Raw genomic sequence first — 114,615 nt, forward strand, 5'->3', positions numbered from 1 at the left:
TGTTCCTCTGTGTGCTATGTTCCCAAATTAAATACAATAGGGAGACTGTGTGGAGTATATGCCTTCAAGACAGACATCAGAGAAGCTAGACACTACTGATTCACACCTATAATTCTAACCACTCAGGAGGCTTACCTAGAGGATTGAGGGTCAGTGCCAGCCAGGGCAGACAGATCCTCAAGCCTCTTATTTCCAATTAACCATCAAAATTCTGGAAGTAGAAGCATGACCAAGTGGTAGAGCACCAGCCAGGAGTGAGACCTAGAGTTCAAGCCCTAGTACTAGCACACTACACCAAAACAACACAACAAAACACCATAAACAAAACATACCAAGAAGAAATCATTAATAAGAAAACAAAGGAACCATTAATAAACAATTATAATTTATTTACTGAATTTCTCAATATGCACAGAAATATAAAGTAGCATGAATTTAGACATCAGTGTCTCAGTGTGCCGAAATAGAATAGCTCATGAAGATACCTCGTTAAAGTATAGCTCTACAGCAAAATCATCAGGATAAAAGTCCCATGTTTTTTGTTTATGTAGGTTATCCAGTTCATTACGTGGCAGGTAGAGCCTAAGGATAGGAAGAAAAGCCATTACCTTTTATTTTAGGGCTCACAGGAAAGTCATACCATAGAGCACTCTTGTTTAGAAAGAGATTTGCTGGCTGTATCCAGAACCCAAAGCCCCAACTTGCTTTCTTTCCTTGGATGTGACATAAGATGCCTTAATCTTCAGTAAAGAACACACTGGTCACAGCATGCCCCTTAGGGAATTAGTGACATCTGTGTCCAGAGAGCTCCACTGCTGCACTTTTTTTACCCTTTTCCCCTTCTGTACCCTTCCTCCACCATCCCAAAGATGTACACATGGATACACCATACATAAACAAGCTGTAATCATTTTTAAAAAATTTAAAGACAGAAAAAAGAGCAAAAACCCTTGCTTCCATATTCTGGAATTTGTGTGTGTATATGAATATATACATATATATGTGAATATATATACATACACTACATTATTATGTATTATACATATGTGAATATATATACATATACATTATTATGTATTATATAGTTACATATATAATTTTATATAAATACGAAGAAGCACGTAGGCATTGTGCCTTTGTGTTTCTCTCCTTAAGAGTATCTTCTTTTGGTTTCACTGTATGTAAGTATCTAGAATCTTGACAATTTATTAAGTCCCAATATATTTTAAATCTGTCTATATCTATATCTCACATAAGTGATGAGGCTGGTGTTTTTGTCTAAATAGCAACCTCAGGGGACAGGATTGTGGCCTAGTGGTAGAGTGATTGCATAGCATACACAAAGCCCTGGGTTCAGTTCCTCAGTACCACATAAACAGTAAAAGCTGAAAGTGGTGCTGATGCTCAAGTGGTACAGCATTAGCCTTGAGAAGGCCCAAGGATAGTGCTCCAGTCCTGAGTTCAAGCCCCAGGACTGGGGAAAAATGCAAAACAACAAAAAGCCTCATAACTATAAAAGCAGCTCTACAAAAGCAAGGCATAAAATGATACCAATCCTTCCAGAAATGTCTATGAAATGAGGATAAAACATCCCCACAGTCTCTAATGTGACCCTGACGACATAAAGGACAAAGCTGTCCTGTACAAGAACCACTTGGAGAAGAAGCAACACGTAAAGGCCCCTCACCCCCAAGCTCTGCCTTTGATAACTTTGCTCATCAAAGTTTGTTTATATACATCTAGAAAAACTGGTAAAAATTTCCCATTAGAGGCAGTTTACTCTTTCCAAAATCCAGTTGTATGTGAATCACAAGTCTACAGAGCTGATGCTTTCTTGGTGCTGTCTTACTAGACTTGAGGTATTATTAGGCCCAGTTCAGACTTGAGAAGACTGGCACTTGATATAACAAATACCATCAGTGCATGCATGCATGCACATTGACACAGTGATTCACCGCCTTGGGAAAAATACTCCTGTGGGGAGCCTGTGGGTTCAGGATTGAGTTTCTAGATGTGGTAGTAGTTCTTAGAAACAATGAACTTCTTTTTAGAAGAATGTTTTCCCAATTCAGTTCTTAGAAAAACTTTTTGAAAGGGAGACTATCAAATGACTTCCTAATCCTTATTAAAGATGTAAATGTGCCAACATTAGCATGAAGCCAGCTAAAGCCTCCTTCAACCCCTCACATGAGCCTATAGCATCCTCACAGTCCGCCCATCCCCCTCAGGACCCACCGCATTCCAGCAAGTGAGCAGAGGCACTTCTCTCACCAAGATCTGAGTAACTGCATTTTAACTGACACACTGTCCTGTGGTCAAGGAAATCTTTGTGCTCATATAAAATGTACTTAGGACAGTGGGCAAAAGATTTGCCACTATAGTTTAGACATGGAAGATGAAGCTGTTTCTATTGGATTATATTAGATCCTTACCGATTTTTCTTCACTAACGAGGTATGGAACCAGAAAAAGAAGGCACAGCTCTCGTAGTATTTTGGAAGAAACTAAAAACACAGGAATAAAGAAAAAAGTTACTTACATAATACAATGGATACCAAGAACTAATGATTCCAAAGAGATTACAATTCCTCCTTTATTTCTTTGTGTATTGATCACTTGCAGCGTTCTGTACCAAAGTTCTCAAGGACTTTAAGAGAAAACTTTTTCAAGTAAAATGTAAAGGGTCAAAGTGCAGTGAAACAGGATCAAAACCATAGAGACCAGACTGCCGACTGCCTCCGGTCCTGCTGGCACCAATGTCAAATGGTGAAGCCATGGTGGAAAAGAATTTGGTGATTACTCGGTAAATTAAACACAGAATTACCAGATGACACCAATTCTACTCAAGAAATTCTTTTTCCATAATAAATCTATACTGATCTTCCAACCTTATTTGCACCACGTTATATAATCAACTAAAGACAGATGCCTATTCTTGTTCTGTGCTGTTGAGTCTGCATTCATCTTGAATGTACATTAGACCGGCATGCCAGCAAAAGGCACAGTCACCCCCGTCAGTTTCCAGTCTCTGTCTCCTCCCAGTACCTTAGTGGGCCTGATCCGCCTGTCTGTCTCATGCACCCATCTTCCTGTGTGACAGCGAATACAATCCCCATCCCCCACTCACCACATGTTCCAGGGGAACTGCGCAGACATGTCAGTGGTGACTACCTGGGTTACAGCATGCTTCCAGGGACCACAATGGAGCCTCCCATGGGAAACCTGCTCAGGTAGACTACCTGCTCCTCAGGTCTCCCTTTGTCTATGGCTGTCCACCATTGGTTGGGCATCCGTTTCTCCTGGATGGCTCCACTCTTTCCACTAGCCCAGGAGGAGTGCTGTCCTCGCCTCTCTCTGTCATAAACTTTTTTACCCAGTCTCTGTGTTTCCTTGTGCTGCCTTAGAGCCTTATCTGAGTAGCAGGAGCCTGTGTCTACCTTGGCAGGAAGAAACTTAAACAAGTCAGACAAGATCCTCAGGGCATCTGCCAGTAAAAGCATGTTTCCTGTGAGGACACCTGGTCATCAGCCTGGCACTCAGGCATTAGGCTACCCCTCCCCTAGTGTAAACAATCATCCTGTGAAAGCCACACACCCGGCAGCCACAGCCATTTAAGTTCCTTGTTAGTAGTGGTGATAGATGATTTAACAGAAAAATAAAAAACCACTGATCCATTCAATTCATTATACACAAAAACATTCAGACATAACATTGTACAACTGATAGAAATTATACACTCATGACTGTGACAGTAATGATACTGTTAATAGATTATAGCATGTATCAAACTCAGAGGAAAGTGAAATCACCCTCAGGTATTGATCATGTATAAATATGCTGATGGCAATGTGTTTGGAAGATACAAAACTGTCAATACTGCTCTGCAGTATAAAAGAAACCTTTTTAGTGCCCTTGTTTTTATTATTTTTCTTACTTGAAAACTAACAGATGTAAACTGCATAGAATTTAGGGGTAAAAGTGAGCAAAAACAATGTGTAAACAAATGTGATAGTTGTGATTTGTGTTTTCCTCCCCTTCCCTGGACATAGATTGCAATCTATCCTTTCTCTTGTTGAGAACTGCCTCCAAGGAAATCCCAAACCCAAATCCTTCAAAAGACAAGAGCAATGACACAGGGTTCTTGATTACTCACTGGTGAAAAGAATTTCACTTTCACATCAGCATATAATTCTGGACAATCTGATAGAAGAAATATTGCTGTATTCCTTTTGGTATCATGCAATAACTGTAAATAAATACAGGGAATTAGGAACAAAGTAAGTATTCATTTTCACTCATCTAAACATCCAAAATACATTATATACTCTCAGTTTCATAGCCCCAGTCATTTCATATGTAAATTAATAGCAAACTCTTTCTGAAGTTATAATACTATTCTTTTTTTTTTGGTTGTGAGGCTGAACTCCGAGCCTGGGTACTGTCCCTGAGCTCTTCAGCTCCAGGCTACCGCCCTACTTCTGGAGCCATAGTACCACTTCTGATTTTACAGTGGTTAATTGGGGATAATAGTCTCACAGACTTTAGTGCCCAGGCTGGCTTTGAACTGCAATCCTCAGATTTCAGCCTCCTGAGTGGTTAGGATTGCAGCCACGGTATCCAGCTTGAAGCTGTAATACTATTCTTTACATTAACTCTACATGTTTGAGGGTTATAATGGGCACTGTTGAGAAAAAAGTATTCACTTTTCTACTGGAGTTTAACCTAATGAATATTACAGTTCAATGTGAATCATCTGATTTTCATATTCTCTTTAAAATGCACTATGAAGCTCAATTTTAAAGCGTTCATTGACATTCAAAAAGCAATGCATAACTGATTATGTTTATACCAAAAAATCTTATGTTGCTGGTGGGATCAATGCCCTATTTCCAGTGAATGGAGTGATCAAAACTAGGTCAAGTTTTGAGGAATAACAACTTTGATTTCTCTGGTATTGACTTATCCTCATACAATAATGAGAAAGACTATGCTGGGCCCCGTGAAAAGTACAGAAAACAACGACAAAAACAAAACTCCTTAAAAAAACTATACTTAATCTCTTCAGGAATTTTTATACATAAAGAACAATAGTACAATAATATATTATGTTTAAGCTGTACACCGAAGACTGAGTGTGCAATTATATAGTGCATTGTGGAGGAGTGAGTTTATCATAGAGGGGATGAATAAGGAAGTTTTGAGTTGGTCATTGGATAAATGACAGTAGTACAGGTCTTAGAGATCTCCAGAAATAGAAATTAGAGTTGTGTTCTAACAGCCAGAGGGTTGAACCATCCTCCTTTAATCAGAGTCTGTAGGTCAGATTATTGATGGGAATAGCTCAGTTGTTATGTGTCTTGAGAGCCTAAGAGCCAGGAAAACAAGCATGGAAAGCTGCTAGGAATAACTAGGGGCTTGTCCTGTGTGACAAAGTAGCTGGATAATTATTGTCCGTAACTTATAGTTTATAATTTCAAATATATTACCTAAAACTCACAACACTTGAGAAGTGGTCTATCTTACAGATAAGAATTTTTTTTTAATTTAGAAACTTAAAGTGTTTAAATTTGATTTAAGAAAAAGGCTCACTGTCAAGATTCAGGAAAGCCTATCTGAAAGAATTTGAAGATTGCCTAAAATCTTACAATAACAGCATCCATCACAAAATTCCATGTCACTGATTCAATATTTATTTGTCCAGGTGGAAAAATTCCCTCTCTTACACAGCATGCTCTCTTACATTCTGAAATGTCTCAAGACATGCTATATTTAATGATAAAATGTTATGTAATTATGAAATATTAAGTACAATTGGCCATTGTACAGTGTATATAATTCAATGCTGTTGAGTTTATTTAGAATGATACAAGTATTTAGTTTTGATTACTATGTAATTTCAGAACACTTTATCATGGAATAAAAACGAACCCCTTCCTCATACCTATTACCAATCTTTATAGATAAGAATTTAAGCCAACAATTGTTACTGGCTTTGGCCATGGCACACTGTTTTCTGCTCACAATGAGAACAATATTTCAGGATGCATTCTGCACAACCCACAGGCTGAATGTTATAAGGAGAAAGAGAAAGGAAGTGGACTCGTGTATAAATCTAGAAATGAGCGAATGAGGCCCTGGATTAGGCAACAGTAAGCGGAACATGAAAAAGTGTAAAGAAGCTTCAAAGCATATGTCATAGGAGCTGGTGATTAATGTGATTTAGGGACTAAGGCAAAGAATGAACTAAATACAATTCCTAATTTTAAAGCCTGGGTTGGAGAATATTGGGTGCATTTAAGAAGCATAGGAAAGGCTTATTTGATAAATCAGAATTGGTGAAATGTGTTTAGACAGTGGGCGCGGAACTGCCTGTGTGGTAGCTCTGGTATCATCCACACAGCAGGGCTCCTCCTTAACATCTGTCCAGTGACCGAAAGAACCCATGCTGCTTTACGGAAGTGCAATGGTGAATAGGACCGAAAATAGAGGCTTCTCATAGATAAGAACAAAAAGCAAGGTCTTAGCAAGGTGAATCTAACCACAAATGAGTATAACATTTTAAAAAGTGTTTATAAAGCTGGGCACCAGTGACCCATGCCTGTAACACTAGCTAACACTAGCTACTCAGGAGGCTTAGATTGTGTATGTGTGTGTGTGTGTGTGTGTGTGTGTGTAGAAGTTACAACAAGTCCTTTTCCAGAAAAGGACTACAGTCTTGAGCATTTTCAACATTACAGCTTGATATTACTGCATGTGGAGAGGTTTCTCCTCAGTCCACACGCTCTCTCCATATGTCTCAAAGTGATAGCCCACGGAACATCTGAGTTAGAGTCATGCAGGATGTTGCTGAGTGGACAGCTTTTGCACCCATTCCAGATTCCCTGAATTCTACTTTGGAGGTAGAACCTTCCATTTCACGAGTGCCAAGGGGGCCTTCCAGAACACTAAATTCCAGATCAGTGCTATACAGTAAATGACCAAAAAAAAAAAAAAAACCAAAAGGAAGATAAGATAATATGGCCAATACTGACTAGATATAGGAATTCGAAACCTTGATTAGCAGTTGTGAGCAAGTGAAGACACAGCAACGGTGAACTGTAGCATTTTTGGATATTTTCCATTTGCATCTGAACTAAGCAACATCAAGCTGTCCACTAGAGGGCAGCATGCGTCTGTGTGGTGAGTGATGGCTTGGGGAGGGCGACATGCCTGCCTGACTGAGCTATGAAACAAACACCAGGATTCTGGGTTCAGATGCCTTTGCTCACCGTGCAGGTTTGGGCTGTGCACGTGAACATGGTCATGCGCCGCATTATGATTTCCGCTTTTAGGTCTGTTCCATCTCCATGTCCAATACCTCAATAAAAGTAAAAAGACTTGTTAGGGCACAAAGCAAAGTGTTTTCTCTTTTTAGTCCATCGGATAACTGGCAATGCCTATTAACAATGTGGTGATATTTAATCATTTCGTTCTGCATGGATTTTGTCCTTAAAAAAACAACTTCTGTCTTCCAAAACAGAGTTTATAAGATCCGAGAGAAAGAGAAAAAAAAACAGAGGAGTGGGATCCTATCTCAAAAATAACTAGAGCAGCTAGGCACCAGCTAGAGTCCCAGTGACTTGGGAGGTTTAGAGTGAGAGGATCACAGTTTGAGCCGGGGAGCGAGGGGGAATTCTGTGGATGTGGTGATGTGTGGCAAGAAAGAAGAGCCTAATTGGAACAGGCAGCACCTTGGTAGTAGGTAAGGGAATCTGGTGGAATACCACTTTCTTCCACCCTTCCATCTTCATGGAGATTTCAGTGTCTGTGGGTGTCCAAGCTGCCCTCTAGGAAGGATCTCTAATCCTGTGCTCCAAAAGTGTATCCAGTGTTTTTCTTTCCTGGTACCAGAGTTTGAACTAAAAAGCCTTGAACTTGCTCAGCTTACTGGCTGGCACTCATCACGTGAGTCATGCATCCAACCCTACATTCTCTGGTTGTGTTGTAGGTGGAAACTCAGATTTTTCCCCTGGGCTGGCTTCAAACTGATTCTCCAGAGCTCTGTATCCTGAGTTACTAAGATCTTAGGTGTAAGCCTTACCTGGCTTGTATTTGGCTTTTAAATTCTATGCAATTATTTCTCTTTTCTGTTGATCACCTGTGCTGAGTGCTAGCATAAAGCCTGGCCTAGACAGGCCACTCAGTTGCTGAGCTGGTATTAAGGCATCTTGATGGAGGCGCTAGGGATGAGATGCTCAGAGGAGGAGGGAAGAGGGAAAAGAAAGAGTGGTATGATGAGAAAAAAGGGATAGATGAGAAAATAATACAGGGCCACTGCTGCTGAATGGAGTCTGGGAAAGAAGCAGTCTCAAGGGCTCATGGTCTCCTCTCCTCTAAAGGCTCCAAGGCTGAAAGGCCTTCCCTGAGCTGAGACTGGGAGCCATGAGAACAAAAGGCAAGGGGATGGAGCCCTCTGTGTGAAATGGGCAAAGGGAGAAGAGAGACATTTGAGAGCTTCTGACATGGCTACTCATGCCTGCCCAGTGGGCAGCTCCAGGGAGAGCTTAGACTGCTATGAGTTATGGTCCTTTCTATACATATAAAACCATGAGCGAAACCCTCTCAAATGTGGGACCACTCATCCTCTGGTCCCATCCTTCAGGTCTAAACTATTTACCTTGAATCGAATAAACTACAATTCTCTCTATTTTGAGCATTCTTTTAGGTGGTAGGTTCCCATTGAAGATGTTTTTCACAGTTTCAAAGTATCCAACATAACGATGCTGTAAAGCAACAGAGCCTTGATTTTAGTGGGAATGAAAGGTTTAAAGTCTTAATCAGCTTGTTAAGAGCAGTAAGAAATTAAGTCAACATTTATAGTGTTCCTTTACATAATCAACATTCTTATGTATTTGCCTCCTCATTACTGGTTATCTACCATGGAAAAAGCACTGAGCTCAGACTTATAGGGGGTAACATGGAAGGCTTGAGTCCTTGCTTATGACTACAACGACAGCTAAGGAGCTAAAACAGCTATGGCAGAAGCTGCTTTAGTAAGTTAGGACTGGAGTTTGGTGAATGGTTTTCATCAAGGGAGAGACCTCTACATAACAGCAGTAGATTATATGCTATTTTGGAGGGTCCCTAACAGCTAAAGTTTCATCATCTGCACTTTTCCCAAATTTATTTTTGTAAGGAAACCCTAGAATTCTCTTGGCATCATATTCTTCCTCCATAGAAAGTTGTTCACAAGGGCTTTCCTTGGAGGTGCTGAGCCAACTGGGAAGAGTTGATAACGTTAACTATTACCTCTCCAATTAGCAAAAACAGTGTGCTGGGTGCTGGTGGCTCATGACTGCAATCCCAGATACTCAGGAAGCTGAGGCTGAGAGGACTGAAGACTGAAGCCAGCTAGGACTGAAAAGTCTGGGACAATTCCTCTCCAAATAATTAGCAAAAAGTTGGGCTAGAGGGATGGCTCAACTGGTACAGTGCCATCTATGAGGAGGTAAAGACTACTGGGCAGCAGATCCCTGAGTTCTACTCCCAGTATTGGTAAACAAGGAAAGGGCAGTGGTGAGAAAGACTCCTGACAATTCTTAACTGTCAGGTGGAGGTAGATGAGAGGAAGGGGAGAGATGTCTGCAGACCTACACAGAAGACACAGGGGCCATCCCCTTGGCTCCTGCCACTAAATTCTCCACTCCTGCACACCAGGGCCCTCAAGCTGCTCCTGCTCTGAAGCTGCTCCTTCCCCTGAAGCAGCTTAAAGCAACTGGGGCTTCCATACAAATTAATATAATTGTACAGAGCTAGCACTCATCCAAACAAGGAAGACACTACGCCACAGACAAAGCGTTTTGAGATGCAATTTAAGGGTAGCTAAATTGGCAGGGCATGGGCCTTGCCTTTAATGGAAATACATACATTGCAATTGAAATAACTACATAATGAATGTCATAGTTTCTAACAAACCCTCAAAGGGTGGTAAGACCTGAAGTGGGAGACTACTTCAGGCTGGGGAGGGAAAGAGGGGCCCATGAGAACAAAGGCTTGGGAGCAGGAAGTGTTGGCACACTGGGAAACAGCAGACTTTCTCAATGTGGTAGTGTAGTATGTACATATGCATAGAGTGGGAGAAAGGACTGGAGGAATCACATTGCAGAAGACCTTGGATTCTGCTTAGAACATTAGTTTGTTGCAGCAGGAAGCCACTGTGGATGTGAGCATGAAAACGGCACAAGTACCAGTGGACTTTGCTAAGTTCGTGTGTTATGTGTAGCCCACTATGCCTACCTTTTACTTTTGGTGAAGTGACGTAGACAAAGGGAAAACCTATCCATAGGACTGAGATAGCTGGAGGCCAGTAGTCACAGTGCTCTGGTACAAGGTCGAACTGCTATTTGACTCCATCACTTCTCAAAAAGAAAACTTCTCATTTGCAGCCACATTCATAGTTAGGAATCCTCCATAAGAGCCGGCCCAGCATGAAGGGAAATACAGACCAGGCAATGCGGGTGAGCTGCACACAGCCTGGGAAATGATGGGCTGGGACGCTGACAGATTTGGATTCAAGTGTTTGGTTCAAAACGTTAAACTCTCTAAACCTCAACTTCCTGATTTGCATAAACATACCCGATCACTCATAGTCATTGACAATATGAAATGAGATAATGGACAGGAAGTCCTTAGATGGTTTCACCATGTTTGTAATGTAAACTCTGAGATAAACACCTTAGTATCTTCAGTAATAAATTATGAGAAAAGAAGTGAGAAACTAATGAACATTAACTGAACAGCTATGGTAATGAAAAATATGTACTGTTGTTTAGCATTTGATTAAAATGAACTAAAGTAAAAGGAGACTTCAGCCAATGATAGAAAGTTACACACCACTTAGAAATTGATATTACATAGGTATTATTGAAGTATTCTGGGGTATAATCAATGATATCAGGTGGAGATTTGTGGCGGGGCGGGGGAGATGCTGGTCCTGGAAATGGTCTTTGAGCTCGTGTACTTAAATGCTACCATTTAAGCTACAGCTCCACATCTGGCTTTTTGGTGGTTAACTGGAGATAAAAGTGTCATAATTTCCTGTTTGGGCTGGCTTTGAAATGTGATCCTTAAGTCTCACCCTCCTAAGTAGCCAGGATTATAGCTACTATCTTGATTTTGTTTTTTTCTCAGGGCTAGTGCTCTTCCACTTGACAGTTCCAATCCCAGATATTTTGGTGCTTAATTGCAGATAAGAGTTTCACAGACTTTCTAAGCCCTGGCTGGCTTTGAACCCCAATCCTCAGGTCTCAGCCTCCTGACTAGCTAAGATCACAAATGTGAGCCACCAGGGCCTGGCTCAGTATTTTCGTTGTTTTTGTTTTGGTCATCCCAAACTGCTTGTGAGATGAAAAAAAAAGATATCTGATGACTGGAATTCCTTCAAAGCAATCCTGGTTTACGAAAGAAAGAGTAGGAGGGGTATCCAGGATTTGAGGAAAGTGGGGAGGGAAAGAATGAAGCTTGACTGGTTGTAGATTGAGACGAAGAGAGAGGAATACACCCTATGATTCCATATTTGTGTGTTTGAGTTGATATGAAATATTCTCTTAAAAAGCTCATGTGTGAAAGGCTTGATCCCCAGTGTACCAGTGGCCAGCTGTGAAAAGTAATTGTCTCACAAGGCTTCTGACTTCAGCAATAGACTTATCCATTGAGGGCTTCATAAGTATGTAACATTCATAGGAGGGGGGCCTTGCTGAAGAAAGGAAGTCACTGGGAAGGATGTGGCTTGTTTTAGCCCCTTCATGCTTCTCAGCTTCCTGGCTACCTTGAGGTAAACAGCCCTGCTCCACCATACCCTCCTTGACAAGAGTTTTCAGTCTTACTCAGGCCATAATCAAGTGGCCATGAAGTAAAATCTGAAACTAAATCTTTCCCTCTTTAGGCTCTTGTCAGTTGGTTGCCACAGTGACCAACTGTCCAATCCAATACTTGGAAATCTTTGTTTCCATAATAAAACATTTTCAAGGGAAAAACAGAGTAATATTATAGTTCACATGAATGTTACAAATATGGAATGGGAAATACTAAAAAAAAGTATGATAGTGTTGGCTATAATGGAATTTAAAATATTTATTTTCCCTTTTCATTCTTTCATATTTCCCCCCCCCTCACCTTTATTTCTCATTCTTGGTCTCTCATTCATTTCCCCTCTTGGTCTTCCTTTCCTCCACACAGGGGAATCATCAAGAAACAATCCTTGTGGTGTTCTACAGAGGCTGAACTGCACATTGTGCAGGGGTCTGTGAACGATCAATCCCTCTCTCCAGGGAAATGAAAGCCAGTGGGTTTGAGAGCATCTTCAGGAGCCAGGAAAGCCTAGGCACTGGACTTTCCCACTGGGGAAGGGAGATACACGTGGAAGGTGGGATGCCCTGGGGAGAAGCCAGCCTACACAGCCTGGAAGGTGAGGCTTTGGGACTTGGAAGGGGTCAGGGAGCTGTTAAAGGCACAGTACTGCTCCCTGGTTGACTGTTAGAGAAGGGTTTCAAAAGCAACTGAACTGAAGGTGTCACTAACTGCTCCCCACAAAAATAAAACAAAACAAAAGAACTTCCTTTCAAAAGAGAACACTTACCTGTGATGGAGTTGCTATTCTTTGAAATTTGTTGCTGTAATTCATATCAATTCTTTGTTCACCAAAATAATGAAAACTTTCCTACAGACAAGGGGACAACAAAACCACAATCACCTTCACATCAGCAGTCTTTGGGCAGAGCTACTCAAAACAACGAAATGAATAAAGCCATGAAAAGGACTTTTTAGTGTAAGATTCATAAACATATACAACTTTAGAGCTAGAAGGACATTAGAAATCATCTGGTCCAACTCTTCTTCCTGTCTTCCATTGTACACATGAGAAGAATGAAGTCAAGCCAAAAAAAACCAATACTTACCTTTTCACATTTTCTATCCTTCTCTGTTCCTTTCTATTAAAATTGCTGGTCACAATCTAGTAAGTTGATTTTATTGATCTTTTTTTAACTCACTGGTCATAATTTGGAAAACACATGAGACCAGGAGCATGGCCTAGTGGTAGAGTGCTTGCTTAGCATGCATGAAGTCCTTGGGTTTGATTCCTTTGTACCACATACATACACAGAAAAAAGCCGAAGTGGTGCTGTGACTTGAGCAAAAAAGAAGCTCAGGGGTAGTGTCCAGGCCCTGAGTCCAGGCACCAGGACTGGTAAATAATAATGATAATTATTGCTAATTATTATATTAATTATTATAAATTATAGTGATGATTATTATTGATATGAATAATATTATTTTAAAAACTCATTTTCGATCTGAGTATTAACCTAACCAGGCCAGCCTGAGGGCAGATACAATGTTACGATGGGGAACCACAGGGAACAAACAAACAAACATATATACAATATACCAGGTACCAAAGTCAGGTACAGTAACCATGTGAGATTAACCATAAGAGGAAAGAAAAGAGAAAAGAAATAACTTCACATAGTACATTAAGAACAACCACCACAAAGATAAACCTCTTGTTTCCATATCCTGGAGTTCATTTCACTTGGCCTCATCCTATATGGCCATGGACACATAGCTTTTGAGCTATTACGGTTCTCTGCTAGGAGAATCTTTGATGTATATAAAAAATTTTAAAGTACTGTACTACATAGTCATAAAATTCAACATACATCCAAAAATTAAGTAAATTGAGAGAAGGAGTGGGTTTGGGAGGGATGAGGAGAATGATGACAGGGTGACATTGATCAAGATGCACTGTCACCACAAACGACTTTGTTGAATGGCAATGCCTTTGGACAACTAATTAAAGATAATACACATATACTTTAAAAATGCTTCATATGGGGCTGGGAGTTTGGCCTAGTGGTAGAGTGCTTTCCTAGCATGCACGAAGACCTGGATTCAATTCCTCAGTACCACATACATAGAAAAAAAAACAAGTGGTGCTGTGTCTCAAGTGGTAGAGCTCTAGCCTTGAGAAAGTCCAAGGACAGTGCTCAGGCCCTGAGCTCAAGCCCAGGACTGGCAAAAAAAAAATGCTGCATATCTTAAGATACTATAAATTTCTGCATTCTCTTCAGTGTGTGCCCCGTTGCTCTCACCACAGCCAGCATGAATCCAGGATTTCCCTTAAGCATCATGATCTAAGAATTTTCTTAACGTTTTACCAGGGAGCATCCGCAATCAGCACATTCAACAACTACAAGGCAGAGTACAGCGGCATCATTCCTACCTGGGCTGTTAAAAACATTCTAGTCGCGATAAGGCACGAACAAATCATCGTCCCTGTTCTCCCTGGAAGAGAAGTCAGCGCTCTGTTAAATGGCAACACAATCCAACACAACCTGAGAACTGAGAAGAGGGAGGGCGAAGAGGGTGGGCGGAGCAGGTAAGAGTGCTGAAGGGGGACACTGACCAAGAGACACTGTGTTCACAAACTACTTTGTTGCATGGCCACTCCTCTGTACAAGCACTTAAAGATAATAAAAATACTCCAAAACAAAAGCATGCTAAATAAAGAAATGTTTCTCATTTAAAAAAGGATTAAAAGTTAGTTCAAGAGACCTTTTTGACAGCTAATATATATTCATATATTTTAATTTTATTTTATACATAAGATCAAAGCCAAGGGCATTAACCACAATTTAATTTTTTTGCCAGCCCTGGGGCTTGAACTTAGGGCCTGAGCACTGTCCTTGGGCTTTCTCTAGCCTTGAGCCACAGCACCACTTCTAGCTTTTCCTATGTATGTGGTACCCAGGAATGGAACCCGGGTCTTGGTGCATGCTAGGCAAGCACTCTGCCACTAGGCCATGATCTGAGCTCCCACAATTTAAAAATCACAAACTATTTTTGACAGTTTTCTCATATTGAACGTCTTCACCCCTATGACCATTTCAGCTACCAACAAATTCATTTAGATAATAAGAAAGTTCCATTTTGTCTATTTTCCCAAGTAAAAGAATTACGGTAATATGCTTAAGACACTGATGAATTATGATCTGTATAGAGTGTGTACGAAGAGACTTTCCAATGAACTCTCAAATCTTACCACAATCTTTCTGTTTGTCCAAAGAAAACCATCTTTAAAATAATCTGAGAGAACAATGTGCAATACACAAAACACTAATACTGCAATCACTAATCTATCTATTAAGATAGACACACTTTAATATAAGAGAATATTTCATTACATTAGTTTCCCATTACCCCATCAAAGACATCTGACGATACTTAGACTGGCCATTTCCACTGGTTGGCAAGAGGCTCTTCCATTGTTTCCACTCCAATATTTTTCTTGCTAGACTAAGTTACTTTTCAGCTAAAGCATTAATTCTTGGGGTCGGGAGTGTGGCCTAGTGGTAGTGTGCTTGCCTATTATGCACATACACATACACAGAAAAAATAAGCTGGAAGTGGTGCTGTGGTTCAAGTGATAGAGCACTAGCCTAGTGAAAGCCAAGGACAGTGTCCAGGCCTTGAGTCTGGCAGTCCCACAGCACTAGTCAAAAAAAATCAATTCTTCTATAGTTAACTACCCTAAAGTTTGTTTTCCCCCCTAAGTCTGGTTTCTGCTTTAACCAAATTGAATTTCCTGTCAAGAATCTTTGCAGGGCCGGGGGCATGGCCTAGTGGTAGAGTGCTTGCCTAGCATGCACCAAGTCCTGGGTTCAATTGCTGGGTACTACATACACAGAAAAAGCCAGAAGTGGTGCTGTGGCTCAAGTGGCAGTGTTAGCCTTGAGCAAAAATTGTTCAAAAGGACAGTGCCCAGGTCCTAAATTCACATCCCAAGATTGGCAAAAAAAAAAAACAAAAAAAGAATGTTTGCATACAGTATTGTTAGCCTGTTGTGTAGTGTTGAAAATAGCTAATCTCTCCAGGCCATGGTCTTTTCAGCAAAGCTGCCGTGATGGATGGTGTCTCAAGAAAGCTTTATTCCAGTATAGAAATACACTTAGAAATCCTCAAAGTGCATGTTGGTATCAGTTCTCTTTCACCCTGAATGTGCCTATGTCAAAATTTTCAACTAAGAAATAGAAATATCTTATTTTAATTACTATAACAAAGAGACAAACCAGGGCCAAGCATGGTGGCTCATATCTATAATCCCAGCAACCCAGGTGGCAGAGACCAGGAGGATTATGGATCTAGGCCAGCTCAGGCAAAGTTAGTAAGACCTCATTCTCAACCAACAAGATAGGCTGAGGGTTCATGTCTGTAACCCCTGTTACATGAGAGACACGGAGGAGGGTTATACTCTGAGGCCAGCTCCCGAAAAAGTAGGAGAACTTATCTGAAAAAAATCATTGAAGCAATAAAGGGCTGAGCATGTGGTTTAAGCAAGTAGAGTGTTGGTCAAGCAGGTGTGCCATGTGAGTTCAAACCCAAGTAGGGACCTGAAAAACTACCTAACATTTGTAATCCCTACTTAATTATATCCATTATTTGAATTCTATTGGAAAAAATTCAAAATTAAAGAATGTAGAAAGAACAGTATAATAAATACTTACACATCTATTCCCCATTCTACAATCCCTGTATTTTCCTATACTTGCTTAATTTCTACCTTGGCTTACCTGCTTTGTTTCTCTTTCTCTTTCCTTCTGTCTCCCTCTATAAGCCTCTCTCTCTACCTTCCCCCTCCCCCCACCCTGTTTAGTATTTTAAAGCAAATCCTTGACTTCCTGATTCAAATCACTTCATCTTCAAAGTCTTTTATGTCCCAACTTATATTTTAGCTTTGGCAAATAAAATTTTGGTTTGAAAAATGTTGCCTTTTCTATTTCTATAATCATCTGTAGTCTTTGAATTATCTTCTTTTTACAATTCCAAATGTATTCTTTTTTTTTTTTTCTGCCAGTCCTGGGCTTGAGCTCAGGGCCTGAGCACTGTCCTTGGACTTTCTCAAGGCTAGAGCTCTACCACTTGAGCCTCAGCACCACTTCCGGCTTTTTTCTATGTATGTGGTACCGAGGAATCGAACCTGAGTCTTTGTGCATGCTAGGCTAGCACTCTACCACTAGGCCAAACTCCCCGCCTCCTTTAAACATTTTTGAATGACTAACTGGACTTTGCCATTCATGTTTAAACAGTACTATTCTAACCAAGTACGTCCAAAAGGAAGCTAATGCTACTGCTAGCTGTGAGATTAGAAGCGGCCTGATAGAGGAGGTACCTGGCTATTGTGTCTATCAGAGTCAACGACTGCAAACGTGTCAATTCTGGAGGACACTTCTGGGTCTCTGAAAGTCTGATCTCTCCCATTGGAAGGAAACTTGTGAACGGCTTTGAGCAATTATAGATGAGCCAACATGGGGCACTCTCACATGCTTGTGCTGTGGATAAGCACAGCTTCACTAAGTGTCCTCTCAGCCGTGAGAGGACAGGAAACCATGAAGTACACATCCTGTAATCATTGGTCCAGCATTCATCACTAAACCTCTCACATTAGATACTGGTGAGTTCTCCCGGCTGGATCTTCAACAACCTATCATTTCCAATTGGTCAGAGAAATCATGATACTGAATCCTAAACTTTTCTTACTAGAAAAGCTTTCCTTCTTCTGTTTTAAAGTGGCCTTGCTTGAATTGAATTTAGCAGCACAACAATCTTCCTAAAACATTCAACTTAGTCTTTAGGAAATTAAAAATTCTGTTCAGTTTGACATCTTCAGGTTTATATCGTATTTGCTTAACTGATCTAACAAAGATAAATAGCAGACATGATATAACAACTAACATTTATCTATTGATTCATAATGAATCTTTGTACATCTGTGTGAGAAAGTTACCTCAACATTGGGAGGAAAAAAAGTTTCTACAAGTTTAAGAGACTCCCTGGGTGCTGGTGGCTCACATCTGTAATCCTAGCTACTCAGGAGGCTGAGATCTGAGGATTATGGTTCAAAGCCAAGCTCCAGCAGCAAAGTCCATGAGAGTCTTATCTCCAATTAACCACCAGAAAAGAAGTGGCACTTGTCTCAAGGGGTAGGGTGGTAGCCTTGAGCTGAAGAGCTCAGGGGCAGCACCCAGGCACAGAGTTCAAGTCCCACAACCCATTAACAACAACAACAAAAAAGACAAAGCTTCCAAGAACACATAATGAGAAAGGGCGATAGATTCAATAAATGATACTAGAACAAATGAATATACATAAACAAAAAGATTAAATTGGATCCTATGTTACTCACCCACTCCATCTGATTAGAGACTTAAATGTTAGACCTGCAATTCCAAAGCTACTTGAAGAAAATAATGTGAAATCATGCTTTGTAATACTGGTCTGAGGAAAATTGTTTTTATATATAGATAAATGCAGAGGCAATAAAAGCAAAAAATAAACATGAAATAAAGGCAAAATGTTTCTGCATAAGAAAGTTTATGATCAAGTGAGTAAAAACATGACAATGGAATATCTAAAAGGATTTAAGAAACAATACAAAAGCAAGAGTATAAATTAACCTTTTCTAAAAAAGAAAAAGGGCAAAGAAATATGTAGGGTGGCCCTGCCTGAAATTACAGCACTCAGGAAGCTGAGGCAGGAGGAGACACAAGTTTGGGACTTGCCTGGGCTACATAGGAAGACTCTGTCTCAAAACAAACAAACAAACAAAAAACACAAAACATAACAAAACAGAAAGCCAGCCATGGTGGCTCAGGCTACCTATTCAGGAACTGGCAATGGGAAAGAATGTGGCTAGAGGCCAGGCAAAAAAGTTCACAAGCCTTCATCTCAAGTAAAAAGTTGAGCATCATAGGTATGTTCATTATCCCATGTATGCGGAAAATATAAAGTAGGAAGATCACAGTGTAGGCCTATCTAGGAGCAGCCAGAAAAGTAAGCCCCTCTGTGAATAATAACTAAAGAAAAAAGGGATAAAGGATGTGTATGGCTCATGTGGTAAAGGGCTCTAGGAAGTATGAGGCCCTGGGCTCAAACTATAGTAATGCCAACAAAACAAATCCAAATTGCCTCAAAAACTCAAGGATCAAAAGGGGGTAAGGATGGGACAAAGGACTTGGAAAGACATTTCTCAAAAGAAAGCCTACAAGTGGCCAAGAAACAACTGCTATGAAACAATGCTTGATGTCATTAGTTATCAGGAAAGAACACAATGAGAAAAGCACATGCTTGCAAGTAATGGATTTTTTAACTAACTTGATGTAGCTATCTCACCAATATATACAAATAGAAAAATATCATTGTATTTCATATATATATATGTACAATTTTGTCAGTTTAAAAGAAAAAAGTTGGCTGAGAACGTAGCCTAGTGGTGAGGTGCTTGCCTAGTATGCACAGAGCCCTGGGTTCGATTCCTCATTACCATATACACAGAAAAAGTCAGAAGTGGCGCTATGGCTCAAGTGGCAGAGCACTAGCCTTGAGCAAAAATTGTCCAAGGACAGCGCCCAGGTTCTGAATCAAGCCCTAAGACTAGAAAAAAAAAAAGTCTGAAATAAAAGAAGAGTACTCTAACATTCTGAAGTTAAATACCCTTTATATGTTGGCATACAAACTGGAAAATACACTCAAGCTTCTTTTTTTAAAAAAAGCTTCATTGTTTCTTGTATATTTTTCCTTTTCTTCTTCTCTGTTTTCTTTTTTATCGTCCCTTCCTTTCTTCAGTCTTAAGATCAATATAAAAAATGTTAGCAGCTATTAATACTGGTGAATAGTAGAAATGCACCCTCTGCTAGTTCTTCAGAATTCTCGATTATCTTTAGAAAAACAGAAGAGAAAGAAAAGCATGATTACCTTTGCCTTCTTTACAGTGAATCACAGCGATATTTTGAGCATCCTTGGTCAGCCAGTCAACGACATCTTTGGAGAACAGAATCATCTCCCTGATTTCACATAGAAGATTGGTAATTCATTAAAAACAGTTCTAAAAAATCAAACCCAATGAATTTATACTCTTCTGACAGTCAGCATGGCACAAAACTTACTCAAGGGTAGGGACATTGTGATCATCAATCATAACCCTTCGCGTTCGATCATGGAAGTACTTTGAGTCATAAGACTCCTCGCCTATGAGAAATAACACACCTGTCACATCTCTATGCCTCATACACAGAAGTTAGGAATGAAGTGCAAATTTCCTATTGGTAATTCCTATATTTCTACAAATGGAGCTTTTTAGGACACTCCTGTAGCTCTAAAGATCAACAGCACAAAATAGGGAAGGGAGGGGAAAGACAAGATGATAGGGAGGATTGGGGGAAGGGAATGTGGGAGAAAAACACAGGAATGTAACTATAACCCCTCTATACATCACCTGGACAATAAAATACAATAGCAAATCTAATATTTAAAAAGATGAACAGTACAAAGATCCCTAAGAGGGCAGGCAGGCCAGAAGACCAAAGTGGTAAAGGGCAAGATGAAGGATTTTATAGAAGGATTCTATGATAAGTGGTTTGTTCATGGCAGTTACTCTAAACCAACTTTTTAATATGCCTCACTTTTAACCTTCTAGCAGACTATTCATTCTATTATCCCACATGTGTACCATGGAACAGAGGTCAATGGAGCTGTCTAAAATGCTCAGACCCTGAAAATTTGTCATTTAAAGTATAGACAGGAGAGAACAAAATGGAGACAGACACGATGGGAAACTGGGATACAGTCTGTGTTCTACAAGGTTTTGTTTTTGTTTCATCATTTCCTGTCAAGTGCCTTGCTCTCATCACCACCCACTTCTGGTGGGTCAGAGAACACCCTTGGCTGAATTGTCTTCAGTACAATCTGTCAGAAAAGACAGACTTCTCTAAGTCTAATTACACAAGCAGACCTTTCCCAAGCCCTTCCTCGCTAACTCTTCCTCTCTGGTCTCATTGGCCTATCTCCCTCATAGGGAATTTTGTGTTACTGAGCTAACCTTTCCTACTAAACAGGACCAGCACAAATTAAGGATTTCTAATCTAATTTACTACCACCAAATATTTACAATTAAATGAAACATAAGAAAGGGATCACATTCCTACAAGTTTTCTACCCATGAAAGCATAATTGTTAAGTCATATACATACTGCAGAGATTATATACAAAATAATGATCAGGATGCTTGGTGTCCAGGAAGCGGGCGACCTCCTAAAAGAGACAGACACACATCTTACACATCCAGTGTGGCACAGGGACAATCGTGGAGTGACTAGGAGTACCCTAACACCTTATTTATTTCTATTGACTTGTCTTTTTCTGATACCTCCCAGGGTACATACATGGAATGGCCTCTGAGTTTTCAAATAGCCTCCCAAATAGACACATTAGTTCTAATATAAATAGACATTTACTATGTTTGTAAACACTATAAATGCACTACATTTAAATCCACATGGTTTAACATACATCAATAAATACACATTGTTCAGTGCTATAAATACATTGTTTAATGCTATCTGAGAAAGAAATTAACTGATTAACTACCTTAAGTAAATCTCTTTGAAATAATTAAGTTACAGTATGGAATATATGGTGGGTATATCAGACTAATTTGGAAGAGGTGTTTTTAAAACAATTATTTCACTATTAGTTCACCTAAGCTCTATGTAGATAAACAAATGTAAAAAATATATAATTGTGGTATGCAACATAGATAAAGGTAACATATTTTACATAGTTAATAGTAATATGGAGACTTTTTAGCTGACCTGTTTCTTTGTTTAGAACTAAATATATGTCATATATATGGGTATATGTATGCTTTTACGTACATATGCATAACTTTAAAATAGGAAACAGTAACTATTATTTAAACTGTACTAAGCCAAGAGAATTTCCTTACCCAGTGAAATACACACATGCACACACACACACACACACACACACACACACACCTTTGTATAATAGGAAAATGACTGTCATAAAACTAAGATATTGGTATAGCATGAGAGTATGTTTGAAATTGAGAAAAGGAAAATTAGAGCATCAAGTGCTCAATGATGCTCAAAGCATCAAGTTAACACTCCACACAGAATGGGAGGTAAAGTACGCTTCAAAGATCCATGGGATAACTTACACCAAATTAAACTCAGATGATTTAGAAATCTAATATCAAAATCTATAACCAGAACATCATACACCAGGATATCATAAAGACATGTGCACATTCATGTTCATTGCTATACTATGTATAATAGCCAAGTTACGGAAACAGCCCAGATAACTTAAAATAGGTAAGTGGATCAAAAAATGTGGTACCTATACACAATGGAATTTTACACAGCTATTAGAAAGACTATGTCATCTGCAGGGAAATGGATGGACCAAGAACAATCATGAAGAGATAAACCACATGTGTTTTTTCCTCATATGCAAAAGCTAGATCTAGGATACACTGGGAGATGATTATCATACAGTACTTAGGCAGTTATACACAGTAAGACCAATGAAGGATACTCCTAAGGGAGTATACTTTTAGGATGAAATGCATATGTGCCTCTGATCATAATAATATTTATTGAACTGAACTCTAGGAAATGGAAACATAAGGTTTTTTCTTTGTTGCTGCATTTATTTTCTTTTTGTCTTGTTTGTTTATCTTTGGGAGGGTAAGGGGACACAGATATGGACAAAGGACAAAGGGTAAAGAAATGTAGTAGAACACTAGACACTCTGCTGAAAATGAGCTATACAACTTGTGGGTGGGGACAGGAAGGAAAAACTGGGAGTGAGCAAGTGAAGGAAGGGGAAACACTGTCCAAAAAGAAATGTATTCATTAACTTGTGTAACTGTAACCCCTCTATATATGACCCTTATAATAAGTAATAAAAAATTAAAGATATTTAGGTGAACATTAATCAGTCTCCTCCATACATTACCTTTATAATAACAATAATAAATTATAAAACATTTACAATATCTAAAAGTCTTCTTTGGGATTCAAACATTAAAAATGAGATCTATAGCCAGGCACTAGTGGCTCATGCCTATAATCCTAGCTACTCAGGAGGCTGTGATCTGAAGATCACAGTTCAAAGCCAGCTTGGGCACGAAAGTGAAGTCCTTCCATGAGACTCTCATTATCCACCAGAAAACCAGAAGTGGCCCTGCGGCGCAAGGGGTGGGGTGGCAGCCTTGAGCTGAAGAGCTTGGGGACAACACCCAGGCCCAAAGTTCAAGTCCTACGACCAACACTCCCTCCTCAAAAAAAAAAAAATGAGATCTATGGTAGATGAGTGGAGAGAAGGGGGAATGCAATCAATAATTCAATGTATATCCTATGAAATTAAAGAAAGTGATGGAAGGAGTGGGTGGAGAGGGATGGATGAGAAGTTAATACTGGAGTGGCATTGATCAAGACACAATCATAAATATATTCATAAACTGCTTTGTTGCATGGTAAATTCTTTGTGTAACTACTTAAAGATACTAGGAAAAGCCAGCATGGGGGCTCACGCCTGTAATCCTAGCTACTCAGGAGGCTGAGATCTGAGGATCAAGGTTCAAAGCCTGGGCACAAAAGGACCTGAGAGTCTTTATCTCCAACTAACCTCTAGAAAACGGGAAGTGGGGCTTGGCTCAAGGATAGGGTGGTAGCCATGAGCTGAAGAGCTCAGGAACAGCATCCAGGCCGAGTTCAAGTTCCATGACCCACAAAAAAAGGAAAAAAGGATACTAGGAAAACATGTTGTCTACTCTTAGAAAGCCTGACTGAAGTCCAAGATTCCTATCTGAACACACTTAACTCCTGAGGATGCTACCCAAGCCAACTAGTCAAGTTCTTTCAGATCAGCTAGTGCTCAGATGACCCAGCAGCTGCACAGAGATGCCCAGATTAGTCCAATGAGGTAGCCAATCCTGTACCTAATCATTTGACTCACTCCATTAACCCCAATCCAAGTCTACAAACCATAGCTATCTTGAGCTAAATAAATGGTTGCTGGTACAAATCAGTAATTTTTGGAGTGGTGTGTTGTAAACAAAAGCAAGTTGGTACCATGCTACTTGATTTTTCACCTGAAAATATAAACTTGTAGAATACTATCCTCCCTGGGTCAATACTAAGACTGAGTCTACAGTGCTCAGTGAGAAATAGCCACTAGTTATATGGATATGCTTACCTCTATTGGGTTCCTAAAGAATGTCTGTGGTCCAGAGGATGGAAATGACATGGCAATAATACGCTCTGAAAGTCAAAATGATTGCTGTTATGAATGCTATGAGAGATGAGAAATATATACATGTATTATACATATAACCAAATTCTTTTTTCAGAAGGAGAAAAGAACTTTAAAGATAGAAACTGACAGGAAGATCCATACATTGCTAGGATAACCAAGATGACACATTAAATTATTCAACAGAATAAGTTAAATTGGCATGGTATTCCTTGGGGTTCAATTGGTGCTTAGTGCTTTCCAGAAAACCTGAGACCTACAAACTAGTGGCCTCATTCTCTAGAATTTTAGGCAGATAAAAGGTCTCCTTTGGATCCTTGAGATATCTACCCAAACTGAATAAATTCCAAATGATATTCCAGTAGATCTGCCTGAAAATTCCATCCCAGTCACCAAGTCTTGATTTGAAATGACATGAGGTTTTGTAATATATCAATATGTTACCCTAACATACAGCATATATCATCACAGATAAAGAGTACTTTGGAAGATTATGATGAGAGAACAAGCAAGCAAGATGAAGGAAGGAAGGAAAGAAAGGAGTGAGGGAGGGAAGAAAAAAGGATGGAAGTAAGAAAGGAAGAAGAAGGAAGGGAGAAAGAAGAAAGCAGGGGGAAGATCAAAGCTGGACATGGTAGCTCAAGCTTGAAAATCTAGATTTCATCTCAATTAATGGCTTAATGCAGTGGCATACCTCCCTCATCTGGCATAGGTAAACACAAGTAGAAGAACTGTAGTCCAGGATAGCTGGAACACTGAGACCTTATCTTGAAAAGAAACAGTACAGGGGCCAGGAGCATGCCCTTGTGGTAGAGTGTTCACCTAGCATGTACAAAAGCCCTGTGTTCAATTCCTCGGTACGACACACACAGAAAAAGCCAGAAGAGGTGCTGTGATTCAAGTGGTAGAGAGCTAGCCTTGAGACAGCTTAAGGACAGTGTCCAGAGCCTGAGTTCAAGCCCCAGGACTGGCAAAAAAAAAAGAAAGAAAATAACCAATACAAAAAGGGGCTACAGGTATGGCTCAAATGGTAGAGCACTTCCCTAACATGCATGAGGGTCAGAGTTCATTTCTGGTACAAAAAAGGGGGTGGGCGCAACAAAACAAAAAGCACAAATCAACACGGCTTAGATACAAATATTTTGGTTTGAGAAAACCAAAAATAACATTGTTACCAAGAAGAAAAATGTGACATTAAGGTAAGTCAATCAAGATTAAGCAACAGTTAAAAGTTTCACAAACCAGTAATGTAGGTTAAGTCAAGATCAAATCCTTCCTTGTTGTATCTTTTCCTGTCTCTGGACACCTGAGAGTTAAAAAAAATCAATTTATAAAATATAAGGCAACCACAAAGAATTTTATATTGCTATCTACAACTCTTGCAGGTAATTCATGGTAAGAAAAGAAACATGCTTTATCCACTCACCAGCCTTCTAGTAGATTGCTCAAGGTGCCTCCTCTGATTTATAAGATGAAACAGTCTTAACAGAGTAATAAGCCTGAGATCTCGAAAGATGGACGCTCTAAATAAATTTATAGATAAATTTTAAAAAGATTCCTTAATAGTTCAGAATAGAAGAGTTCATCAGTGTGGATGTTACACTGTGTGTGTGGGTGTGGTGGGTGTACTCATTCTTTAATCCCAGGGCCTTTTGCATGTGGCGCTAGTGCTCTATCAGTCAACTACACCACTGGCCCCAGAGGATATGGGCTAACATGTGGATATACTTTCAGTTGTCACAATCAGATCTAGTGATGGAGGCTAGAAATGCTTCTAGATACTCTATAATGAATGGAAATTTAGGGAGAATTTTAGAATGTTTTGCTCTCTTTCCACCCTGCCCCAATAAATAATTGTCCAATCTATAATATCAATGCTAAGGTTAAAAAATTATGGTCTAAAGAAATAGTAATAAATCTATTAGAATCTATAGATTAGAAATCTTTTAGTCTAAGATCAGTACTTTTCATCTTTCCCCCCAGATGAGCTGAGTTTTGTCCACTGGTGTTCCTCTCTTGGATAACAGAGGCTTGCTATGTGGTTACTATGTGTACCTCAGGCAGGCAATGGCCTGGCTACTTCCCAAACTAATGGCTGGTGATTCTCTTCCCATCAGAAACACCATAACAGAAGGCTCAGAGACAGTGCCCAAGCCCTAAGTTCAAGTCCTACAACCCCCCAAAACAAAACAAAACAACAAAACCCCACAGAAACACCATAACAGAGAACTGGTGTGGATGTGTACAGACAAGTTATCTAGAATTTGTTAAACACAAGTTGCAAATCTAATGGAGAACTTCCCTGAGGCGTTCTACTCCCATGATAGCAGGTTCTCAAGTGGTACTAAGATTGCCTGTTGGAGGACCCTACAAATTCCAAAAGCTTATCACATTATATATTTAATGGGGACCAAAGTGGAACTCTGGGAAATGAAAGTAGGAAAGAATCTACTTATTTGACTTCTAATAAATACATCTAAAGGCCCCCTAGCATCTACATTCCAATACACATGTGCTCTCTTCTACCTAACTTAGAGACAGTGAGACATACACATACAGACACCAAGCCTTCAGACACAGTATACTCCCTCACCCCTCACTGCTTTAACTTTGACTTAATATTCTCCATTTCTAGACAGTGCAAAATTCTTCCTCTGTATTGTCATATATGTCACTTTTTTGGTTTCCACTTGCTGTTTTTTTAAGGGATTATGAAAGCTGGAGTCACTCAAACCGTACACAGACTCGAGTCAATACTGGACTTTAAATGTAATGGATTTGTGGTTGAAACACAAATAGAGATTTAGGGGAGAGGTTAAAAATGAAAGTTTCTTCATTAGATGTTCTATTTCCTGTATCTAAGAAAAGGTACATAAATGTATACATATATTTTTTCCAGTCCTGGGCTTGAGCTCAGGGTCTGAGCACTGTCCTTGGACTTTCCTCAAGGCTAGCGTTCTACCCTGAGCCACCGCACCACTTCTGGCTTTTTCTATGTATGTGGTACCAAGGAATCGAACCTGGGTCTTTGTGCATGCGAGGCAGGCACTCTACCACTAGGCCAAACTCCTGGCCCATGTATATACTTTTTACTGACCTTAAATGCATCATTTTTAATAGTTTTCAAGGTATTTTTTTAAATTCTTTTTTAGTGGTACTGAGAATTGAGCTCAGGTCCATGTACTTGCTAAGTAGGCACTTTACTAATTAACCCATGTCATCATTCCTAAACATTTTATCTTTAAAAAAAGCTTATTTGGTACAGAAACTAAACAGAAATCAGTTAGTATTCAAGATTAGAGCCATAGAAAATAACTAAACAAAAGAACAGATGAAAGTAAAGTTTACCAGATAAATCATGTTTCATACCGTGAGTTGTCTTTAAAAATTCTAGAATCAACAAATATATAAATGACATCAATACATAAGGTGATGCCAACGATGACTGTGTCTAAGATGTTAAGTGCATCAGAAAAATACTGCTTTTTGCTGTAAAAGACAATGAAAAAATGGTTACTTTATCCAAGAGGAGCACAAGTTATCTGATTTGTCTTCATTCAAAATTGTACTTTAATGGATTATTTAAAATGCATTGACTAGGCTAGACTAAGGGAAAATATAATATTAGGAAAAGCTCTCAAGTAGTAAATTTACATTTACTATGTATTTTTAGTTAAAATTAAATTTAAACATAAATTTTATTAAAATTTACAATTTAATATGCATGTCTATTATATTTACAAATGTTAATATATTTACAGATATGATGGCAATACAAGTTTAAAAAATAAGAGCTATAACCAAACCACTGGACAAGAGGCATACACTGCCTTCTCCAATGTAGGTGGAGAAGAAAAGTGAGAGTGTTCAACTCTGTTGAATATCAAGCCCAGTACATCACATCATTAAAGCAATGGGCTAAGAAAGAATGTATGAGCAGCATATTATGTATGAGAGGGGTAAGAACTGCTCTTCTGAACTCATGATCTGGCCTTGCACACACCCTGGAATCCCAAGGGGCTTCTGATTCCTTCTCAGGACAAAGACTTCCATCTACTATATGTTCTTTTCCAACACGGGTTCCTTCAGAGGTGAGCGCCAGGCCTTCAGGAAAAGCATCTTTTAACTCTGAGGCAGCCTTTTTCAGGCTCACACTAGCCTGGCAGTAAGCTCTCCTTAGCTCAAAAGCAGGATTAAAAAGCCACCAGTAGGGGCCAGGAGCATAGCTTAGTGGTAGAGTGCTCACCCAGTATCCACGAAGTGCTGGGTTCAATTCCTTGGTTCCACATATACAGAAAAAGCCAGAAGTGGCGCTGTGGCTCAAATAACGAAGTACTAGCTTTGAGCAAAAATTATCTAAGGACAGTGCCCCAGGCCCTGAGTTCAAACCCCAGGATTGGGGAAAAAAAAAAAAAGAGCCGGCATGGTGGCTCACACCTGTAATCCTAGCTACTCAGAAGGCTGAGATCTGAGGATCACGGTTCAAAGCCAGCCCGGGCACAAAAGGACCAAAAGGACCCGAGACTCTTATCTTCAATTAACCTAGAAAATGGGAAGTGGGGCTTGGCTCAAAGGTAGGGTGGTAGCCTTGAGCTGAAGAGCTCAGGGACAGCACCCAGGCAAGTTCAAGTCCCATGACCTTCCCCCCCCCCCCCCCCCCCCCCGCCCCCAAAAAAAGTCATCAGCAAAGAACACAAACTGTATTGTGAAGTGCTCTGGAGAAAGGGAGGCCCAGAAATCCAGTCCCTGACTCCCACAGCAGTACAGCTGCAAGGCTTGTCCTACCCACCCACTAGGTCAGAAAACCAGGAAACAGAAAAGAGACAGTCTATTACTTTCTTACTACCACTTTTCACTAATGAGATAAGCATTCCTCACAGGTTTTTGTTTGAATGAAATGGCCATTTTAATGAATGACTATAATCTAGTGTCTAGTATTTCAGATACCACCAAATCTTAGTTGAGCATCAAGTCATAATCAAAGTACTACTGCTTAGACTTCACATACATCCTCTTCTTACCATACATGTTGGCACATTAATTGCCTGGCCCTTTTCTGCATCACTTTAAGCTGTTGAAGGTACTTTCTAGAATACATTGTGAGAGTGTCAGTTGCAATATAAAACTAATGAAAGCCAATTAATGAAAAACTGGGTTGCTCCTAGCAGAGATTTACAATAGAACAAAATCTAGAGACATAAGGCCAAATAGTATGACAATAAATGTAAGGACCTCCAGGATAAGAAAACAAAAGCCATATAATGAGTGACTGTTGTCCTTAATGTACTATGTTAACTCTCATCTCTTTTGCCATCCCTTGGTTATCTCATATTGTTACAATATTTCACCTTGTCACCTGATATATTTTATATGTACTTAATTGGTTATTTGAAATTAGATAGGGAAGGGGGGAAATCAAGATGAGCGGGGGGAGGGGGAGAGGGAAATGGGACCATGTCATGAGGAAGGGTATCCATGTTTGTGAAGTAATGCACCTTCTCTTCTGTCTGGTGAATATAATGTAATCCTTCTATTAATTACAATTTTAAAAAAGATGCATTGTATTTATAAAAAAAACTGGGTTGGGATTGACTTTTATCTGCGGCCCATGACATCAAGAAGAATTATTTTAATGAGGTGGAACATAATTTGGTCGGGTTGACCTGCTAAGTATCTTAGGATTTTTTTTAAATTTATTTTTGTAGTGGTAAAGGAGTTTAATGTACATAATTAAACAGTGGGTCTGAGCTAGTAGGCTCAAGAGCCTAGGATACTTCTTATAACAGCACAATGTAGATATAGCCTTAAAAAAAAAGAATAAAACTTACCCTTCTACGTATATATGAAAGAGAACATCGATAAGAAAAAATAGGCCAATTGCCAATGAAATCAGTCTATATTCCAATGGAATATAATTTGTGTCATGAGGGACTAACATATCCATAGCAGTTAGCACTATATCTATTAAAAGCAGTAAGATTCCAAATATCCTGAAACAAATAAAGACAATGTGTTTTTTCTCCTTAGTAAAATAATTATTAAAGCCATTTATCAGGTATCAAAATGTCAGTGGTAGGAAAAGTTATAGTGTAGTAGAACTTCAAAAACTATTCCATTTTTACCCAACAGAGGCAGTCATTAATGAATGACATTCCCACTAACCCCATACCCTAGATGTTACATCAGAACAACACTGCAAGATAGAGCAAAACTGAAATAAAATGACAAGTCCCTCTTACAGTAAATATAATTTCATCAACCGGAGTAATTCTTTTTTTTTTTTTGCCAGTCCCAGGGCTTGAACTCAGGTCCTAGGCACTGTCCTTGGACACTTTTTGTTCAAGTCTAGTGCTCTACCCCTTGAGCCACAGCACCACTTCCCATTTTCTGGTGATTAATTGGAGATAAGAGTCTCACAGACTTTTTAGTGCCCAGGCTGGCTCTGAACCATGATCCTCAGATCTCAGCCTCCTGAGTAGCTAGGATTACAGGCGTGTGCCACCGCACCAGGCTTAAAATCATTCTTTTATCTAGAGAAGCAGCCTAAATAACATGCTTCCAGAATTGAGTAATAACATATATAAAGTATTTGATAGAATGCAATCTATACTTACAAAACTTTACAATGCTTTATTACTTGCATAAGTAGAAAAAAACATATCAATATTCCATTAGACAATGTCATTTCTTTGCAAGTTTAAATGTCTAGCCTAAGCCAATTTTCCAATATAAGTTAAATTATATTGATAAGGGGCATATGGTGTATTTTGTAACACCTTGACAGTGACAATTTTTTGTTCTGTTTCAACTTTTTTGTTGTTGTTGTAGGTTGTGGGGCTTGAACTCTGGGCCTGGGCATTGTCCCTAAGCTCTTTAGCTGAAGGTTACTACCACCCCACCGCTTGAGCCACAGCGCCACTTCCAGTTTTGTTTTTGGCCAGTCCTGGGGCTTGAACTCATAGCATGAGTACTGTCTGTGGGCTTTCTCAAGGCTAGGGCTCCACCACTTGAGCCACAGTACCACTTCTGGCTTTTTCTATGTATGTGGGACTGATGAATCAAACCCAGGGCTTTGTTCATGTTAAGCAAGTACTCTACCACTGGGCCAAACTCCCGACCCATTTCAACTTTTTCAGATATTTTGCCATTAAAATTTTAGTACTAAATTTTATTGCTTGTTATTTCTAGAGTCTTACGTACCTAAAAACTAAGGATGTCATGATGAGATCCACAGTTTTCTTGGGATCAGTGCTGTAAAAGTTAATAAATGAAACCAATCACATATTATGAAATCCAGCACATATTATGAGTTTATCCAAAAAGCAAAGGTCTGTCTATAAGTATCATTGAAATTCCTCAGCAGCTTTATAAAAAAGTGTTTTACTGATAACTGAAGTGTTTACATTTCTGTTTCACTTTCACATCCTGAATATATATGGAAAACAACCACCTAGTTTTAGATATTCAATGATATTTCCCTTGGGTATACAGTTCTAAGCCTTACACTATGGTAGAATTAGACTTGAAGCCATCAACCAGAGCACAAAGGTAAAAGGGAGCTGTTTTCTGATGTCAGTTCTCCCAAGAACACATTGTGGAATCCTAGGCAAGTCATTATACCATTATACCAGATCTGTTCCCGCAGCAGTTAAATGAGAGATGTCAGGGATGAACAAGGGCACTAAATGGGTCTCTTGTCTTTAGACCAAAATTCTACTCTGAGTGGAACAAACCCCATGACAATGCTCATAGCCTGTGCCCAAGACTATAAAATGAATACTGAGGATGGAGGCTGGTCATGAATGAAGGCTGTTAACTTGAGATACAGGAAATGCCCAATTCTAATCTTCCACACATCTCCTCTCCTACTACATACTGCTTACTACCTTTACCCTGGCTTAGTATGCTAAGGTAGTGTAGAGTAGGATCTAAGCTGGCCCAGGAGGTGAATTCTCTCCCCCATGACTTCTATTCCCTTGGTACAAAAGCCCCCTCTGATCTCACACATCAATTGAGTCTCTGGGAAATGAAAAAGTGTTATAGTAAATCTGAACTTGCCTAACAGGGTAACAATACAGAACTATGTCTACCAGGCTGACGGAGGCACAGAGAAGAGATCTCTAGACCCTCCAATCTCTCTCTCGGTTATTGTTAAAGAGCTTCAACCAGTCTGTGCAGTTTACAGGACAAAGACTGTGACTTGACAAGCCTATACGCAGAAAAATGTTCTGCTCCTATTTGTAAGGAATCAAAGTGAAGTGGCAGGCATAAGGAAGATGTCTTGTACAGGAAAGGTATTAAATTAGAGGAATTCAGAACTACAAAATAAATCAGAATACCTAATGTATCATGAACTGTACCAGGTAAAATGCAAATAAATCATTCTAAAAGCAAATGTAAAGAACATAAAACTCAATAATAAAAGGAAGAAAACAAAGCAGGAGCTGTGGAAGATGTGCCTCAGCACCTGTTTAGCCAAAATAAGGCTCTGAATTCAAACACCAATACAATACCACCAGAACCTCATTATATTATTATAGAGTTTGGGGACTTTGCAATTCAGTGTTTAATGAAGGGAACAATGGAAGTGAATGCAGTCAAGAATGTAATACGATACTACAAAATTAAGAAAAGTAAGGAAGGGGCTTGGTTGGGAAGGGTGAGTGACAATACTGAAGGCGTGACATTAGTAAAATGCAGTGCATTCGCAAACTGCTTTATTAAATAGCAACTTATAAAACTACTTAAAGATAATTTTAAAATATAGAAGTAAAATCAGGTCATATATCTTTCAGAAGTACAAGTTCAGTTTGGTTCTGGTTACTGATGAAGAAGCAAAGGTATAATTTAAAAAAATTCTTTTGCCGGTTCTGGGGCTTGAACTCAGGGCCTGGGCGCTGTCCTTGGGCTTTTTTTCTTTAAGTCTCTACCATTTGAGCCATAGCACCACTTCCAGCTTTTTCTGTGCATGTGGCACCAAGGAATCAAACCCAGGGCTTCATGCATGTTAGACTACGCTTTCCAGCCCATAAAGGTATACTTTTTAAGACACTGAGATGCAGGCATTGATGATTAGAAATAGACTGGATGTTTCAGTAAAGTGAACAGAATAAAGCAATCTAATAGAAAAATAGGAGAGAAAATACTTTTATTTTTACTTTGAATTTATGCTAAAAAAACAAGGACACATCATAATTAAATGGCACTATAGACCAAATAAGGAATAAAGCAATTTGATAGAAAAATAGGAGAGAAAATACTTTTATTTTTACTTTGAATTTATGCTAAATAACAAGGACACATCACAATTAAATAGCACTATAGACCAAAGGGCTAAGAGACATCTATGGAATATACCTCTTCTTCAACACAGTCCTCTAAGTAGCTCATAGAATATTCTCCAGAGTAGAAATTATTTTAGTACCTAAAGAACACCTTAAATAGGGGCCAGGAGTTTGGCCTAGTGGTAGAGTGCTTGCCAAGCATGCACAAAGACCCAGGTTCTATTCCTTGGTACTACATACCTAGAAAAAGCTGGAAGTGGTGCTATGGCTCAAGTGGTATGGTTCTAGCCTTGAGAAAGCCCAAGGACAATGCTCAGACCCTGAGCTCAAGCCCAGGACTGGCAAAAAGAAAAAGAAAAGAAAACCTTAAATAATACAAGAAATTAGAATAACTTTTTAATTTTCAGAATCACAATGAAACACCAGAAATTAACAGCAGAAGAAACTACAGAAAGATTCAAACATGTAGACTAAACAGTTTATTTCCAAATGATCAGTAGGATGACTGAAGAAATAGTGCTGGAATGCAAGCATTTTTTGAATCAAATAAACATCAAAGAAAATTTTACTACAACCTTTAGGGCACAGCAAAGGCAATGCTAAAAAGGAATGTCACAGCTTTGAGTACTACATTAAAAAAAATAACAAACTCAGGAAGTAGAGCTGTGGCTCAACATGGTAGAGCACTAGCCTTGTGCTGAATTGCTCAGGGCCAGTGTTCAGGCCCAGAGTTCAAGTGCACAACCAACAAAAAAAGAAGGTCAGGGGTGGGGGTGGGGGTTGGGTACTGGATAGTTTGGCCTAGTGGTAGAGTACTTGCCTAGCATGCACAAAGTTCCAGGTTCAATTCCTTGGTACCACATACACAGAAAAGGCCAGAAGTGGTGCTATGGCTCAAGTGGTAAGGTTCTAGCCTTGAGAAAACCCAAGGAGAGCGCTCAGGCCTTGAGTTCAGTCCCAGGACTGGTGCAAAAAAAAAAAAAAATGAAGAGTGGGCCCATTAAAAGTTAAAACAGGATCGGAAAAACCTTAGTCAAACTTAACAACAACCGGGACCGGGAGTTTGGCCTAGTGGTTAAAGTGCTTGCCTAGCATGCACGAAGACCTGGGTTCGATTCCTTGGTACCACATATATAGAAAAAGCCTTAAGTGGTGCTGAGGCTCAAGTGGTAGAGCTCTAGCCTTGAGAAAATCCAAGGACAATGCTCAGGCCCTAAGCTCAAGCCCAGGACTGGCAAAAAAAAAAAAAACCCAACTTAACAACAACCACAAAAAAGCCTCCAAGAAACCATAAGAATCTATATTACCTATATTTGAATAAACTGAAAAATCTAGAAAAAAGAACCGAGATAAATTTGTAAATGCATATAGCCTATTAACATCTAATCAATAGGATACAAACCACCTAAATAGATCTGTCACAAGCAATGAAATTAAAACCATAATAAAATCTGACAAGAAAGACAGCCCAAGACCAGATGGACCCACTGATGAGTCTTCTGAGAGCATTAAAGAACTAATTTTAATGTAGGAAAAGAATGCTACCTAGCTCATTCTATGAAACCAGTATCAACAAAACTAAGTAAAGGCACAAGAAAAAATTATAGGCCAATGTCCTTGATGAATGCAGTTACATATATTCTCAATAAAATACAAACTGAATTCGACAACATAAAAATGCCATAGACTGATCAATTGGCTTTCATTTGAGGGATGCAAAAATGGCTCAATATATGCAAATCAATTAATATAAACAGATCAAAGAACCAAAATTACAGGACCATCTCAACAAGTGCAGAAAAGGTTTTTCACAAAAATTAACATCACTTCATGACAGAAGCCCTGAAAGAACTAGGAACAGAAAATGTATCTCAATACAGTAAAGACTATCTGTAGCCAATATTGCAGGCAAAAGGAAACAAAATAATCCATTTCCTCTATAGTTATGAATGAGGCGAAGGTGCCCACTATTTCTACCCTCATTTAATGCTTATCCAGAGCAGTAAGGGAAGAAAAAGAAATGAAATGAATACAAGCCAAACAAGAAGAAATTGAATTATTCCTATGCCTAAAAGACCTAAAACGTCCCACCAAGAAAACCCACTTAAAATCTTATAAAGGCTTTCAGTAAAATAGCAGGATTCAACAGTGACACAAGTTGGGAAGTCTCTTGAATCTATCTACAGTTAAGTGATTTTCAGAATACAATTACAGTGTGCACATGTAAAATGCTATCAGATCAGTGCATTAGGAAGATTCCCCAGTAAGATTACTCAGAAGCAAGTAAAAATTGATCATGATAACTGAATAAATCCAGACATCTTTATTCAGTAAAATGTACTCTCTCCCTTTGCTACTGTTTCCATTTGCTCATAGTCAAAAATTCACAAAATTGAATTGAAAGATGTCTAGGAAGAATGAGGAAGGGCTACTATTGAAAAAAAGTAACATTCTAATTTTTCTGTTAATTTTGTAATAAAAGTACTATTTATGACATTTAAAAATTTTAAATTACAAAAACTATTTGTGAATAGATTCAGTGTACTGGTTTGTAAAATTAGTCATTGGTGTATATAACCTCCATACATTTGGTACCTTTCATAGTTTTCCTTGTTTGACTCAGTATAGCCCTGTTTTTCTAAGGTAAGGACCAATCAATAGCTCCTCTCCTCCAATACCAGATTGATTTACTTCTTTTTTTTTTTTTATGGCAGCAACATATTCACCACCATCTATTTTGGACTTCTTAGCCACCAACAAGGGAAAAATGTGTCATTAGAGATTTGTTACATGGAAGGGCGATGTGAAAAATTATCTGAACAATAAAAACTCATTAATTCTAAAGCACAAAAAATTTTAAGAAAGAATTTTAGACTCATTATCCAAAAAACTATATTTTCCCCCCATGGTTAATTCCAAGATTTGATACAATCTTTGCAAGATGTACTATGTTATTTCTCTTCTTTTTTTTTGCCCTTTGGTTAATCTCATATTGTTATTGTATCTGACTTTGTTACCTGGTATATTGCATATACATTTGTTTATTTTGAAATAGGAAAGGAATGGGGAGGAAACAAGATGTTTGGGAGGAGGTGGGGGAGGGAAATAGGAACAAAAACATGAGAAGAGATATCAACAAGTGAGAGGTAATGCACCTACTACCTGGTGAATGTATTTGTAACTCCTCTATACATTACCCTGACAATTAAAAAAAAAAAAAAACAAAAACAGGAGAAAGAGTATCAAGGTTCGAGAAGTAATGTACCCATTACCTGACAAATGTAACTGTAATCCCTCTATATGTTATCCTGACAATAAAATACAAAAAAAAAAAAAAAAAAAGATGAGATACCTCCAAGATCTCTCGGAGGAGAGACAACTGAGGTCATTTTCTTCAGGCCAGTGTTTAGGATTAAAGATATCAAGATTTAGAGATTTCAAATGAGTTCTGAGAATTAATTCTTTTTGGTTAAAATATGTACAATTACTTTACATTTTATTTTGGTTGTGGGTCTGGGTATTGTCTCTGAGCTCTTCAGCTCCAGGCTACCATCTTACCTCTGGAGCCACAGTGCCACTTCCTGTTTTCCAGTGGTTAATTGGAAATAAGAGTCTTGACTTTAGTGCTGGGCTGTCTTTTGAACTGCAATCCTCAGATCTCAGCCTCCTGAGTAGCTAGGATTATAGGTGTGAGCCACCCCGCCCAGCTACTCTACATTTTCTAAAGTGGTTGAACTTTTAAAATGTATATATTGAATAACTATTTACAAACTAGTATACCACTTTTACCTACAATTATTAAGTCTCCTATGATGCATAGATACTCTTGAGCTCCCTCTGAAGTGTTGGTGTAACTGCTTCAAGAATCCAAGTTGAAGTTGAACTTTTTTTTAATTACTGCAAGTGACTAATACATGTACCAGCATTTTGGATTAAATTTATGCTGCAATTCAACTTGAGTTTGTAGGTATGCATCAACCTTTCCCTCTAATTTCCTCATTCTCAAGTCCCTCCACCAAGCTGTACTCTTCATATCTCATAGATACCTTTTCCCTGCTTTAGATGGGGGGATGGAAGGGAGGACTGGGATTCACCATGATACTGGGTTTGGATTTAGGGCACCAGCTTTACATGGTGGCAGAGCTCTGGAGGGTGAGAGACAGGTGCCCGGTCTATTAACTCTATTATTTCTACTGAGGGTGCCACTTTTCTGCCCATTGATGTCATACAGAATTCTCTCTTCTCTTGCCTCATACAGACATTATCATGCTCTTAGAGTTTTTGACTACTACTACAGTTTTGGAGGAAGAAGCATTCTTTTTTTTTTTTTTTTTGCTAGTCCTGGGGCTTGAACTCAGGGCCCAAGCACTGTCCTTGAGCTTTCTCAAGGCCAGCACTCTACCACTTTAGCCGCAGTAGCACTTTCACCTTTTTCTGTATATGTGGTACACAGAAATGGAGCTCAGGGCTTCATGCATACTAGGCAAGCACTCTACTAAGCCACTCCTAGCGCTAGAAGCATTCTTATGATATTTCTTCTTTCAAACAACTAAGATAGAAAGGTACCTATGGATATTATAATGAAAGGTTCTTAGAAAAAATAGTCTATCCTTGATGGTACATTCCTGTAATCAACTCTTGTATACCTGAGGCAACTATTTATTTGTTACTCTTGACATGTTTTACTTTTCTTTGTTTTTAGTATGTGGTACTATATAACATGCTATTTAATGGATATAATATATTTATACAAATTACTTTCATCCTTTTCTGACACAAATAGCTTTACAGTGAACATTTGGAAATTAATTAATTAACAACATAAAAAAAGAAAAAATAGTCTATCAAAGAGACCATATTGTCACCAATACTGCCAATGAAGTCTCAATCTGTTTTTCTCTGCAAATATGCTTTCATGCATGTGTGAATATGTATACATATATGCAAGGGAAAATGTATGTACATTTAGAACTCACCATTTATTTGTGTTTTCTTCCTCAGTTTCTATTGTGGAGTCAGATGAAAGAATGCTAAAAGATAGAAACAAAGCATATAGTCAGACACTGTATGATTTTCTAGACTTGATTTTTAGTTCAAATTAGCTACATTTTAACTTAGAAGTTTGTTGACCTTTAAAAATTCAATTTAAAATAAGAAAATGGACATGTCAGAAAACAATGACTAGAGTTCAGTTCTTTCTTACTGAACCTGAATCCAAAGTGTAACCATATTTTGTAGATGAATTGATTTCAAGAGTCAACTTATCTCTTAAATCTTCAATAACTCATAAATCATTCAAAAATGTTTTGTTCAATCTCCATAAATTTCAATATTTTTGTAGTTTATCTTGATGTCTCTTCTTAGTTCCACTGTGGTATACTAAAATATAATCTTCGCTTATATTTGCCAAGCCTTCCTTTGCATAATTACTATACAGTAATAGAGAGAAGTAAAAGAAAGAAAAAAGAAAATAATACTGCCTTTGTGCCCTCAAATATTATTTATTTTGGAGAAAGTTTCCTGGATTGCAGGGATGATGTTTAATCTGTAACTGCAAATGTCTACTTCCATTTGCTCTATGTTGTCAGTTAATTCTGAAGTTTCCTTGTTAATTTTCTTTTCAGGGTCAAGATGATTAGGGGACTATCTCTGCTCTATGTACAGCAGTGCTTGTTGTATGAAATTGGGTGCATTGGTCTTCCGGTGCCTTTTTAAACCATTATTATATCCTCTTGATGGTCTGTATCCTTTATCAATATGAAATTACTTTATCTCAGACTTTTTGAAGTTTTCTTTGTCAGATATGAGGACATTTACATTTGGTTAATTTCCATTTCTTAGAATAGCTTTTCTAACCTTTCACTTTTAGTGTTTGTTTTTGCTGGTAAAGTGTCCTTTCCTTCCTTCCTTCCGTCCTTCCTTCTTTCCTTCCTTTTCTCTCTTTTTTCTCTCTCTTTCTGTGGTTTTATGCTGGTGCTGGGATTGGAATATAGGGTCTGGGTGCTCTCTAGCTTTTTCACTCAAAGCTTGTGCTCTATCACTTGAACCACACTTCTGGTTTGGGAGGTTAACTGACCTCCCAAGGTCACAGACTGACCTTCTGGGGCAGGGTTTGAACTGCGATTTTCAGATCTCAGTCTCTCATGTAGTTAAGATTACTGCTGTGCAAAACCTCTTTACCTTTTGAGCTTTTTTTTTTTTAAAGTAACAGCTTATTGAGGTGCCTACTAGTATATATGAGCCCTGAGAGTCAATAAATCAGTACCCCAAACTATAGAGGTACAAAAAGAAACAAACAAAACAGGGTCATTGGGTGAATCTTCTGACTTCTGGAGTTTGTCACTTCATTGAATATGAGATTCCCCAGAGTTAGCCAAAGGAGAAAATCCCATTTGGAGCCAACATGGAAGAGCAGAAGGCAGAAAAAAGAGAAGCCAAGAATCCTGGAAGTGTTCCTCACACTCACACAGCACTGCCACCATGTGAGGTTTGGTATCCTAAGCCTTTATCAGCCCTTCACTAGACTTGATGGAGCTCCTGTCTCAGACCCATAATGTCTTGACACTATCTTAGAGGGATGAATATGGTTTGACAATGGAAAGACTTGAGAATCAGGAATCTAGATGATTACAAGTGTATTTACTGAGGATGGATTTGAAGCACCTACCATTTTCTCTCTGAATGAGAAGGATAGATTCTATAAAATGATGAGAAAACACTTCCCCAATATTGAAAAGTCAGGGTCTTCCATATGACTGTCTTGGAGAATCCTAAATAGGCAATCCACTAGTCACACTGTAGTTAAAAAAAAAACAAAACACCAAATATACAGGGTAAAGAAAGAATACTGAAAACTACAAGAGAAGTCCAGTAACCTAGAATAGGAATCGATTACAATTTACAATGATAGATTTCTCACCATGAATACTAATTCAAGATATGAAAGACAACCGCCAACCTGGACCTGTACCCAAAGAAGCTATCTTTCATAACTGATAGAAAAATATAAACCTTCCAGAATAAATAAAGGGTAAAAAAGTCCATCATTACAAAACCAGCACTGCAAAAGTTATTTAAGGAAATCCTACCCACAGAAGTAGATAATAGAAAGCAAAATATATAAATAAAGAGAGTAATTAGGAAAGCAGGAAAGGAAGCAGGTTTCACAATAACAGCAAAATGACAGGCAATACAACACCTCTCAATATTAACATTGAATGTTAATGGTTTTAACTATTCAATAACATGTCAAATGGATCAAAACATGAAATGCAAGTATTTGTTGTCTATCAGAAATACAACTCACTGACAAAAGCAAACAGAATTATGATGAAAACAAGGAAAAAGACTTTCCAATATATGAATCTTCAAAGCAGTCAAGAATAGCCATACTTTTATCTGATCATGTAGACTTCAAACTAAAACAACTATCTGGGCATTAGTGTTTCATGCCTGGAATCCTAGCTACTAGGGGAACTGAGACGTAAGAATTATCATTGAAAGCCAGTTGTAAGTTCAAAAGCCTGTGAAACTTTTTATTTTCAATTAACCAACAAAAAGCTAGAAGTTGGAGCTGTGGCTCAAGAGACAGAGCATCAAACTCCAGCTTTTTGCCAGTTAGAGAAAAGAGTTTCATGGACTTTCCTGCCTGAGTTTGGAACCATGATCCTCAGATTTCAGGTTCCTGAATAGCAAGAATTACATATGTGATTGGGCAATGCCCAGTTTTACAGAATGAGTTTAATAAACATTTTTAAGACTGAAACATAATGACTCAAGGCTTAACCACATCTGTTTACTATTGATCCTGAATCAATAGGAAACAAGTATTCTCTGTTAAATTTATTAAAATTTAACTTCAGTTTGTTGGCACGTGTCTTTCTTGTCTTCTTTTTTTTCTTTCTTGTCTTATATAATGTCTACATAGAAAGAATGGTCATGCATACTTTGCCATTTCAGAGTATTACAGACTAGAAATTTCCTCATTTAATCTTTTATCTGTGATATGTGCATAGGCTCATACACTGAAGTATGTGTGTGGGTATTTGTATACATGTGTTACATGTATGTACATGTATACATATGTATTATATGTTGTCAAGAAGTCTGTCTCAGGGTATTGCTACATATTCATATAAGGAAAGCATACAGGCTGAGACTAAATGAAAGGATCTCTAGGATATGGAAGCAAGAGCTTTAGCTTGTGTGATTGTTGTTCTTAATGTACTACATTATTTCTCTTCTCTTTTGTTGCCCTTTGGTTAATCTCATATTGTTACTGTATCTGACTTTGTTACCTGGTATATTATATATATTTATTTGAGATAGGAAAGGGAAGGGAGAAAAACAAGATGATTGGGAGGAGGTGGTGGGAGGGAAATGGGACAAAAACATGAGAAGGGGTATCAATTGTGTGAGAAGTAATGCACCTATTACCTGGCGAATATAACTGTAACCCCTCTATATATTACCCTGATTAAAAAAAATTGAGGGAAGTCAGGCATAGTGGCTCACACTTGTAATCCTAGCTACTAAGGAGGCTGAGATCTGAGGACTGAGGTTCAAAGCCAGTCTGGGCACTAAAGTCCATGAGACTTATCTCCAAATTAACCATTAGAAAACTGGAAGTGGTGCTGTGGCTCAAGGGATAGGGCAGTAGCCTTGAGCTGAAGAGCTCAGGGACAGCAGCCAAGCCCAGAATTCAAGCCCCACAACCAATAAAACAACAACAACAACAACAACAAAAAAACATTAAGGGGCCAGGAGTTTGGCCTAGTGGTAGAATGCTTGCCTAGTCTGTACGAAGACCAGGTTCAATTCCTCAGTACCATATTCATAGAAAAAGCCAGAAGTGGTGCTGTGGTTCAAGTGGTAGAGTGCTAGCCTTGGGAAAGCCTAGGACATTGCTCAGGCCCTGAGTTCAAGGCCCAGGACTGGCAAGAAAAAAAAAACCATTAAAACATATAATCATGTAAAAACATATACTCAGCAACCATAATACTAATCTTAATGTTTTCATTCAAAGTAACTACCATTGCTGCACAGCTCATCTACTTGCTGGCTTTAATGTGTATCAAAATCAGTTGTTTAGAAGCTTGTATGTTTTAATGAAGATTCGCCTTTGTGAAAGTTTTATGGTTTTTACCATTGAGTTTAAAGGCATTGTCAATATTTTCACTTGACATTTCAAATATAGCCTCAGTTTTTAGATACAAATTCCTCTTAACCATGTGATTTTGTAATTCATAATTATTCATAAGTCAATTGACTTTTCAAGTCCACATGTCAGGTTATAAGTAAAGTATATCTTGAGAGATGCTACTCTTTCCATCCACCAAATCAACCAATGTTTAAGTTCATATGTAACTGGCATTTGGTTACTAGCATATCATATATTCTAGAATGTGAATGTAATAAGTCATTTTAATCTTTTCAAAATTTAATGAATAAAGCTGGAGTTTGAAGTTGGACAGAGCAGCATGATTACATGGTGATAATTTGTCTCAAAAAAAAAAAAGGAAGGGCAGGAATACAGCTCAAATCTGTAATTAGACCTACTCAGGAGGCAGAGATCAGAAGGATTATGGTTCAAAGCCAGACATGACAGTCTATAAGATCCCATCTCATCCAATGATGCAGGACCTGTCCGTGCAAAAAGGACCTTAACCCTTAATATGCTGGAGGTGGAGCTCAATGGTAGATCTGTTACCTACCACCCCAAGTTCAAACTTAGCACCACTAAAATGAGAGAGAGAGAAAAAGTGAAAGTGACAGAAAGAGAAATCCTTAGGTAATGAGCTTTTGTGTTTTTAATTATGTTCTCCTTTTCTGTATGAATATGGAGGGGCCAATTCACTATGCTATGTTTTTCTGCATAGGTACATAAATAGTAAATGATTATGTCTATCTGTAATCAAGACTGATAGTTCTTTATTTACGTTTATGTCTTATCTTGTGCTGGCAGCTTCACCAGCAAACACTGATAGGAACTTATGAGAAGTTCTAAAAAAATTTCAAAAGCATAAAGTCAGATACTACAAGATTTATTAATCTTAACTTTAAGGTTAAACTTAGATACAATGTTTGAACATCTAAGAAGCATCAGTAACTGGAATGGCTATATCTCTGTTCTTCATAGATATGAAAATACATTCATTCATTCATTGTCAGTTCTGGGGCTTAAGTTCAGTGCCTGGGCATTCATTGTCCCTGAATTTCTGGATCAAGGTCAGCACTATACCACTCCAGCTATAGCTCTACTTCTGGCACTTTGCTGGTTAATTTAAGACTCTCGTGGTCTTTCTAACCAGGGCTGCATTGAACCAGTCCTCACATCTCAGTTCTCCAAGTAGCTAGGGTAGCAGATGTGATCCCCCAGCCCCTCACTTAAATCTTTTTAGTTTTAATGAGAAAAATTAACTATGAAGACTCATGCTGCACTACTAACAATGGAATCTAAGGACAGTGGCAATAGTTTGATTTGTCTTTTCAATCAGCTGTAGCTTGTAGGTACAGATCCCCTGATGCATCTAGATTCAAATCCTTCATCCATTCCTCACCTTCACCTTAAAACCTGTCCTTTCTGCTCTCAGGGTCAAGAGACCACAGTTGTGAAGCAGGAACTCTATCCAGTCTGCTGAAGGGATTAGACTTGGGGTACCCACTTCACGTGATTCCAGCACTCTGGCAGGGTAAGGAATACTTCTAGAATTCTTAGCTTCATTATTTTCTGCTAAATGTTCTTTTGTTTCCTGTTTCCTGATATATCTTACTGGCTCCAAATTTAAAAAAATGGATTGAGATTTCTTTGTATAACCAAAGAGAATTTTAAATTAAAAAAAAAAAAACTCCCTTGCAGTAACTAAGAGTGACATGCTCTGGATATAAGATGATTCCCTCGGTAATAATACTTGCCCTCTCTCATCTTTCTTCCTCTTCTCCCTCCTCCTCTTCCATCTTCGCTCCCTCTTTCCCATCATCCCTTTTCTTTTCCTTTTCACCTTCTTCTTCGTAGTTTAGATTGGACCTACGAGCTTGCCTTTGCTAGATACTTCAATGAGTTTTTATATATGTTATATCTCAAATTAAAAGATATCAAAATAGACAGAAGTATACAATGAGAGGGTATTTAAGAACATTATCAAGGGAAATCTGTTTACATGGACACTACTGCAGTAATTTGTATGTCTGTTTCCATGCATATACACACACATGTGCACACACGCACACAGAATTTTTAAATTCTAGCTTACGTTTTAATTGTTGTTTCACTTGGAGGCAATGCTTTTCTGTTAATGCTAAAGGATTAAAAAGAATATAGAAAGAAACCATGTTAGTTTTGGTGGTAATTAGTTATAATTACACTTTAACAAGATGATCTTCAAAACTTTCCATGTAACTCAGTAACTAGGAATCCAACATGTCACATTCTCTAAAATATAATTCAAATATACATTTTAGAATGTTTAAAGCTGAGTATAGTTCTTGATGCCTATAATCCCAGCTCTTTGAATGCTAAGGAAGAAGGAGAGATTGTTTAGGATAGATGGAGCTACATGGAGACCCTGTATTAACAACAAAAAAAGGACTGTCTAAAGATACATCATACTCATTTACTACTGAAACTTTTTTTTATTAGACTTTTTTTATGGGACTTCATGGGCTATACCTCTGAAAATAGTTTAGATTATAAAATTATATCTTATACTAATATAAAACTGCTTTTTGTAATAGCATTTATTTAACTTCAATTTTTATCTAAAGGTCAAATCCTTCTTAGCTAAATGCCAGATTCTCAATTCTCTCCCCCAGTTCATTAGATGCAACCATCATGTTTTTCTTTCCAGCAAAGAACTATGGTGGGGAAGCTATGATGCTGAGGTAGGAGCTCTATCTAAGGTGATGAGGGGAACTGGCAGGGACACTAGCCCCAGATGGTGGCATGTCTTAGAAGTGAGGAGTTTCACTGTTGTCTGCTGAAGGCTCCGCTACTCCGGGTCACTGTTCCCTTCTCCTGGCTCCCAATAGAAGTCTCTTCTTTTTTGTGACTCTACACAACTCATATCTACCAACAAGGTGTGACAAATATCACCAACAAGACTTCCCCTTATGCCTTGTTCTTCCTACCATGATTCAAAAGACAGCAGCTTATTATTTTAAAGCTTGTCATTTTAGAACTCATACAACAAACATGTACAGCAGTGCTAAGCTACTCACTGGGAATGAACCTGGTGAGCTTTTCTATCTGGACTGCCCAATAACTGCATTCCCCTCAATCCCAAGCAGCTTTCATGTAGAATGTGGCTTACCCATATCTCACATTCTACTGGTGGGTCCATCACCAGGCATTGTTGAAAATTCATAGGTAGATGATTTTTAAATGCTTATAGTGTGGTATCAGAAGACTTCCTAGACTGCACATTCGTATTCAAATTACTGTGTAGCTTAGAAACTGCTAGAATTTCATTTTCAGACAGATCAATTATTTTGAAACTTGTCATTCACTTTTTCACAGATGTGGAAAGTAAGGATTTGGTGTAGACCTATTTGGTCTACTCAATTCTTAACAACTCTACCTTTCTATTCAGATGTTTACATCCAAATTAAAGCACAGTCTACACTTATTGTGTTGCTTCCTACAGTTCAACTGTGTTGTGTAAGTACCATCTTAAGTTCTAGATAAACCCATTGCTTATGTCCACATATAAATGTTTTCCTGCTCTAATACAAGTTAAACAGGCTCCAGACCAGGGGCAGGGGCTCTGAATAATGTGTGGCAGATGTGAGTTGAGAGCCAGCAGTTCATGGTAGCAGATCCGTGCATCATGAGGATTTGGGTACAAGCTTCCCATAATGACAGAACTCTGGATAATGAAGGACACATCCATCTCTGATCACTGATGCTCAGGGCTCAGTCTGCTCCATTTCTACTACTTGTTACTTTGAACCAAACAATTTTGTCCTTTGGTCATTTCCATCACAGACTCATAAAAGGAAAACTATCTATTTCATGACCTATTCCTCACTAATTTGATTATATCTAAAGAATAAAGTTATCTCCAGATCTTTTTAGATTTAAGCACAGGGTCAAAGATCCTGTATCGCCAAGGTACCTAAAACTTGAATTTTTAATAAATGCCCTCCATGTAGGTCTACTACTATTTCTGAATGTTGAACCATTACTGTTTTTATGGATACAAGGATATGGGCTATTAATATATGAAGTTTCACTTCTAACCACATCTATGAACATAAATATATATCTATATCATCATTACATCATACTCATTTTTTGGCAGTCCTACGGCTTGAACTCAGGGCCTAAACACTGTCCTTGGACTTTCTCAAGGCTAGAGCTCTACCACTTGAGCCACAGTACCACTTCCAGCTTTTCTGTGTATGTGGTACCAAGGAATCAAATCTGGGTCTTGGTGCATGCTAGACAAGCACTCTACTACTAGGTCAAACTCCTGGCCCCACATCATACTCATTTTATCTCACCTTTCACTGGATTCTTCCTCATATACTGATAAATATTCACATGAAATCACCCTATAGAATTTAAGCATACATGTGGTCAGACATCATGGTACTTCTCATATTTCATATTCTAGTTCAAATTACTCTATAGCTTATAAACTACAGAAATTTTTTATTCTCATGTAAATCAGTTATTTGAAAGTTTATATATCATTTCTTTTATAGATGTCTATTTCATAGATTTTTAGTGGATTTATTTTGTCTGGGAGAAAAGTCAGTCTTCCATTTTAGGTTTTCACAACTAATTGAAAATACTGCTAGCTTCCCAATTCAATTGTGTTGTCTAAATACAAATCCCCTCTGCATTGTTTTTAAGCCACAGCTCCTGAAGATCACCTTCCTAAGAGTCTTCATGATACCCCACAAGGTCAAGACACTGTAAGCCTGACTCAAGAATTCTAAGAATGGACCATGGTTTCAGTTGAGAGTCAGAATCTTATGGCAGCAGAGCTGCTCATAAAGAAGGCGTAAGCCACTAGTCTCACAAGACGACATAGCTCTGAATTAAAAAACAACAACTCCTGTGTGATCTTTGATCTTTTGTGTTTACAGCTCCACTACTCTTTATCCAGTATTATTACTTTGCTCCAAAAAAGAATTCTATCCCTTGGTTAACTCCATCTGTGAGAGGTTGTTACAAAGAGTAACCAACATACTGCCTAGAAAAAGTTATCCACAGGTCTCTCAGTGGATACAGTGTCAAATGCACAAGGAACTCCCAACAGTGAACACACATCTCCATCTCTTTTTATTCTTTCTACTTGTTTTTCCTTTTTTCTTGTGTCAGTATTGGGGCTTAAACAGTGGCTATCGTCCCTTTTCTAGCAACTTTCTTAGGTTGATGGCAAAACCTCACTCCTTCTGTACTTAGATATATTTTGGATAGAGTGTCCAGTTTTGACCAGGTCTGGTATCAGATCATGATATTCCTACCATTATATCTTAGTAGCCAGGATCTCATACCTGTGTCACATTGCTCCACCCGTCTTGTTTAACATTTTACTGTGTGAGTGTGTGGGGGGGGGCGGGTATTTCTTTCTCCCAGTCTGTCTTAGAAATATGTATGTATGGATATGCATATATATTTACAGGTATATATAGATTATTTATTCTTGGATTTTAATTCACATTTCAATATCCCACATAAGATGCTACCGTTACTTCTTTCAGGATAAGGAATTACCCGAATATATACTCAAGCGTAACACATAACTATAGCACAACCTTTAAATCTGAACAGGTTGATTTAAACTACTCATGTGAAATTACCATTTTGTATGATGGTATACATATGAGTAATTAAAATCAGAAGACAGATGAAATTTTTTCAGTTTTATTAGAATTAAACCTTTACATATTAATAACATATATGGTAATGACTGTGTAATTGTTCCAAATTTACCAACATTTCCTTAGTATTCCATAGAACCACATGGGAACATTTATTTCAAGTTGACATTTAGGCTGTAAGTACTGTACTGGAACTACACAGACATTATTGATTATCAAGTCTTTCGATCATTTCCTTACTGCCACTCATTGTGTCTTTACTGCTAGTTATATAGATATACAAAAGAGAAGAAAATCATTCTTGATCTATAGGGGTAGCCACCAAATCACAGAAATGAACAATAAAAGAGGAAAGGAAAAAAGATACATAAAAGAAAGAGGAGATTGTGAGCAATATGTTTTTTTCTGAACAATCAGCACCTTATGGTAAAAATGGATTAGCCTGACCAATGAAAGATGTGGATTGCCTTAATGAATTAATTTGAAAAACCCTTGACCCAATGATATGCTGCTTATTAAACATACATTTCAATAGTAAGGACTGATAAAAAACATAACCTTACTTAGGCAACTATAATCCCTCTGTACATCACCTTTACAACAAAATAAAATTAAATTCTTTAAAAAAAGAGGAAGAAAATAACTAAAACAGATTACTTCTAATGGTCTTTTCCTGTCTTCATTCGATTGAAATATAGAAATCATCAAAAATCTGTCAATGGAATCACCTAAACAGACTTCACTGTAGTCAAGGTTTCTCCAGAGGATAACTTTATAAATTCCAATCCTGTTTCACCCCTTTTCCATTAGCTGGTACTGCAATTGGTTGACAGGACATTCTACCTTTCTAGAAAAGTGCTCTACCAACAAAGCTACGGTCCAAGTCCTTTTGTGCTTTAAACATGTTTTCAGATAAGGTCTTCTTCTTAGGCCTGGAAGTGACCTCAGACAACAATCTGATTCCTAGGGTAAGGTAAAGATAATACACCAGTGATCACATATGTCAGGCTCACTGGTTTAGATGAGAATCTCAATAACTACTTGCAGGATGGCTTGCAAATGAGATTACCCCCAGTTTCCAGTTCCAACACAGATGTCATTAAAGCCATGCGTAACAAAAGCAGACCTTTCTGATAGACATGTCCTTAATTTTACTAGTGGAACTGCTATTTGAACACAGGATCTTTCGTGTTTTGATCCACCCTGTATCACACATGACACAGTCCTTGCTTACACATATATATGTAAATATATACAAATACATATAAGTCTGTATATAATTTGCATAAACTTCTACATATAAACTTGTCTATCCATGTATTTTATGGGTTTATTTGTAGCTCACCTTTCTGAATCAGGTACTGAACATAATTCATATGGAGAAGGGCTATAGGGATTAAAAGTATACATCATTAAATATCACATGACTTCCTAGAATTCACATTCTAGTTTACATTACTCTGCAAACCATACACAAGTGGACTTTAATTATTATTATTTTTTGTTGTTGTTGGTTGTGTGGCTTGAACTCTGGGCCTGGGCACTATGCCTGAACTCTGGCTCCAGGCTACCACTCTAACTCTGGGCCTGTGTGTTGTCCCTGTTCCCATTTTCTAGTGATTAACTGGAGATAACAGTCTCATGTTCTTTTTTTTAAATTATTTTTTTCATTTTTATTTTTTTATTGTCAGGATAATGTATAGAGGGGCTACAATTACATTTGACAGGTAGTAGGTGTATTACTTCTCACACATTGATACCCCTTCTCATATTTTTGTCCCCGTTTCCCTCCTTGTACCCCCTCCCAGTAATCTTGTTTTCCCTTTTCCATTCCCTATTTCAAATAAACAAATAAATGTATATTCAATATACCAGGTAACAAAGTCAGATACAGTAGCAGCATGAGATTAATCATAAGGCAAAAAAAGAGATGAGATATAACATAGTACATTAAGAACAACAATCACACAAGATAAACCTCTTGTTTCCATATCTTAGAGTTCATTTCAGTTAATGCCTGGCTGGCTTTGAACCTTGATCCTCAGATCTCAGCCTCTTGAGTAGCTAGGATTACAGGCGTGAGCCACCATGCTTGGCTAGGACTTCAATTTTTTTTAACTTCTATCTTCCTATCTCTTCTCAGCCTTTATTTGGAATAAAGACAGCACTGCAGTTTTTGATGATTAAAGGAATACTCTTTGTCATAAAACATTGAAAGTATTTCCAGCCTAGGGGGTTAACCACATTATTCAGAGAGCCACCAAAGAGTTTGGGCTTCAACTCATTTCAGGAAAGGAATTCTGCTCAACTATGATCTTTATCACAGCAAACCTCCAAGTTTCCAAAGTCGTTACAGACAGACGAGGGCAAGTAGCCACAGACTTATTCATTGATCTGAAAAATGACTGCAGTGTCCTTCATTCACGTCTTGGGAAAATCTTCAGAGTGACTGTTGGAACAAGGCACCCTACATATGTTCCCACTCACTAGTGTATTTTTGTTCCCAGGTAAATCAGTTATTCTGAAACGTGTGAACCACCTTCCTATAGAAATGAATGTTATAGATTGGGGATTGACATAGTTGATTTGGGAAATACAAAACTACTAAACATTATGTTCTGTGTTTGCTACTAAATAAAAGTAGAGAGTTTTTTTTATGTTTTCCCTGTAAGTGAACAGTGTGTTCCATGTACAAATCCCTTCTATCGTATCTAAGTTTCTTATTGTCTAGTCTTTGTGCCCACTTCTATGTCCAGCATCATAAATACCTATCCTGGGGGCTGGGAGTTAGGCCTAGTGGTAGAGTGCTTGCCTAGAATGCATCAAGTCCTAGGCTTGTTTCTTCAGTATCACATACATAGAAAAAGCTGGAAGTGGTGTTCTGGCTCAAGTGGTGCAGTGGAAGCCTTGAGAAAGTCCAAGGACAGTACTCAGGCCCTGAGGTCAAGCCCCAGGACTGGCAAAAAAAAAAAATACCTATCCTGCTCTAACATACAGTCAGGACTGAGGGATCTCTTTTCAGTGTGCGACATACAGGATCAGAACCAGCCTTATATAGTGTCAGAGCCAGACACAATGACATTTTGGACACTAGCTTCATATTGAGACAGGATTTTGTATTTTATAAGGGACATATGCATGATCTTGATTTTTTTATACACATGGTTCTGTGGCTCACTATCCTCTATTTGTTACTTTTTTATTTCTGCAAACAGGATTCTTTCCTTTGGTCCAATGCACTATAATTCAAAAGTAAAACAAATGGTATTTTCTAAAGAAATGTTATCAAATGACCAATGTAAAAGAATCATACTTTTTTTCCTTATTTTCAACCTTATGATAACAGAAAGTTATCCACAAATCTCTCAGTGAATACCTTTAGACACATTATCAAATATACTAGATATGTATTATAAAGGGGCTCTTAAGGATTATGCCATAAATATCAACCACTTTTCCTCTTGCTCCTAGTTTGAGTTGGTTTTGTCTTTTGTCTTTCTTTTTTTTCATTTTTATCTCATTCTTTCCTTCCTTTCTATTTCCTCCTTTCTTTTTTGGGGGGAAGGGTTATGGGGCTTGAACTCAGCCTGGGTGCTGTCCTTGAGCTCTTCAGCTCAAGACTATCAGCCTACCCTTTCAGCCACCGCCCCACTTCTCATTTTCTAGTGGTTAATTGGAGATAAGAGTCTCACGGACTTTATTGCCCAGGCTGGCTTTGAACCTGTGATCCTCAGATCTCAGCCTCCTGAGTAGCTAGGATTACAGGCATGAGCCACCACACCCAGCTCTCTCCTCCTTTCATCTCTTCCCTATTTCCCTCCTTCACTCTTTAGTTGTCTTTTGGGGGGTGGGGCTTACTGTACTTGGGATATAGGTTCTTTGTCTACTAGACAGGTGCTCTACTATAACACAATGGCCTCATATATTTGGTACTAGTCTAGGGATATTTTCCAGTTTCCTGTTCAGATCAGTTTGGGCATTAGACCACAGTCTTCCTAACTATTCCTAGTAACTGAGATCTCAGTTCCTTCTGTTGGTGTGGTGGTAGTAGTAGAGTAGTAGTGGTGACAGTGGTTGAGGGGCAAGAACTCTGGGCCCAGGTGCTGTCCCTGAGCTCTTTTTCCCAAGGCTAGTGCTATACAACTTTGAGCCATGGCTGAACTTCTTGTTTTCTGGAGGTTAACTGGAGATAAGATTCTTCTGACTTTCCTGCCCAGGCTGACTTTGAACTATGAACCTCAATTCTCAGCCTCCTGAGTAGCTAAGATTACAGGTGTGAGCCACTAGCACTCACCCATAATCCCTTTTGTTTGAGATTTCTATGTCTCTTTTGTGTTATGCATGTTTCATGTCATCTTTGACTGTCTAAAAACATGTATGTATAGAATATACATATATATATATATACATACATACAGGTTTAGTTATCTCATTGTATTTGTACTCACTCATCAGTTACAACTCCGATATGAGGAACAGGTAAGACTTCTGAGAGGTCCACACTAAGAGAAAATAGAGTGAGGCACAACACAAAGTTTTATCACACATTAGTGGCCAAAGAACTAGCAACTTTAAACATGAACACATGGGACTTTGGCTACTCACGTTCATCTATACTTAGGTCATCATTTATTACAGTTGTATCTTTGTAATAACATATATCCTGATAACTTAGAAAATCAGTAAAAAAATCACACTTTGAATGGTTCTCTAGTATCACAGACTGGCATGGACATTTATTTCATATTTCACTGCAATTGTGCATATAAGAACTCCACAGGTATTACTGATTCTAAGACCACTCCATCACTGACTTCAAGTATTATTGCAGCCAGTCTTTCAGGTGAATACACAGACCAGACAGACAACAGAGAAAAGATTCAGACCTAATCAATACACAAATGCATAAAACCATAAAGATACACAAGAAAGGAACACAGATACATAAAAAATAGAAAAAAGTTTACAATGTAAGAAGTATGTCTTTACTGAACATTTAGAGCCTAATCTTATTTCAGCTAGAGATTCAATTTAAAAACCCTTGACTCTATGATTCACCTCCTACTAGACACTCACTTCACCACTAAAGACTTAGAAAGGCTGAAGTTGAAGCAAGGGAAGAGTATTTTCCCTGCAAAAGCAAACCAGAAGCAATTAGAGTCACCTTGCAATATGAGAAAAAAATAGATTCTGTACAAAATCTGGATAACAATACAAAGAAAGACAGCACATTATCTAAAAACTGCCGATGGGAAATAATAATTGTAAATATACAGGCACTCACTGCATGACAATGCTACTACATAAAACCAATACTGTTCAATGTAATAGGGGACACAGACTCATATATGATCAAAGTTGGGAGATTCAATAACCAGGATAAATTACTCAGACAACAGGTCAATCACAAATCATAAGAGTATACTCTAAGCCAAAGTGGTCTAGGAGCCACTTAAAACATTTCATCCAAAGGGGAGACCTCTATCAAGATGTACTGTATTCATAAACTGATTGAATAGTAAATCCTTTGTACAGCACTTAAGAACATGCCTTCCTCTTTTTACTAGAGCATTTACCAGCATAGACAGTATTTTATATGACAAATCAATTTCAAATAAAGTGGTTCTGTGGCTGAAGTGGTAGAGATAAAGCCTTGAGAAAGCCCAAGGACAGTGCTCAGGCCCTAAATTCAAGCCCCAGGAATTGCAAGAAAGAGCGGGGGGGGGGGGGGGAGATCACACAAGGGCATACAAGGTACATGATATTCATTTGACTGACCAAAGGACTGATGACGAATTCATTAAAAAAATTACAAACTATCTCCAACCAGTGAAAGCAAAAACATAATATCAGAAGCACACTCACTTTCACATGGAAGCTACAAATAGATATTAAAGAAATTCAATATGGAATAACAGTCACAGCTTGACCAGGGTATGTGAAGAGAAAGGAGGGGGATGTTAATGGAGAGAGATGTGTTTCTGAACAAGGAACTAACTCCTTCAAAAACAAAGAAGGATAACCACACTAGAAATCATTTCAAAATGGCAAATTAAAATAATATTAAACATTCTGGAGGGGAAACCAAGATGGGTGGTGGGGGTTGGGGGGAGGGTAATGGGTACCAAGACATGTGAAAGGGTATCAATGTATGTGAATTAATGCACCTTCTATCTGGCAAATACCATGTAACCCTTTTACTAATTACAATAAAAATATATAAAAAAAACATTCTGGCCAAAAGCAATGATAAATAACTAAGCTCCTAGAACTGCCAATTATGCAGTCTGATAATCATACTTCATATATTAAATGTGTTGAATTCTTACACATGTTATATACATGGGCACTTACTGCATGTAGATTAAAAGGAAAACATACTTTTAAAAGCTAAACTAGAATCATGTTAAATGTATGCAAATGAAGCAAAATGCTACAATGTTGCAACTACAGACCACAAGGAAAACATAAAGAAACACAATGACATTCTGTACTGCAATTCATTTCATCATCAACTTCCCAAATTCATCTTCACCTTTCTGTGTGTTGCTGTATGAGCCAGATTTCATATATAGGCATTATAAGTATATGCTCATGTACACATATACATATATTCACGATACACTGGTATTGAGGATACCTATCCATCCATCCATTTCACTGCATGTCTATTTTAGGGACTCTGATCTCTCACCTTTTGTTCAGTGCAGAACCCTCCAATGCCCATTCATAGGAAGACCTGTGGGATTTAAAAGTACATAGACTCAGACAACACATGATTGCTGTGCTTCACATTCTGGCTGTATTTACTCTGAAGCTTATATATGGCTCATGTAATTTCATTGTCATGTAAATCAGTTTTCAATACAGGTTTCTGTTCTGTTTTGTTTTGTTTCTTTGTTTTGTTGGTCCTGGTGCTTAAACACTGGACCTGGGCACTGTCTCTGAGCTTTTCAGCTCAGGGCTACTGCTCTACCCCTTGAGCCATAGCACCACTTCTGGCTTTCTGGCAGTTAATTGGAGATAAGTCTCACAGACTTTCATGCCCCGGCTGGCTTTGAACCACGATCCCCAGATCTCAGCCTCCTGAGTAGTTAGGAATACAGGTGTGAGCCAGCACCACCCAGCTTTACAGGTGAGTTTTTTGTTTGTTTGTTTGTTTGTTTTGCCAGTCATGTGGCTTGAACTCAGGGCCTGGGCACTGTCCTTGGACTTCTGCCACTTGAGCCACAGCACCATTTCTGGCTTTTTCCTGTGTTATGTTGTTTCGAGGAATCAAACCCAGGGCTTTGTGCATGCTAGGTGAGCACTCTACCAGTAGGCTATAGTCCCAGCCCTAAAAGGTTAGTTTTTATAAACCAATTAGCTCATATTATTCTTGGGAAATAATTTAATTCAAGCTTATTGTTGTACACTTTACAAATATATTGAAGCGGAGTGTCACATTATTACAGTTTTAGTTTCGCCCAGTTCAACTCAACTGCCTAAAAATCCCTTCTACTCTGTGTAATTCTGTTACATAAGTCCATGCATACATTTCTTTATGTTTACAATCCTAAAAGTCTTGCTTTAACACACACACAAAAATTTTTAAGCATAGGCTCTGAATGAAGTCTGTGGGATTTCACCTGTCAGGGTTTGATATCAGTAACAATTTGACATAATGACACAGCCCTTGGACACGCATCATTTCTGGTACGCCATTCTCAGGCTGAATTGCTCCATAGCTACCACCTCCTCCTCTATGCTTCCAACAGGATTGCCTCCATCGGCACAATGCATTAAAGACTCTCAAATAGAAAACCTGGTATTTCATTTATTTATTTGAAATAAGGAAGGGAAGGGGAGTGGAAACAAGATGACTGGGAGGGGGCAGGGGGAGGAAAAGGGCGACAAAAACATGAGAAGGGATATCATTGTGTGAGAAGTAATGCACCCACTACCTGACAAATGTAACTGTAACCCCTCTATATACCCCGATTATAAAATAAAATAAAGAAAAGCTGGTATTTATACAGGGTTGTCTGTTACTAAGAGTAACAAAGAGCTGTTTATAATAGCTTATTACCAATAATAATTTCCTTTCTTACTCCATTTGATCAAAATACAGAAATCATCCAAAGATCGCAGTGAAAACATTTAAATAGACTTTCAAAGATTCACTGTAATCCAAAAGTTCTTTGGGGGTTAACTTTACAAATTCTAACTTTGTTTCACTCTTTTCCATTAGCTGGTACTGCAGTTAGATGACAAGACATCCTGCTTATTTGCTAGACAAGCACAAGCTCTCCTCCAACCAAATTATATGGCCCAGGTCCTTTTGTTCCTTAGGCATGTTTTCAGATAAGATCTTCTTTCCAGGCCTGAAAGTGACCTCAGACAACAATCTATTCCCTATGCTGCTAGAAGGGAGTGTGGGGGGGGGGGGGCGGAATACACATGAACTCAAATGTCAGGCTCACTGGTACAGATGAAGGTCCCAATAACTGTTTGTAGGGTGGCTTGTAAAGGAGATTACCCCCAGTTTCTAATTTCCACACAGCTGGCATTAAAGACATGTATAACAAAGCAGACACTTTTTGATTTTACCAGTGGTACTGTTGTTTGAACACAACATCTTTCATGTTTTGGCACACTCTATATCACACATGCCACCAGTTTCTTGCTTGCTTTCTGTTTCTTTATGTCCAAGTGTTCAGTTCTGGGCATATGTGAGTGAATACATATGTACCTATGTGTCTATATATAAAAACATACAAAAATATGTACATATGTGTGTGACTCTAATTGGTATAAGCTTCTACCTAATTATTTTTAAATTTTTATTATCAGGGTGATGTATAGAAGGGTTACAGTTACATTCATAAGGTAGTTGAGTTTATTACTTCTTGAACTTTGCTGCCCCTTCCTATGCTTTTCTCCCATTTTCCCTCACCCACCCTCTCCCAAGTTGTAAAGTTCATGTCCAACATATTATCTATCCATACTTTCAAAGGGTTAATTTCCATCTCACCTGTGACCTACTGAAGACATCTCATATGGACATTCACTATAGGAATTAAAAATACATATAGTCAGATATCACATGACTTCCTAAAATTCACATTCCAGTTTAAATCACTCTGTAAATCATACATAAGTGGACTTTAACTTTTTTGCCGATCCCTTCCTTTTTCTTCTTAGCATTTATTTGAAGTAAAGATAGCACTATAGCTTCAGATCATTAAAGAAACACACTTAGTCATAAAATACTGACAATGAGCATGACCTGAATTCTGAGAGTGAGTGGGTTCCCAAGAGGACAGGTACAAAACAATCCCCAAAAGAGGAGAGAGCCACATTACTCAGTGAGCCACCAAAGCTTTGGGCTTCAACACACGTAGGGAAAGGAATGCTGGTCAATCCTTCATGATCTTTATCCAAACAAACCAAAACCTCTCAGTTTTCAACATAATGGTAGATTGAAGACAGCAAGTAACTAAAGGCTTGTTAATTGATCTGCAAGACAATTGCACTGTCCTCCATTCATGTCTTAGGAAGCAGCATAGTTCTCAGGACCCTCTCTTATCCCTCTTGATCTTATGATAACAGAAAGTTACCCACAAATTTCATAAATTTCACAAATTGTCTAGAGACTCTTAAGGATCATTCCACAAATCAACTTTTTTTTTCAGTCCTCATGATAATTTGTGTATTTGTTCCTTGTGTACTCGCTTTCTTTCCTGCTAGCTTCCTTTCTTTGATTCTTTGTTTCTTTCATTCTTTCTTTCCTTCCTTCCTGTCCTCTCCATACTTGCTATCTTCTCAATCTCTTTTTGGAGGATTCAGATTACTGTGGTTGGAATATAGGCTCCTTTACAACCAGCTAGGTGCTTTACCAAAGCATCATGGCTTCATCTTTATCTAAAGAAGTTTCCCATAGGGTTTTCTGTTTGGATCAGGTCTAAAACTAGATCACAATCTTCCTATGTTGCTAAAAGCTGACATCTCAGGCCTATATCACAGTACTGTTAGCTTTGCGATTTCTATGTCTGTTTTGTGTTATGTATATTTCATCTCATATTCTATCTGACTGTCTAGAAACATATATGTATTGAATTTATACACATGTTTAGTTCTCATATTATATTTTTACTCACTCATCAGTTAAAATTCCGATATGAGGGACAGGTAAGACTTCTGAGAGGTCCACACTAAAAGAAAATAGTGAGGCATGACACAAAATTTTAGCATACATTTTTGGCCAAAGAGAGCTACTTACTCTAGACAAGAGCTAGTTGGGCTTCAGCTACTTATGTTTATATTTGCATCTATATCTAGTTCATCATTTATTATAACTGCATCTTTATAAGGGAAGAACAAATACCCTAATTCCTTTGAAAACAGTAAATATTTCACACATAGAATAGTTCTCTGGTATTATCACAGACTAGCATGGGCCTTTATTTCACATTTCACTATAGTTGTTCATATGAGAAATTCACATGTATTACCAATATGAGCTTATTTCATAATTTATTTCCATTCATCAAGTGTTTTTACTCACAGTAACATAAAGTGAGTTCACAGACCAGACAGCTAAAACAAGAAGAGATCCCAGACAGCCAAAAAACCAGAAAAATAAACAATAAAGGAACAAAGGACACATAACAGAAAAAAAAAACAAAACAGCCAAGTATTGGTGGTTCATGCCTGTAATTCCAGCTATTCAGGAGGCTGAGATCTGAGGATCACAGTTTGACTGAAATCAGCCCAGACAGAAAAAGTCCATGAGACTCTTATCTCTAATTAATTACAGAAAAAGCCAGAAGTAATGGTATGGCTCAAGTAGTATAGTGTTAGCCCTAAGCAAAAGTCTAGAGAGCTCCCAGACACAAAGTTCAAAGCCAAGGACTAGCAAATCAACCAAACAAACAAACATACAAACAAAAACAGTAAGGTAATGTGAGGAGTATCAAAGACTTGGAAAGACTTGGTACCTATTACAGATATTTATTGTCTAATTCATTAAATTTAAAAACCCTTACCCAAATAACTCCATAGAAGCCACTTACTTCATAAACTTACAAAGACTGAAACTAAAGCAAGGAAACAGTATTTTCCCTGCAAAAGCAAACCAGAAGCAATCAAGAGTGCCTATGCTTCTTTGGGGAAAAAATTCTGTAACAAAAGCTGGACAATAATAATAAAAAAAGGCACATTATCCAAAAACAGTAGGAAATAGTAATTTTAAATACAAAGGCATTCACTGAAGGATAATGCTACTATATAAAACCAAACCAACATCATTCAAAGTAAAAGGAGACACAGACTCAAATATGATTGAAGTTGGGGGAATCAATACCCACTGTTAAGATCATTCAGATAGTAAGTCAATCACAAACATCAGAGTAGCTAGGTGCCAGTGGCTTGTACCTGTAATCCTAGCTACTCAGGAGGCTGAAATCTGAGGATCATACTTCAAAGCCAGCCCAGGCTTTGAAAGTCTATGAGATTCTTATCTCCAATTAACCACCAGAAGAACAGAAGTGGTGCTGTGGCTCAAATGGTAAAGCACTAGCCTTGAGTTGAAGAGTTCAGGGACAGAGCCCAGAGTTCAAGCTCCATAACCAACCAAAAACACAAACATCAGAGTATTCTATAAACCAAGTTAGTCTAAGAAACACAAGGGTTGGGGGCATGGCCTAGTGGTAGAGTGCTCACCTAGCATGCATGGAGTCCTAGGTTCAATTCCTTGGTACCACATACTCAGAAAAAGCAAGAAGTGGCACTGTGACTCAAGTGGCAGAGCACTAGCCTTGAGCAAAAAGTGCCCAAGGACAGTGCCCAGCCCCTGAGTTCGGCCCCCAGGACTGCCAAAAAAAAAAAAAGAAGAAGAAGAAGAAAGAAAAGAAAACATTTAAAACATTTCATCCAAATAGGAGACCTCAATCAAGAGGTACTATATTTATAAACTGATTGAATGGTGACTCTTCTGTAAGCACTTCAGAATGGTTTCCTCCTTTTACTGGGCCATTCTCCAGGATAAAAGTAGAAAACAATGACATAGGAAATTGTACAAACTCATAAAATTATATGATATTCATGTCAACTTTTGAGGAATTCATAAAGTATAAACTTTCTCAAACTGATGAAAATGAAAACATAGTATTGTAAACACATGTAAGCTACAAGTAAATCTCAAAGCCATAACTAGATGGAATAGCAGACACAGCATGACCACGGCGTATGAGGAGAATAGAGAGGGATGTTAATAAATAGAGATATGTTTGTAAACAGAATAACTCCTTTAACAGCAAAGTATAGAAATCATGAAATTCACAAATATTAAAATAGCAAATGGAAATACTATTGAGGATCAGGAGCATGGCCTAATGGTAGAGTGCTTGCCTAGCATTCACAAAGTACTGAGTTTGATTCGTTGGTACCACATATACAAAAAAAGCCAATTTTGATGCTGTGTAGAGCACTAGCCTTGAGGAAGGTCAAGGATAGCGCCAAGGCCCTGAGTTCAAGCCTCAGGACTGGCAAAGAAAATTTTATGAAAATACTATTGAACATTCTGGCAGAAACCAAAGATAAATAAGATCACATAAATGTGAATTACACAGTCTCATAATCACACTTAGTATATTAAAGTGTTGACCTCTTACAGTCACTATACATAGGTCCCCATACTACATGTTGATTAATAGGAAAATTTATTTTTAAGCTGAACCAGAATCACCTAACATGTTAGATATTTGTACAAATGAAGTAAAGTGGTACAATGCTGTAATCACTGGGTTTAGGAGAGCATAAAGAAACACAATGACATTCTGTACTGCAATTCATCTCACATCAACTTCCCAAATTCATCTTCACCTTTCTCAGTGTGTTGTTACATGAGTCAGATTTCATATACATGTATTATATACGTGTATATATATATGCTCATGTACATATATACCTATACATACTGTACATTGGTATTGAGGATACTTATCCATCCATCCATTTCACTACATGTCTATTTTAGGGACTCATTGATTTCTCACCTTTTATTCAGTGCAGAACCCTCCAATTCACAGGAAGATCTGTGGGATTTAAAAGTACATTGACTCAGACAACACATGATTGCTGTGCTTCACATTCTGGTTCTATTTACTCTGAAGCTTATATATGCTCATGGAATTTCACTGTCATATAAATCAGTTTTTAAAACATTACTACTTTTCAACACAAGTTCATTTTTATAGATTCGTTAGCATATATTATTCTTGGAAAATAGTTTTATTAAAGCTTGTTGTTCTGTATTTTACAAATATGTTAAAACAGAGTGTCACACTGTTACAGTTTAGTTTCTCCCAGTTCAACTCAACTGCTTAGGTAAAAATCCCTTCTACTCTCCTCATACACAATAAACACAAAATAAAAAAATTATTATAGGTCTCTCTGAACAAAACATGCAGGGTTTCAGTTGAAAACCAACTGCCTATGTAGCAGCTGTATATTTGTAAGGGTTTGGAATACCAGGCTCACATGTGACAGAGCCCTAGGTGATAAGGAACACATGCATCATCTTGGACTGCTCCCTACCTACCACTTCTTCCTCTACATTCCAAACAGGATTGTCTCCACTGATCCAATACATTATGAACTGATCCAATCCATTATGTTATTAAGAGTAACAAAAACAGGGGCTGGGAGTGTGGTCTAATGGTAGAGTACTTGCCTAGCATGCATGAAGAGCTGGCTTCAATTCCTTGGTACCAGAAGTGATACTGTGGCTCAAGCGGTATAGCACTAGCCTTGAGAAAGACCAAGGACAGTCCCTAGGCCCTAAGTGGCCAAAAAAAAAAAAAAAAAAAAAAAGAGTAACGAAAGGAGTTACAGGTTCTTATGGTCTTTTCCTTACTCCATTTGATAGAAATAGAAACCAAAATCATCTACAAACTCTCAGTGGAAGCATCTAAACAGAATTTCAAAGGTAGAGTGTAATCTCAAGGCTCTTTACAGGATAACTTCACAAATTCCAGTCCCTTTTACCCCTTTTTACATCCATGGTTACATGGTTACTGCTGGTGGATAACAAGGCATCCTCCCTGCTGGCTAGAAAAGCACTTCACCACCTGAGGTATGGTCCAAGCCCTTGTATACATCAGATATGTTTTCAGATAAGGTCTTCCTTTTAGTTCTGGAAGTGACCCTGGACAATGATCTGATTACCTATGTTCCTGCTGGGGGGCGGGGGTGGGGAATTAAGATGTAGGTTCCAATGATCAGGCTTTGAGAAGAGGCTCAACTATTCAACTATTCAACAAGCTGGCTTGTAAATGGGATGATAACAAGTTCCAACTTCCTACACTGCTAGCATTAAAGGCATCTGTGACAAGCAGACCCTTCCTGATAGGCATTTCTTTAATTTTACCAGTGATATTGCTGTTTGAACACAGGGTCTTTCACCTTCTGACACACTCTGTATGACACTTGCCACCAATTCTTTCTTACTATTTGTTTCTTTGTATCCAAGGGTTCAGTTCCAGACAGAAGTTTGTGAACACATATGTATCCATGTATATGTCTACATGTACGTATAGAAATACATACATATAAGCCAGGTGTGGTAGCTCACATCCCGTAATCCTAGCTACTCAGGAGGCTGAGATCTGAGAACTGCGGTTCAAAGCCAGCCCAGGCACTGAAGTCTATAAGACTCTTATCTCCAATTAGCCACTAGAAAATTGGAAGTATCACTGAGGAGAAAGGGGTAGGGCAATAGCCTCGAGCTGAACTCAGGGACAGCGCCTAGGCCCAGAGTTTAAGCCCCACGACTGACAAAAAAAAATAATAATGCATAGATGCTCAGGCCATAAAACCACTCATGTAACTGGTATATACACTTGTCTATCCATATACTTTATGGGTTTATTTTTATCTCACCTTTTTCGACCCAATGAAGACCATTCATATGGAGATGGCCTACGGGAAAATGTAAATTAAAAATACACATAGTAAGATCTCACATGACTTCCTAGAATTCACATTCTAATTTAGATTACGCTGCAGATCATACACAGCTGGACTTTAATTTTTTTTTTACCTATCCCTTTCATTCTCTTCTCACCCTTTATTTGGAATAAAGGTACCACTACAGTTTCAGATCATTAAAGAAACATACCTAGTCATAAAATACTGACAATGAGCATGACCTGAATTTTGGGAGTGAGTGAGTCTCCAGTTCAGTGGCTTGGACGAGAGAACAGGTATAAGATAATCCACAAAAGAGGAGAGAACCACATTACTCATGATCCACCAAAGATTTGGGGCTTCAACTCACTTAGGGAAAGGAATGCTGGTCAACCCTTCAAGATCTTCATCCAAACAAACCAAAACCTCCAAGTTTTCAACATAATGGTAGAAAGAAGACAGTAAGCAACTAGAGACTTATTTATGGATCTGAAAGACAACTGCAATGTCCTCTATTCTGTGTTTGGAAAATCTTCAGAGTGACTGTTGGAGTAAGGGGCCATACATGTGTTCCTTTCACTAGTGCATTTTTTTCTTTTGCCAGTCCTGGGCTTGAGCTCAGGGGCCTGCCCACTGTCCTTGGACTTTCTCAAGGCCAGAGCTCCACCACTTGAGCCTCAGCACTATTTCCGGCTTTTTTTTTCTATGTATGTGATACCAAGGGATCGAACCTGAGTCTTTGTGTATGCTAGGCAAGCACTCTACCATTAGGCCAAACTTCCAGCCCCATCAGTGCATTTTCAATACCAGGTAAATCAATTATTTGTGAACCACCTTCCAATAAAAGTGTTATTGATTGGGAATGGACATATTTGGTCTGGGAAAATATAAAACAACTAAACATTTATGCCCTGTATTTGCTGCTCAACTAGTGTTTTCCCAGCAAGTGTACTGTGTGTTCTAATTACAAATCCCTTCTAACCTATCTAAGTTCCTGATTCTCTAGTCCTTGTGCCCAGCATCATAAATATCTATTTTGAGTTAACACATGGTCTATTTTAGATGTGTTATAGATTTGAGATGAGAACCAGGCTTGCATAGAGGCAGAGCTAGACATAATGATAACGGACACTAACTTCACATAGAGTTAGGGGTCTGTATTTTAAGGGATACATGCATGATATTGCTCATTTATGCACATGCTGCCGATTACCCCTTTTATTTTTCTTTTTGTTTATATAAACAGAAGTCTCTCCATTGTTCTAATCCACTATACACTCAAAAGGTGAAACCTGGTATTTTCTAAAGGAACATATTACTAAAATAACTAACATAAGAGAAGTACACTTTGGGCAGGGAATGTGGCTTAGTGGTAGAGTGCTTGCCTAGCATGCATGAAGACCTGGGTTAGATTCCTCTTTATCACATAAACAGAAAAAGCCAAAAGGGGCGCTGTGATTCAAGTGGTAGAACACTAGCCTTGAGAAAGCCCAAGGTCAGTGCGCAGGCCCTGAGTTCAAATCTCAGGACTGGCAAAAAAAAAAAACAATTTAAAAGAGAATGGTTTAAGCCTGAGATCTCAGCTACTAGGTAACTTAGGAAGATCGTGGTCTAGTGTCAGCCTTGATCCAAGCGGAAAACATCCCTAGAACAGCACCAACAAATGAGACCATAGTGTTGTAATAGAGCACCTGGCTAGTAAACAAGAGACCTGTCTTCAAACCACAGTACCCCTCTGTCCCCCACAAAGAAAATGAAAGAAGGAAGTAAGGGAAAGTGAGAGAGGAACAAAGGAATGAAGGAAGAAAAGAAAGGAAGGAAAGAAGAAAGAAAGAAAGAAAATGAAAAAAATGAAAGAAAAAGAAAGAGAAATGACATGGAATAAATAAAACCAACACAGGCTAGGAAGGAAGGGAAAAGAAGATCTTTGATCTGGTGTTTTAATGTTTTAAGTGAAAGATTTATGGATAAGAAAGAGATAGGTTAGGGGCCGGGAGTTTGGCCTAGTGGTAGAGTGCTTGCCTAGCATGCACGAAGACCCAGGTTCGATTCCTCGGTACCACATACATAGAAAAAAGCCGGAAGTGGTGCTGAGGCTCAAGTGGTAGAGCTCTAGCCTTGAGAAAGTCCAAGGACAGTGCTCAGGCCCTGAGCTCAACCCCAGGACTGGCAAAAAAAAAAAAAGAAAGAGATAGGTTATAAAAAGTATGCTTCTTTTAATTAATTATTTTTACCAATTATGGGGCTTGCATGCTAGGCAAGTACTCTACCACTAGGCCACACTCCTGGCCTCCAACCACTCTCCTCTTTGCCTGTTTTGTGTTACACATGTTGCATCTCATATTCTGTCTAGAAACATGTATTGAATACATACACATATGTGTGTGTGTGTGTGTGTGTGTGTGTGTGTGTGTGTGTGTGTGTATATATGAGGGGGTTAGTTATCATATTGGTTTTGTACTCACTCGTCAGTTACGATTCCAAGATGAGGAACCGGTAAGACTTCCGAGAGGTCCACACTAAGAGAAAATAGTAAGGCATGACACAGAATTTTAATACAGATTTTTGGCCAAAGAGCTAATGGCTCTTACATGAACTGGTTGGGCTTTAACTACTTATGATCATATTTGCATATGTACTTAGCGTATCATTTATTACAATCGTAAATTCTAAGATCTCAAAGAAATCCAAGAAAGAAAAGTGGTCAGGGCATGACCAGGGTGTATGAGGAGAATAGAGAGGAATGTTTATACAAATGTTTATGTGTTTATGAACACAAGGAGTAACTCCTTCTACAGCAAAGAGGCATATCTAGGCTACAAATCATGAGTACAAAAATTTCTAAGTTTTTTTCTTTTTTTTCCCAGCACTTATCAGCCTTTGCTTATTGTCATGTTTCACTGACTAGGTAATAGAACACAGAATTTTGAAACATTCCCTCAAGTGATGAAGTCTACTTTGTGTTTTTATGATTTTTTTAATTAAAGAATTTATTAACATTAAGGGAAAATAATATTAAACATTCTAGAAGAAACCAATCATATGTAATAAGATCATAGAAATGCCAATTATGCAATCATCATACTGTGTACTGTGTTGAACTCATACTACCTATTGCACTACACATGACTATGACATGTCATTTAAAAGGGAAACATTTTTCAAAGCTAAACAAGAATCACGTGTTACACTTTTATCCAAATAAGGCAAATGGGATAAAGGTATAACCACATGCTATAATCAGAACATGAAGAAACAAAAATAATAAATTTTGTACTGAAATTTTTCTCACCATTAACATCCCAAATTCATCTTCACCTTTCTGTATGCTTTTGTATGTGCCAGATGTCATATATATGTATTATAAGTGCAGGTTTCTCTACCCATATATACATATTTTATGTTGCCTTTAGGATACCTATTCATCCATCCATTTCACTGCATGTCTATTTTATGGAGTCACTGACCTTTTGTTTATAGTAGACATCTCTTGTAACCATTCATTTGAAGACCTGTGGGATCGAGAAGTGTAAATTTTGAAATTTCACTATTTTTCAATAGAGGTTGGTTTTTATAGATTCATTAGCACACATTATTATGGAAGTGATCTCAGACAACAATCTGATTCCCATGCTGTGGGGCAGCGGCAGAGGGGGATGGTGAATACACCATTAACTCAAACGTCAGGCTCACTGGTTCAGATGAGCAACTGAATAATTATTTACAGGATGGTTATAAAGGAGATTACCCTCAGTTTCCAGTACCCACACAGCTGACATTAAAGGCATGTGTGACAAGGAGACACATGTCCTTCTGGACAAACATGTCCTTAATTTCACTAGTGGTATTACTATTTGAACACAGGGTCCTTCATATTTCAACACACTGGCTTGCCATTATTGTTTGTGTCTAAGTATTCAGTTCAGGTGATAAGTGTGTAAATACATATGTGTCTATACATATACATGAATGCTAATATGTTCATATATACATAGGTATATATATAATTGGCATTACCTTCTACATATATACTTTTCTATCCATATATATGATGGGTTTATTTTTATCTCACCTCTCACGTCCAGATAGTGAACTAACTTCATATGGACATGGACTGTAGGAGTAAAAAATACATATAGTCAGATATCACAGGACATCCTAGAATTCACATTGTAGTTTATATTACTCTGCAGATCATGTACTACTGGAGTTTTATTTATTTTTTCATGTATCTGTTTCTCTTCTCACCTTTTATTTGTAACAAGGACAATACTAAAGTTTCAGGTCATTAAAGAAACACATTTGGTCATAAAATACTGACCATACAAATGACCTAAATTCTGGGAGTGAGTTGGTTTCCAGTTCAGTGGGATGGGCTATAGACTTCTCCGAACCATATTACTCAGTGAGCCATCAAATGGTTGAGGCTTCAATTCACTAAGAAAAAGAAATGATGGCCAACCATGTATGATCATCACAGAAAATAAAAACCTTCAAATTTTCAAAGTAGTAATAGATAGGAGAGACCAAGAGACTTGTTAATTAAGCTAAAAGATGACTGCAATGTCCACCCCACTCATGTCTTGGGAAAATCTCCAGAGTGACTGTTGGAGCAAGAGGCCATATATGTACTACCATTCATAAGTGCATTTTATTCTCAAACTGTGAGCTGCCTTTCTATAGAAATGAGCATTGTTGTTTGGGAATGGATATATTTGGTCCAGGAAAATATAAAACTATTAAACATTTATGTTTATGTTTATGTTCTGTGTCGGTTCCTAAACAAAAGTGGAGAGCTAGCTTTTTGTGTTTTTCCTGTAAGTGCACTGTGTGTTCTAATTACAAATCCCTTCTCACCTGTCTAAGTTCCTGATTTAGTCCTTGTGCTCACTTCTTATGTTCAGCATCATAAATATCTATCTTGTGCTAACACATGGTTAGGCCTGAGGTAGGGTCTCTTTTCAGTGTGTTACAGCCTTGAGATGAGAACCAGCACTGCATAGTGTCAGAGCTCGACAGAATGACACTCTGAACATTAGCTTCACATAGTGAGACCTACTTTGAAACCTCTCTTTCTTTTTCTTTCTTGCAAACATGATTCTTCCTTTGGTCCAATCTTCCAGAGACTCAAAAGCAGGAAACCTGATATTTTCTAAAGGAATATGTTACTAAAATGACCAACATAGAAGAAGCATACCTCTCAGGATCTATTCTTTCTAATCATCAATGATGTTATCCACAAGTCTCTCAATGAAAGCACTTAGACACCTTGTCAAAGAAACGGTATTGTCAAGGGACTCTTGAGTATGATTTCACAAATCCCAACTCCTTTTTCCTATCACTTCTAGTCTCAGTTGGATGGGTTTTTGTTGTTGTTGTTGTTCCTTTGTCTTTTCTTTCCTTTCTCTCCTTTTCTTTGTCTCCTTCCTTCTTTCCTTCCTTCTTTTCTGCCTTCCTTCTTCCTTTCTTCACTCCCTACTTACTTTCTTATACCACTCTGTTTGTGGGGGACAGTGGTTACTCTAATTTGAATACAGGTCCCTTGTCTAGTAGCCAGGTGCTCTACCACATCATGGCCTTCTTTTTTTTTTATTAAGCAAACTTTTATTGAAGCTTACATTGTGGTACAGAAATACATTTCAACTGATTAAAGTCCAACACCAATGAAGAGAGAAATTATGGCACCAAAATTTTCCCTCCTCTACCGGCCTAGATTTCTATTCAATCTACAGTTCTAGGCTTTGCTCCACATAAACTTGCACAAGTTTTCAACATTAGAACTCTTAATTATATTAGGAAAAGAAAAACCAGACCTCAAGCCAAAAATGCTATCAAAATCGACTGGGATACTGTTCAAAAACAAAATCCTCCTTGACAGAGCAAGTCTACACATTAGGTACTATGCTCAGTAAGAATCAAACTGATAAAGCTAACTGAAAGCTTCAATTAAATGTTTGATCCACAGGATGCTTGAAATAAAAGTCAAAACAGTGTTCCAACCACTTGATCTCAAACCAAGTAGGAATTGTTTAGAAACACTTACAAAAGGTGTTTCATTTATAAATACAGAAGGAATAAAACATCACTGCATCGATCCAGAAATTATCAAGAAAATATTGTGGACAACAAATACAAAATTTAATTTTGTAATACAAAAGTTAATTTGCTCTTCTTGGTTGCTTGATTACCAGTTTTTGTAAATATAGCTAAAATATGCCAACTCTTGAAAGCCTATACTTCTAGCCATTTCCTGTTGAGTATTTGTGAAATTTGGTGTGTCTTTTATCCATTCAAAAACCCTGCCACGCAATTGTGTGAATAACCTGACAGTTCTCATTCTGGACATTATTCATCCTGTGACTTCCTTGGTAAAAAGACCATATAGGAACAAGAAGAATCAACATCTCACATGCATCACAAAACCACAGAACTTTAAGCCACAAGATGAAAACACCACTGATTCTGCTCTGAACCCAAGTTTATAGTAGAGATTATTAATGAAAACTAGTGGCAATGGCTGCTGAAAGTATAAGGTAAATGATCCAAGCAGAATAGATATCCTTTATGCTAAATGTTCTTGCTTACATACTCAGTGATAAGTTCTTTTATACCACTACTTAACAAGTTTGTATATTTCATCAGAAGCTAATCCAATTTATTCAAGAATAGAATATAGTTGGATTGTTTAGAGTACTCTGGAAATCTGTAATTCTCTATGGGTTCTTGCTGGAAATGATTCAAAAGATTTTGAATACACTCATCAACTGAGGGACATCTGGGTTGGTTCCATATCTTTGCTATGGTAAATAGTGCTGCAATGAACATCGCTGTGCTAGTGGATTTAGTATGCCCTTGTTCCTGGACAGTTGGGTAAATGCCAAGTAGTGGAATTGCTAGGTCACAGGGGAGCTCTATGTTTAGTCTTTTGAGGAACTGCCATACTGCTTTCCATAGTGGCTAAATGAGTTTGCACTCCCACCAACAGTCTAGTAGTGATCCCTCCTGGCCACATCCCCTCCAGCATCTGTTGTCATTCAAATTTGCTACTTTATAAAAAGAGCCCATGCCAATAAAGAGGCAAAATTCTAACACCCTTGAAAGAAAATTAAACTCAGGGATCATCTTCCTGCTTCCCCACCTGGGGCATGAAATTCATATAGAAACCCACAGTGTAACAGTGTATTGCTTTATTTGAGGGGCAGAGGAGAAGACACCACGGTGAGGGAAGACTACAAATGCAAGAAAAATTATTAAAATAGTAATACACAAAAGAGTAATAACTAGAATCATTCATGAGGATCCAACTTGTGGAAGAAAAATTTTAATTGTTGTTGCAAAAAAACATTTGTATGAAGTAGAAACTGGTGTCAGTAACATTAGTAGAGAACATATTCTATAAAGTGGAGGTAACTGGATGTAAAATTCTGGCAGCAATATAATAAACAGTCCCAGATGGTTAGGCTGAGGCCAACACCTAATGAGGACAAAAGCCTTGTCTGTGGGGAATTTTGGATGATACCTGCAGAAATATACTGTGCATAAACCAAATTGAATTGTTTTCACACATGCTGTAAAGTTTCTTACAGTAAAAGTTATATTCTACATGCACTTCAATTTCACAGCAAGAGTGGTATAGAATACCTAAACACAGAAGAGAGCATTCATGCAAGATATCTAACTCCTTGATATAATAATGCATACACTTCAAAATGCACATAATGGCTTTCTTTTTTGGTGCTAATCTAGTGATTGGCACCTGCTTGGGACAGGTCTAGCACTAGACTAAGATCTTCCTAAGTATGTTTCCTAGTAATTGAGATCCCAGGCCTGCACCCTTCTTTTTTGTTTGTTTAAAAATCTCTATGTCAGTGCTTGCTTCAGCAGCACATATACTAAAATTGGAACGATACAGAAAAGATCAGCATGGCCCCTGTGCAAGGATTACACGCAAATTTGTGAAGCATTCCATATTTTTCAATGGTTACCTTCATTTGTCATAATTACTATAAACTTTGGACTCTCCTAGCAGAGGTTTACATTAGGGCAAAACCTAGATACATAAGACCAAATAGGATGAGGCTAAATGAAAGGACCTCCAGGATATGGAAACAAGAGCCATGTAATATGTGATTGTTGTTCTTAATGTACTAGGTTATTTCTCATCTCTTTGTCCCTTGGTTATCTCATATTGTTACAGTATCTTACCTGGTTATCTGATACATGTATATATTTTTATTTGAAATAGGATAGGGAAGGGGAAAACAAGATGATTGGGAGGGGATGGGGGAGGGAAATGGGGACAAAACATCAGAAAGGGTAGCAATGTTGTGAAGTAATGCACCTTCTATCTGGCAAATATAATGTAACCCTTCTATTAATTACAATAAAAATAAATTTAAAAAAGAAAAAAGGAAGAATCTCTATGTTTGTGTTGTATGTATATTTGTATGTTTCATCTCCTACTGTCATATGTTTCATCTGTGTCAAGAAACATGTATGTATTGAATATATATTTAGTTGTCATATTGGTTTTGCACTCACTCATCAGTTGGAATTCCAAGAAGAGGTACAGGTAAAACTTCAGAAAGATCCACACTAAGAGAAAACATATAGTTATGCATGTCACAGATTCATAGCACACATTTTATTTTAAAAAAGTGCCTGTGGACACAAACAAGTTGAGTTTCAGATATTATGTTCATATTTCCATCTATACATAGTTCATCATTAATTACAATTGTATCTACATGATAATACTTAACATTATGCCTGTGAAATTAATAGACATTTCACCCTTTGGATAGTTCTCTAGTAGTACTATAAACTGACATGGGGCATTTATTTCACAATTTACTACAGGTTGTACATATGAGATATTGCCACTTCTAAGGTCATTCCTTCATTTGCTTTCATTTCTCAAGTGTTTTTACTTCCACTCACACTGGGTGAATCCATAAACCAGATAGGAAAAAGAGAAGACAGCCATAAAATTGAACATGAAGGAACAAAGGATGCATTAAAAAAAAAACAGAAATAGGGCCGGGAGTTTGGCCTACTGGTAGAGTGCTTGCCTAGCACGCACGAAGACCCGGGTTTGATTCCTTGGTACCACATACCTAGAAAAAGCCAGAAGTGGTGCTGAGGCTCAAGTGATAAAGTTCTAGTCCTGAGAAAAATCCAAGGACAGTGCTCAGGCCCTGAGCTCAAGCCCAGGACTGGCAAAAAAAAAAAAAAAACAGAAATAATGTACAATGTAAGAAATATTTAAGAAATATTTATTTACTGAACAATAAGAGCCCTAACCCTAAAGACAGAGATTGTTTAATGGATTAAACAAAAACACCCATTGACCCAATGATAAACTCCCAACTAAATATGTATTTTATGAGTGAAGACATAGAAAGACTGAAATTAAAGCACTGGGATGAGCTGGGAGTTTGGCCTAGTGGTAAGAGTGCTTGCCTAGCATACACTAAGACCCAAGTTCGATTCCTTGGTACTACATGCATAGAAAAATCCAGAAGTGGTTATGTGGCTCAAGTGGTAGAGCTCCAGCCTTGAGAAAGACCAAGGACAGTGCTCAGGCCCTGAGTTCAAGCCCTGAGACTGGGAAAAAAAGTAATGGGATTGCTTTATGATTCCTACAAACATAAACCAAGAGCAATCATGAGTTGCTGTATTTATACAAGAAAAAAAATAGATTCTATCACCGAAAAGAACTATATAATAGTACAAAGAAAGACAGCATATTACTCAAAAAGTATCAGTAGAAAATAATAATTGTAAAAATACAGGAACTCATTGAAAGACAATAAAAGAGGTTAACTGGAGATCAGAGTCTCAGATCCTTTTGTGCCTGGGCTGGCTTGGATCCTTGATCCTCAGATCTCAGCCTCAGAGGGGCTAGGATCATAGGTGTGAGCCACTGCGTCCAGAAATTTTTTAAGCACACATAACGCACATGTATTCACTTAAACCACAAAAGGACTGATGAAGAAATCATGAAAAAATACAAACTTTCTCAAACTGATAAAAATGAAAAACATTACTGCAAACATACTTCTTTGTGGGTGCTACAAGCTGATCTCAAAGTAATACAAGTAATGGTATGACCAGTGTATGTGAGGGGAATGGAGAGGAATGTGACTATATAGAGATGTGTTTCTGAGCAGAAAGAACTTCAAGAGCAAAGAAGGGTATCTATGCTAGAATTCATGAATTCAAAAACACTAAGTACCGGGTCAGTCTAGCAGAAATCAATAATAAATAATATCATAGAAATGTCAATTATGTCTCAGGAGGCTGAGATCTGAAGATCATGTTCAAAGCCAGTCTGGGCACAAAAGGACATGAGACTCTTATCTCCAATTAACTTCTAGAAAATGGGAAGTGGTGTTTGGTTCAAAGGTAGAGCCTTGAGCTGAAGAGCTCAGGGACAGCACCCATGCCCAGAGTTCAAGCCTTCTGACCCACAAAAAAAGTAATGTCAATTCTGCAACCTGACCATTGAATTTAGTATATTAAGTGTGTCAAACTCTTACAGTACACACTATACATATGGATACCTACTACATGTTGAATTAAAGGAAAACATATTTTAAAAGTTAAACCAGAATTGTATAACATGTTATATATTTTCAAATAAAACAAAATGGCACAATGCTGTAATCACAGGCTACAGGGAAAATATAAAGAAACACAATTCTGTAGTGCAATTCATCTCACTATCGAGTTCTCAAATTTATCTTCACCTTTCTCTATGTGCTTTTGTATGAGCCAGATTACATATATGTATAGGTACATGTTTATAGACATACATTTACATATTGTGCATTGCTATTTACGATACCTATCCATCCATCCATTTTACTACATGTCTATTTTAGGGTCTCATTGATTTCTCACCTTTTGTTCATTGCTGAATCTTCAAATGCCCATTCAGAGGAAGATCTGTGGGATTTAAAAGTACATAAGCCTCAGACATCACATAATTGCTATGATTCACATTCTGGTTCTATTTACTCTGCTGCTTATATACACTAATGGGATTTCATTTCCATTTAATCAATTTTTTGAAACTTTATTACTTTTCAATACAGGTTAGTTTTTATAGATTCACTAGCACATATTATTCTTGTAAAATAGTTTAATTTAATCTTTTTTGTTCCATATTTCACAAATATATTAAAGAAGAGCCTCATATTTTTAGTTTTAGTTTCTCCCAGTTCAGCTCAACTGCCTAGGTAAAAATCCCTTCTACTCTATATAATTCTCTGCTGCATAAATCCATACACACACTTATGTTTATGATCTGAAAATGTCTCTCTGAACATTGAAAACCAACCACCCATGTGGCAGAGCTCTATATTAATAAGGCACCAGGCTCCCGGAGACAGCTGTGGATAATGAGGGACACATGCGTCATCTCTGCTGCACGATTCTCAGGTTGTACTGCTCCATATCTATCACTTCCTCCTCTGTGCTCCAACCAGGCAGGACTGTCTGTCTCCTTTAGTCTAAACCATTAGACTCTTAAAGAGAAAACCTGGAATTTTCTAAAGCATTGCCTCTTAGTAGGAATAACGAAAGGGCTGACTGAAACAGATTACTTCTAATGACCTTTTCCTTTCTGACTCCATTTGATCGAAATATAGAGATCATGCACAATCTCTCAGTGAAAATATCTTTCAAAGACACATTGTAATCCTAAGATTCTCTAGAAGACAACTTAACAAATTCCAATTTTGTCTGGCCCTTTTTTCTTGGTACTATAGTTGGATGATAGTGTGTACAGTCTGCTGACTGGGCAAGGGCTGGACCGCCTGATCTATGGCCCAGATCCTTCTTTTTTCCCTGTTTTCAGAAAAGGTCTCCATTAAGGGCCTGGAAGTGACCTCAGACCATATTATGATTTCTATGCTGCTAGAAGGAGGTTGGGGGAAATACACCACTGAGCTCAAATGACAGATTCATATTCCAGTAACTGTTCATAAGATGGCTTGTAGATTAAATTAAAGGCATGTGTGACAAGCAAACACTTCCTGATAGACATGGCATTATTTTTTTTTCCCCTGGTTAGTCTTGGGGCTTGAACGCTGGGCCAGGCATTGTCCCTGAGCTTTTGTGTTCTATCACTTTGAGACACAGCACAACTTCTGGTTCTGATTAATTGGTCATTAGAGTCTCACAGGCTTTCCTGCCCAGGCTGACTTTGAACTACAATCCTCAGATCTCAGCTTCCTGAGTAGCTAAGATTACAAGCTTGAGCCACTGGCACTCGGCTGACATGCCCTTAATTTTACTAGTAGTACTGTCGTTTGAACACAGGAGGATCTTTCCTCTTCTGACACCTGTGCATCACATATACCATCAGTACTTGCTTGCTATTTCCTTTTTTGTGTGTATGTCCAAGAATTCAGTCACATGTTTATGAATACGTGTGTCCATGTGTCTGTCCATACATACATATATATATATAAAACTATATAAAACTGGCATAAACCTCTATTTGCCTATTCACATACTTTATGGGTTTATTTGTATCTCACCTGACATGAAGAGGTGCATAAAGTTCATATGTACTATACGAATTAAAAAAGAATATAGTCAGATATCCATGACCTCCTAGAATTCACATTCTCATTTAAATAACTCTGCAGATCATATGCAAGGAGACTTTATTTTTTTTTACCTATACCTTTCATACTCTTATCCTTTATTTGGAATAAAGACAACACTATAGTTAGATCATTAAATAAACACACTTGGACACAGAATACTGACAATAAGTGTGGCCTGAATTCTGGGAGTGAGTGGGTGGGACAAGGGTATAGGTATAAGATCCTCTCCAAAGAAGGAGAGAACCATGTTACTCAGGGAGCCAACAAAGGGGTGGGGCTTAATTCACTTAGGGAAAGGAATGTTGGTCAACCATTCATCATCTTCATCGCAACAAATCAAATCCACCAACTTTTCAAAATCATTGTTGAGAGCAGGTAACTACAGACTTACAGACTTATTAATGTCCTCTATTCATGTGTTGGAAAAGTTCAGAGTGACTGCTGAAGCAAGGAGCCTTTCATATGCTCCCACTCACTAGTACATTTTTACTCTCAGGTATATCAGTTATTCTGAAACTTGTGAACAATTTCCCACAGAAATGAATGTTATGTATTTGGTATGGGAAATACAGAATTATCAACATTTATGTTCCGTGTTTGCTACTAAAAAAAAAAAGTAGAGTGTTAGCTTTTTGTTTTTTACCTTGTATGTTCTAAATTCAATCCTTTTTACCCTATCTAAACTCCTGATTCTCCAGTCCTTACGACCACTTCATATGTAAGCATCATAAATATCTACCCTGCTCTAACACAAGATCAGGTCTAAGGTAGGGTCTCTTTACAGTGTGTTACAGACTTAGTATGAGAACCAGCCTTGCATGGTTGCAGACCTAGACATAATAACATTTGAGACCCTAGCTTCAGATAGTCACAGGGTTCTGTATTATAAGGGTCACAGTCATGAGCTAGATTTTTTTTTTGGTGGATCATGGGGGCTTGAACTCTGGGCCTGGGCACTGTCCCTGAGCTCTTCAGCTCAAAGCTACTGCCCTACCCCTGGAGCCACAGCCCCACTTCCTATTTTATAGCGATTAGTTGGAGGTAAGAATCTCATGGTCTTTAGTGTCTGGGCTGACTTTGAGTCTCCATCCTCAGATCTCAGCCTCCTGAGTAGCTAGGCATGAGTCATCGCATGAGCTAGATTTTTTATGCACAGGGTTCTGCTTGTTCACTATCCTCTATTTCTGTTGCCTTTTCATTTCTGTAAACAGGATTCTCTTCATTGGTTTCATCCACTATAGACTCAAAACTAAGAAACCTGATATTTTCTTTTTTTGCCTAAACAGAACATTTTCTTTTTCTTGTCCTTTATTTTTATTTTTTAATGGGGTTACAGTTACATTCATGAGGTAGTAAATACATTACTTCTCAAACCCAAAATCTGATATTTTACCCCAAATCTGATATTTTCTAAAGGAATATATTACTAAAATGACCAACATAGAAAAAGCATATTTCTCATGGGCTAATGATAACAGAAAGTTATCCACAAATCTCTCAGTGAAAGAATTTATATTCCTTGTCAAAAAGTATGTATAATGTCAAGAGATGCTTGGCAAACAATTCACAAATCTCAACTTCTTTTTCCTTCTGCACCTAGTCTAAGTTCCTTTATTTCTGCTCTCTTCCTTTCTTCCAATTATTCATTATTTCTTTATTTTCCTTCTTTTCTACCTACCTTCTTCCCTTTCCCTTTTTTCATTCTTTCTCTTTTTGGAGAGGGTGACAATGGTTTGAATATAGGTCCCTTGTCTACTAGCCAGGTATGCTACAACATCATTATATCATTCTTTAATGTTTTTCATGTTTCCTTCTGGGGTTTGGTATGGCAGTATACCACAATCTTTCTGTGTTTTCCAGTTCCTAACATCTCAGACATGTACAACTATGGCTTCTGTTTTAGATAACAATATATGTCTATATTTTGAATTATATTCTATTTATACTCTACAATCATGGATGTATAACTGTATGTGGTGTGTGTGTGTGTGTGTGTGTGTGTGTGTGTGTGTGTATTCAGTTGACATATTGGTTTTGTTACTCACTATTCACTTGTGGTTCCATTTAGAGGAACTTCAGAATGTTCCACACTAAGAGAAAACATATAGTCAGACATATACATTTTACCACATTTATGGCTAAAGAGCTAGCAATTCTAGAAATGAACTGTTTGGGCTTAAGCTACTCTTGTTCATATTTGCACCTATACTTAGTTCATTTAATAAAACTGCATCTTTATAAGAAAATAACACATTTCTTAAGGCCTGTGAAATTAGTGAAGATTTCACACTTGGAATAATTCTCTAGTATTAACACAGACATTACCACTGGGCTTTGATTTCATAATTCAATAATGTTGTACACATGAGAATTTCACGCATATTACCAATTCTAAAGTCATTCCACCATTTACTTTCATTTATCAAGAGTTTTTACTGCCAATCATATGGGGTAAGTCCATAGACCAGCCAAGCAAAAGCTGGCAGCATCAAAATCCACTAATATCAAGAAAGGATCACTCAGTCAGTCACAACACATCACAGTATATTATAAGATAAATTGGTCTAAGGCACTAAAAAAATTACATTTACACAGAAATGGAGACACAAAGAGTGATCAAATGCAGCAGTGGCATTCACTGTACATCATGTTGAAAACTAATCATAACACCTACACTAGGCAAAACTGTCAGCCTTATAATAACAATTTTTAAAAAACCATTTCACATTAATGGGTGACACTGATCAAGATGCAATGTATTTATGAATGGATTGGCTGAATACTAACTACTCTGTATAGCAGTACAGAATGTACCTTCCTCATTTTTTTCTGAAGCAATCTCCAGGATAGATGGTACTTTACCCAAGAAACCATTATCCAATATAGTTTTAAAAACTGAAGTTATTTCTATATCTTATTTACTAATGAAATAAAAGTAGAAAGTAACAACTTTAGGAATTATACAGGCACACACAGGTACATGACAGTCACTTGAACTACCAAAGGACTGATGAAGAAATCATCAAGGAAATACAAATTTTCTCAAACTGATTAAAAAGAACACATATGAATCTAGAGCAAATCATGTTGAGCGAGATAAGTCAAGACCAAAGGAACAAAAGGCGCATGGTATCCTTAATATATGGTGATTAGATCCAAGCAAGACTCAATATTTGCGTACCCAATGCTATGGACATGGTATTTGAAATATAAACACAACTACATAGTCATAAAAATCTATGACATAGGGGCCGGGAGTTTGGCCTAGTGGTTAAAGTCCTTGCCTAGCATGCATGAAGACCCGGGTTCGATTCCTCGGTACCACATACATATTTAAAAAAACAGCCGGAAGTGGTGCTGAGGCTCAAGTGGTAGAGCTCTAGCCTTGAGAAAGTCCAAGGACAGTGCTCAAGCCCAGGACTGGCAAAAAAAAAATCTATGACATAATGTTTTATTACATAGATTAATAGGTATCTATGACATACAAACCCTCAGCCTAATTTTAATTATGTTCTAAAATCTAAGTGCCAGTGTTAAATACGCCAGTTGAAATATGATGTAAAAATCAATGTTAAGGGCCAGAGTTTGGCCTAGTGGTAGAGTGCTTGCCTAGTATACACTAAGACCCGGGTTCGATTCCTTGGTACCATATACATAGAAAAAAAGCCAGAAGTGGTACTGAGGCTCAAGTGGTAGAGCTCTAGCCTTGAAAAAGTTCAAGGACAGTGCTCAGGCCCTGAGCTCAAGCCCAGGACTGGCAAAAAAAATCAATATTAATAAACTCTTTAATAAAAAAAAGAAAAAGAAAAAAAGAACACATATTATCACAAACACTCTCCCTTCTGTGTGTTGGGGGCCGAGTAACGCCATTCTAATAACTTTCTGCTGAGACCTGCAGTAGGGGTAAACAAGTGGACCTCTTTATCCTGCCCACCTGTTGTGCTGAGAGGCTCCCGCACCCAATATAAGGAGGGGAGTTTTAGAGAGAGGGAGATTCCTGCCTTGATGAAGCTGTGTGGTGTTTCTGCTTGTGCTCCGGAGAAGCAAGGCTGAGTGCGGGAGGACAGTGGGCCCTCTCCTCTTGCGGCTTGGACTGGTTGGGGTGTGCTTTTTCCCATCCCTCCTCAGGAGGGACTGGGGATGAAGGACCCCGACATATTGGCGCCCAATGTGGGGCACGAAAGAGGCACGACTGTGAGTTGAGCCAAGTGAGAACTGAAAAACCAGAGAAAACCTGAAAGGCACAAAAAGACTGAACAACCAGGGAAACCTGAAGGGAAAATGCAGGCTGAAGTTGCTTACAGGGAAAAAGAAAAAGACAGGAAGACAAGGAGAAAGAGAGGAACAAAGAGAAAGAGAAAAAGAAAAAAGGTGATAAACAGGAGAAAGGGAAGCAACTACCTGAGAAAGTCAAAGAAGAAAAACTCAAAGACTGAAAACCCAGAGAAACCTGAAAGGAAAAAGGGACTGAAAGGCCAGGGAAACCTGAAGGAAAAATACAGGCTGAAATTGCTCACAGGGAAAGAGAAAAAAGACAGAGAAAGACACAGGGAGAAAGAGAAAGAAAACTCCTCAAAGACTAAACCAGTGAATGTGTGTGAAAGGGATTTTAATCATTCCCAGATCACCTCCGAAGCGAGGGTCACTTTGGTAGGAACCTCGCGGAGGGCAAGGCAATGTCCCAGGAAAGGAGGAACCTCGCAGGAGTCTCTGGCCAGAGCAGTAGGGCGAGGCTAATAGTTACCTCGCGGAGGGCGAGGCCTATTTTCTATTTTTCAAGAGATTTTAGAATAGAACCAAGTGGGTTCAGACTGGAACGACTGCGAATGTGTGTGTGAAAGGTAAATCTAAGTCAATATGGGAGTAAACAGTTTAAGAACAGGTGAAAAGCGCAGACTTGAGAAAGAGAATTAAGTGGTAGTGATCTAGAAAGCCTGTGTTTGGGTTCAGAATAGTTGAAAACAGGCTAAAGCTTTTTAAAGTCCCTGATGAAATATAGAGACGACGCCCCTGAGTCAGCTTGAAGAAGTTACAGAAAATGGATCTTCGCCCATAACCCCCTTAAAATGAAGGGACCAGAGTCATTTTTGGACAGTAGTTTAAAACAAAAAGGGGGGGACTGGAAGACGACTCTAATTCTTCCATTGCCCTGCTATTCCTTATGGCTTGTGTGAATGTTTTCTTAGTTAATGTTGGAATGTTTCCCTATTTTCTCGGTTGTAGTCAGAGCCACTCAGTATACTAGTGCCTGTATAGGCAGAGAAGAATGCTTTCCCGCTCATCAGTAAGAGACTTTGGTGTTTTCATGCCCTTACTGCTTCGAGTATTGTCCTTGCCACTGTGGTTCCTACAGAGAATGCTTTGAATGTGAGGACTGGAATTGTTATGTGCACAAATGACAATATTCTAACTTTGGGTGATTGTTATCTTGACACTATTTTGGGATTGATCAGTACAAATGACAATATTCTAACTTTGGGTGATATCTTGACACTATTTTGGGATTGATCAGTTTGGATTTGTTTTCATGCACTATAATTGTAAGTCAACGCAGAAAGTGCTAATGAGACGGGCATCTGCTCCCATGGAAATAGATGCATCCCCTCAGGTCTGATTTGCTTAGACAGCTGGTAGTCAAAGATGGGAAAGTCCCAGCTATTAGCCTATCAACCTAAGACAGGAGCCAAGTACCTATCAACCTAGCCAAGTAAAAAGGACTTGGTGATCCCATGACGAGTAAGAAGACTAATGAGCTTGGAGACACCTAAGACAGGCACAGCCGATCTAATATGGTGGTAGCTCCACATATCCTAAGTTTTGTCTTTTTTTAAGATGAAAACGGGGGAGATGTTGGGGGCCGAGTAACGCCATTCTAATAACTTTCTGCTGAGACCTGCAAGTAGGGGTAAACAAGTGGACCTCTTTATCCTGCCCACCTGTTGTGCTGAGAGGCTCCCGCACCCAATATAAGGAGGGGAGTTTTAGAGAGAGGGAGATTCCTGCCTTGATGAAGCTGTGTGGTGTTTCTGCTTGTGCTCCGGAGAAGCAAGGCTGAGTGCGGGAGGACAGTGGGCCCTCTCCTCTCGCGGCTTGGACTGGTTGGGGTGTGCTTTTCCCCATCCCTCCTCAAGAGGGACTGGGGACGAAGGACCCCAACACATGTGGAAACTACAAACTGATCTCAAAGAAATACAAGATGGCACAGCAGTGTGTGCATGACCAGGGTGTGGGAGGGGAATGAAGAAGGTGGTGAATGCATCAGACGTATTTCTGAGCAGAAGAAATAATTCCTTCAACAGCAAAGAAAGAAATCATACATTAAAAACTTCAAAATGTCAAGTGAAAATGAGACTGAAGGCTTTGACTGAAACCAATGACATAAAACTAAGAGAGCAAAAATGCCAGTTATGCAATCTGATTGTCACACTACACTTGTGTACTCTATGTCTACCTACTACTTGTCAAAAGAATATTTTGAGAAGCTCAACCAAGCCGGATGCTGGGGGCTCATGCCTGTTATCCTAGGTACTCAGGAGGCTAAGATGGAAGGATCACCGTTCAAAGCCAGGCTGGGCTGCTGATCTCCTATTAACCACCAGAAAGCCAGAAGTAGCACTGTAGCTCAAGGAGTAGAGCACTAGCCTAGAGCTGAAGAGCTCAGGGACAGTGCCCAGGCCATAACATAGTACACATAAATGAAGTAAATTGATATAAAGTTTGCACCACATTCTAAAATGAACACATGTAGAAACATACACAACAGCAATTCTTCACACTATAAGTGTTTCGGAATTATCTGTACCTTTCTATACATTCAAAATTTCATATATATATTATAATAAAGGTATGTTTATATACATACCATAAATGTATATTTAGGGTATCTATAGATCAGTGTTACTGTTTTGTCTGTTTTATGGATAAATTTATAAGGTCTCACCTTCTCCTTGAAGGTTCATTCTCATGTCCTGTTAACAACTTGGGTTCAGGGGGCCTACGGAATTTAAAAGTACAGAGAGACAAATATCACATGACTTCTAGTCTTCACATCCTGGTTCAAATTATTCTGAAGTTTATATATGCTCATCGTTCATTGCAGTGTAAATCAGTTTTTTGGAACTTGGCTACTTTTCAATAGAGGCTAGGTTTCATAGATTCAAAAACCCATACTAATCCTAGGAAATAGTTTTAATTTGAGCATTCTGTTCTTGAATTCACAAATATATAACAACATAGTGTTTCTCTCACTTTAATCCTTTTGCCTAGGTTAAAAAAAATCCCTTCTAAAAAAAAAATCCCTTCTATTCTAGGCTGCATTAGTCCCTGAACACACATTTTTTTTGCCAGTCCTGGGCCCTGAACTCAGTAGGCCAAACTCCTGGCCTGTGAACATACTTTTTAAATTCAGCATTCTAAGGGTCTGTCTCACTTTAACACAAGATAGAGAAATTATATGCCAGAGTTAGGAGGCCTAACTCTAATTCTATGGGGAACCATTCACTCATGTGGCAAAGCTCTACATCAATAAGGGTTTGGGGCACAAGCCTCAAATAGTGACAGAGCTTAGGTTGTACTGCTCCACTTCCTCATCTATGCTCCCAACAAGATCCCCTCCTTTGGTCCAAACCATTACAGACTCTCAAACAGAAAACTTTGTATTTTCTAAGATATTGTCTGGTGTTAAAAGTAAAAAAAAAAAAAAAGACTTCTTAGCTTACTTCTTAGATCTTTTCCTTTCTGACTCCATTTGATCAAGATATAGAAATCACCTGCAGAACTCAGTGAAAACATCTCAATAGACTTTCAAAGATACACTGTAATCTCAAAGTCCGTCAAAGGGTAATTTAACAAATTCCAATCTTTCAGCCTTTATGCAGAAGGTAATACTGTAGTTGGATGACGGGCATTTTCCCTGATGGCTAGGCAAGCACTGTACCACCCAACCAATGGCCTAAGTCCTTTTGTGCTGTAGATATGTTTTCTGATAAAATATTCCTTTTAGGTGTGGAAGTGACCTCATACCACTATTTGATTATCGATGATCCTGGTGAGGGATTGGAGAAGTACAGCTGTGAGTTCCAAAGATCAAACACATTGTTATAGAGACCCACATGTGAACCCACCTTTCCATATCATCCATGAGTGGTATGGATTGGGAATGGACATAGTTGGTCTGTGAAAATATTAGCCTTTTGTGTTTTCCCCACAAGTGCATTGTTTTCCTTTTTTTTTTTTTTTTGGCCAGTCTGGGCTTGAGCTCAGTGCCTGAGCACTGTCCTTGGACTTACTCAAGGCTAGAGCTCTACCACTTGAGCCTCAACACCCCTTCTGGCTTTTTTCTATGTACGTAGTACCAAGGAATTGAACGTGGATTTTTGTGCATGCTAGGCAAGCACTCTACCACTAGGCTAAACTCCCAGCCTTGTTTTCTTTTTTAATTATTTAATTTTATCGCCAGGGTGATGTACAGAGGGATTAAAGTTTTCTTATGAAACTAATAAAATGTTTAATACACTTTTTGCTGGTTAACTAAGTTTAAGTTCAGCTCACTTCGTAAGAACTCAAACCTCACGTATCTAATTTTCTGCTTCTTAAATCCCCTCCCTCTCTTTCTTCCTTACTAAAGTAATCATGGCTTTTTCCTGCCTGTCAGATGTGGACAAGGAAAAGCAGGATGGAGGCAGGATTCCCCTCTAGCATGCTGGTGGGCCTTCAGGGTTATTGAGACCTAGAGAATGGAACATTGATCCAGTCAATGATCACCATTTTCATAAGATCTACAGAACACTGGGACTGTCTCTTTGTTTCTAAAAGGGACTCTTGGCTCTTTTTGAGTTGCATAAATGCTCTTTGACACTCTGACCAAGGATTGTGGCTGCCAGTCCTTGAATTCCTAGCAGACCATGACCAAGTCTCTTTTGACCTGCTCTAACATTTTGTATTTAGTTTCAAAACATAAAAATATTAGATAAAATTTTTGATAGGTAGTCATATACTCTGTGGATTGCCATCATAGTCTCAGATGATTTTTCCATATAGATGACAAAACTTACCCACGAGTCACCTTTTTATTGGAATGGATGACAATGTCTGTTAATTCATTGTCCTCACTGTGAATGAATAAAAACAGAAAACTGAGTTTGATTGTGTAGAAGAAACCATACTTAGAGTGCTGACTGTTCAAACAATGGCTTTGTACATGCTACAAATTGCTAGTCACTTGAGCTAAATCTCTAGCTCTTCTGTCTCTATCATCACATCCCTCAGGTACTGAGGTTTCTTAGTTTGAATTCAGAACCCTGCCCCTGCTTTCTAGATGCACATTTGAAATCTTGCTTTTGTCTATGTTGGCTTATCCAGTAATCTCCCTGTTTGTGCTTTCATCAGAAACGGGGATAGACAGGCATGCCAATGCCTCACATTAACCATAAACATGAAGGCAGAATAGGTACAAGACTCTTGAGTTTTAGCCATAAAAACAAACAGATACACACCCAATTATTTGTCATTTGGAACAAAATTTAATTTGGAAACCAAGTCAACCCCCCATTAAAGCAGTTGCAAACTTGTCATAATGCCAGGAATAAAGCCTATTGTCCGAGGCAAACAATGTCCTTACATAAGTCACCTTAAGATCGGACACACAAAAAAACAGCATTAAATGTACAGAAAGAGTGCCAGGTATAAAATAAAGCAGAGACCTAGAGGATGAGTCCATAAATCATAGAATTGTCAACAAATAGCAAAATAATGAAAAGGGTTATTCAATTTTTTTAAAGGCTTGAAAAGAACTATCTCTTCATGCACTTGGACATAAGACTCCCATCCCCTAGATCTATGAGATAACTTGTGAGTGCATGAATTATTTTGTTTGTGATAAATTGTTACTACAGTCATTAACATATACTACTCAAATAGGATCTCACACACAGCCTTTCTAAGAGTTTTCTATACTTATCACTAAAATATCAAGAAGTTTATCTCCTGATGGTATTAACATTCATTCATCAAATTTGGAAAAGGGAGGAATGTTACAGACATAAACTGTACTGCCCAACTTTTTGATATAGTTCCCAGGAAATCTGGCTTAATATCTGTGTATCTTTATGTACATATATCTATACATATATGTGTGCATCTCACCTTTCACTGATATCTTCCAGTGTAAGCTCTGTTAGTTCATTTTTCTCAGTGCTAAAGGGTTAAATTATATATAGTCATATACACAGTGAATTTATAGATTTACTTGCTCATACAAGTTAGCTATAACTTACCCAAAACTAATAAATTAGTAGAATTATGTGAAAGTTTTACGTATTTAGTTAAACAAAAAAGTGATTTTTCTGTCTTTTCATAGAAATGAGGCTTCTAGGGGAATTTCCATTTACAGCTGCTGTAGAGAGGTTTCATTTTGATGGCACTAGTGGCTCATGCCTGTAAGCCTAGCTACTCAGGAAGCTGAGATTTGAGGATCAAGGCTTGAAGCCAGCCTGGGCGGGAAACTCTTGAGACTCTTATTTCAATGAACTATACAAAAAAGCCTCAAGTGGTAGAGTGCTAGCACAAGAAGTTCAGGGACAATGCCCAGGCCCCAGGACCAGAAAAGAAAGAAAAAGTAAAGAAAGAAGGGGAAGGAGGGAAGGAAGGAAGGTAGGTTATGCATAATTTAAGAATAGTTCTTTTCTAGGCCAGGTATCTGTGGCTTATACCTAACAATCCTAGACTTTCAGGAGGTTGAGATCTAAGGATCGTGGTTTATAACTCCCCTTGGACAGAAAAGTCTAAAAGATTCGTATCTCCAATTAACTACCAAAATAATCTGGAATGGAGGTGGGGGTCAGGGGTACAGTGCCAGACTTGAGAAAAAACACTTAGGAACATTGCTCAGGCTCTAATGGAGGGGGGGGAAGTATTTCATTCCTAGTAAACCTATAAAATGTTTAATGTTGTAATTTTAAATTCAACTCTATATAGGACTGAAACCTCATATACCATCTAATTTTCTGTTCCTATGTTTCTTCTATTGCCACCTTACTTATACTAATCAAGGTTATATATTTTCTCCCTATCAAATAGCAACAAGGAACAGCAGATTAGAATCAGGACTCCAATTCAACAAAAAGTTCAGTCTCCCTGTTGAATTCTGGAAAATGAACCACTAACCCAGGGTTGACTGTCTCTTTTCTCCTGGGCTCTACCTAACTCTTGGTGCTACCTTTTTATTTCAGAGAGGGATTGTCTCCTGCCCTGGTTTTTTAAGAGTTACACTCATGCACTTTCTATGACTAAGAGATGTGGCTACCAGTCCTTGAATGACCAAATCTCTTCTGTCTTGCTCTAACATTTTCTATTTAGTTTTAATGCAGAATATTATTACATACAATATGTGATAGTTTGTCATATTTTCTGTTGTCATCATTCTCCAAAATGGTTTACCATGCAGATATGCAGATGACAAAAGAAATAACTCACCGAGTTTTCACGTTTTCATTGGGATGGATGACTGCCTCCGTTAATACGTTGTCTTCACTGTGAATGAATGAAAAGAGAAACTTAAGTTGGAATATGTAGAAGTCATACTTGGGACTTGAACTCTGGGCCTGGAAGCTGTCCCTGAGCTCTTCAGCTCAAGGCTACTGCCCTACCCCTGGGCCTAGGCATTGTTCCTGACCTCTTCAGCTCAAGACTACCATCCTACCCCTTGAGCCACAGAGCCACTTTGGCTTCTCTAGTGATTATTTGGAGATAAGAGTCTCACAGTCTTCAATGCCTGGGCTGGCTTTGAGCCACAATCCTCAGATCTCAGCCTCCTGTGTAGCTAGGATTACAGGTGTGAGCCACTGTACCCGGTTACTTTTTTTTTTAAACTAAAGTGTTGACTACTGAAACCTGTGCAAAATAAGCAGGTGCTCAGTCACTTCAGCTATATCCCTAGCTCTTCTGTCTCTACTGCCATCTCTCTCAAGTACTGAGGTTTTAACTCAGAACCCTTTTCCTGCTAAGTGGCAAATTTAGAGTCATGGTTTTGTCTATGGTAGCTTATTCAATGATCTGCCTGTTTGTGCTTTCATCATTATCTGGGATGGATGGGCATGCTAATATCCCACTTCTGTAGTTCTGTGTACTCAGAGGTTGTGACCAGTGGAGAGCAATTTGAAGCCACCCAGATTAGGAATGTCTTGGATTTAAGTCCTTTATCCAAGATAAACCATGTTCTTACAACACTATTCATAGTGTCCAGAACCTTAAAATCATACTTTAAAAAAATTAAAATTCAAGCCAAGTGCCAGCACAAACAGGAAAGTCCCTGAGACTTATCTCTAATTAACCTTGAGAAAACCAGAATTGGTGCGGTGGCTCAAGTGGTAGGGTGCTAGCCTTGAATTGCAAAACTTTAGGTTATAACACCCAGGCCCAGAGTTCAAGCCCCAGGACCAAAAAATAAAATAGTATTCAAAAATTTTGCATTCAAAATAAGGCAGAGCTGGACACTGGTGACTCTCATGTGTAATCTTAGCTATTCAGCAGGCTAAGATCTGAGAATTACGGTTTGAAGCCAGCCCAAGAAGGAAAGTTCCTGAGATGCTAATCTCTAAGCAGACTACTTAGAAAATTCAGTAGACCTGTATGGTTCAAGGGGTAACACTAGCCTTGGGCAAAACAATTCAGGGTTGGTACCTAAGACCTGTTTTCAAGCCCTAGAACCTCACCAAACAAACAAATAAGGCGGAGAACTAGAGGATGAGTCTATGTGTCATAGAATTGTCAACAAATAGCAATAGCGAAGAAGGGTATAGAAAGATTTTTTTTTTGTGAGTCATGTGGCTTGAACTTGGCCTGGGCACTGTACCAGAGCTCTTCAGCTGAAGGCTACCACCCTATCCTTGAGCCAAGCTCCACTTCTGTTTTCTAGAGGTTAATTGGAGATAAGAGTCTCCATCTCGTCTCTGGTCCTTTTGTGCCCAGGCTGGCTCTGTACCTTGATCCTCAGATCTCAGCCTCCAGAGTAGCTAGGATTATAGGAAAGTGCTAGAAAGATTCTTTATACTCCTGATATGTGACTTCTATCCCTAGGGCTGTGTGATAAATTGTGAACACATGACCCATTTGATTTGTGATCATTTATTACTAGAGTCATTGAAAATGTATAGTACCACCCTACACAGAAGACCTAATAGTGTTTAAGAGTTTTCACCATGGCTCACTGAAATAGCATGAAGTCTCTCTTCTGATTGGGTTCTCATTCACTTACTTAACTTGGAGAAGGGAGGAATGTAACAGTCATAACCTGAATGCCTGTTTCATATAGTTTCCATAAAATTTAGCTTAATATTTCTGTATATTTATATATATATACATCTCACCTTTCACTAATATCTTCTAATACCAGCTCTGTTGGTTCATTCTTCTCTGTGCTAAAGGGATAAATTTTACACAGTCAAATGTGAATTCACAGATTTACTTTTCATTCTAGTTAACTCAATCTAGAACTAACAAATTGGAAGAACTTGAAAAGTTTTACACATTTAGTTACATGAAAAGTGGAATTTGTGTCTTACCCTAGTAATGAGGATTGTAGGGGAAATTACATGTTTATAGTTGGCTAAAAAAAGATTTCATGGGGCCAGGAGTTTGGCCTAGTGGTAGAGTGCTTGCCTAGCATGCACGAAGACCCAGGTTCAACTCCTCAGTACCACATACATAGCAAAAAGCTGGAAGTGGTGCTGAGGCTCAAGTGGTAGAGCTCTATTTAGCCTTGAGAAAGGCTAAGTCCTGAGCTCAAGCCCAGGACTGGCAAAAAAAAAATTTCATTGGGGCTGGGTGCATGGCCTAGTAGTAGAGTGCTTGCCTAGCATGCATGAAGCCCTGGGTTTGAGTCCTTGGTACCACATGCATAGAAAAAGCCAGAAGTGGTGCTGTGGCTCAAGTGGTAGAGCACTAGTCCTGAGCAAATGCAGCTTAGGGACAGTGCCCAAGTCCTGAACTCAGGACCCAGGATTAGCAAAAAAAAAAAAAGGAAAGAAAAAGAAAATAGGTTTTGTTAATGATTGTAAAAGAGTTATGTGTTAGGCCATGTGCCTGTGGTTCACAGCTATAATCCTACCCTGCTAAGAAAGCTGGGAACTTGTAACCAGCATGGAACAAAAAGTTCATGAGACTTGTATCTCCAATTAACTAGCAAAAAATGGTCTGTGAGTTAAGTTGTGGACTGCCAGTCTTGAGCAAAAAAAGCTATTGGATTGTGCTCAGCCCCTGAGTTCAAGCTCAAGGACTGTAAGAAAAAAAGAAAAAAAATCTTTCCTAACTAAATATAACAAAATATTTCAAGCCCTTCTGTGGTTGAACAGATTTTAAATATTCTGCATCCCATATTCTCTTGATTCTCTTTATTTACACTAATTCTGGCTGTCTTTCCTGCCTGTCAGATATGGACAAGAAACACCAGGCTAGAAGCAGTTCTCCCATCCGATGCGATGGTGGGCCCTCAGGGTCACTGAGTCCTGGAGAATGCAGCAGGGTTCTCTTGGGCTCTGCAGAACCCTGGGACTACCTCCTTGATTCTGAGAGGGACTCTCACATCCCTTTATGATTTGCATGCATGCATTCTGATACCCTAAGGAATGTGGTTGCCAGTCCTTTAATTCACAGCAGACCATGGCCAAGCATCTTTTAACCTGCTCTATCACTTTCTATTTAGTTTTAAAACAATATTATTAATACAGTGTGTGATAAGATATTCATCATTCTCCAAAATAGTTTACCATGCAGAAGACAAAAGAAAACAACTCACCCAGTAGTCATGTTTTCATTGTGATGGATAACCTCCTCTGTTAATACATTGCCATCACTGTGAAAAACAAAAAGAAAACAAAGTTAGACTGGGTAGAACGATGTACAATAAATCACACTGTTTGACTACAGTGCTGACACTGAAAACATGTCTTGTGCATGATAGCCAGGTGCTCAGTCTCTTGAGCTCTACTATCCCAATGCCACCTCTCTCTCAAGTATTCAGGTTTGAAATCAGAATCGTATATGTGTTAGCTAAGTGCTCAAATTAGAGTCATGCCTTTGTCTATGCTGGCTTTAGTCAGTGATATCCCTGTTTGTGCTTTCATCATAATCTAGGATGGATGGGCATGCCACTGTCTCAAATCTGATTTACTCAGAGACAGAGACCAGAGGATAGCAATTTGAAGCTACCCAGATTAGAATGTCTCATACAAACTATTCAGAAAAATCTAGAAGTTGACTGTAGCTCAAGGGGTATAGCAGCAGCCATGGACAATACAACTCAGAGTTGATGCTGGAGACTTGAGTTAAAACTCCAGGACCTGCACTAAATAAATAAAGGCAGAGACCTAGAGGATGAATCTATAGGTCACAGAATTGCCAAAAAATGCATAAAGAAAAAGGAGGAAAGAAAGATTCTGCCTTACAGCCCTAATATAAGACTTTCCTTGATTGTTCATACATGACCTATTTTGCTTGTGATCTACTACAATCATAGAAAAGTTATACTACACATTTGAATATATAATAGCATTCTAAGAGTTTTTTTATCATGGCTCAGTGAAATAGCACAAAGTCTGTCTTCTAACTGAGTTTTCATTTATTCACCTAACTTGGAAAAGAGAGGGATGCTACAGATACAACCTGCACTGCCCAACCTTTGATAGAAAATCTGTCTCCTAGAGCTGTGAGATAAATAACTGTGTGCTACTTTTGTGGATGTCATTGTTGTTGTTGTTTTGTTAGTCACACTCTTGAGTTTTGAACTCAGAGCCTGGGGGCTGTCCTTGAACTTTTTCCTCAGGGCTAGTATTCTATCACTTACCCACAGAAACTAGTGGTCTTTAAGGAAATCTGTTATCAGCTCCCAATGCCTTTTACAACTTATATTAGTCAAGTCAACTTACATTTGTTCTTATTCTGGGAGTTTATTGAAGTATCTGTAGAACCATTTATAACTCTGCTATGAAGTTAAAAACGCACAAAAAAGCAGTCAAACATTTTGGAAGGCAATGAGACTCTTAATACTGTAGGATTTCAGGACAGAAAAGTAAAAAAAAATGAATCAAGGAAGGGAAGGGGAAAAACACGATGATGAGATATAGGCCAAAGGATGAACCAATGCAATAGCAATATTCACAAGACAATATGTTGGAAATGAAAAAGACTTTCTGAAACAGTCTCAGGTGCACGTCTGGGGTATGTGTGTGAAGGAAAGCAGAAGAAGGAACAAAGGTAAATATAGAATTCAAGAGTATCCTCTTCTTATTTTGTGTATCATGCAGGTTAGTCTAGAATCACTTTGGTAATGAAACATAGGGTAAGTTAGAAATGAAGAGAAGGTTTATGAAGAAAAACAAAAGAAAACACTAGAGCAAATATCCTAATACCATGGACTACTTCCTTGTGGGTCTTCTGTAAGGAAGAAACAGTGAGTAGGTCAAGTGTGGCCCAAATTATGGTAAGATTTGGTATGAACTAAGAGTAGTACTCAGCAACAGAATACTTAGGAAGCATGGGTAATCTCCTAGGTTGCAGCCCTCAAAAAAAATGTGAACAGTTAGGTTATTAGAATGACTTTTTTTCTTTCGTATGCATTATTTTTTTTTGCCAGTCCTGGAGCTTGAACTCAGCACCTGGGCACTGTCCTTGGGCTTTTTCCTCAAGGCTTGCATTCTGCCACTTGAGCCACAGCACCACTTCCAGCTTTTCTATGTATGTGGCACTGAGGAATCAAACCCAGGCCTTTGTGCATGCTAGGCAAGCACTCTGCCACTGGACCAAACTTCTGGACCCTATGAATTCATTTTGTTTTTCCGTTGGTCAGGTGGCTTGGACTCTGGTCCTGGGCATTGTCCCTGACCTCGTTAGCTCAATGCTACAAGCCTACTCTCAAGCTAAGCCCCACTTCCCATTTTCTAGTGGTTAATTGGAGTCTCAAAGTCTTTAGTGCCCGGGGCGTTGGCTTTGAACCGGGATCCTAAGATCTCAGCCTCCCGAGTAGCTAGGATTACAACCATGAGACACTGAACTGACTTATGACTTCATTTTTTTTTTGCCAGTTGGGCTTGAGCTCAGGGCCTGAGCATTATCCTTGGACTTTCTCAAGGCTAGAGGCTCTACCACTTGAGCCTCAACACCATTTCCGGCTTTTTTCTATGTATGTTGTACCGAGGAATTGAACCCAGGTCTTCGTGCATGCTAGGCAAGCACTCTACCACTAGACCAAACTCCCGGCCATGAATTCATTTTTAAAGACATTTTATTAGATTATAAATGATCAAGATTTAGCTCAGTAGAAGAACATGAGAAGGGCCCTGAGTTTAGTCCTCAGCACTGGGAAAAAGAAAAAAGTAAAAAGCTAAAAAGACACATACATATACAAAATAACACCAACAATAATAATAATGGTAAGACTGAATTTAACCTAAACAAAGTCGTCTCTATGTAGCTGCTGCTTTCCACCAGGAGCCCAATAGGGAATTCCAACTCCAAAAAGTATGTAGACTATTAAAGAGGTAAGACTGTGCACTCCAGGTGATTTAAGGTAGAAAACTGGCAGATACTGAATAAACCCCTTAGATACAGACAACTCAACAACCTTCTTGGGCCCGAACAAGGCATCACGTGCTTATGGATACTTCAAGAACTTCTTTAATGGAATATACAGTGATCTCTCACCTGTCACAGGAGATATGTTCCAGAGGCCCATCCAGAAGTCTTTAATTTGTGAACACGTTAAATAACGTTTTCATGTAGTTTACATTTTTTTAAAGTATAGCTATAGTCCTGATTTCATTTTAAAAAAAGCCTGATAGTTTTGCTCAAAATTTAGCACATTAGAATCCTATGACTTATTATGCCTGTTGCGTAGCAACTGATAGGACAACAAAGTCCAGACAGACCTGTACATGCTATCATCATGCAAGTCAAAGTCAAAGTATCTTAAGAAAGGAAAAGCACAATATAATTTTATACTCAATGTGTTTTGCTTTGGTTTTTGCCAGTCCTGGGACTTGAACTCAGGGCCTGAGCACTGTCCTTGGGATTTTTCAAGGCTAGAGCTCTACCACTTAAGCAACAGACCCATTTCTGGCTTTTTCTATGTATGTGGTACAAAGGAATCAAACATAGGTCTTCGTGCATGCTAGGTAAGCACTCTACCACTAGGTCACACTCCTGGTCCTTCTTTAGATTTTTATCATCCTATGGAACACATATCTGCATTTGCTTTCATATTTTAGTTCTAGAAATGGAAAAATAAAACTTTTGGAATCTTCAGAAAATATTAAGTTTAGCCACAGTAAAAGACACTTTATAGATAATCCAATTGCTATAGAGGAATTACAAAGTTAAATAAAACCAGTTTTAAGCTAATTTTATATCAAGATACTTTAAGACTTTTCTGTCTGGAAACATTGTATAATATAAATCAAAAGCATTAGAGAGAAAGTGGTATGCTCCTCAATATTTCACACAGTGGACATATATTATGCAAGAAAATTAGAAGTCATCAGGAAACAAAAAGACATTGCCCAGCCAAGGTCTGGTGGGTCACATCTTTAAATCTAGCTACTTAGGAGTTCTGAGGATCTTGGTTCAAAGCAAGCCAACATAGGCAAACGCATGAGACTCCCATTAATCAGAGAAAAAAAGCTGAAAGTTGGACGTATGGCTCAAATAATAAAGCAGCACCCTTAATCTGGGTGTGGTGGCTCACGCTTGTAATCCTAACTACTCAGGAGGCTGAGATCTGAGGATTGAGGTTCAAAGCCAGCTGGGACACTAAAGACCATGAGATTCTTATCTCCAACTAACTTCTAGAAAACCAGAAGTGGAGCTAAGGCTTAAGGGGTAGGGTGGTAACCTTGAGCTGAAGAGGTCAGGGATAATGCCCAGGCCCAGGGGTAGGGTAATAGCCTTGAGCTGAAGAGCTCAGGGACAGCTCCCAGGCCCAGAATCCAAGCTTCCTGGACCAACAAAAAAAAAAAAAAAAAAAAAGAAAGAAAAAGCACCAGCCTTGAATTTAAAAAAAGCTATACAAGAGTTTGAGGCCCTCAGTTAAACCCTAGTACTAGCCCCTCAAAAAATTTGCCAAATACATGGTCAAATTAAATAATGATAATGATAATAATAATGTGTCTACCCTGAGGCCACCAGAAATGTACTTGATAAGAGAAAAATAACAAATAAAGGGCCAGGAGTATGGCCTAGTGGTAGATTGTTTGCCTAGCATGCACAAAGCCCTGGATTTGATTCCTCGGTACCATATACACAGGAAAAGTCAGAAGCAGTGCTATGGCTCAAATGGTAGAGTGCTAGCCTTGAGAAAGTTCAAGGACAGTGCCCAGGCCCTCAGTTCAAGACCCAAGACTGGCAAAAAAAAATAGAAAAATATTCCTTATTAAGATAGATGGATGGATGGATGGATGGATAAATGGATTCAGGCAAGACTTTTAGACCTAGAGCAGATACTTGTATATTTTATCCCATCCAGCCACAGCTCAAAGCTCTCAGTCTAACACCTGGGGCCCCCACAGATATGAACAAGAAGAGGCAAAACAGAGCAGAAGATCTATATTCAGCCCTGCCATGGCTGTGGTTCAAAAGAGGGGGGATGGGGCAGGTAGGGGAGCAGAAAATGATTAGGCAAAATGACTAACTGTCTTACATCTTTCAACTTACATAGAACTAGATATAAAGGAGGATCTAACTCTATTCCAGATCTAGACAGCAGTCGATTCTCTTGTTCCCTTTCAGGGTAAGAGCTTTTCTGGGGGGTTTTGTTTTGTTTTCACTATTTTTAATTTCTAATTCTCCCAATCCAAGCTTGTTAAGATAAACCATCCAATTCCTGGCTAGCAGCAGGGTAGCACTACTTGGCCCTACTTGTTCTCACACTCAGAGTATGTGGGCCCTGGGAGGTCCCAGTAAAATCCTCTACTCAGTGTCTGCAGAAATCCCAACTACTCAGAAGCTGAGATCTGAAGATGGGTGTTCAAAGCCAGGCCAGGCAGGAAAGTTTACAGGACTTTAATCTCCTATTATAGGGCCTCAAAAAGTCAGAAGTAGAGTTGTGGCTCACACATCCTTGAACAAAAAAAGAAAAAAAAGAAAAAAGCTATGGGACAATGCCTAGACCCTGAGTCTAAGCCCCAGTATCAACACACACACACACACACACACACACACACACACACACACACACACACACATTTCACTTAGCTGACCCCTAAAAATCCAAGCCAGCCCTCTCTCCTTCACATCCCCTCCTCTAGCCCTCCCTCCTCATCCTCTCTCATCAGCCCTCCCTCCACAGTGCACCATCCTACAAGACCTCTCTTTAAAAAGTCATTCTTTTAGTAAAGATGAGAAGACAAGTACAACTGACATAGTAGGAAGACTACCTTTTCTCAGATGCTCACCCCATGGTCTTTACCTGATAGCTATCAACCAGCTAATATGAGAATATGAACTTCATTTCCATGGTAACTCCAAACAGAAGATACCAGCTTGATGTCACTGAGGAACAGAATATAGACTGTACCTTGCTCCAGACTACAGAGAATTAAAGACACACACTTCTTAAAAACTGGAGGCCAAAAGTGGGGAGGATGTGTCAAAGCCAAATACCCTAGGATAATAATTTCAGCACATAACTATCTTGCCAATTTTTTTTCTCCTCTGCATCTAATGGATGGACTCTTTCTGTTAACCCAAACTTTTTTTTTGCCAGTCCTGGGCCTTGAACTCAGGGCCTGAGCACTCTCCTTGGGCTTTCTCAAGGCTAGAGCTGTACCACTTGAGCCTCAACACCATTTCTGGCTTTTTCTATGTATATGTGGTACCAAGGAATCGAACCCAGGTCTTTGTCCATGCTAGGCAGGCACTCTACCACTAAGCCAAACTCCTGGCCCTAACCCAAACTTTTGAGACTAAGAGAGCTCAGAAAAAAAGGCTTTATTAAGCTAATACATATGCTAGCTTAAAACAAGAATTGGTACTAGAACAAATTCCCAACAGGGAACATGACACATAACAGGAAAATCCCCCACAAGATCAACAGAATCAAGGTATTTAATAAAATTCAGGGGCCAAAAGTTTGATCTAGTGGTAGAGTGCTTGTCTCACATACATGGAGACCTGGGTTTGATTCCTCCGTACCACATACATAGAAAAAAGCTAGAAGTGGTGCTGTGGCTCAAGTGGTAAAGTGCTAGCCTTGAGAAAGCCCAAGGACAGTGCTCAGGCTCTGAGCTCAAGCTCAGGACTGGAAAAAAAGAAAATTCATTGAGAATAATAAAATTTGGGGCTTGGAGTTTAGCCTAGTGGTAGAGTGCTTGCCTCGCATGCACAAAGACCCAAGCTTGATTCCTTGTTTGGTACCACAAACATAGAAAAGGCTGGAAATGGTACTGTGGTTCAAGTGGTAGAGCTCTAGCCTTGAGAAAGCCCAAGGACAGTGATCAGGTCCTGAATTCAAGCCCTGCAACTGGCAAAAAAAATTCATGAAAGGTGAGTGCAGGTGGCTCATGCCTATAATCCTTGCTACTCAGGAGACTGAGATCTGAGGATCATAGTTTAAATTCAGTCCAGGCAGGAAAGTCCATGAGACTCTTATCTCCAATTAACCACTATAAAATGTGGAACTATGCTGCAAAATGTTAGAGCATTAGACTTGAGTAAAAGAGCTCAGGAAACGTGCCCAGGCTCTGATTTCAAGCCCCACATTGGAAAAAAAAAAAGTTCATGAAACTCTATCTCAACTAATTGGATAAAGTTTTACACACCAGTTTTCCTAGTTATAAGAGAAACACAATGGCTGGGATCAGTGGCATACAGCTATCATACCCAGCAATATGAAATACAAGGAAGCATAAAGATTACACAAAGTCTAGCTGGACCAGACATAAAGTAAGCCCTACCCAAAATAATAAAAAGAACTAGGAAGGAGCAAATAGTTATAAGTTAACATTATATCCCATATGCATGCCTGAATAAATTGAAATAAGAAAATAAATGCCAAATAAATGAAATACAACTTTTAAAATGCAGTAGAAATGATTCAGTTATGATTTCCATATAAAAATACCATAGGACTTGGAATATGGCTTAATGGTAAAGTTTTGACCAGCAGGCATGAAACCCTGGGTTCGATTCCTCAGTACTACATAAGTACAAACATAGAGAAATGCCCCAAATCCCTTGCCATTAAGGAAATACAAATCAAGGCATTAAGATTTCATCTGACTTCAATCAAGAATACAAACAACATAAGCACAATAGAAATCAGTATGGAGTTCCTCATAAAAATAGAGATAGATAGGTAGATTCCATCCTCTATGCAATTATAAAGTCTTAAAGAAATGGATGAAAGCATTAGAAAAGAATATTGAGAATAAAAAGGAATGTAGGAAAATATGCTAAGGAGCTGGGAGTGTGGATTAGTGGTAAAAGTACTTGCTTAGACAAAAACAGACCAGAAGATCAGTGGAACAGAATAGAAGACCCAGAAATAGAACCACATACCTACAATCAATTTGTATTTGACAAAGGAGCCAAAGACATACAGTGGAACAAACACAGCCTATTTAATTATTGGTGCTGGCAAAACTGGGCAGCCACATGCAGAAAACTAAAAATTGACCCTATGCTACACCCACTCCAGTGGAGTCTGTGCAGCATGGAGCGGAAAGATCTTGAATGGCTGCCAGTCCTGAGGTTCGCACCAAAGGTGATCAGGCCTCCTGGAGGTCCCTGGCAGAGATCGGGACATATGTGTGGAATTCTCATAATGCTGGGTGCTGGGATTCTTTTAACACTCTTTTCATTTCTGATAGTTGATGGTATGGCAGTAATATTCTGGGCCAGCTACTGGCCTAAACAATTGAGTGACTAGATGCTCCAGGAACTAAAAGTGCATGCCCGGCTACTCTGGTGCAAGACACACCCATAGCAGCCTTGATGACCTCAATGCATTCTATTAATAATAAGACAGAATTAGAAACTAAAACAGAAAATATGATCTTTGAATTAGTAATAAATGTTAGTTTGCCTGAATATGCCTTTAATGTCTCTGCATTAAATGTTGCAAGTACATAATGAATCATATGGGAAAGGATTAGAAGGGCTAGAGCACCGTGGTGTGCTCTAACTGAACAGCAACAATGGACTCTTAGGTTTAAGGTTTTACAATTCCTGGCACAGGGTAACAGTTACTGACTCAGAAACAGAATCATAGGAAGAACTAGAATGGAACAGATGGTGAACAAAACTAATATTGATTAATGCCAAGGCGGATGACGCCTAACCACAATGTCTCACATATTAACCATAGCTCCTTAGAAGGGAGGGAGAAGTTTTTTTTCTACTTAGAAAAATGTACCCTGTAACCATTCTTAAACATGATTGTAATCTTTTGAACTTATGCCAACTGAAAGAAAATGCTCCTGCTTTGACTGTATATAATCTCACATTCAACAAGTAAAGCTTCGCAGCAGATTTCAAACCTCCCTTGCGTTTGTGTCTGTCTGTCATCACCGAATCCATTCCTGACCTGTGAATCCAGACTTGGTCTCCCCACACTCCCGCTGAGTCGGTCTGAGGCAACCCTAGCCTTTTGCCATGCACAAGCATTAACTCAAAGTGGATCAAAGACCTCAATGTCAGACCGGAAACCGCGAAACTGCTACATGACAGAGTAGGAGAGACACTGGAACTCATAGGCACAGGCAAAAGATTCCTGAACAGAATCCCAGGGTCACAACAGATTGGAGAGAGACTCGATAAATGGGACTACCTAAAAATAAAAAGTTTCTGTACAGATAAAAACATAGTTGCAAAAGTAGAGAGAGAGACAGCCAATCAACTGGGAAAAGATATTCACCAACAATACATCTGACAAATGCTTAATATCCAGTATCTACAGGGAACTCAAGAAACTAATCCCCCCAAAACCCAATAAACCATTCACTAAATGGGCAAGGGAACTAAAGAGAGACTTATCAGAAGAAGAGATTAAAATGGCAGAAAAGGATATGAGAAAATGTTCATCATCTATGGTCATAAAGGAAATGCAAATAAAAACAACCCTAAGATACCACCTTACCCCAACAAGAATGGCCAAGATTTTGAACTCAGACAATGACAGTTGCTGGCGGGGTTGTGGAGAAAAAGGAACCCTACTACACTGCTGGTGGTATTGTAAACTAGTTCAGCCACTCTGGAAAGCAGTGTGGAGGTTCCTTAACTGAAAATAGACCTTCCCTATGATCCCGCCATACCACTTCTGGGCATCTATCCTGAACAGCACGACCCATGATATTATAAAGACACCTGCTCAGCTATGTTCATCTCTGCACTATTCACAATAGCCAGGCGATGGAAACAACCCAGATGCCTTACTGCAGATGAATGGATACAGAAAATGTGGTATGTATACACAATGGAATTCTACATAGCCAACAGACAAGATAAAATAATGGCATTCGCAGGGAAGTGGATGAATCTAGAGTGAATCATGCTGAGACAAGTCAAGACCTAAGGAACAAAAGGCCCATGGTATCCTTAATATGCGGTTATTAAATCCAAAGTGTACAAGAGCGAGGACTCAATAACTGCATACCCAAAGCAATGGACATGGTAATGGAAATACAAACATAACTATATAGACAAAAAAACTATGACTCTATAATTATAATGTTTTATTTCATAAACTGATATGTTTCTATGACATACAAACCATTAGCCTAATTTTGATTAAGTTCTAAAGACTAAGTCCCAGAGAATGTAATTAGAGATTCCCTCCTTGAACAATTGTTTGTTAAACTAGTCATTTAAAATATGATATAAACACATGTGAAAGGGTATCAATGTATGTGAATTAATGCACCTTCTATCTGGCAAATATCATGTAACCCTTTTACTAATTACAATAAAAAAAGAAAAAAAAATATGATGTAAACATAAGCCATATAATTAATGATTGTTGTCCTTAAGGTACTATGTTATCTCTCATCACTTCTACTGTCCCTTGGTTATCTCATATTGTTACACTATCTCACTTTGTTACCTGATATATCACATATATTTGTATTTGGTTATCTGAAATTGGTTAGGGAACGGGGGAAAGCAAGATGAGGGGTGCGAGAGGGGGGAGGGAAATGGGGATCATGACATGTGAAGGGGTATCAATGTGTGGGAATTGAGGCACCATTTATCTGGCAAATATCATGTAACCCTTCTATTAATTACAATAAAAAAAACCCCACTGAGATTATCACGAGTCCCAACTACTCAGGAATCAGAGACTGTATAAGGGATGCTTCTCATCTCAAGATGCTCACAGGCTACAGAAGATACTAGAAGATAAATGTGGCCTTGAGTGATGAAATGATTCCCGAGCCTCCTGGTTGAATCCCCTATCAGCCCTCAGCTGACTGGTTACACAGTTATTAAGCAGTCACTATATCTAGTCATGTCTTCGGAGGCTCTCTTAGAAACCTCTGGGGAGGTGTTCTCTCTTGTTATGATTCTCTTCTCATTCTCTGCTTCTCAAGATCCATGTTTTCTCACTCTTTTCTGAATTCTTCTTTCAGAAGATTCCTAAGAAAGGCAATATGTTGATGAGATGTCTTTGAGGCATTCATCACTTCTCATGCAACTTTTTGTCTTCTTCATACTTATCCCTATAATGGCAGCCAAGGGCCTTCATCTTGAAGCTTGGTTGTATCTTTTAAGAAGTAGTATTTGTCTGCAATACCCATCAATATCCCAATGTCATTCTTTAAAGAAATAGAAGAGGCAATCCAAAATTTCATATGGAATAATAAAAGACCCTGTATAGCTAAAACACTTCTTAACAGAAAGAACAGCACAGGAGGAATTTCAATACCAAACTTTAGACTCTATTACAGAGCAATAATTATCAAAACAGCTTGGTACTGGCACAAGAACAGGCCTGAAGACCAATGGAAACCACAGACCTATGGCCACCTAATCTTTGACAAGGGAGCCAAAAAAATAGAATGGAAGAAAGACAGCCTCTTCAACAAGTTGTGCTGACAGAACTGGTTAAGCACCTGCAGAAAACTAAAGTTGGATCCTTCTTTGTCACCCTGCACTAGAATTAACTCCAAATGGATCAAAGACCTCGAGGTAAAAGCTGACACACTGAAAACTTTACAAAGAGGAATAGGAAATACACTAGGCCTCCTTGGCACAGGTAGAAACTTTCTTAATAAGGATCAAGAATCACAACAACTCAGAGAAAGGCTGAATAAGTGGGACTGCATTAAACTGCAGAGCTTTTGTATGGCAAAGGACATAGCTAGTAAACTAATTAGGAAGCCTACAGACTGGGAGAAGATCTTCACCAACCAAACAACGGACAAAGGCCTCATATCAAAAATATATCATCAGCTCAAAAAATTGAATCACTCCAAAACTAATCTCCAAAGTAACAACCATCCCATTCAAAGATGGGCCAAAGACTTAAAGAGAGTCTTCTCTGAAGAAGAAATAAAAATGGCCTATAGACGCATGAAGAAATGCTCAACATCTCTGGTCATAAAAGAAATGCAAATCAAAACAACTCTAAGATTCCACCTCACTCCAGTTAGAATGTCGAGGATCAAGAAAACTAATAACAACAGATGCTGGAGGGGATGTGGCCAGGAGGGATCACTACTACACTGTTGGTGGGAGTGCAAACTTGTTCAACCACTATGGAAAGCAGTATGGCAGTTTCTCAAAAGACTAAACATAGAGCTGCCCTATGACGCAGCAATTCCACTACTTGGCATTTACCCAATTGTCCAGAAACAAGGACATTCTAAAGCCACTAGCACAACAATGTTCATTGCAGCACTATTTACCATAGCAAAGATATGGAACCAACCCAGATGTCCCTCAGTTGATGAGTAGATCAACAAGATGTGGTGTTTGTACACAATGGAATTCTATGCTGCTGTCAGAAAGAATGACATTGCCCCATTTGTTAGGAAATGGAAAGACTTAGAAAAAATCATAGTAAGTGAAGTAAGCCAGACTCAAAGGAACATAGGCTCAATGGTTTCCCTTATTTATCATAATCAGTAGAAACCTTGGGCTCTCCTAGCAGAGATTTGCAATAGAGCAAAACCTTGATACATAAGGCCATATAATGTGAAGCTAATTGAAAGGACCTCCAGGATATTGAAACAAAAGCCATATAATGAATGATTGTTGTCCTTAATGTACTGTTATCTCTCATCTCTTTTGCTGTCCCTTGGTTATCTCATATTGTTACAGTATCTCACTTTGTTATCTGATATATTGGGTATATTTGTATTTGGTTATTTGAAATTGGATAGGAAAAGGGGGAAACAAGATGAGGGGTGGGGGTAGGGGGAGGGAAATGGGGACCAAGACATGAGAAAGGGTATCAATATATGTGAAGTAATGCACCTTCTATCTGGCGAATATAATGTAACCGTTCTATTAATCACAATAAAAATATATGAAAAAAAGAAGTAGTAGTTGTCTACATTTTAGTTGATAAATCCTGAGGGGTTCTAGGAATGTCTTTGGTGCCCAAATGTGTATTTCTGAAAATGTTAAGATTTATCTTTCACATGCTAGAACAAAAGCGACCGTGACATGCATTAATAAAGAAAACCTGAGTGCTGATGGTGGGGAGGGGAGAGAAAACACCACTGCCTGGTTTTCTCTAAAGAATATTTTCTGTTATCAGCAGGTGCCCTAGGGCTTCTGCATGCTAGGCAAGGGCTATGCCACCAACCTGCAAGTCAGTAGGGTCAGGCATGTTAACTGCATAGCTAATGTAGTGTCTCCATGAAGTGTAATTGCCCCATTTTCTATAGTAGTATAATGGATGGTTTATTACAATCTTTACATGATCATCATGTGCTTGTAGGGCTCTCATAAAATCATATAATCTTACTGTTTGGATCATAATATCAGATGCTGTGATTGCTGGTTTTCTCTCTCTTTTTTTTTCTTTTTTAGAAATTGAATACTTTTTCAGCTAGGCAGATAAAGAAAGGTTTGATTACAGGGTGGTTCACACCATGTAAGATGTTGAGATCTGAAGATTGCAGTTTGAAGACATCCCAGGCAGGAAAGTCTGGGAGACTCTCCTCTCAAAGAAACTACTCAGAAAAAAAACAGGAAGTGGTACTTTGGCTTAAGTGGTAGAGCACAAGCCTTGAGCAGAAGTGGCACTGTAGTTCAAGGAGTAGGGCAGTAACCTTGAGCTGAAGAGTTCAGAGACAACACCCAGGCCCAGAGTTCAAGACCCATGACCAACCAAAAAAAAAAGGAAGGAAAAAAGGAACAGGTTTGGACATTAATGATTTGAATTCACAGATCATCTAGTCTAGGTGTTTATCTGCAGGGTTGCTATAGGCATTTTAGGCACAATCATGTTTCATTATTAAAGATGTCCTGAGCATTACCAGAGATTTAATATCCCCATCCTATGCCCACTGAATTCCATTTGAACCAACTAGAAATTCTAAGAGTAACAGAAATCTCACTTGGGGGTGGAGGGGTGTCACTTGGTAGATGGTTCTTAGTCAAGGGAAACTGATCAATTTCATTGGTGGGGATACCTTCATCTCTTCTCAATGCAACAGATCAATCAGGTTGGGCTCTGGTGCCCCAGCAAGGAAGAAATCACCATCTCCTAAAGCAACTTCAGAATTGTTCTCATTATTAAATCTTTATTTCTGTGGAGCAGCCCTTCCCCCCTTACTCCCTTCCTTTTATCCTTGGTCCTTCAACTGGAACGCAGAGCTCTTTGTGTAGCATCCTCTATCACATGAATGTCCTTCAGTATTTGAAAGTGGCCACTGTTTCCACTGTCCCATGACAACCTCTCACCTCTCTTAAAAGTCGGCTGTGCAGTGTGCACAGGCAATAAAGCACCTGGCATGCTACAAAATAGAGGTATGTCCACTTTACAGATAAGGAGATGGATTGAACGAGTTGGGTTAAATGACTTGCTCAATGTGGCATTGTCAACATGAACCTACCTCTTGCTCCAAATTCAAGGTTCCCTCCCTCCCCCCCAACACATACTATTTCCTAACTTTTGTCCTATCTTTCCCTCTCTTGATGTCTTTCCATCTACCACTCTGCTTGTTTCCTGGGGTAGGGCATCAATGTTCACAATTTTTCGTCTTCTCTGTAGCTACATCCATCACCAAATGGCTTTGCAAGTCCTCCTCCTCAACAGGTGGCATGTGCTGCTCCATTCTTGATGCTGGGTTCAGCAGAAAAAGGTGAAAATATCCTTGGTCCATCTCTGACCTCGGACCTCAAGAAACCTACGAAATTCCCCTCTGACCCTCAACCTAGGTGACCTTGAGGAGGGAAAAAAAAATAGTAAATTGTTTTAAAATGATTGCGTTTGGAGGAACTTCGGTTACATTTGTGGAGCCACGAGTTCTACAGCTCTCAAGAAAGCAGACTCACCTTCTCGACCGCTCCTCCCCCAGAACCCCCGCCTCGACCTCCTGTGTTCCAGTGACTTCATTACTTCAAAGCCTGTGCTGGTCTCCCTCCGCGTCCTCATTTCGCGTTTATCCCACAAATCAAAGGGAGCCACCCTCCTAACCAGCACCTTGTGGGGAGAGGCTCCACTGCGGTGGCCACGCCCTTCTCCATCCCGGCAGCCTCTGCGCGAGCGCGCATGCGCGGCACATCTGAGCCGTCACTCTCATGATGGTTCCCTCAGGTTCGTCTGTCCCGGCCTGGGCCTGGGGCTCCTAGCCTCTCCCCGCCCTTCTGTGGGTCCCTTTGTACTCCTTGTCTTTCCGACCCCGTGTCCTGAGCCTCTCCCCGCCCATCTGTGGGTTCCTTTGTGCCCTCCCCCCTCAGGGCCCTCGTCTCCTGCTGGGCCCTCAAGGCCTGCAGAAGTGGCTGGAGCCTGCACATGCCTTGCGCATGCGCGTATTGAGCGGGCACATGACTTTTACATAGGTGAAGGCCTCAGTGGTGCTTGAGTGGCGGAACCCACCCAGCCACTGACACAGTTAGTGTGTGTGTGTGAAATTCTCTCCGTTGTTGGAGTATGGCCTGGAACATGCCATACTAGCGCTCTACTCAGCTCCAAGTTTTGGGACTCGGGCTTGAGTTCACATTTTACCCGAGTTAGATTTAGCTCAGCCTGTGGCCTGCCTCAGGGCTTTATTTTACCCACTAGTGACGTCTGTCTCAATCATGAGCTCAGTGCATTGCTTCTGTCCAGTCCAAGAAAGGAATCCCATTAAAGAAAGGCCCGCGCTAAGGAACATTACTTCTCTTAGCCACCAGAGGGTGGCATGGCTGAAGAAATTGGTGCAGGGGCGGTTTAAAGGAGAGCTATATCTGCTGTGGGATCCATGGATTGGGGTGCAGAAATTGGCAGGGAAGGAGGGGCAGCTAGGAGGGAAAAGGAAGTGGGGTTCATTTGGGAGCGGAGATGGGTTGTTGAAGCATCGACAGGCAGAGAGAGAGAAGCAGATTGGCTGGAAGGGTGACACCACAGAGGCCTTGGGTACCCTTCCTCCACCGTCAGTGGGGACAGTCCTTCAGCATAGTCGTGGAGGGAGCAAAGGGGAACTGAGTTTCTAGTGGTTGGCACAAAGTGAGAAATGAGAGTCATGAGAAACTTGGAGCAGCCCAGGAGGATGAGGAGCCAGGGGAAGAGAGAACTGGGACAGAGGCTAATGTGAGTCTTATCACCCTATAGAGGCCTAGATGGAATTTTAAAAGGGGGGGGGGGACAAAATCAAGTGGGTATAGATACATTCTCTTTCTTTCCCATCCTTCCCTCTCCTCTTTCTCTCTCCCTCTCCCTCCTGGTTACCAGAAGGAGATCAGCTTTCCCCTGCCAAGTCCTTTTTTCCATGGTGTTTCTGTCTTGCCACAGGCCTAACAGCAATGGAGCCAGCAAACCATAGACTGAAACTTCTGCAACTGTGAGCCAAAATAGTTTCTATCCTCTTTTAAATTGTTTTACTCAGGTATTTCGTCAAAATAATAAAAAGCCGAGGGGTTGGGAGTTTGGCCGAGCATGTTCAAAAACCGGATTCAATTCCTTGTACCACGTGCATAGAGAAAAGCCTGGAGTGGTGTTATGGCTCAAGTGGTAGATCTCTAACCTTAAGAAAGCCCATGGACAGTGCTCAGGCCCTGAGTTTAAGGCCCAGCACTGGCAAAAATAGTAGTAATAATAAAAAGCTGAGTTATACTTACATCAAGGGGAATATGTTTGGGGTGAGCCTATTTGGTAGGAATTTTGATGAGTTTGGGATTATGGTACATATAAAAATGTAGCAGAGCTGGGTGCTGGTGGCTGACGCCTGTAATCCTAGCTACTCAGGAGGCTGAGATCTGAGGATCGAGGAGGTTCAAAGGCTGGGCACAAAAGTCAGTGAGGCTCTTATCTCAAATTAACCACCAGAAAACCGGAAGAGGCACTGTGGTAGCCTTGAGCTGAAGAGCTCAAAGACATCTCCTCAGGCTCAGAGTTCAAGCCTCAGACCGACCAGAAAATAAAAAATGTAGGAAATTGATTGAGTGGCTCAAACACATATGATATGCAGGGAGAACTACTTGAAAACTTAGAAAAGCCAAGACCCAAAAAGAGGACTGGGCTTCACCAGTACACATTAAGGTGGTGAATAAGTGATGGAATAACCTGGGGATAAGGCACTTGCTACAGAGCTGTCAGGGCTGGCATGGGTACTAGCAAACTTCAGAAAGACGAGTGAGGGGAAAGGCTTGCATAGAGGGAAATAATCATGGATGGGCCCAAACATTTTTGTTATAATACTTCTAGTGTATTCATTTTGAAAAAATGATACACTAGGAGCCAATGGGGCTTGGTTTAGTACAAATTATGCAGTAGAATACTATGTAACCATGAAAATGTAAATTAAATAATATGGAAAAATGCTCATGAGATAAGTCATAAAAACAAATCAGAAAGCTGGGAATGTAGCTCAGTGGTAGAACACTGCGGGGAAAAAAGCCATAAAAGTATTATAATTCTGGTTGGAAATTTTAAACATCTGTGCCAAGATAGAATCAACATATTACACAGTTTGTCCATTTAAAATATATAATTTGATGTTTTTAGTATGTTAATTCATAGATATGTGTGAGCATCACCAATTTTTTTCTTTTCTTTTTTTTTAAGATTTTCTTAATACTGATTTTTACATCATGCTTCAAATGTCACATTTAACAAACAAGTATTCAGGAAGGGAATCTCTATATGCAATCACTGGCACATAGATGTTAGAACATAATTAAAATTAAGCTGTGTGTTTGTATGTCATAGATACATATTACTCTATATAATAAAATATTATGTCTATAGAGTATATATCGCATCATAGATTTTTATGTTTATGTAGTTATTTATATGTCTAAGACCATGTGCATAACCTTGGGTATGAGAGTCTGGGATCTTCCCAGATGGGTACATAAATTTATGTATGTATATATGTATGTATGTATGTATGCATGAAGTTTTTTCTCTCCCATGCAATTTGAAAAGGTCTTGATTTACTTATGATTCAGTCATGCTGAACTGAGTGACGCAATTGCTTTTTTTTTTGTTTGCCAGTCCTAGGTCTTGAGGTCAGGGCCTGAGCACCATCCTTGGGCTTTTTCAAGGCTAGAGCTCTACCACTTGAGCCACAGCACTACTTCCGCCTTTTTCTATGTGTGTGGTACCAAGGAATCGAACTTGGGTCTTTGTACATGCTAGGCAAGCACTCTACCAGTAGGCCAAACTCCTGGATCACAATTGCTTTAAAATGTTAGAGTACATGCATAAGATATAAACAATGGAGGGGGAAAAAAAAAACCTGTTGCTAGGAAAGGTTACTTCAGGTGGGATGTAGAGCAAGACAGGGGGTGGAGGAAGGTAAGTTAAAGATGGGGAACTCCAAAAAGCTGAACAATAAGTTTTAGCGGACAGAGATAAGAGAAAAGTGTTCAAGGCAAATAGATGAGCTAATCTTGGAAATGGTGGAATTCTCTCCTCCCTGCCTGGAGGAGAGAGGGGAGAGGAAGGCAGCTATGTTCATGGTCTTTACCTCCATAGCACTTTGTAGAACCCAGAGGTAATACCTCTTAAGAAGGTGGCTGAGGGTTAGGGAGGAGCAGGGCCAGAAAAATAGGCAAACCAGTAAGACAACCATGAACTGGTGGCTCTTGCCAGTAATCTTAGCTACTCAAAGGCTGAGATCTGAGGATCAAGTTCAAAGCTAGCCCAGGTAGAAAAGTGAGAATCTTACTTCCAATTAACCAGCAGAAAGCCAACAAGTGGAGCCATAATTCAAGTGGTAGAGTGCTAGTCTTAAACAAAAAAAGCCTTAAGGGACAGGCCAGGCACTGGTGGCACATGCCTGTAATCTTAGCTACTCAGGAGGCTGAGATCTGAGCATAGTGGTTCAAAGCCAGCCCAAGCACAAAAGTCCATGAGATTCTTATCTCCAATTCTTCTTGGAAGAAAAAAGACACAGACTGCAAGGCACAGGCCTCATTCCGGCTGGATTGGCCTGGTTGGTGCAGCTTTTAGACCTCCACAGGCGGCTGCTGCTGTTGACAGGTCTGACCTCCTCTAGCAGGTCTCCTGTGACTGCTTCATTTTGTGACAGATTGGTGGACTTGCTTCCTGGGGCTGGTTCTTTCCCAGGGAAGAATCCCTTTCTCAGTCCTACCTAGGAAAAAGTGGACAGCACCAAGGCAGGAGGAGCTAGAACTATGGGGACAAAGCCTGACCACGCTGGGCTTATTCCCAGCCTGCCGGGATTCCTGACTTTGGGGGTGAAGACTGGAAAAAGAAATAGAAAAGAGACAAACGGTGTTGGGAGGACTACAGCCTAAGTCAGCAGCCCAAGAAGGCTATGAGCTTCAGACTCTAGTACCAGTTTATTTCTAAATCCAGTCTTATATACTTTCTTGAAACCAGGGAACTGCCAGAGGTTACATTCCTACAAAGTGGTAAATCTCAAATCAGTTAAGCAGGACAAGACCATAAAACAATAAAGCAATAAATTGATAAGGTCAGGGAGCTCACAATACCAACAATGTAGCTCAAAAGTTCCTAGGCATGGTGCCATACATGACAGCATGACAGCTCATATCTTTGTGTGGTTATCTTACTGAGTTATGCTGATTCATGGGTCAGTCTGACTCCACACTCCAACTCCCAACACCAGCCTTTTTTTTTTTTTTTTAACCAGTGGTGGTGCTTGAGGTCAGGGCCTGAGCATTGTCCTTGGGCTTTCTCAAGGCTAGGGCTACCAAGGAATTGAACCCAGGTCTTTGTGCATGCTAGGCAAGCACTCAAGCCATGTTCCTAGTCCCCAGCATCTCTTTAGCAGAGATGTGAGGGGTCCTCCCAGCCTCCTCATCCTCATGCTGTCTTATCTGTCTCTGTGCCAGCTTCCTGGCACATGGTCACATGCTATACCCGGATTCAGATGAGCACAGCTGAGTAAAGCTGCTGTGCTTGGGAACCGTCCCTGGTCAAGGTAAAGGGCACAGATCCTGCTGGCAGATGTTACAGACTATGGGCACACCCTCCTCATTTCCTCCACAACCAGGAAGCACAGACTCTTATTCATCCCACAAGTCATGGCCATGTGAATGCCACGCACCTGGAGAAAGGAGAGGCTTGCTTCCTCCACAGGGACTCCAGTCAACAGCTGGGACCTTGCTCCTACTCTGAGTCCTGGCATTATAGACGTATCACTGTTGAGGGGAGCAGGGACCGGTGCCATCCAGAATGCCTAAGAGTTCCCCCACCCCATTGTGGAAGGTTAACAATGGTACTGCCCAGCCACCTTGACCTCTCCACCCCCAATGAGGAGGGATATGTGGTACAGCCCAGCCACCTTTGCCCCTCTAGGGAGGGGCGTACAGCCCAGCCACCTTGACCTCTCCACCCCCAATGAGGAGGGATATGTGGTACAGCCCAGCCACCTTTGCCCCTCTAGGGAGGGGCAACCTTGACCTTCTCCCCACCCCCATGAGGAGGGATATCCGCTTGGGTGGGAAGGGGCCCGGCTTTGTGTGGAGACCTTTCCAATTTGCGCGCCAATTCCAACTAAGGTGGTAGGTAAATTCAAACACTGGACTGTGACCCTATTGGCTACCTGCGTGTGGCCGGAGCTGGTAATGGTCCCTCTGTGTATGTAAGTATCCCATTGGCCACCTGTGTGACCAGGTTCGACCGCATGGGTTTTGCCTTTAAAAATCCTGCGTGAGAGCCGCTCAGGGTCACAGTGTCAGCTCCCGAGTCTGACTGGCCAGTCAGTTCACCACCATCTATTTCCCCTGGCTGGTCAGTTCACCATCTACTTCCCCAATAAATTCACCTTTTTATATGAGACTGTCTCTATGTGGTGGACTCTGGTGGGACGTGGAATCCCCACCTGGAGGGATGTGGAATCCCTTCCTCTTGACCCCATAACAATCACATGATCCTGATGCCTCTGTTCTGCTAGTGAGGAGGCCCTGCCCTAAGATCATTCACCTTGTTCCGAGGGAACATTTTTGTTTGGTTTGATTTGGGTACAGAGCTTGAACTCTGGGCCTCAGCATTGTCCCTGAGCTCTTCTGCTCAAGTCTAGCACTTTACCATGTTGAGCCATAGTACCACTTCAGTTTTCTGGTGGTTAATTGAAGAGTCTCATGGACTTTTGTTCCCTGGCTGGCTTTTAACCACGATTCTCAGAGCTCAGCCTCTTGAGTAACTAGGATTACAGGCATGAGCCACCTGCGCCCAGTGTTTTGTTTTGGGAAGAATGTCTCTGTTACCCCAGGGGGTCTGTCTCAGTCTCTTAACTGATCCTCTTCCTCAGTGTCCTGAGTAGCTGGGATTAGCTATGTGCCACTGTGCCACCTTAAATGACATTATTTTGTTTGTGCTTTTGGAGCTCATCCCTGCTCCCTAAGTACCTGGGATTACAGGCATGAGCTTCTGCTCCTAGCCTGATTTGGCTTTCTTGATCTCCAAATTCATTGGTTGAATGGCTGACCAGATATCTCTGTTAGGTCTGCCTGGAAGAAATGATTTCTTCCTTTGGCTCTTTCCCCCTGCACCCTGGAAATTCCTGCCCAGCACCTGTAACCCTGGCAACTGGCCTGCCTGGGGGCAGTGGGAGGTGCCCTAGTCTGAGGTATTTCCCCATCCTCTGAGATCACATCCACTTCAGCTGTGGCTCCACCCCTCCCCCTATATAATCTCTTACTTCCTGCCATAAACTCTCTTGCTCGCCTGACTCCATCTTGGGTGGCAGGAGTCTGCTCTTTCCTCACACAATAAACCCTTTTCTCCTGAACTGCTGGAGTTTCCGTTCGGCAGACCTTACAATCTCCACATATCCTCTTAGGAGCTGGGTACTGGGTACTTGTGTGCCTCCAGCTCGAAGTCTCAGTTGAGTAGGTTGACAACCTATTGGCCAGTCTCCTCTAAAAGGGCCAATCAACAAGTCCTCAGCTTCACACATCTTCCCAGCTGCAAACTCCAGGCCGTGGAGTTTGTACAGTCCATTGTACAGTTTTCTCACTGTACAGTCCTGTGTATATGGCTCTTTTACCCACATTTTTGCACCCACAAAATTGGGGTAATCATTGATACTTTATAAGGGCTAGTAAAGCATCCAGCAGGCCTGACAGAGCAGTTGCCAAGTGGACCTTAGCAGTTCTTGGAAGGTCCTCTTTGCCTTGCATTTCTCCTTTCTGACTTTCAGAACTCAGGACCTTCTCTAGAGCCTTCTGTTTAGACATGCAGTGTTCGGGTCACTTGCTAATTAAAGGCCAGCCAAAGCAGTTAAAATCTCAATTGGGCTTTCAGGCTCTGCTTTCAGTCCTCTTTGACATCACATGTCCCCAGAGGGAGTCCATATCTCCCCAAATACCCCATGTGCCCCATGTGCAGTGAATTTTCTCTCTGGTCTGTCAGCTCTGAGCTAGGCCCAGCTTGTTTATTCTCACCACCTTGTGAGGCCTGGCTCTCACAGTCTGGTGAGGCTCAGCCTCCTGTTGTGTCCTTTTCAGGTAGAAAACCTAATCTTGGTGGTTTTCAAGAGGAAGTGGGACTTAAGTACAGGTATGACAGTTGCTCAAGTCAATGCTTACTCCTTTTATTGGCATAAATTTAGTTTGAACAGATGTCCTATAGAAGGTAAAAAAGTAGGGACCAATTGGGGGACATGCAATACCCCCTTCTCTGTGTAGAGTAGATGTGGCATGGTACTGAGTGGTAGAATATTTCTACAGCTACTTCTTAGGTTCTGTAATAAGTTAGGGTGTGTGTCCTTTTGTTTTATGTCATGATGTAGCTCAAGATGACCTTGAACTTGTGATCTTTCTGCTTCAGTCTCCCAAGACCTGGAATTCTGGGTGTACCACTGACACCCGGCTTACAATTCCAGCTGTCAGGGGAGTTGGAAGGGAAGGGGTTGATATGGTCACAGCTGGCAAGACTGATCGGGTGCCCTTGCACTGTCTCCTTCATCTTCTCCCAGTGTGGTGGCCCTGTGCTCTGTGGCATTGTGCTCAAGTTCTGACTTGCCCCAGGGCATGAGATCCCTCATTTCTCTTATCTCCAAGACGCCTACACGTGACAATAACCCCATGGGCCACAAATGTCACTCTCTCATATCCATCCCTAAACAGAATGCAGAGTTCAACAGATGTTGGATAAGTGAGTAAATAAACAGCACTTATTTGTTTTGGCTATTTTTAACTTTAAACTTCAGAAGAACTAAAACTAGGTAATCTTATTACTGAAGGTAGAGGGTTGTGATGGAGACTTTATTCTGGCCAACAGGAGGGAGGCTGGAGAAGAACTGGTTGCACATGCATTCAGCCACACTAGGCTGCTCTACCTGAAATGAGAAGCTGGGTGGCTGTGTGTCAACTGTTCCTATCAGGAAATTGAAGCCAGTGATATGCTTACTGACTGACAAAGCAGGCTAAAGAAATACAACAGGTGCAGAATTACAGCCTGAAATTCCTGCCTCTATAGAGCTGATGAAGTTCAAACTCAAATGATCCACCCTATAGAGAGGTCAAATTTAATCTTTAAACATCGGAAGAGCTGACTTTGCTGTTGTCTAACATTCTGAAATATTTCCATTCGGAGTTTTTCTTTCCCAAGTAAATCTTCATCCCTGATACAACAACTTGTCTTCAATTTATTATTATTATTATTTTTTGCCAGTCCTGGGCCTTGAACTCAGGGCTTGAGCACTGGCCGTGGACATTTCTCAAGGCTAGATCTCTACCACTTGAGCCACAGCACCACTTCCGGCTTTTTTTTCTTTCTATATTATGTGGTACCGAGCAATCGAATCTGGTCTTTGTGCATGCCAGGCAAGCACTCTACCACTGGTCCAAACTCCCGGCCCCCCATTTGGAGTTATTCTATAACTGGTATGTAGGATTCCTTTTTTCCTCAGGCTGTGAGATAGGAAATGGCATCCCTCAGAAAGAGTGAAGGTTGGGGAACAATAGCATGGTTCCCAGAACTTGGACTTTGACCCTAAGTCTTACCTCTGCTGCAGGCTGTTTGCTCAGGGTAGGTTAGCTACTCAGCCTTCAGAGGCATCACTTTCTCCACCATGGGGATACTTGACTGAGATGTTTGCCCCAGGCTCAGCACACGTCAGGCTCATTATTCCATCCTGCTTTGCTTTAATCATGGCAGCCACATAGATGGGTATGATTGGCTCATCCCTATGATCCCAGCTACTT

The 114,615-nt window shown here is 39.2% G+C and overlaps 1 protein-coding gene and 1 non-coding gene across 2 annotated transcripts; one reads left to right on the forward strand and one right to left on the reverse strand.

Annotated features, from left to right (window-relative positions):
• Positions 1-393: 393 nt before the first annotated feature.
• LOC150056984 (phosphatidylinositol 3,4,5-trisphosphate 3-phosphatase TPTE2-like) lies at positions 394-105,508 on the reverse strand. Its single transcript, XM_090341794.1, has 41 exons — positions 105,325-105,508; positions 91,755-91,810; positions 90,626-90,682; positions 89,199-89,249; positions 87,307-87,363; positions 85,978-86,028; positions 84,888-84,944; positions 82,778-82,828; positions 77,880-77,924; positions 75,763-75,795; positions 74,120-74,164; positions 71,756-71,809; positions 67,287-67,328; positions 66,682-66,726; positions 65,680-65,733; positions 63,188-63,226; positions 61,303-61,341; positions 58,405-58,458; positions 57,279-57,314; positions 54,960-55,004; positions 52,714-52,767; positions 49,611-49,652; positions 46,937-46,987; positions 44,689-44,733; positions 38,413-38,466; positions 31,353-31,403; positions 29,981-30,142; positions 27,522-27,641; positions 25,579-25,675; positions 25,395-25,458; positions 24,096-24,160; positions 21,062-21,122; positions 19,979-20,060; positions 19,788-19,876; positions 14,260-14,321; positions 12,616-12,696; positions 8,656-8,761; positions 7,268-7,356; positions 4,153-4,245; positions 2,433-2,503; positions 394-582 (listed from the first exon to the last, which is right to left on the reverse strand). The coding sequence occupies exons 3-41, from the start codon at positions 90,634-90,636 to the stop codon at positions 474-476; spliced, it is 2,457 nt and encodes an 818-aa protein (XP_090197920.1). The 5' UTR covers positions 90,637-90,682; positions 91,755-91,810; positions 105,325-105,508; the 3' UTR covers positions 394-473.
• LOC150056985 (U6 spliceosomal RNA) lies at positions 71,083-71,189 on the forward strand. The gene has a single exon (XR_016537184.1). It is a non-coding gene; the product is annotated as a U6 spliceosomal RNA (small nuclear RNA).
• Positions 105,509-114,615: the final 9,107 nt, after the last annotated feature.

This window comes from Megascapheus bottae, chromosome 11 (assembly GCF_031878675.1).
Source record: "Megascapheus bottae isolate mThoBot1 chromosome 11, mThoBot2.hap1, whole genome shotgun sequence".
In the NCBI taxonomy this organism is placed as follows: domain Eukaryota; kingdom Metazoa; phylum Chordata; class Mammalia; order Rodentia; family Geomyidae; genus Megascapheus; species Megascapheus bottae.

Excerpts from the sequence above, each read along its gene's own strand:
- LOC150056984 (XM_090341794.1), bottom strand. Across the intron at positions 57,315-58,404 it reads ATCGGAATTTTAACTGATGA|TGAATGTCCATATGAGATGT; the intron begins GTGAGTAAAAAT and ends TAATTCCTATAG. Across the intron at positions 25,459-25,578 it reads AGCAATCTACTAGAAGGCTG|GTGTCCAGAGACAGGAAAAG; the intron begins GTGAGTGGATAA and ends TTTAACTCTCAG.